At 42.7% G+C, this 142,191-nt stretch overlaps 1 protein-coding gene across 1 annotated transcript; it reads left to right on the top strand.

Annotated features, from left to right (window-relative positions):
• Positions 1 to 25,646: 25,646 nt before the first annotated feature.
• LOC147458523 (fimbrin-1-like) lies at positions 25,647 to 84,666 on the top strand. Its single transcript, XM_086513175.1, has 14 exons — positions 25,647 to 26,034; positions 27,060 to 27,230; positions 27,318 to 27,556; positions 28,046 to 28,217; positions 28,293 to 28,331; positions 28,404 to 28,472; positions 35,952 to 36,068; positions 36,182 to 36,393; positions 36,464 to 36,619; positions 82,839 to 83,038; positions 83,482 to 83,633; positions 83,808 to 83,904; positions 83,987 to 84,078; positions 84,213 to 84,666. The coding sequence occupies exons 1-14, from the start codon at positions 25,948 to 25,950 to the stop codon at positions 84,348 to 84,350; spliced, it is 1,941 nt and encodes a 646-aa protein (XP_086369301.1). The 5' UTR covers positions 25,647 to 25,947; the 3' UTR covers positions 84,351 to 84,666.
• The last annotated feature ends 57,525 nt before the right edge of the window (positions 84,667 to 142,191 follow it).

Raw genomic sequence — 142,191 nt, 5'->3', positions numbered from 1 at the left:
TCATAAGCACCTACTTTTTCATCAAACTTGGAAAAATCCTCAATTGCACATACCTTTTTTGAAATTCCCGCATTTTTTTAGTGTCAAGCATGCATTTTTATACCTCAATAAACATGCAATTTCCTTGCTTAGGTTTATGAGAACCACTTCATTGTCTACTCTACTCCTCACTTCTTTTGAAGCTAGTCCCTTGCTTCAAAGAGCATCCCTTTCTTGGCAATAATCACCCCTTTGATTGTAAGGCTTGTCTACTGATGTTTTTTAGTTAATCTACGGTAGACCAATAGAGAGAGAGAGAGAGAGAGAGAGAGAGAGAGAGAGAGAGAGAGAGAGAGAGAGAGAGAGAGAGAGAGAGAGGCAAGTGTGGACCTTTGGAACTATACCTTATGATTAGTCAATGCTTGACCTTACACACAAGCATTCAAACAGGGCATCTTGGATGTTGGCAAGTTCTAACAAATGTTATGAGAATTCAGACCCAGATGGGTGAAGAATTTAGGCAGCTAGAAATTGAGCTATTTTCGAGGAGATTGCATGCATCTTTGGTTTGAGAATTTTTTTGCCTACATTCCCTATAATAAGTGTGTGTGTGTGTGTGTGTGTGTGTGTGTGTGTGTGTGTGTGTGTGGTGCATGCGTGCGTGTGTGTGTGTGTGTAGTTGTTTTAACTTATATAATAAGACATAAATGAACTTTTACATTCAAAAGACAACTGGTTTTAGAGAAAATGAAATAGTTAGTACAAAAACAACTCAGTCTGAGAATTATCTTTGTACATGTCTTATGAGAATGAAGCCTCATTCTAGTACACAATGATAGTGACCCAATAAAAAAGTACTTCCCAAGTAGTAGGAGCAAGTGTAATCTTGGACAGACAATAGCTGTAAGACAAAAAAAAATTCAAGAAAGGATAGAGTCCTCACCTACATCCATCCAAACAAGACAACAAATACTTTAGCCTTGGATGTGTTTTATAGGTGTCAATGGACTGTATCCATCGTTATCCATGTCTATCTTACAGTTGTTTAGAATTTAAACCTATTGTCCAAAGTGTTAATGTATTCCAGATTTTTTGTAAAAAAGTTTTTGTGTTTGGATATACTTATAAGTAAGGTTTCTAAAAAGCCCTAATTCTTATTAGACCTTACATAGATAATAACATTTATTTTGACAATAAGGTATCTGCCCCTTCTGATCCAAGTATCTTAATCCTTAGAACTTCTCATCATTATAATACTACTTTGCCTCATTGTCAAGCTTCAATTCTTCTAGCTTTTCTGAAGTACCATGAATCCATAAAGTAACCTAAATCAAAAAAGTCTTTAGATACCACTTAAAAACTTCCAATAGTCCATTTAAGGGGCCAAAATTGGATAAGTTTTTAAGCAAAACTAAGTTATACACGCCCCCTTGCGCTTACTCAATCTTTCTTTCCTCAGTTTACATATCAAATGAGAAGAAAACTACATCCAATTAACTTGGTTTTAGCAAAGTTTAAATACTTGTTGTGCCTCAATGCTAAGCCTAAAAAATGGCACCCTTTACTTATGTCAGTACCTGTTAGAGCGAAGGTTACTCCAAGGTAGTCCAAAATGTATAACCAACAGTCGCCCCTTGGGGCTAAACTTATACAATAAACCATTTTCTTAATTGTGAGTGCCAAGAGTGTTAATGTATCATCCCATCATTTCTAAAAAAACCTTTATATGTAGTTTTTAATGCTTTCGACCGAGTTTTTTCAGACACATGGAAATAACCAGTAAGAAAAAATGCCACAATTGCTATCAAAGTACAGGTTATTATCGTCTCTTGTTTGGGCAGAGGTCTCATAATACATCAACCCAAGGGGCAATACATTTTTACCAAAAGAACCCATATCTTACTAACCACAATATTGACTTTCAAATAGGGTGATCAATTTCGAAAGAGCGAGTTTACAGTACCTCTGCGCTAGCTGTATCAAGTTAAAGGAAAACTCCCACCATGCAGATATAATTAATTAATAGTAGCAGCATTAGCCCAAACCGTGATTATCAATCACTCCTGTGCACAGTACACAATCGTGGCAGGATACCCACCCCTCTTTTTGTTTAACCCAGGTCAAGTAAGGCAGTAGCTGCTTTATATGTGAGGGGTTTTAAAAAAATTAATCCAATAACTTTCCAAAAAGTAATGTAATGTTTATACAATAGAAAAAACTTAACCAGTCACAGTAACAAAATGATTTCTCTCATGCATTATGTACAAAACCTTCAGAGTAATTCATCAAGGTTCCATTAAAAAGGACAACATCGACCTCATAATATGGTAATTCAACCATCTCCATGACTGCACAATTTCAAAGCCCTCACACCTCACTTTAAAAAACACACGCAAAGGGAAATACACCACAGACTAAGTGAGGGGCCAAAGCACCCTCACCTTTTATAGGGTTTAGTTCATCCAGCTTGCTCAAGGTGAAAAAACTCCCTCACTTGTGCCAACAATGTCTCATATCCAATTCCGGGAGTTGGAAAGATTGTGCTTACTGCTGCAAATGGCAATTCTTTCACACTTGTTGATGCACATTATGTACGTGGGATCAAGAAGAATCTTTTGTCTGTATCTGCACTTGCTAGACTTGGACTTGTAGTCAAATTTGTGGATGACAGATGTACAGATCCAATAAGCATATATTATGACCAAGATGGATGTAGATATATACGAGAGTCTACAATCTATGATGATTTGGGTCTTAAATCCATAGAAGCTCAGGTCATCAAAGACCCATAAGATAGACAATATCAGAGCAAAGATAATGCTACTTAAAACATATGCCATGTTTCACGAAGATACATAGGAAACTATGAGGTTTTAAAATTCCAAACATCGACAAAGCAACACACAATATACTTTCACAGCCCCCAAAAATGAGATCAAACTAGGGCCAAATAGTCTTGAGCCATGCTCATGGTGAAAGCTTAGTGACTACCCTAGGAAGGGCAGAACTACAAATCCATCAAGTTCAGGTCTTGTACCAAGATACGCAACGTGAGTTAGAAGCCCTACAACTTCTAGCCAAACCTCTTCCCAGTAGAAGCCATTACTAGATTATATGGTCGTTGGAAGCTACCAATTAACCCAGATTCCATTAGAAATTAACGACACATGCCTGTATGAAGATCGTCAAGGACTAAGGTTTTGGTTGACTTGCATAAGTCAAAGGCTAACCAATCCGACAATGTTCAAGCAATTGCATGTAAAAGTCAAAGTCAAAGGCTGACCAATCTGAGAGTGTTCAAGCAATTGCATGTAACCAAGCTAACATGCGTATATCAAGATGCAGATAGCAATGAATACCAGCAAGTTCATAGCCTCGTACAACTACGGATAGCACATTAGGAATCAAAGATTATCCCAAGTTGGTGCAAAATCTCAAGCTGCCAAAACAAATGATAGATAGCTCAAAATCAACGAAAGCAAGAGCTTAAAAAGCTACACAAAGGCTAACTCCACAGTCTCCTCTAAAGAGACAAATATTACCATAAAGTACAGTGGATCTTCTAAGGTCAAAAGATACTCAAATATAGGCAGATAATGCACAACAATTGCAAGCAAAAGGTACAATAGTATAGACAAGTGAGCCAACATCTATTGTAGCAGGTAGTCAAAGCAAGGACGTTGCCAAAAAAAAAAATCAACCTCGCAAATCAACCATGACAAGAGTAGTCGATATAGAAGGAAATCCCAAGAAGATCAAGTGTAACATCATTGGTCAAAATGGAGACATGATGTAACGAGAAGCAAAGCTAGATTTTCAGCTAGACTAGAATCTCACGTCTTTTTGCAATTGGCAAAAATGTGGCCAACCACAACTAGATGATGCTCCAGAATTCATTTGCATGTCTGGAAATAAACAAGAAGAATGCTAGGGAATTGTTTCCACCACCATTCAAGTAGATTTGTAGATCTTAAGCTCAATTTCATTTTATGACAGTAAAAGATGTACTAGATGACATTGCCTTGGGAATGCACCCATATAGTTCAAGAGGTAAAAAGTTTAAATATAAAGACAACCCTGATATGGTTGCTTCTTTGCCGCCTCTTGAAGCACCTATCAAACATGTTTGTGAAGGTTGTATTTTGGGTAAAACGCAGGTTTCTAAGTTTCCAAAGGATGGTTCAGTTAGGGCCACATGCAGGTTGCAGCTTGTGCATAGTGATGTTTGTGGGCCCATGCAAACTCCCTCCTTGGGCAATTACCTGTACTTTGTGACTTTCATTGATGATTACTCCAGGCATGCATATTTCCATTTAAAGCCTTATACACCTCAGCAAAATGGTGTTGCTGAGAGGAAAAATAGCTCACTTACGGAAATGGCATGATGTATGGTCAAAAGCCAAGCTTTGCCACATTCTTTTTGTCTTGAGGCCATCATGTGTGCCACTTATGTACTTAACAGGTGTCCTACAAAATCTTTGCAGTCTATTACTCCATATGAAGCATGGTATGATATGTTACCATATACATGTGGTAGTGATGTGTGTGAACATACTAGGACCGCCGGGGCATTGTATATACGCCCATCACTCTAGGGCTATCTATCTTTCCATTGCACACTAAGTAACACACTCTCTATTGTGTGCCTTGAGCTTCCTTCGTCTTCTCCAAGCTGTGTGCGTTTCTCTACAACCCTAATTCCAACAATTGGTATCAGAGTAGGTTGCGTCCTCCCGGGCTCAATTGCCAGTAGCTCCAGCACATGCCTACTCGCTTTCTCAAATTTCTGTGAGCTTTGGCGAGCGTTCGCAGGTCGACAAAAATTTTGGGAGAGCTCGTAGTGCCCAATCTGCTCAGATTGCTCATTTCGGCCTCCGTTTCCACTACCAGCAATACTGCATAGGCTATTTCGTCATTTCGTGCATAATTTCCGTCAATGTTGTTTTCTGCATAACATGTGCCTTACAGTCTACTACCGGTTGTGCTATATAGCACGTGTTGTTCCCGCTTTGTTTCTCCTCTTTTCGAGCAGTTTTCACATCAGGTGCAGCATTTACCATGGCTGACAACAACACAGATGTGTTCAAGATGTTTGTTGTCTAGGACAAATTGACAATTATCCTATGTCGGCTTACATGATGCAACATGTTCTTGTGTCAAAGGGCGTCTGGAATATTGTGCAGGGCATTGATGTACGTCCTGGTTCTGAGGATGCAGGCAATGTTGAGGATGTTGCACGTCTTGTTGCAAGGATTGCTGCTATTAGAGTTGTTTTGCCTACGGCAAAACAATATCATTGGGATGTAAAGGATGCGCAGGCTCATGCATTGATTGCATTGTCTATGAAGCGCACCATTGTTCCTCACATTCGTTTAGCAAAATCTGCAAAACAGGCTTGGGATATTTTGGCTGGTCTTTATGCAAGTCGTAATGAGGCTAAAATTGCTTTGCTACGTAAAGAGCTGGAGTCGAGGATTATGCATGAAGAAGATGATATGGACACTTTCCTTGCTGGTGTCAAGGATATCAATGAGCAACTTATTTCTACATGTTAAGTCATTTTAGATAGTTCCCTTGTGCAGACTATTCTTGATGCCTTACCAGATTCTTACCAAACTTCTGCTAGTACTTGGAGACTTATAACCCAAGGAAATCCTGAAGTTGTCATGTTTGATGCATTATGCACATTGCTGTTGCAAGAGTCACTTTCCAAAAAAAACAGGATTAGACAGCGTGCAATTGAATAGGCTTTTATTGCTTCTCAAAGAAAGGGTGGTAACAGTAATGCTGCCACTTCTTATGGTTCTATTGTGAGTGGCAAAACTTCTGTTCCCAATGCTTTTGCTGACAGCACTTCGTCTGGCAATCCAGGTGATAAGGGCAAAAAGAAGATGATTGCCATTATTGTAAAGCTAATGATCACTTGATCAGGCAGTGTCCTAAGTTGAAGGCCAAAGAGGCTAAGAAGAAAGAGGGTGGTTCCATTGCAAATTCTGGTTCCACTACAAATGCAACCATTGTTGAGTCTTTTGTAAAAGGAGATTGTGATGATGATGTTGATGCAGAATGGGCTTTTAGTGCAGAGTGGACTTATAATCCTGTTGTCCATGATACATGCTTGTCAGTTGCTGCAGATTCACATGTGTGGTATTTCGACAGCGATGCTACAAATCACATTACCTCACATCGTGAATTGTTCACCTCTCTTGAGTCTGTCCCTCATGGGAATTCACTCACTTGTGCCAACAATGCCTCTTATCCGGTTGAGGGGGTTGAAAAGATTGTGCTTATTGCTGCAAATAGCAGTTCTTTCACACTTGTTGATGCACTTTATGTACCTAGGATCAAGAAGAATCTTTTGTCTGTATCTGCACTTGCTAGACTTAGACTTGTAGTCAAATTTGTGGATGACACATGTACAGTTCATGATCTCAGTTTTGGTGATGAAATTGTTGCATCTGTCCTTTTGTGCTGTGGGCTATATAAGCTCACCTTGTATGACAAGTGTGGACAAAATTTTGCAAATGCACTTGCAGATTCAAGGGCTATTTCAGATGCAAAACTTTGGCATGCACGTTTTGGTCATCTCAATTTTACCAGTTTGCTGCATTTGCAAAAATCTGATATGGTTGCTTCTTTGCCGCCTCTTGAAGCACCTGTCAAACATGTTTGTGAAGGCTGTATTTTAGGTAAGATGAAGCGTTCAAAGTTTCCGAAGGATGGTTCAGTTACAGCCACATGCAGGTTGCAGGTTGTGCATAGTGATGTTTGTGGGCCCATGCAAACTCCGTCCTTGGGCAATTACCTGTACTTTATGACTTTAATTGATGATTAATCCAGGCATGCATGGGTATTTCCTCTTAAATCGAAGTCCGAAATTTTTATGTGCTTCAAACAATTTCTGGCTATGGCTGAAAATGTATCGAAATGTACTATGGGCACCCTCCGTTCCGATCGAGGGGAGGAGTATATGTCTCATGAATTTAATCCATTTCTGGCTAGTCATGGGATAAAACACCAATGTACAGTGTCGTATACACCTCAGCAAAATGGTGTTGCTGAGAGGAAAGACATGTCTCTTACGAAAATGGCAAGATGTATGGTCAAGAGTCAAGCTTTACCACATTTGTTTTGGCTAGAGGTTGTCATGTGTGCCACTTATGTACTCAACAGGTGTCCTACAAAAGCGTTGCAATCTATGACTTCATATGAAGCATGGCATGATAGAAAGCCATCTATTGAGCACATGCGTGTTTTTGGTTGTTTGGGTTATGGTTTAGTGCCACAAGTGCAGCGCAAAAAATTGGCTGAAACAAAGGTTACAGGTTGTATCATCCACAAACAAAGCGTATTTTGGTTTCACATGATGTAGTGTTTGTGGAAGATTCTGTTCAGCCATTGTTGTCATGTACTAGAGACAGTAATGTAATCTCACAGGACATTTATGACACTTTGTTGCCTCTTTTCAATGGTGGAAGTTTGAATGTAAATTCCAATGAGGAAAATGTACAGCCTATGGGGGTTTTCGAAAATGTTACAAATCAGCCTATTACTGATGCAGATGTACATGATGTACTTGATGAGGAAAGGGCTGAAAATGAGCAGGCTAGAGGCATGCCAAATTGGCTGGTGCATACATCGCATGACAGTAAATTGGATGCACCTTTGTCTAGTCATACTCGTTCAGGCTCTGGCCATGCATCTTATGCATCGGATTGTTATGCTTTGGTTGTGTCTAGCTTACATGATGTTGAGGAACCTCTGTCTTTTGATGAAGTAAAGAATTCAAAAAATTGGATGGCTGCCATGCAATCAGAATATGATGCACTGATAGAAAATGACACATGGACTTTATGTGATTTGCCTCCTGGCAAAAAAGGCCATTGGTACAAAGTGGGTTTACAAGTTGAAATGCAAGCCGGATGGTGAGGTTGATCGCCATAAGGCTCGACTTGTTGCAAAAGACTATGCCCAGAAAAAAGGCATTGATTAAGAAGAAACTTTTGCTCCCACTTGTTGTATGACTACTGTGCATTTTCTATGTGCATTGGCAACTCATTTTGGTTGGGATGTACATGAATCATACATTGTTACTGCTTTCTTGAATGGTGACATATTTGAGGAAGTTTATGTAACGCAGCCTCGTGGTTTTGTCATGAAAGGACAAGAGGACAAAAAGTACAAATGTAAGAAAGCTTTGTATGGGTTGAAGCAATCTCCTCGTGCTTGGTATGAGAAATCTGACACTCATTTGGTCAAACGAGGCTTTTGTAATAACAGTCCAACAGAAAGCACATTGTATGTAAAGTGTGAGGGTGATGTACTTCTCATTGTGGTTCTTTATGTAGATGATTTGCTGATCACTGGACCAAATGAGAGACATATTGCTGAATTTAAGGCTGATTTGAATGCTACTTTCAAGATGAAAGATTTTGGACTGTTGCATCATTACTAGGGCATACAGTTTAGCAGTGTGATGGTGGTATTGCCTTGTGTCAGAAAAGTTACATAGAGACATTGCTATGTAAGTTTGGACTTGAGGATTGCAAACCTATTGCCACTCCCATGGAAACAAGTTTGAAATTGAGTCTTCATGACACTGGTGATCCTGCTGATGTCACTCTTTACCAAACTGTTGTTGGATGCCTCATTGATGTATGCAACACAAGGCCGGATATTCAGTTTCCAGATTCACAAGTCAACAGATTTATGCGTAGCCCAGGGTTTAAGCATTGGCAAGCTGTCAAGAGGATTTTCCACTACCTTAGTGGCACTTTACATCTTGGCTTGTTTTATCCCAAGGGGGGATCATTACCGCCAGACTTACATGCTTGTTCAAACTCAGATTGGACTGGTTGTTTTAACACGCGAGTGTCCACAAGTAGTTTTTGTTTCATGCTTGAGCAAGAAGCAACCTACTGTGGCCACTTCTAGTGTGAGGCTGCGTACAGGGTAGTCTTCACAGCTACGGTTGAGTGTGTATGGCTCAGACGCCTTATGGCTGATTTGGGTGTTGGACAGGACACTGCCAACACTATCTACACGGACAGTCAGAGCCCATTGGCAGTTTGCGAGGAACCCAGTTTTTCATGCTCGAACATAGCACATTGAGGTGCATTACCATTATATCAGGGAGAGTCTCTTAGCAGGAGAGATCAGCTTGGCTAATGTGCCAACACAGGACAACCTTGCAGATCTTTTCACAAAGGCATTGTCTCATGAGAATCTCAAAGCTTTCCGCGAAGCTTTGGGCTTACTCCCCTTTGTGGGTTGATCATGTCCTGAGGGCATGGCACTTCCCTTTACTCATGTGCTAGCTCTCGTTCACCGCATCACTCTAGGGGGGTTTGTTACCATATACCTGTGATAGTGATGTGTGTGAACACACTAGGACCGCCGGGGCATTTTTTCCCTCTTTAGGAGGTTTTTCCCCCCGTGCATTGTTTATACGCCCATCACTCTAGGGCTATCTATCTTTCCATTGCACACTAAGTAACACACTCTCGATTGTGTGCCTTGAGCTTCCTTCAGGTTCTCCAAGCTGTGTACGTTTCTCTGCAACCCTAATTACAACATGAAATACTTAAGACTTTGGTGGTCAGTTTGTAGAATAAATGGAGTCCCTAATAAATAATGCTTTCATGTGTCTAGGGCATGTAGAACAGCTAAAAGCTCTTTCTCATAAATGCCCAAGACTCGTTCATCAGTATTGAGCCTTTGGCTCTCATATGCTATGGCATGCCCTTCTTGAAGCAAAAATTCTCCAAGGCAATCACTACAAGCATCACATTGGACCTCAAATGGCTTTGAGAGATCCGGAAGCATGAGGACTGGTTGGGAGGTAAGCTTTTCTTTGAGCTTATCAAAAGCATTTTGCTCCTTTTAGCAGTCCATACATACTTAATGTTCTTCTTAGTTAAGTCATGTAGTGGTCCTGCTATGTGAGAGAATTTTGCTATGAAACGTCTGTAGTATGCGCACATATCAATAAAGCTTCGTAGCTCATGTAAATTCCTTGGATTAGGCCATGCTTTTATTACCTCTAACTTTGATGGATCCATACGAATACCATCTTGAGAGATAATATGCCCTAGGTATTGAATCTCTCAAAGGAAAAATTTGCTTTTCTTTTGGTCGAGAAAAAGCTTGAAGCTTGTTCTCCCTCAATGGTTGAAAAATCACTTGGAGATGTTGCTTATGTTCCTCCAAAGACTTGGAGTAGATGATGATATCATCAAAGAACACTCCATTGATTTGCGGTAAGGTCTGAAAATTTTCTCCATTAGACGATCGAACGTAGCTGGTGCATTAGTCAACCTGACTAGATATTCATAAAGACCAAACGTTGTGCGAAACACGGTCTTTAGGATATCTTCATCCACTATCCTTATTTGATGATAGCCACTTTTAAGGTAAATCCTACTGAAGTAGGTAGAGCCTTGTAGCTTATCAAATAGATCTTCTACCCGAGGCACGAAAAATCTATTTTGATAGTGATATGGTTTAGTGCTCGATAGTCCACACACATACGGTATGTACCATCTTTCTTTTGCACTAAAAGGACTGGAGAACAAAAGGGAGAGGAGCTAGGCCTCACCATCCGTTTGTCTACCAATTCTTGTCCTTGCCTCATGATTTTCTCTTACTGGGCTTGTGAGACTCGATAAGGAGGCTTGTTAGGCGGTGAGCTTCTTGGAAGGATCTCAATGCGATGGTCATCATCCCCTCTTTTTGGAGGTAAGTCCAAAGGGATATCATCAATGAACACATATTGGAATCCTTTTAGAAAATTAGACAAGTCCAACTCTTCTTGATTCCTACCATTTAGATTTGATGAATCTTTTAGAGACTCTTTGACAAAAATCATGTACGCAGAAACTGAGCTCTTCATTGATTTATCAAAAGCAGGAGGATTTACAAGTGAAATAGTGCAACCACTCTCACTAGCATCTATATACATGTGATTTCCCCTGTAGGTGAAGTAGATTCTCCTTTCAGGGAACTTCATATTGACAACCATGTGATCAAACCATGGTGCCCCTAGGATAGCATCCTCATGTTGGAGAGGAGAGATGAAAATTTCTTCTTTGTCGACATAACTTTGGACATGAAGCCTCAACTTCCCATTCAAGGGAGTAACGGAGGCTTGCTGTCCCTTGAAAGCTGTGTCAGCCATTACCATATCTCCCATCTTAAAAGCTTGAATGCCCAACTTGGTGACCAACTCCGTTGATATGAAGTTGTGAGTAGAGCCACGGTCAAACAAGATGAAGGCATCATGCTCTCTTACCTTTCCCCAAGCATAGAAAAGTGACAATCCTTTGCAATGAACATCCTCTTTTGGGGCTTCGATGATGAAAGCCCTAGTAGTCTCATTGCGAGCATTCTTCTTGGGGCAAGAACGATAGCCATGTCCTTGCTCCCCATACTTGAAACACTCATGGTCCTTGCAAAAAGCTTCAAGCTTTTCAGGAGAGAGTTTGTTTTTGGCTTTGTAAACTCCCTTCTCCTTGGACTGATTGTTGTTGTTATTGTTGGAAGTGCCTTGGGAAGAATTTTGAGCATTGCTTTTCCCTTTTGCATCATTTTTGTCTTTGGTTTCCATCGGCTTGACATTGCATCTAGCCCCTTGATGGAAATCAATGTGTGAAGCAACCATGGTGTGATGGATTACTTTGGTGATAGAACCAGACCATTGAGAGTTGATATATTCGGGCATCTCTTCAGGTAATCCCACACAGAATTGTTGCTTTTGCTCGGCAAAGTCTATTCTTTTGAAAGACAGTAACCTTGAGATGTAAATCCCAAAACTTGTCTACATACTTGTGGATAAACTCATGAGAGAGAAGCTTCAAGCTGCACCGTTTGGTAAGCACTTTGTCCTTTGCATCGCTTGCAAGGAATTGCTTCATGATGGAAACTTGTAGAGTTTTCCATGTGAAAGGGCGGCGGTAATGCATGTGCTAGTTTCCACCCAACCGTGCTCTCTTATAGCCTCCCCCTAGCGTACACATTGTCCGGCCGTGCCGGTGGCCTTGCCCATAGGACTCATGTCCTTACATTACCCCCCCCCCCCTCCTTGGAGAATCGTTTTCGTCCTCGAAAAGGAACGTAGGAAAACGTTTTTTAAGTGCGGAGACATTTTCCCATGTAGAACCTTCTTCAGGTCTATCTAGACATTTTACCAACACCCGTCGTCTGACATAATGTCTGGTGCGAAGCTCATGAGAATCCAAAATCTTTTCGGGCTCATGAGGAATGCTTGGCAGTTCGATAAGGTGTTGCAACTAGCACACCTGTGTCAATGACATTATCATTCTGTCCTAGTTGTTTTCGCAAACGGCTAACATGGAAAACAGGATGAACTCGTGAGTGCTCTTGACCTATACGTTTGAGAATGGTAAATGGTCCACAATAGCGTGGTGAAAGTTTATCAACTTTTCCCGTCTTCAGACTTTCTGAATGCTCTAGAACTTTGAGGAAAACCTTGTCTCCTTCTTCAAAATTTGCAAGACGTCGATGCTCATCTGCGTACTTCTTATATCGATCTTGAGCTTGCTTAACATTCTGTCGAGCAACTCGAAGCATGTCAAAATGGTCTTGGAGAAAATCCTTCTCTTGTTGTATCTTCTCTTAGCCAACCCCACCGTAATGGGTGATCAAGGTTGAAATCCATACAAAAGCATAAATGGACTAAACCCTGTAGTCACATGCTTTGAACTATTATAAGCAAATTCTAATATAGGTAAGTAGTCTTCCCAATTGGTTTGCTTCTTGCTAACGTATGCTCGTAGCATATCCTCTAGCACTTGATTAACTCTTTCTGTTTGACCATCCGTTTCTGGATGATCAGTCGTACTTAGATTAAGTTTAGTTTCCAACTTTTGGAACACAGCTCTCCAGAAGTGATTATCGAACTTTCGATCTCTGTCACTAATGATACTAGCTGGAAGACCATAGAGTTTATATATATGCTCTACAAATAGCCGTGCTAATTCCGGTGTCTTAACCGTAGTCTTAGTGGGAATGAATCGACCCATCTTTGTGAGACGGTCTACAATTACCCGAATGGCATCATGGCCACGATTTGTAGTAGGTAGTCCTACTAAAAAATCCATAGAGATACTCTCCCACTTACCTTGTGGAATCTCTAAAGGATGTAAAAGGCCACCTACCTTGAGGCGCTCTACCTTATTAACTTGGCACTTTTGGCAGTTTAGTACATACTCTTGAACATCATGATGTAAGCCCGGCCAATAAAATTGTCGTCGAACTAAGGCATACGTCTTACAGATACCTGGATGACCAGCACTTGGACTATCATGACACTCAAATAAGATTTGGCGCCTAGTGTTTGAGTCCTTTGGCACACATACTCTACCTTTGTGTGGAGTAAGTAGCCATCATCAATGGAAAAATTCTTCCATCGCTTAAGCTCTTCCTGGGTAGTCTATGTGTTGGAGTTTTTATCTGCGCGTGTAGAGACATGTTGATCTGGTTGTTCAGAGACATGTGAGTGTGAGGGGTCCCTTTTTAAAACTGCACTCCAAACTTTAGCATATGAGTGATCTTGTGCAAACTTGCCACGTAATGACTTCAAAAATCCACTCTTTAGTTCCGTGAAAGCAAGTGAATTAATCTGAGGCATCCGACTTAGTGCATCCGCTACTACATTATATCACCCCTTGCAATATCGTAGCTTACAATCATAATCTTGAAGGATTTCTATCCATCTAGCTTTACGGCCCTTCAAGTCTGTTTGAGTAGTAAACCATTTGATACTCTCATGGTCAAAAACTACTTCAAACTCGGCACCATATAAATAGTGTCGCCACTTTCGTAAAGCGTGAATTATGGCATAGAGCTCTCTCTCATAGACATAATAATTCTGTTGAGCTCTATCTAACTTTTTACTTTCAAAGGCTATAGGTCTTCCCTCCTGGAGAAGTACTGTACCAATGGCTTTATCACTAGCATCAGTCTCTATCACAAACGGCTTAAGTGGGTCCACGATTGTTAGGATGGGAGCAGTGGCTATAGCTACCTTGAGCTGTTCGAAACTGCGTTTTTGGGCTTCTTAAAGGTCTTACCTTTTGATTTAAGTTGATCCGTCAATAGGAACAATGATTTTGGCATAGTCACGGATATACTGTCTATAAAATCCAGCCATGCCTAAAAATATTTCAAGCTCCTCAACCGTGTTGGGATGTGGCCATCGAAGAATGGCAGCGACCTTGTCAGTGTCCATCTTGATGCCAGAATAAGCAATCACATGACCGAGGTAATGTATCTCTGTTTTAAAGAAATCGCACTTGCTTTGCTTAGCATACAACGCGTGAGCTCGTAGCTGTTCAAACACTAATCGTAAGTGTTCTATGTGTTCATCTTCAGTCTTACTGTAAATGAGAATATCATCAAGGAAAACAACAACAAATTTTCCAACATAGGGACGTAAGACACTATCCATGAGTGTCATAAATGTAGCTAGAGCATTGGTTAGACCAAAAGGCATAACCAAAAATTCAAAATGCCCGAATCATGTTCTAAAGGCAGTTTTGGAGATATCTTGCAGTAGGATACGTACCTAGTGGTATCCTAAACGAAGATCTATCTTTGTATAGTATCTTGCCCCGTGGAGTTGATCAAACAACTCATCCACTCAAGGCAGAGGATACTTGTTCTTGATGGTTATCGCATTTAATCCGCGATAATCTACGCACATGTGCATAGTACCATCTTCCTTTTTTACCAATAGAATTGGTGATTCCCAAGGCGAAGTGCTAGGTCTAATGAAACCACGAGTGAGGTAGTCAGCCAACTGACTCTCAACCTCCTTGGCTTATTTAGCATCTATGCCATGTTGCACATCATGTGTAGGGGGTAAACCCGGTGGTAAATCACTTGAGAACACATCACTATACTCCATGAGTAAGTGAGTCAGCTTTTGCCGTGCAAAAGGAGAAAGTAAACTAGAGTTATGCTGGGATGGAGAATCTTGTAATTCTTGTAATGTTTGTTTTACAACAGTTGCACGTTGCTCTATAGAATTAAAATTGAGAGCACTTTGTTGTTAGATTTGTTAACACTTTGTTTATCAGTACAATTCATTGCACTTTGCATACCATTACTAGAATTCACCGCACTTTGCTCTTGAGAATTCACAAGATTTGGAGACAAGCAGTGACACAAAAAGACTTCATCTATTAAATTTGCTTTCTGCAAAATAGAAAGCTTGGTTGTACATATAAGAGGTGCATATGGTATATTCTTCTCAGCAAGCAAAAGCACATGTTTACCATTAGCCATAAAGGATAAGGAGTTGTGTTCATAACTAGTGTGCAATGTGTTTCCTAAACCATGCAGCCACTCCCATCCTAAAACTACATCAGCACGGTCTATGTTCATAACTTGGAAGTCAAGGGTCATCGTATGATCTTGAACAATAAGCTCAACCCCTTGAACTACCGTGTCCCATACTTCTTTATCATTCCCAGACATCTGCTCCACCACATACTTGTGAGAGCAGGGAGTCTGTGTAAGCTTCAATTTCTTGACTAGCTTATAGTTCAAGAAGTTATGAGTTGTACCATCATCCACTAAAATATGAACACGTTGTCCGTTAATAGTGCCATGCATGCGAATCAAATCATGGGGACCAAAGGTGGGCTGCCACATTGAAGCAGGCACACAACGCTTGTGCTTTTCTTCCATATGAAGAACCTCTACAACACAATATTTAGGAGATGAATCTAATGTGAGGCGTTGCACCATGTGCATGGCCTTTTCTTTGCCTTGCAAAAGAGGACAATCTTTCTTGTTATGTTGGTCCGAAAGACATCTAAAACACAAATTGTGTTTCTTTGCACGCTCAAAATCAGCAGTGTTGAGAGACCCACACGGAGTATCTCGTGATTGCTTAGGCTTCTTAGTCTCTTGTGGGCGTGGAGAGGTAGATTGTCTCTTGTTCCTCTTGGAACGTGTGGAAGATCTACCTCGCCATTGGCTCTTAGCCACATTGCTCTTAGCAAAAGTATTCTTACAGTAGGGAACATTTCCTTTCCTCTCTTGGTCATCATCATATCTTTGTGCATGACTAATGGCTTCTTCCAAAGTTTTTGGATTTTGGGTCTTGACATGAAGACGATAGTCTTTGTCAAGACCCCTATTAAAACCCCGTATCTTTTGCAATTCATCTAGACCTTCTAGTTTTAATATGATTTCCCGATACTTTGAAAGGTAGTGTGAGAGAGAGAGAGACCAGACATGCAGCATGCATCCCATGCTAACCAATTCTTATCTTCTTCATTGGAGTCCAAAAACTCTTTGGAGAAAGAAGCTTGAAACGCAGCCCAAGACGGAGGACGAGCATCTATTGGAAATGTCATCCATCACTTATAGGCCTTGCAATTAAGCGATAGACTTGTTTCCACAATCGTCTTTATATCTGGGGGGTGTCTCAATCTATGAATATCACTCCATTTGTGTAAGAACGTATTGACCGCATCCTTGTTGCGATCACGCTCTTCCCCGTGAAACTCAGGAATGGTGATATTCTTAAGTAATACATTGCTACCTTCTGCAGCACTTGTCTCTTGGACTCCTTGAGTCGTGCGAGCTTGGTTCCCTTGAACCGTGCCACTTGTGGCTCCTTGAGTTGTCTGTGAATTCATAAATTTCACAAGTAACTCTGTAAGATTGGTAACATTTGCATTGAGTACAGAGAGGTTTCTTTCAAGTACGCTTTGGCGATGTTCCAAAGTCTTGAAAGAAGCCATATCTACAAGCCCATGATCTCCTAGATCATCATCATCATGCATATTAGTGTCAGCAGCACCCGTGGTGCCCTGATTTTGATCTATGTGCTCAAAATCAAACGTGTGTATAGGTGAGATATCCTCACTGGCCATGGTAAACACACACTAATGCAAAGAGAGAAAAAGAAACGACAACTTGTACCTTGAGAAATTGAAGTCTTTGTGTTTTGTATGCTCTGCGATTTGCGTTGCATGAGAACCTCGCCTCGCGGGAAGTTGAGCGCTTCACTTGTCGTTCCTTGCAAGAACACCATTGATGATTCTTCACAAAAACTCGTCGTTTTTGTGAAGGCTTTTCTTCACTTTGAAGCTACCTCCTTGAGGAAAAAAGAATTTTTGGAGGAAAACTTGCCTTCCTCCAAGAAGTAAAAAGGAAGGGTAAAGCTACTTCCTTGAAGTTTGAAGCTTTCCCTTTCCTTCTAGTTTTCCTTTCAACACAAGTGGACTATCTTTCGTAGTTATACACAACAAGGGCCAATAGCTTGATGGTAAAGTGTTGGCCTCTTACCCTCATGGGGTGGGTTCAACTCTCCTTCATGCAAGGGTTAAGCGAGCCTTCCTACGCGTGCAATCAACGACGCCAACGAAATACCTTCGGAGCCTTGGTGCTGTCGAGTTGCCGGTCTAGTTTGCCTTGGTCGCCCGCCTTTATCGCGCACTATGGAGGGCGAAGATGGGGTGTTCGCGGTCGGCTATCATTGTCTGTCCACGCGTTGCTTGCACAGGAAACTGTGTTTGTCTTCTTTTTGCTGCACAATAGAGACGTCGTTGTCTGCGCTGTGGAGGGCGTAGATGGGGCGGCCGCGATCGGCTATCGCTGTCTGTCCACGCGCTGCTCGCACAGGAAACTGTGTCTGTCTTCTTTTCGCTGCACAACGGAGACGTCGTTGTCTGTGGAACGTGGGGGAAGCAGGGCATCGAACACACATGCAAAGCCGCTTTTAGCCTCCTCCCAAAAATAGCTCGGATACCAGTGAAAGGGCAATGGTAATGCGTGTGCTAGTCTCCACCCAACCGTGCTATCTTATAGCCTCCCCCTAGCGTACACACTGTCCGGCTGTGCCGGTGGCCTTGCCCATAGGACCCATGTCCTTACACCATGTCTTTGGGGCTTCACCGTTGCCACGAAGGCTAGCCTCGACTTTAGCCCACCATTGACGAGCTGATTTTTGGAAGTGCATAGCTACGTAGCGTAGCTTGGAGGACTCTATGAAACCCTCGTTTCCAAAGGCCGCATCACATTACTGGGTGAAGGCCAACACTTTGTCGATAGCACCAAAGGTGCCATCATAGGTCAGAAAAGAGATACTCTATCCTCCCTCCTTGAACTTCTTTAGCTTTTGTGATCTTCCCCATGCAGGATATGATTTACGATGTCCTCCCCTCTTGTATTCTCTGGGAGAATAGACATAGCTTTTGTCGGAAGAGGAGGGAGGTGAAGAAGAAGGAGAAGAGGGTGACCTCTTTCTAGCCCTTTTCTTCCTTTGTTTCCTCTCTTCCCTTTCGGAATGGCGAGGAGAAGGACTATGTGTTGATTTTTTCCTCTTGGGAGGAGTGGGTGATCGTCTAGACCGCCGTCTTCGTGGAGCCACATCTTCAGAGGAACTTAAAGTTTCATTGTTTTCTCGCTCTTTGGATTCCTCCTCTCATATGGGATAGAGTCTTCTTTTGGGGGTCTCTTCAAGAGGCCTCCTAAGCTCTCTCTCCTCTTGGAGAGGAAGGGAGATCCCATAAGCGCGAAGTTGTTGAGTAACTTTGGCTTGCAAAGCAGGGTTGCCCATAGCTTGCTGCAACCTAGTTACGAGACAATTCACAAACATGGGGCATCATCATTAGCACCTTCATGTGCTAAAGCAAAGCTATCAATGTTCATTCTACTCTCTTGGTTATTGTCAGCCATATTAACAAAATTTGTGTATGTACTTAGTGTATGCTTTGGCAATTCAAAACCTTAGTTGCCACTCCTCTTAGACCTTGAAAATTGGCTCTTAAGTATCTACACCCACCACTAGAAGTGGTTAATTACAGAGAGTAGTGGAGTAGGTTTAACATAGCAGAGTTGGCGAGGCTAGCTCCTTTCAGACTTCTTATGGCTCAATAATGGTAAAGCCGTAGGCAAGTCTAGAAAGACTCCATTATTAAGTCCAAAGCTCTCGAGGTGTGCACCATATCCCACATAGTGGGCTCAACAAAATCGATAATAGATCCCAGTTCCACTTACCCTAATATAATTAACAACATCAACCATTTATAGGCTACTTAAGGACCTCTCTTCTTAAGCAAGAAAAGAGAAACCAAATGCTTTGATACCAATGTAATGGAATTGGCTTATTAACTTGAGAGTAGCGAAAATTAATGAGAGCACTTTTGAGAAATTACTTTGTGAGCATAGCCGGTGAACATAAGTGAAGATAGCATCATAAACATAGCAATTAGTTAACTTGGCATGAACAATACTTTTGCAAGAGAGAGAACTTAGAGAACATTGTTCCTTGTGACCTAGGTGATGCAATGAAGATGGAAAGCTTCATGCATCACGAGCATAACATAAACTTTGAGGAAAGCATTAACTATCCCAAGCTCAGTCCCAAGACCTCAAACACCTTCGAAGGTCCCCCTTTCCCCTTTGAGAGAGAGGACTTGATAAATGTAAAAACAATTGATTAAATATTCTAATTTATCATTGGACCCCTTGGGTGGCCAACAAACATAGACTTCAGACACACCATGAGGGAAACATGAGGAGGAACTTGACAAGTGTCCCTTTTTCTTTCTTTGAACAGAGTATGCCTTGTGCGAGCATGTGTTCTCTCTCATCCCCCCTCTTGTAGGGCCCTCCTTGTAGGGATTAGATTTGACTTTTGTGCTACCTCAAGCCCCTCAACCTTGGGCCTAGTTCTCACCACAAGCTTGGTCCTTAAGCCCCTCAAGCTTGGGCTGGGTTCTCACCTCAAGTATAGCCCTAGCATCTCAAGCATGACAAGCACCTCAAGCATCTCAGTCATCAGGCACCTCAAGCATCTCAGTCTAGGCACCTCAAGCACCTTAGTCATCAAGCACCTCAAGCACCTTATAAGAGCTTGGGCCGGGTTCCCAACCTCAAGCTCAGCCCTAGCTTACCTAAGGTCAAAGGACGTTTACACTAATGATTGGAAGTCTTCAATGAAGCTAACCCTAAGGTCTTATGCTCCATTGGTTAGCCTTGCTCTTTGATAGACCATCTCTCATTTAGGCCCCTTTATCATTGGCCCCATGTTGAGATAGATCTATAAACACATGTCTATATCTTAACCCTTGTTCTCGTTTATTCTCCCACATTAAATGATCAGTTTAATATGAGAAAATCATTTGGGTTGGTTAGATATTAGATTTTATGACAACCACTCATGTGTGCCATCATGTGGCCATGAGCTTTTGGTAGCTTTTGCATTCGTCTCCAACAAAGCCCCTCTTGGTATGACCAAAGGTGTTAAAGTTTCAACTCCAACACATTATCTTCAATAAGGTGGAAATAAAGGTTTAATCATGTTGGCGTGGATATATGATGGCACAAAGATTTGGCATGATGTTTAGCATCAATTTGGATGGTCAAATCATTTACATAATTAGATCTAGGCATAGAAAGAGTCTACAATAATTACCAAGTAGCTGGGTATTAAAGTACCAAAAGTATGTAAAAGTCAAGAGAAACTTCATGAGGTCCAACATAAAGATTTGTAGTAAAGTACCAAAAGCACCTAAAAGTCGGGAGAAACTTTAGGAGGTTCAACATGTAGATTTGTAGGGTGATTTCAGACCCCTACATCCATGATCTTATGGAGCAATAGAAAGAAAATTTGCTTTACCCAATATGGAATAAATCTGGTCAGAGGGTTCATCCTAATTTCACTTCTACATTTTTGGTGAAGGCGCCAAGTTGGCTACCTACAGAGCAACAAATTATAGAGAAGAGCCAACATACCAACTTGGGAACTACCTATCAAGGGATGTTGCCATGATATCTTGATGGTGTGAAAAGCAATTTTCCCCACATCATGGAGAAGCTACCTATTAAAGGGATCCATGAGTTATGCTCAAGATGAAATGATATATCTATATAAACATGTACTACTACACTAGTTGCAGAGAAGCAATGAGATTACAAAGAGTAGATAGCTGAGAGACATTGTGAGGCATTAGAACATCTTGTATAGAGTGTTGTAGTTGGGAAACACATTGCTTGTACTTGGGTCTATAGCCTTAACATTGGGTTTGGGGATGAGCTCGTCAATCCCTCTCTAAGTACCATTACTATGTATCTGGGTGGCTCACAATACCTGTTTTGGTACTTTTAGAGTACCAAATTATTTGTTTGGTACTATTAGCTCTTTGTTATTGGTACTCTTAAGATTTTGTTAACGTTAGATTAGTAATGTTGTGTGTCATTGGAATCATTAGTGTGTGTGCTTGAGTTGATTCAGGTGAGGGGAAGCGGAAGTGGAGATTGCCAATCTTGTGGCTTAGCTCCTCCATAGGCCAAGAAGCTCGCCTCATAGAGTTAACCATTTGTGTTTGCATGATTAGCTCGCTAAACTTTTGTGAGTGTTTCCATGTCCTAGTCGATAGCTCATCAATCTAGATTGACGTTTATATGTTGGTCATTTGAGCTATGCTATGATGGACACCTCCAACAAAAGAAAGAGCTACCAACTTAATCTTTCTATATTTAAATCTACATACTCATGCATCTCATGGATGAAATATTGGAAGCATTTTTATCACCCATTGGATGTTTTCGGTTGCGAGATTCATGGGAGTTTTGAAGGGGCTTTTTCATCAAAGAGCGCGATCATAGGATTCAATGACTAAGGGATGGATGCATGCAAAGTGTATCTATTACCTTTTAGAGTAACTTAAGCGTGTTGAAGAGGCTACTCCTTGTTTTTGAGAATGGACAATAGAAGAGTTTCTCACACTTTCAAATGAGGTATTATGTGGCAAAGGCATTCCACACAAGCTCTCAATTCCAAAAGGCTTGAATATGTCCATGTTTGTTATTTATGACTCACAATGTATGGAAATATTTGTCGAAGACTACCAATAAGTTTGCAACCCACAAAGAAGATATAGAGGTGGAAAATCTATCAAAACTAAATCTCCATCCGTTGTTTTATGGTTATCTAACCGTATCAAAGACAAAATTTTAAAAGGGAAGACATCACTAATGAGCATAGAGAGATTGAATTTGGTTGTGATAGAGAGGTAATATTCCTTTTATGGATGTATGTTTGCCAAGTTGTTTGAACTTCTAATATTATTGTTTAAAGTTTATGTACTCGATTTTGCACTTTTAGGTATCCACATTCAGCAATACGTAGACCTACTCACAACATCTTTAAACCAACAAAATTGATCAATGACACGTAATCCAAAATTCTTGCATTGTCTCATCTTTTAAGAAGCATTCACGTGCAAGTGGAAACAAAGACTAGCAATGTCACTAAGACAATTTCCTTTTCTTTACCACAACTTTCATAAGTCCCTCCTTATCTCCAATAAGGTCAACAAAGTTCTTCTGCAAGCTGAAAAGATATCCACTTTTCGTGACTCTATTGCCTCCATTTTCTTCCTTGACTCCTTTAGCTCCTTCACCAACTCCTTCCCACACTCAGCAAGATGAGCCGATTCATCTTGTAATTTTGGAGTCTCCAAGGGTGCAAGCTAGATGAGGAGCTTTGGTCCTTGCTTGCAATTGGAATCTTCCCCTGAAGTAGTTTGCTATATGGGCAATGTTGAGGTGTGGCTCATGCAAGATACATTGGCTCTGCTATGCATGTACTCGTCAACGATGTCATACCATTTGCAAGACCTTCTCTTGTCATTACCTGAGATGTTGTCGTGGGACTTGTCCACTTTGTAGTCTGTACACACGCCCCATTTCTTTGGGCATGTCTCACTGTCTTTGTCAAAGTTAGTGAACATGGATGGAGGCGAGCTTCATGGCAACCTTGCTTCAAAAGTTGACCCTTGCTTTGATGGCTTGTTGAACTCATCATGCAAGGCGGCCCTAATATGAACCAGGTCCTCAACCCAATACTCTTGCCATTTTGACTTAGCATCCTTAACGCCCTTTGCTTCATTTGCGTCATCAGCAATTTCTTCCCTCTCTTTGGTCCGACACCTTGTGATGCACCATCGGCCCTAGAATCAAGTGCCTTTGTTTTGCTCCCTCTACGAGGTTTAAATGGCTTTGTTGGGACTAGCGATGGACCTTTGGATGGAGGTGTTGGAGTGGAACTGTGCATCATCTGAGCCGCTTGGAGAGGAGGGGAAGCACCATGTGAAACATGGAGATGTGTTGCTGTAGTAGTTTGAAGTTATGCCCCTTGCCTTGACATTGGCAAGGATGAGCTACCAGCCTTAGCACCGATAAGAGGATAGTGCGGCTGGTAGTACATCGGTGACCCATGTGATGACAACATTGCATGAAACCCTCATGAAGGCATCATCGCTCCTACGACCACATTAGGAGGTGTCCCGAGGAAGTAGGATTATTGATCCTGCCCCCCTAGAGATGCAATGTAGGAATCACTCTCACATTGCGAGAAAGCTTGAGAGTCCATAGCTAAATGCTTCTACAGCAGACACATAAGGAGAAAGGATTGGTGAGAGAGTACAATCAGTTAGCTGCTCGTAAGTGTCCATTTTGTGCTTGGCTTGGTAGCGGCAAGGCATTCTTGTCGACATACAATAAACAACGGCTCAACGAAATCAACACACAACAACATCAATAACAAGGGAACAATGACTCTCTCCATGAGTTGGTCAGCCAACTTCCTTTAGCTTGCAAAATCAGCATAGTGCAATGATTAAATCACAGCTCTCATATCATATGCACATAAAAGCAACAAGAAATCACCAATAAGTGCATCAATTCAGTGCAGTAAGATGCAAGAAAACGATTTGACTACAATAGGGTGATTGCTCTCAGATGAACATCAGCATTAAAAATTATGTGGCAGTGAAATCGGCAAGACTAAAATCATCAATTTAAGGATAAAGTAATAGGAACCAACATCAATGAAATTAGCAAGACTGGAAAATCTCAGTAGGAATACGGAGTAGAGGTAAACATTACCTTTGTCAAAGCTTGGTGATGGAGCTCGTGCTTTGATCTCTGTAATGTGGAGGGAGATGTTAAAAAGGAAGAGGGAGTTGTTGAAAATGCAGGACTGTGATTGGCTAGCGCCGAGGATGGGCGAACGTATGCGACCTTGACCCCTTGAACGAAATGCAAGTGATTGCGGCCGTGACAAAGCATGTCACGTTGGATTCTCTCAGCGAGTTCCACCGCCTCGTGTGACATTTCAAAATTGTGGTGATGTTTTTGATTGGTTAAACTCGGGTTTTGGGTTGACTGGGCACTCGTGTGTGACCCGGGCCTTAAATCCATGCTTGTAGCCATGTGGAACGTCAAAGCTATGCCTCAACAAAAGGGTACCTTTATACAAAATCAAAATCGAAAAAGATCCATGTAAGGACAAGCCAAAAGTTGCAAGGAGAATCGGGTGAGGAAGGCCACATGAAGGTGTTAAGTTTGATATAATAATCGAAGTGGTGAAGAGGAATCTGGCAAAAGACGGTGAGACCCCTCTTTGCCCACCATTGAATATTGTCCCAACTTCTCCCTTGGCCTTTCCTCCATGTTCCTCACATGGGTGAAGGGAAAGGATTTCAAGGGTAAAAGACCTCTTTGTGCCCACCTACGGCTTGGTACTTGTTTTTGCCATTCAGTCTTGTTAGCAAATTTTATACAACGTATGTGAATCATTGTGGAATGACAAGGAGTTACAAAGATGGCTCATGAGTCATGGCCCTTAACTACCCTCGTTTATAAGTGACACGGGGTGAGAGTGAAGAGATCGAGACAGGGGCTCCTTATCGGTGGTGCGTGTGATTTGGACCGTCGGACTGACGCAGGAAGGGGGGTAGGATTTTATACACTTGCGCTCGCCATATGTGCAACGACACGCGTTAGCATAGGTGGATAAGACACGAGCCTGTGGAGTGGGAGGGTCATGGTTCAAGGGCGTGAGGCGACGTAGGGAGCCATAAATTTCTTTTTCCATTCAAAAATGGATCAACGGCCGATCAGACCCCAGTCGTTGATCCCTTGTCTCTTCCCGTGACACTTATAGACGAGGCTTGGCTACCTTGGACACTAGGCTATCTCACATGGGCACAGAGGGAGGGGATCGACAATGGAGAGTGTGAGAGCTATTCTATGCACTTTTTGTAGATCTAGGTCAAGATTGTAAATATGGGGTGGCAAATTTACGATCGCGACCTTATCCACTGCCAGCAAAAGTGTGTTTGCTCTAGATCTCCTTGCACCATGCCCATATCACTTAGGTTGGGCTCAGACGGGGCAGTAACAGTCTTGCTCTCTTGTGGGCTTCTAGCTTTAAGAGTTTAGACGATGCAAACGAAGAGACGGGACGAGCCAATCAAGGCAACATCAATTGCGAAGCGATTGGTTGTTCGTAATGTGCAATGCAACAACAAGCAGAAAAGCGATCTTTTGAGGGGTTGAGATCCCATGGTTTTTTTGTTGGTCACCTAAATCCCCCATATTTCAATGAGTGCCGACATGGCTTGCTGAGGTTGTGTGGAGTGAACCGCCCCGAATTTACAAATATGAATCGGACGGCTCGAATCTTCCTGGCCGTAGATCCCATTTGAAGCGGCCGTGTGATATAGTGTGCAAGGCGGACGGTTGACCGGAGTGAGTCAGTAGTCGTAAAACTAGTTGGTAATGCTCAAAGCATGCAAAAAGAGCCCTTTAGGGTTGAAACCACATGACACGAGGGATTGTTTCAAATAATACCCGAAAATTACACGCGGCTAGGCCTGTGTGCAGACTGATGAGAGAGAAGGAGACTTCGTCATCTCATCATCCTCCTGTCTGTCGGTCTCTCTCTCTCTCTCTCTGTGACACACACACAATCTGTCTCTGCTGAGAATAGCTGTGCCAGCGCTGTCAATCTTCAACTTCTGTCGTTTTCTCGGTTACCCAACGCAGCTTGAATACTTCCGAAATCTAAGCGCGTTTTGCATCAGGAGGACGACAGAATTTAAGGATATTTCTTTTTTCATCACAGAGTAGCAACAAACAATGGCGTCCTTTGGTGGCGTGGTCGTAACAGACCCTGCGCTTGCCAATAAATTCACGCAGGCGGAGCTTCGTGCCCTCAAGTCGCAGGTATGCTTCTTGTAAACACGTGAGAGCTTCATGTAATTGTCTCCAGGGGGGATTGATACGAGCATTGTACATGGTTTGTAACTCGATTTTCCAAGTGCATTTAACACCGGGAGGTTCTCCGTTGGTTGCAAACTCTGTGCTTGGGACTTTCTGCATTGCACTGTAAAATCCTCCTCTCCAGTTGCAAACGGTGTGCTCTGTGTCACGTGGTCCCTTCTGCATCAGTTGCACGGTGAATGATTTCTTTTGCTTAGCCTTCTGGCAGCTCCTTATAGATCTCTTTGTTATAAACTTTATGAGGAGTTGGCTAGGAAACAGAAATGCCCATTGGAACACGCAAGGTCCTCATTCCGTAGTGTTATATCTGCCATGAACTGTGCAAGGTTTAGGTCCAGTCGCTTTGTTTTCTAAGATGGAGTTGCCTTAAATAGAAGAAGACATCTGCCTTTTGGAATTTGAAATCCTGACGAGGACAGTCAGAAGAGCCCTACCTTTTCTGGTAATTGACTTTGAAGGAAAGGAGGATGCTCTAATGACGTGTAGAGGAGAAGGTGACAGCAATGAAACAATCGAGGTTTTTCAAAGGTACTAACATATGGTTAACAGATGTGAACTCTGCCCCCAACCATTGAAGAAAAGAAACAATGAACTAGCGAAGATGGCAGAAACAAGGAAGAATGTAAAGCGGCCAGTGTGGCAAGCCCATGCAGTAGTTTTTTGACACCTGAAGCCTCACCGAGGAACGCAATAAACAATGGAGGAGGAACATGTGTGATGGGATGCCATTTTTGCTTTTATATTTAATCTACCTTCATTTTATTGTCATTTTTGACGTATCAAGCACCTCCGAAGGGGGATGTTTGGAAAATTGATATAGTTGTTTTGTTTTTTAGGATGTTTCATGGACATTAATATGTCTTTATTTCTTCCTTCTTTCATCCTGACTTACTGGTTCAGCCATTGCTAGGCCTTGATTTTTCTTGACACCAAGTTGGTTGCGAAATCATTATTAATTTTTTGGGCAGTTCAATCTCCTAAAAATCAAAGAAGGGCTTGTTTCAGCAGCAGAATTAGAATTGGGTATCAATAAGCTGAACTTGTTCCAGCAGCCATTGACCAAAGAAGAAATTGTGGGGATTCTGAAGCAGCAAGGTTCTTGCTTGCAGGATGGCCTTAACTTTGAAACATTTTTGAAGGTGCACTATTGTTAAATCCACGTTTATTTTGCCCCTTGGATGGTCCGGTTGGGGCCCCTCATTAAGTGGCCTAATTTTATGTTACAGCTTTATCTTGATTTGCAAAAATGTGGGAACCCCAAAGTAAGCCCTGAGAAGAAGACATCAGCTTTTCTAAGGCAAGCAACCACAACTTTGTTGCATCATATCAGTCAATCTGAGAAGAAGGCATACGTCGATCACATCAATGCTTACCTTGAGAATGACACAATTTTGAGCAAAGTCTTACCCATAGATTCGTCTTCAGATGCCATCTTCGAGATTGTTAAAAATGGCGTTCTTCTCTGGTAAGATGCTTGAAACTTTCTACAAGGCGTGAATGTATACAGTCTTGAACACCAGAATGTTGGCTGTATATCAATTGATTTTGATTGTTTGTTAAGAATAGTTTATTTCATATGATTCTACTGTGAAAATTATAATAGTTAGTGGAGCTGATGATTTCAAAGACTATCAGGTTTATAGGTTTTAATCAGTCCTTGAAGGCAAGGGATAACCGTGAAATCAGGGTGTGCTTTTGCAGAGAATTTTGGTTGGGTGGTTGTGCTCTTTCATTTCATAGCCGACCGGTGTAACTATTCAACTGTTCATTTTCATTGCGATGTGATTATCGCCCCTTTCAAGGTGTTCATCAAAGTGTACAAACAGTGAAGCACCCTTGCAAGGGAGAGAAGAAAAGAAAATAAATTCGAGAATGTTTAAGTCGGTTTGGTGAATGTTTCAAGGAGTCCTTTCAACTTGTAGTTTCCGTAATAGTTATTTTTGCTTTTCACCAGCAAGCTCATCAATGTGGCAGTTCCTGGGACAATTGATGAACGGGCACTTAACATCAAAGAAAATCTCAATGTATGGGAAAGGGTAGAGAATCACAATCTTTGCTTGAACTCAGCAAAAGCAATAGGGTGTTCTGTGGTAAATATAGGGACGCAGGATCTTATGGAGGGCAGGGTAAGTTTTTTAAATTTGAAAAATTTAAGCCTATTGCTAAATATACCCTTCACTAATGATAGGATCATTTTGCAGCCTCACCTTGTTCTTGGATTGATCTCTCAGATCGTTAAGGTAACATAATCACCGGTACTAAAATTTATGAGTCTGCAAGTGCAATTTGTGATTCTGGTTTGTTACCTGCAGATACAATTGCTAGCCAATGTGAATCTGAAGGAGACGCCAGAGCTTGTGGAAATGGTGAATGATACAGAGGTATGCATTTTGTTGTAGTTTTTCTTGGGGTAAAGCTTTGCCTCCTAATCTAAAAAGCCGTTGTAATGGGTGTGTTAAGAATAAGATTGTGTTTGTGAGCCTTTTTTCTTGTTGCAAGTCATTAAAAGTCCTTATAAAAGATTGACAGGTCAGAATAAGGTAGTCTCACTTGTGGTACCTTCTGCATCGGAGTAACGTTGCTCTTGTCTAAGTGGATCTTTTTGAAACTTTGCCACTGCAGAAGTTAATTGTTGTTTGTGAAAGTCTTAAGATCATCGAGTCTTGTATGTGCTTTAAAGTGGCATTTCAAGTTTCTTCATCTCCACCAAGTATCATATACCATCTGGTTTTGCATGCACATGTTTATGCTGTCTCAAACAGACTCTCTTAGGTGGCTTCATATGCTGAAGAAGGAAGGATCGCTATTGGGAGAATTACTCTGAGAAAATAAAATTAATACTGAAGAGCTATGTAGTTTCAAATGCAAATAGTAACACAAAGCATACAGAACTATCTGATCAGACTAATCAGCTATAGCCATTCTCACAAATGGAGTAAATGGAGACACCATTATTTTATTCAAAAATAGAACTAACTCAACAGCTTGCAAAATCATTAATTGCTACAATAACATAGGCTGCCGCACCATCAGCAATGAGAGTTATGGATATTTATAGTCGTATTCAAAATTTTGAATTAGCCTTTTCAGACTTAGCCTTTTACTTTTGTCCTCCTTACCAGCCAACAATGAGATTTTCAAACATTGAAGCAACTAGTTACATCTGCAATGATGTTGCAGATAGTGGATCCGTACAAACCCTTTGTGGTGGAAAAGGATACCTGTGATTATGCCATGGGTACTCTTCTTTATAAGACGTAAGCTCACGGACACACAATCCTGTCTATTAAAATAATCACGGGAAGCTCAAAAATGGAGAGAAATGGTTGAAAATCAGAGTTATCAGCGTTCAAAACTGCTCCAAAAAGTCAGTTACGAGTTCTGTTCTCCCAAACTTGGTAAATTGGCTAAAAAGTGGCACTTGGCACTCATGCATGCAATTTCCCCGCATTGGGCTTCTTGCTTAAAAATCTCTCAACGGTGCATCAGTTGACTTTGCAGTAGAGTAATAAAATGTTCCCCTTGTCATTCTGAAGCTAATGACCCGAATAGATTTCGTGGCTCAAAATAGCAGTTCCCTAAATTTTAAGGGATGCTTCCGTTGGACTCCCATTGGTCATCTGACCATCAATGCCCGCTGGGAGCGCATCCAAAAATGCAATGTAGCCGAGCTGTCGGGTACTTTCCTTTGGTGACCCCACCTTGACATTGTACCTTTATTGAGTTCACTTCCTAGTATCCACCAACTTGCTAAGTGCGACGGGGTACCCACATGATCTTGAAGTGAGCCTAGACATCTTACTATACGAGTTCCAGTGCGGATGAAACTACCGTTCACAATGGCCATACAATGTCCGACCATTTGCAACCTCAAAAAGAGGGTCTCAAAAATTAAACAAAAATCATTGGAAAGAAACCAACAACTAAGGTTAGCAGTTGCCACGTCCGTGTGACATTCCACCTTTTGAGAGAGAAAAGCATTGAAATAAACGTGGGGGATGCATTTTTCATGCGCATGGTGGATTGTTGTAGGTACCAAAGTTCCCTCTCATGTACAATGTAGTGTAAGAAGTGATGTCCTGCACACTCTACACTGCTCTCTCTCTCTCTCTCTCTACGTGCAGTAATGTGATGCCCCACAAGAGGGCTCTTCATTTGACCTATGTACAGTTGTGTGGTCTTATGCTTTTGTGCCGAGGCAAGAGCTTCTTTGAGCAGGAACATGAGTAGCTAACTACTACTCCAAAAGTAGGCACCAGTGAGGGTGATAACCTCATCTTATAGGGGCATTTTCAGCGCTGGTTATGCGCTGTTTTTGGACTGTTTTGCAGCTGTATTGATGCCAGAAGCATTGGGAACAGTGCCCCACTGTTAGAGGACAATTCCGGGACTGTTTAGGGCTGAAAACAGGTTAAAAACCAGTGAATACAGCGAGCTGTAATTGCGGTTTTGGGCTGAAAACAGAGGGTTTATGTCTTTGGAAGCGAGTTCCTGTAAGGGGATTGGTTCAGGGCGAGTTTTGGGGTCGTTATGTTGCCTAAATTTTACCAGAATAGGTGTGATCTAGTCGGATGCAGGTGAAGATCCCCATGACTCTAGTTTTGTAACTTTACCCTCTAAAGGAATAAAGAAATACCGAAAGGGGTGCTAGTTTTTGGGGCCTACCGGTTGTCGGCGTTCTACGGAGCATTCTAGCTTCCGAGCCGCGTGTGCTTTGAAGTGTTAATTCCTGTTACAGGTTCCTTCTGCAAGGTTTCTTTGTGTGTTAAAGCTTAAAAGTAAAGTTTCGGGTGAAAGCCAAAGTCTATCGCTCTACGGACCGGTTTCAATCATAATCTTTATTAATCATAATTTCGTACAAAAGAATTCTTAGTGCGTCACTGATCTATATTCATAGTTCTTTCTTTAATCTGCCGTTGCTCCTTGAGTAGCTTGATTGATGAGTTTCAACACCAACTCTTTGTTCCCGTGCTTCACAAGGTGGTAAGGTACGTAAGGTACAGACGTATTCAGTACGTCCTGTATGTAGTACCGAATGAATAGAGTTGTTAGATATGCAAAATTTGTATTAAAAAAAAAAAAGCCAAAAACCTACAATACGGTTTGTACTTCATAAAAAATCCATAAGTATCACTCCAAGGATGTTAGTTCACTATTCTACAAACCAAGGAAAAGCTTTCATACGAGTTCCTGATCTTGCTTAAGCCTTACCCTCCTATATTCACCACCGTAGTGACATTCGTGTGTACAATCTAGATTGGGTTGGGTTTGCGAGGCATGGTGGACCTACACAATGGAAACCAATGATCGTGCTTTTGCGAAAGAATACCGCTTAGAGAGAGAGGCGAGAGAGAGCTGAGATGGGTCACTACGCGTGAGAAATTGGAGAGGTCTCTACGCAAGGCTCTGTGCAAATGAAAGCTGTGCAGAAATGTGTTTGCAAAACTAGGCACTGGGATAAGGCTAAAGAAGAGAGTTGCCATTTGATGTGTCTTAATAGTCTCTTTGACAGGAATAAAGTGTGCTTGTTTGCTAAACCTGTCGACTATTGTCCATATTCCCGTATTCTCATGGATAGACTTGGGTAATCCAAAGATGAAATCCATGGATATACTCTCCCATGGTGAATTTGGGGTAGGCAATGGCTGGAGTAATCCAGGTTGCTTCCCTCTATCATATTTGGTCTTTTGGCATACTACGCATTTTGAAACAACTCTTGTATGTCCACTTTCATGGTAGACCAATAGAAGTATGTCTCTACTCCTCGGAGAGTAGGTGAATACCTCTATGCCCCGCATATGGAGGAGCATAGGATTCATACATAACTTTGTCACGAAGGGAATGTGTAACACATAGCCTATTGCCGTGGAGAAGATAACCATCCTGCAAGGTGAATGGTTCCTCTCTCTTCCCCAAAGCAAGGGCTGACATTATGTCTCTAAAGTCAGGGTCATTAGCATACGCGTCTATCATAGAAGATAGGTCATGATAGTTCCTGAACTTCACCAAATACCGTCGTGCAACTTTCCCTTAACTTTTCTTTCCTTATGTGGGAAGAACCTGTTAGAGTTTAGATTCCTGTCTGGTGGTAGCTCCAGTATCTCCTAAGAGTAGACAAGGGAGTGAGCTGCTTTGTGGTTGTGCTCGGCTGTACTTGACGTAGACATCATGTTCGCGGCGGTGCACTTTACTGTGTTGCTCACCCGATAGGCTGGCATGAGGCGAGACCCCCGTTCCTAGGGTTTCTTGGGGTTAGAGTCTCGAGTCTTCTGCAGTTTTACTACTAAATATGTGTGTTAGGTCACTTTTAGTGAGTTCACATATCTATTAGCATTTTAGGCCATTTATTGGAATTGTGGGATTTCTATAGTAGGTAGGGCAAACTTCCAATTTGCCTATATATGCAGACTACACCCTTGTACAGAGATCGAACGTCTATGGCTCTCTCTCTCTCTCTCTCTCTCTCTCTCTCTCTCTCTCTCTCTTTCTAGTGTTTCTGCATGCTACCGTTTTCTGTGCCGACGACCAACCTCTTCAGCATTTTCTCTCTGCACTTCGATCTCTCTCCACCTCGCGTTTTTCCCTTGCGATCTCATCTACCTCTACTAGCGCTTCCCCTCTGCACCACTTGGACACCCTCTTTGGTGTTCCATTGTGTTCGGTGTGTTCCCGTACCCGTGCGGTGGGCGGTACGCGCTAGGACCTTGACGCCGAGGAGATCCATCGCGATAGATACGAGATCTATTGGCTGCCTGGTACAGAGAGGTGGTTTGCTCGCGGTTGCAGATAAGTTGATCACCCGATTAACCCTTTTCCGCTGCACCTTTGATAGAACCAAGATCTCATCGAGTTCCTCAACTTCTGGTTGATCCTCATTTGGCATATCTTTTGGCACATCGCCCACGAAGTGTCTTAGAAGACTCGTGAAACGCATTATGAATCTTCGAAGTGTCAGGCAATTTCATCCTATAAGCAACATCGTTGATCTTATCGAGTACTTGAAAAGGGCCATAATTACGAAAAGGGCCATAATTACGCATGGTGCTTGGGGAATAACTTTTCCTTGCCCTTTATCTTCTTTAACCTTGCCTTTTCAAACTGTAAGAGTACCCAATGACCAGGTGAAAACAACAATTCACGTTGGTGACGATCAACATTCCTTTTCTGCTTTGCCTGAGTCGTCTCCAAGGCAAGCTTGGTCTTCTTATACATTTCATCCATGTTCTCTACATATCAATCTACCTCAAAAATCTTGTCCTTTGTGTGCAAAATGGGAGGAACCTTTTTGCCACCCTCAACAATCTCGAAAGGTGCCTTGCCTGATGACGAATGCATTGTATTGTTGTATGCATACTCGAGCATGGGTAGATACTGTTCCCACTTGTCCTTATTATTTGACACATAACATTTGTAGAAGTAGCCTCTTCTGACTATCCATTAGTTTGTGGATAAAATGAGGAGGAAAACTTGAGCGTGGTGCCATGTTTTCAAATAAGCCTCACTGACAATAGAGTGTGTCATACCATGGTACTTGAAAACATTGTACATAAACAATTGTGCCATGTGATCAGATTTTATCTTCTTCCTGACAAGAATAAAATGAGCTTGCTTGCTGAACCTGCAAATTATGGTCCATAATACATATACCATCATTCCATGTCGGCGTTCTTGGAAGATCAAAGATAAAATCCATAGCAATGCTTTCCCATGGCTTATTTGGAATAGGCAGTGGCTGTAACAACCTTGGTGCCTTTTGTATGTCAAACTCAACCTTTTGGCAAATCACGCATGCTTGCACAAAGGTATCTACATCTCTCCTCAAAGTAGGCCAATAAAGAATGTCTCGACCGCTTTCACTATCGCATCTATACCACAATTCCTTGCATAGGATGGGACATGACTTTCTACCATAGTTACGAGGAACGGAAAAACAGAACGGGAACGCGGAACGGGAACGCGGAACAAAATGCCATTCCCGGTTACGGGTACTCACGTGTGAAACATGGAACGGGAATTCGGAACGGGAACTTGGAATGGGAACGGGGAAGGGGGGCCTAAAAACGGCCATTCCCTGTTATTATGCTTTCTACCATAACCTTATGTCGCAATGGCCTAGTGACACATAGCCTTCCATGCATCATCATAAAACCGTCCTTGAGGAGGTAGTGCTCATGGCGGTACCCATCTTGCAACTGTTCAAAGATCCTTGCAAAATCTTCATCAGTAGCATGGTGTTCGTTCATGTCATCATGCTCATGATGATAAGGAATCGACACAGCTGAAATTTATGGCTTTATTGATAATGCATCAGCCACAACATTCTTCTTGCCTTCCACATGCATAATGTGAAAGTGGAACATAGAGAGAATGTTTGCCCATCTTGCTTTTTGGATAACTTTGACTGTGTCAAGAAGCATCGCAAGGTCTGATGATCTGTTTGCACAACAAAATCAGCACCTAGCAAGTAGTGCTTCCAACTAGAAAGCGCATGAATCACAGCCAATGGCTCTTTCTCATAGATTTTCAGTGTCTTTTTTGACCCTTGCAAAATTTTACTCTCATAAGCTATTACCCGACCATCTTGCATTAACACTGTCCCAATACTATTGCCACATGCATCACACTGGACCGCAGATGACTGGTAAGACAATTACTGGATCCGAAGTCATCTTTTCCTTTTAAGAGACTAAAAGCTGAAATCTCTTTTTGTGTCCACTTGACCGTGACCTCTTTCTTTTGTAGAGAATGAAGGGGTGAAGCAATCTCGGCAAAGTTCCTTATAAACCTTTTGTAGTAAGAGCATAAGGCCAAGAAGCTACGGACATCGTGCATTCTCTTCAAATATGGCCACGTCTTAATTGCTTCGACCTTGGCAGGATCCATTCGGACATCATCCTTTGACACTAAGTGGCCAAGAAAGTGGATCTCCTCCAAGAAGAATTCACTTTTCTTAAGATTGACAAGCAACCTGTGACTGTGTAGCTCTTTGAACACAATGGTCAGGTGACACCTATGCTCCTCTTCATTGTTTGAATAGACTATCATGTCGTCAAAGAATGTGCTGACAAACTTTTGATGTGGGTGGAAGATCCGATCCATCATCCTATTGAACGTAGTAGAAGCATTTGTAAGACCAAACGACATCACTAAGAACTCATACACATACCAAATGTCGTCCTAAACGTAGTCTTATGCACATCCTCTGGCCTGATACGAATCTGATGGTTCTTATTGTTAAGGTCTATCCTACTGAAAATTGTAGCACCCTCTAGTTGGTCAAGGATATCATCAATCCTTGGAATAGGAAATCTGTTCTTGATGGTATTCTTATTCAACGCACGGTAATCAGTACACATGCGCCAAGAGCCATCCTTCTTTTGCACTAGTTGTATGGTTTTATTTGTGATCATTGGATGCATCATGTTTTTATGGATTTTGTCATTTTGATGAGACTATGATTATGTCTCATGTTATATGATGTACTTTTCACTATTCATGATTGATTTTATTGTTCACTGTTTTCCGTAGTTTCAAAATGATAGTATGGAGTCTCGTCTGACATGCATTGTGTAATCTAGAGTTTTTTGGAGTTTGTCGCTGTTTTATGTAATAGTTTAGGGTCAGTTTAAGCTTTGTATCTGATGCTCAATTCCAATAGTTTAGTGTTGGATGTCTCAAGTGGACTACGGTATCGTACAATCGTAGGAAAACCTCATATTGTATATTTTAAGGAGAGTTTTAACATTTGTGGAGTGATACTTATTAATATACCATAGATTTCCTTAAGTATTCTTTCTAGATTGTAGGCTTTTTAAAAATAAAAACATACGAATTTTACATACCTAATAACTCATTTACAGGAAATTGAAGAGTTATTAAATCTACCAGCGGATAAGGTTTTACTGAGGTGGATGAACTATCATCTAAAGAAGGCAGGATCTTCAAAGATTGTCTCCAATTTCTCATCTGATATAAAGGTGCTTTTAGACACATTTTGTACCTTTTCAACTGTCTATTATTGCTTCAAAATTTTCTCCTATGTTATAAAGTCATATCATGTAGTCTTCACATGCTTATTTTATTTCCACAGGATTGTGAGGCTTATACAATTCTAATGCACACTCTAGCTCCTCAAAGCTGTGATCTCTCTCCATTGGACTTAAAAGATCCTCTGGAAAGGGCAAAAGCTGTACTCGTACAGGCAGATCAAATTGGTTGCCGTAAATATGTGTCACCAAAGGATATAGTGGATGGTTCGACTAACTTAAATCTGGCTTTTGTTGCTAACCTGTTTCATGAAAGGTATGCTGAATTGTGCTGGTCTGTGTTGTAGTAACATGTCTATATCTGAGGCATTGATTCCTTGTTTCAGGAATGGTCTAACACTAGAGTACACAACTGTATCTTTTGCTGAGATGTTGAGGGATGATGAACAAACATCAAGAGAAGAAAGAGCCTTTAGAATGTGGATTAATAGTCTTGGGATTTCAATCTATGTGAACAATCTTTTTGAGGATTTAAGAGACGGGTAAGTCTTTAGGCCTCTGTGATGTACAGGGTTTTGTTGATAACTTTTTGTCAACTGCAAAACAGGTTGTGTATGTCGGAGGGCTGCCTGAGGTTTTTCTTGTGTTTATTTCATTTTAAGAATTGTCTTAGTGTACCTTCAGAATCTCGTATTTCAAAGCTGTCAACTGAGCTCTCTCTCTCTCTCTCTCTCTCTGGCCTTAGCCAATGTCTAGATACATTAGAAGGTAAAAGTTCTTGAGCATAATACATGGTGCGTGATCAAACAAGGGTAAAGAGGAAACCGAGGAGTCATGCTCAAAACAACATCCTCCAGGGCATTCCCTAGAGTGCTGACCCACCGGATAACATAATAAAAAAGAGGGATCAGTATAAGAGGTAATAGTGCATGCAAACAAGGCTAAAGAGGGAGCCGAAGATGAGTAGTTCAAAAGAAGCAAGGCCCGAAACATCCTCCAGGGCACTTCCCAAACTGACCAGTGGCTGATCCACTTGGACAATCTACCTAATGGGTGGATAGTCTGAATCGCCTATGCACGCTGGAGAAATGCAGCTCATATTGACAAGTCTCATATACTCCAAGGGACAAGGAATCCCTTGTAATTGTGCATGTAACATGACCTGCATCCAATCCACAAGAACTCTATGTGGAATCCCCAAGTAGGAAGGAGTCCTCCTGTGCAGCCATATAGATAGAGTGTCTAATTGTAACATGACTTGCATCCAATCCTTTAGATCTAGGTGTCTCCTGCCCCCCCATTGAGCCAAAAAGGTGCACACCAGCGAAAGAGGTATCACTACTGCTTAACCACTTTGCATCGAAACTTTAGGAAAGAGAGAGCTCAAATTATCCCTACCAAAATACAGGGCTATGGTTACCACCAACTTGCAACATCAGTAGAGGGTAGGACAAAGTTGAAGATGAGGTTGGAGACCCCACCCACCCAAAACCACCACCTCCGTACACCACACCTCAATCCATAATGTGCAACAGGCAACCACACACTCACACACCACCCACATACTGTCAAAAACTGCTAACGTGTCAAGCCCTTGAAGACCCAGTGGGTTAGGGCTCCCCGAGCATAACCCTAACCAATTTGCAGATTCGGCCGAGTGGCTGAGGGGCCTAAACCCTAGCAAGAGGAGCAGTAAGAGAAGTAGGAACAGAAGAAGTTCTCACCAACCTACAGATCCTCGCCGAGGGGCCCAAGTATTAAAGTAGGGCTAGGATTAAAATCCTAACTCCCAACAACTGATGGTACCCTATGCGATGGGGCCCAAAAAAAGCAAAAGGGCACACACACACACACACACACACACACTAGAAATTGCGTAAGAGGTAGATGATGTGGTTGGTGTACGAATGTCTGTTGGGGTATAAAGCCCAATGTGGTCCCCCAGGTAAGTGGGCGGGTCGCCAAGTATGTACACATATTCTTTTGTTAAAACCTAATAAGAACTCACTATGCTCTACACATTGCAGTAGAGCGAGTTCACCATATCGTCGTGCTCTTCTTCTCGCACTCTCTCTCGCGTCGCACTTCCGCTCGTACTCCTTCAACTGGTATCAGAGCTCAGATCGAGGCTCGGGGCAGCACTGCAGGAGGCTAGAGTCACCAGCTTAGATTGGAGTGAAATTCGACAGGCAAAGACACGGCCCCAAATCTTGTGGGCAAAGCCTGTAGGGCTTGGTGTGCTCAGAATTTCATTCTGAGGTCATCTCGGCCACCGTTCGGCTTCGACAAAGGTCTGCGCAGGCCATTTTCGACTACGTGGTCTCAGCGGGTGCAGATCCGACTCTGCAAATTTGGGGTTTTCGGCCTACGACTGTAGGTGCTGAGGATATCGACACTCCCAGAGTGTTGATTTGTGGCTGTCTACACATCGAAGGACGGCTCACAGTTCTTGGAGGCGTGTCACATACGACACGGGCGCATCTACACACAGACTATAGGCGACATCCACTAGTTCATCAGGTAGCTTGTGTTTGCTGCTTGATATTCCAGATTTCATCCTGACATTGCAGGTACTTCCACATGGGATGTATTGTCAGAGATGATGTATGTCTGTTGAGGGTTTGCTGGCTGTGAGTCACGCAGCAAACAACCGCCGCAGCGGTTACAGCATACAGTGGGAAATTTGTGGATGTATGACTTTGTGGGAAGTCTATGTACTGTCAGATTTACTGCAGTCTTTGTTGAGGGTCGAGTGAGGTTTTATTGAGCTGGGGGATTCTCGAATGTTGAGATCCTTTCGGTGATACAGGTCTTGGAGCGATCCCTCGAGCACCCTTAGATAGGCAGCTAGGATGTATTGACTGTGAGTTAGACAGTTGGGATTGCATCTTTACTTTACTGCCGTTGAGGCATTGTCGCAGTCTATGCTTACAAGACAGTGACAGGACAGTCAGAGACAGTACAGGTGCAGGACAGGTTTACCCACAGCTTACAGTGTTAGAGAGACAGTGGTTTTTTGAGCTGTTTTTTTGGTCTGTTTTTAGTACACCAGAGCCATTTTACAAAGGAGATTGCCAAAATTTCTGCAGAATCTGAAGCTTTCTTGGTTCATTTGACAGGTTGATATTGGTTCAGAGGTCAGTTTATAGGGGAAACTTTGCCGAATTTTTCCCAGGAAAGTAAACTACTGTGAAGCGTAGCTATGGCTGGATCACAGGACACTGCTCTTTACAATATCAAGAAGCTGGATGGAACCAATTTCCCATTGTGGAAGAAGCAGATTTGGCACGTATTGGTACAAAAGAAGCAGATAAAACCTATAAAGCTCAAGGGGATAAAACCAGAAGATATGGACGAAGATGAATGTAGCGAAATGGATGAATTGACACTTTCTACCATTATGCTGACTTTGGCAGAAAGCGTTTACTTCAATGTAGGAGACGAGATGTCGGCTTATCAAGCATGGTTAAAGCTGAGTAATCTTTATGAGAAGCAGAGTGCAGCTTCACAGGTATACTGGCTTAAGAAGCTTGTTGACTTGAAGATGAAAGAAGGGACACCTATGTCCAATCATCTGAATGAATTCAACACAATCTATAGTTAGTTGTCAGCTCAAGGTGTCAAGTTTGATGAACCTGTTAGAGCTATGTTCCTGTTGATCACATTGCCAGAAAGTTGGGACACTTTTCGCACAGCTTTGAGTAATTCTGCACCTCCAGATGGTTTGAACATAGCAGGTGTAGAAGGAAGTCTGCTTACTGAAGAAACCAATAGAAAGACAATGGACAAAGGCAAAGGAACAGCCTTAGTTGTCAGGGGAAGGACCAAAGAAAAGTACAAAGGTGGAAAGAGGAATCAGTCTCGTAGCAAGTCCCGCAGTGCTAAAGGCAAGAGTGACATAGAATGCTACCATTGTGGCAAGAAGGGTCACATGAAAAGAGACTGCAGAGAATGGAAAGCAGAAAAAGGCAAAGAGAAAGCTGAAGACCATTGTGAGAAGAACAAGTCCTCAGTGAAGATTCAAGAAATAAATGTGACAAACACTGTTGCAGAGGATGACAGTCTAGTGTCAGGAGACATCTACTTCTTGAAGAATACAATGGACTCAGCTCTTCTTACAGCATCTGATAGAAATGCATTGAGTGACTGGATTATAGACTCAGGGGCATCACTTCATGTGTCTCCAAACAAGGAGTGCTTTACCTCTTATGTGACCACTAAAGATCATGTTCGGCTAGGCAATGGGCAGACATGTGAGATCTTAGGTGTTGGAGATGTTCAATTGAAGTTTCAGAATGGCTCTTCTTTCACGCTGAAGAATGTGAGACATGTTCCCGCAATTACAAAGAGCTTGATCAGCACAGGTTTACTTGATGATGCTGGCTACGTCACCACTTTTGGACAGAACATGTGGAAGATATCCAAGGGTTCTATGACAGTAGCACATGGAGTAAAGTCTGGAGGACTTTACATGATTTATGTATCAAATGTCTCTAAAAATGTAATCAATGTAACCGAGCAGTTGAACGTTTCTTTGTGGCATAGCCGGTTAGGACATATGTCCAAGAAGGGAATGGAAATCTTGTCTCGTTCTGGTTATTTGCCTGGCTTTTCATTTAATGATTTTGAATTTTGTGAATATTGTCTGTATGGTAAGCAAACACAGCAGCCACATAAGCATAGAAGCAGTAGAAGAGATACACAGTTGGCACTTGTTCATAGTGATTTGTGTGGACCTATGCCTAACCTATCTCTAGGGGGAGCTTCTTACTTTATGACATTTATAGATGATTACTCGAGGAAAGTATGGGTTTACTTTCTCAAGCACAAGGATGAAGCGTTTAGTGTTTTCAAAACGTTTGTGACACTTGTGGAGAATCAGAGTGGCAAGAAGCTTAAATGCTTACGCACTGACAATGGTGGAGAGTAGTTTCAAAGGCCTTTCAGGACTTTTGTGAGTCAAAAGGTATAAAACGTGAACTTACTGCTCCTTACAATCCTCCTCAAAATGGTGTTGCTGAGAGGATGAATAGGACCATACAAGAGAAGGTCAGAAGTATGTTGTCTAATGCACAGCTGCCAAATGGGTTTTGGGCTGAAGCTGTATCAACAGCTGTTCATCTTGTAAATAGATCTCCTAGCAAGGTTTTGCAGAAGGATTCAGTGCCAGAGATGGTATGGTCAGGCAAAATGCCCTCATACAAGCATCTCAGAGTCTTTGGCTGTGAGGCATATACTCACGTTCCAAAGGCATTTAGGAACAAACTTGAGCCAAAGAGTAGAAAGTGCATCTTTCTAGGCTATGGTAATTCTGGTGAGATGGGGTACAGACTTCGGGATCCCGAATCCAGAAAGGTTGTCCGCAGCAATGATGTTCACTTTAATGAATCCAAATATCATTCTAAACCAGAGAGGGTTGAGGAGATTAGAAGAGTTGTCTTCCAAGAAGATGGACCTGCACGTGCAAGACAAAATGTCAGGGCTCAAGAGGAGCAAGGACAGGATAGAGTGGAACCACAGGTTGTAGCTGAGCTTGAGCCACCTATTGTGCGTAGATCTGGACGTGTCACGCGACCTCCTGATAGGTTTGTTCCATCTATGAACTATGTCATGTTGACTGATTGCAATGAGCCTTCATGTTACAAGGAAGCAGTGCAAATGAAGGACTCCGGGAATTGGCAATTGGCCATGCAGTCAGAGATGACAGCTCTGCATAAAAACAAGACATGGAAGCTAGTTAAATTACCACAGGGCAAAAAGGCTCTACCTTGTAAATGGGTTTACAGGTATAAGATCACCGCTCATGATAGTCAGCCAAAGTACAAAGCAAGGCTTGTTGCCAAGGGCTTTAAGCAAGAACAAGGCATTGACTTTGATGAAGTCTTCTCTCCGGTGGTCAAGATGACTACATTGAGATGCTTTCTTGCATTGGTTGCCATATTAGATTTGGTGTTGCACCAAATGGATGTCAAGACAGCGTTCTTGCATGGTGATTTAGATGTGGAAATTTACATGCAGCAGCCAGAAGGGTTTGTTGAGAAAGGCAAGGAAGATTGGGTATGCCAGTTGTTAAAGAGTCTTTATGGCTTAAAACAATCACCGAGGGCATGGTACCATAAATTCCACAAGTTTATGCTTTCTCAAGGCTACAAACGTAGTGAGTTCGATCACTGTCTATATACAAAGAAGGCTAAGGATGGCAGTTGGCTGATCCTTATTTTGTATGTGGATGACATGTTCAGACGGAGAGTGAGAGAGAGAGAAGGAGACACACACACGATGTGGGTGGGGAGACTCAAACAGAGTATATTGACAAGGTTTTGCAACGTTTCAATATGGAGAAGGGAAAGGCATTGAGTGTTCCATTGCCACCATATGTGAAACTTAGCAAACAAGATTGTCCCGTGTCTGAGGAAGAACAGGTTGAAATGGATAAGATTCCATATGCGTCTGCAGTGGGTAGCTTTATGTATGCAATGATTGCTACTCGCCCAGACATTGCATTTGCAGTGGGAGTAGTAAGTCGATACATGTCAAACCCAGGCAAGAAACATTGGGAGGCAGTGAAAGGAATATTGAGATACTTGAAAGCTACAAAGAGTATGCGTATATGCTATGGGAGTCAGGAGCTAAGTGTAAAGGGTTTTACAGACTCAGATTATGCAGGTGACTTAGACAACCGAAGGTCTACGTCAGGGTATGTCTTTACATTGGCTGGTGGAGCAGTATCATGGCGTTCTAGATTACAAGATTTTGTTACTCAGTCTACTACAGAGGCTGAATATGTTGCAGCATCAGAGACATGCAAAGAATCAATTTGGCTTAATCGACTAGTAATAGATTTGGGAATCAAAGAAGAGATGCCTGTGTTATATTGTGATAGTCAAAGTGCTATACAATTGGCTCGCAATCCAGTTTATCACTCAAAGACAAAGCATGTGGATGTGAAGTATCATTTCATCAGGGAAATGCTCGAGGATAAGCAACTTCAGCTTGTCAAAGTTCACACCACAGAAAATCCTGCTGATCTACTTACAAAAGGACTTCCCTCAGAGAGCTTTGCGCATTTTCGCAAGCAGTTAGGTGTAGGGTAGTACACCACTTCTCTACATCTCTTGTATATTAGCTTATATAGTAGCTTCTCTCACACTTAAAGTACCACATTGGACTTTAAGTGGGAGGTTGTTGGGGTATAAAGCCCAATGTGGTCGCCCAGGTAAGTGGGCGGGCCGCCAGGTATGTACACATATTCTTTTGTTAAAACCTAATAAGAAGTCACTATGCTCTACACATTACAGTAGAGCGAGTTCACCATATCGTCGTGCTCTTCTTCTTGCACTCTCTCTCGCGTCGCACTTCCGCTCGTACTCCTTCAATGTCACATGCACATGGCTCTATGTGCCACATGGAGATGCTTCATCGACTTCTAGAGCCAATGTTCTAGTTTTGGAACCCTCTTGCATAAATGGTTTGTACACGCGTGTTGACAAATGTTGTTACTCTACGGTGGGCATCTGGCATGACGTGCATATAGTTTCAAGTTAGAGGAATCCAACAAGCCATGCGTCGATCGGATTCGCGGGTCGGCAGATGTGCGACAATTTCACAGAGAAACTGACCCTTGGTCCAACTTATTAATAAATCATTTTTATGATTTATTTTGTTGGGTCTGGTGGACAGTTGCCCTACCTAACCCTTAGCAGATTAAAAAAACTTGGCCTATAAAGAAAGCACTCAGCCTAGCGTTTACAATCTGATTTTCTAGCGCTAGCATAGCAATCATCGTTTTTGCTTAGATCAGCCAGCGTTTTCTGCAGCCAGCAACCAGCCCTAGCCTTTTTGCCTAAAAAGGCCAGGTCAGCCTAGTACTTGTTGATTTTCAGTAGATCAGCCAATGTTTTCAGATTTCAGCCCTGTTTCATTGCAGGCAATGGCTTGGATCTGCATTCGCTCTTTGGTACTTCGGCAGCCCATTGAGCCTCACCTCGGCCATTCCCTCACCAGCATCGAGTGCTCACATTGTTGTCCATCATCCACATCGTCGAGATCTGCTTTTTCAGCCTTGCTTTACGCGAGAGATCTGCTGCCTTTTACGCTTCAGATCTGTGTTGTTGCAGCCAGCTTTCAGCCCTTCATTTCTCTCACATCGGGTGCACAATTCAGCCCCAGATCTACCCCTTTGTGGCCATCCGCAATCCCACATCGAGAAGGATTCAAAGGTGCATCAAATCAGCCCTAAAGGTGTCTCATCTTGAGGAGTCACCGCTGCTTTAGTCATCGTTCGAGTCAGTAGAGTCTGCACTTGAGGTATTGTATGTGTGTACATTCTATTTATGCAATCTAAAGCAAATACCACATCGGCAACGGTGTGGGGGCCCTTGAGAAGGTTGGTTGGACCCCATCCGTTGTCATTCTCCTCTTCTCTCTCTCTCTCTCTCTCTTCCCCTCTACACATCTCTACCGCACTCTCTACCGGTGTCTCTTCTCGACGTGATAACCTTGGAGGTCCAGTGTGATTGCTATGTCTTGGGACTACCATCACCGCCACAGGAACTCTGTTCGTCGAGATGAGTTTCGACTTTTCAACAGCTTATGGACGATATTAAGGTTGGCTACAACCTTATGGAATAATTCTAACGCTAATTTTGGTGCAAGTTTCAAAACAAAAGACCTGTCGACTTTCGAGATCGACGGATGTTGAGAATGTTTTTCACTTTGAATTTGCAGTTTTTTGAATCTGTTTGAGAACTTGTTTGGTGATCCTGTTTGAAATTTGTTTGAAATGGATGGTATCTGTTTTAAACTTGTCTTGGTACCGATTTGAACTGTTTGACTCTGGTTTTACTACTGGTTTCAATGATTGGTGAATTACTCTCGAGGTGGAGTAGTGAGAAATGGTGTTTTGGTATTGTTTGAACCTCGGAATGACGCAAATATGATGTATGGGGAGCATTTTGTTGTATGTTGGAAAACCTTTGAACAACGCAGACAGGTTGTCTGGGGAGCGTTTGATTGTATGCTTGAACCTCCAAGAGATGCAAGCTGCGGTTTGGGGAGCGCTTGGTTGTATCAATCCTCTAAACTCATAGCCCATACCTTTTTAGGTTATTTGCGAGGGGAGTGATGTCGCGAGGACATGGCAATTGCTAACCTTAGTTGTTGGTTTCTTTCTGATGATTTTTATTCTATGTTTGGGATCCTCTTTTTGAAGTTGCAAATGGCGGGATATTGTATGGTCAGTGTGAAACGACAGACAACTGAGAGTTTCTCCCACAGATGGGAAGGCCTTGTTGCCATGAGTTGGTCAGGCTGACCGACAGTGGAATCCGAGCAGTAAAAGATGTCTAGGCTCAATTCAAAGTCATTTAGGCCCCTCTCTACACCTATAAGTTGGTGGGTACTAGGAAATTAACTCAAAGGAGGCAAACTGGACACATGGCGGCTCCAGATGCACTTTCCCCGTCTGCATGAAGAGGGGGTGCCCATTTGAAGAGGGGGCTGAATTTTTCTCTTAAAGTGACTACAGAGTGTGTGTAGGTGATCATAGCTTTAATGGAAAGCTTGCCTTCACCCTTGCTCTATGTAGCGCGACGATTTGCTCTTGCAAATTTCTCTTTCCCCTTGGCACATATGGTAATGCCCCACTAGTTGGGCTTCTCAGATGGCCATGTACAGTTCTCGGGGTTTTATGCGCGTTTGCTAAGGCAAGAGCCTTCTGAACAGGAACTGGATTAGCTAATTGCTAATCCCCTTCAGGTACACACAGTTCCATCGCGAAGGATTGCTAAGACAGAGAGTTTTCTCATGTGAAAACTCATCCGTTTCAAGGGGGAACTGTTCCATTGTGTGCGGGAGCACCAGAGACACGCGTAGATGTGTTCGCTCCGTCCAAAACGATCCAAAACAGAAAATTACAGCCTGCTGTGTTTTTTTGCAGGTATAGGGTTTCGCACCTAATCTGCAGGACAACGTCAGGGGAGCCTCGGGATGCTTGAACAGGGCTTTGGGCACCTGACAGTGTCAAAACAGAGAATTAAAGCATGGCGAAATTGACATGCAGCTCACTGGAAGGCTTCCTAACTGCAAGGGAAAGTGTCCTTGATGTGTACTTTTGACCTACAAAGGGTTTTGCGTCGTTATGTTGGCGAAATTGGGTCAAAAATGTGCAATTACAGCCATGGACAAGTTTGGACAGCTTGGTGAGAGATAGATGAAAGTGTTTGGGTTGTCTATTCGCAATAAGAATAAAGAAATACCGAAAGGGGCGCTAGTTTTTGGGGCCACTAGGTTGTCGGCGTCTGCTTGGTAGCGCTCTAGCTTCCAAGCCGTGTATGTTTAAAGTGTTCATTCCAATTATAGGTTTTATTTGCAAGGTTTCTTTGTGTCCTAAAGTCTAAAGTAAAGTTTCGGTTGTAAGCCAAAGTCTACCGCCCTATGGGCCGGTTTCATGGTTCCGTTGCCGGGACAGAATCACTTTTTCCTCAAGAAGTGAGCCTGGTTGGTTTTTGGTGAAGACACAAAGTACAGGAAGATGGGATTACACTAATGGCCGACAAAGGGAAAGGCATTATGGAACAGGGTTTTTCTTCGTAGGACAGGCAGACAATACCTAAGGTGTTTGAGGTTGGCGAGAGTTCTAGGCCACCTTTGTCTGTACCTTTTGTTGATGTGAATGCTCGACCAATGCAGAGCTTTATGACTGGGCAACTTGAAGATGATGCATTCATGACTCAGTTGGTTGCCACTGTGAATGTTGAACCCAAGGTTTATGGAGTTTTTGCAAGCGCCACCAGTGCCACAGCAGACAAGGCAACTCACACAACCATTAGAGCCCGTTGAGGCTCAAGCCCAGGTCCTTCATGCGTCCTAGCAGGATAGGGAGCACTCGCACGTTGTAGAGTCTATTGGACTCCAAGACAGGTTCCGTTCGTCCATGGACAAGTGGTAAGAACGCCAATTGCATAGGTTTTGCCAGTTCAGCCTGCCACCTTTCAAAGTCCACATGTTGCATTAAATGGACACGGAGCCAGTTTCTAGGCAATGCATCAGGTTTTTCCACCAGCCACGGTACATCCTGGATATTTTAGGGGTGGATCTGTGTTCCAAAATATGTTATGCGCTTGAAAACCAACAGTATATGCCAGGAACAGTGTTTGGGGGTGTTGCTAATTGGACTATTTTCTTATTTTTAATGATTAAATCTCTTTTTTAGGATATTTTATTATGTGCACTAAGAACTGTTAAAAAGATTGTAGCTACAGGAACTGCCATCAGGAACGGACAACTTTGATGTGTCATTTGATGGGTGACGGTAAACATCGCGAAGGAGTTTCCGTAAGTTCGGTGAAAAGGGCCGGGTTACGAGTGCCTGTGATGCGTCACATGATGGGTGACGGGTGCATCAGTAAGGGGGCATCCCGTAGGCTAAGAAGGAAATCCGAACTGAGTAAGAAAATACGCGTAAGAACGCAAGCACAAGAATAAAGATGGGTTCAACGAAGCTTTTTACGAAAAGCAGGAACAGTCGCGGGAGGATAGATGTTTTCCCGCGAGGAGTCTGTGTCTGCATTGCATCTGTGTCGTGTCCTGCACCCGAGGACGCCTGGAATGTGTTTGTGTAGCATTGTTTTCACTAATTGAGTGAGTTTTTAAAGTTTGAACAGGTTCACACTTTATTTTATAAAGTGACCGGCCACTTTTAAGTGACCGGCCCCTTTATTAATAAAATAAAGCAAGCAAGGCCCTTATAAAAAAAGCCAGCGCTAAAACCAAGGCAGGGGGCTGATTTGCGATCTCTCTCTCTCTCTCTCTCTCTCTCTCTCTCTAGAAAACACTATTTTCTCTCTCCTCTCTCTAGGAGCGCCCAACTCTGCTTTTGGACCCGTATTCCTGTCGGGTGTCAGACCCTATAAAAGGGCAGCCAGCGTTTCAGTTTGGAGGAGCCGGAAGCAACAGAAAAGCACCAGCGCTGGGAATCTGGAGTAGAGCTTGGCGATAGGATTTGCAAGTGTTCGCGTGACGACTGAGTACGGAGGTCGATTCTCCGAGCAAGAAGCGACAGGTATAAGGTGTTGATACGCATTGAGAACTGTTGCTCTGTGTGGTTTGTTTTGCAGGAATCTCCCGTCTTACGGGAAGGCCCTTCATGGGAAGTACGGCTTCACACCTAAGTCCCTTACGGGAAAGTACAACTTCACGCCTAAGTCCCTTACAGGAAAGCACGGCTTCGCGCCTAAGTCCCTTACGGGAAGGAACGGCCTTGTGCCCAAGCCCTTTACTGGAAAGCACGACCTTCGGGTCTAAGATTACAGAACGGAGGGGTTTCCTCGGGTTCTCGTGCTTGTATAAGAATTCTCCCTGAATAAAAGAATACTCTTAACGGGGGGGGGGGACCAGCCCATCTTCTGGTCCCCAATACTGTGTCGCTCTTCTCCCTTCTCTCATGTTTTTCAAAGAATTATAATTTTCAGATTTTCTAAGTGCTCGTGTACGCTCCCGTTTTGTGACAGTGGTATCAGAGCTCGGACTCCTCTCTTTCTCTGCAAAGAAGGACGATTCCAGGAAGAACCATGTCGAGCCAAGGGAGAAGCATTGAAGAGGAGCTTCAACAAGTGCAAGCTCAGCTTGCGGAGTTGCAACAAATCTTACTGTTGCCAGACGTCCAAAAACTTTTGGGCGGAATGAAGAAAACGAATGGAACTGATGCAGCCAAGGATCTAGACAACACTGTTGGCGTGAGACCACAGGAGGCAAGAGAAGAAGAACGTGCCGAGGCGCACAAAGGATCTTCGGATCGGAATGAACAGCCTACTTCAAGGAAAGGCCAGGAAAAAGCGTTCTCTTTGCTAGACGAGAGCAAGGACATCTCTATCTCATCTCCATCTTAATCTCCTGATTATACTTCTACTTCTCGATCATCTCGTCAGAAGAAGGAAGCCGCTACTACTGCCACTACCCTACATCAACCTAAAGATAAATCTCGATTCAAGAAGCATGGTCGCAAGTCTCAACATCTCATGAGAGTCTTCAAATCGGGCGACAAGGACATCAAGTTCGAAACCTACAACGGACGGAAAGACATCTCCAAAGCACTGTCCTTCATCAGACAGTTTGAAGTCGCCTTTACCAATGGGCACTTCACAGAAAAATCCAAATTACGCCATGTGGGGATGCACCTCAAGGAAACGGCAAGTAATTGGTGGTTAGCCAAGATTCTGGAAGGTTCTCAGGCCAGAACTTGGGAAAGCTTCAAATCTGAATTTTATGAACAATTTCTTCCGCCTGACTTCGAGCAGGACATACGGAAGGAATGGGACTGGCTTGCTGAGAAGGAACATGAAAGAGTAACGACCTATGGAGCGGATGGTTATATTGTCTCATGGGTGACTACCATGGGTCTATACCTTGCACTTTCCTTTAAGGGTGAATCTGGGCTTATCCTGGATTCATCTAGGTATATATATAAGTATTGGTCAGTTCTTCTGAAGGTCACTCCCTTCATGAAGATTGCCGACAAGGAAAAGAAACGAAAGTTCGAAGCGGGTCTCCAACCGCAGCTTCGAAAGAGTATGAAGGTGTATCTGCATGATACTCTTCAGAGGATGATGGAGTCAGCAATCATTGCTGAGGATTTGCACTCAAGTGGGACGCCCAGAAAGATGGAGCATAGCACTTACCGTGCAAGACAAAGAGGGGTCTACGATGACCAAGGGGGCCAAGGAAGAAAACGTCCTCCATCTAGAGACGATGATCATTCTAAGAAGCCAGAGGGCACTGGCAAGCGAACTAAGTACCTTTCTCCTACTCAACTTCAAACTTTCAGAGAGGAAGGAAGATGCTTCTACTGTGGCGAGAAAGGACATATGAAACCGGACTGCCCGCTAAAGCAGCAACGGCAAGAGCAAACCTCTACGAGGCAAGAGAAAGCAAGGAAGGAACCCGCACCACCAAGCTCGAACTCCATTCCAGATGTTCAAGGAAACATAGAAATGGAGAAAGGGAAGCGTCAACTTCTGAAGGGCTTGGGGTCTTTGAACAACCAGCGAGTATTGATTCTTTATGATCCAAGATCCACGGATAAGTTCATCTCCCTGGATACTGCGGAACGTTTGTGCCTCACACCGGCTCGGCTTGGCACACCGGTTACATCCGGATCGGCGTTCGAGGGGTTGACAACCAATGCAACTCCCGTGCAAGGACATCTCAATCTTCGGATTGGCGAGTACAAGGACCGCGGATCATTTTTGATGGCACCTATCGAGGGATGTGATATCATCTTGGGTATGCCATGGCACTTTCACATGACACCTATTCCCGATTATGTGGAAAAGACCCTCACTTTTGATCATGGGGGTAAGAAAATAAAGATTCAAGCTGATGCAGGAGATTGGCAGTTCCCAATTGTAAGCCATATCTCCATTAAGAAAGAAATGAAGAAGTGTGTTTCTGCTTACTTGATTTTTGCAAAGGATAAAACTAGTAGAGACTCTCTCTCTAGTCTGGAAATTAAGCGTCTTCAATTTATTGAAAAGTACAAGGATTGTTTTACGGAAACACTTCCTGATGAACTCCCTCCGGTACGCCCGGAAGATTGCCGCATAGATCTCAGGTAGCTCGCCTCCCAATCAACCCCCTTATCGGGTAAGTCTTGTTCAGCAAGAGGAAATTTTGAAGCAAGTCAACGAGCTTCTAGAGAAAGGGTTAGTACGGCCAAGTGCTTCACCCTATTGCTCTCCAGTTCTACTGGTGCAGAAGAAAGATGGCACGTTTCGAATGTGCATAGACTATTGGTCTTTAAACAAGATCACAATCAAGAATCGCTTTCCGATCCCTCGGATTGATGATATACTTGATAAGTTGCAGGGCGCGAGTGTCTTTAGTCGCATAGACTTAAAGAGTGGGTATCATCAGATACGGATCGCCCCTGAGGATGTCCATAAGACTGCTTTCCGCACAACCTTTGGACTATATGAATTCTTGGTAATGCCTTTCGGCTTGACCAATGCTCCTGCGACGTTCAATCGCATGATGGACCGCATTTTCAGCCCGTATCGAGCTTTTACGGGAGTATTCTTTGACGACATACTCATCTTCTCTAAGTCAGAAGAGGAACATCGGAAGCACTTGGACTTAGTGTTTCAAGAATTGCGAAAGCATGAGTTGCATGTGAATGCAAAGAAGAGCGAGTTCTTTCTCTATGAGATACACTATCTCGGCCATATAGTCTCTCACAATAAAGTGAGTATGGATCCTGCCAAGATCCGAGTGGTAGAAGATTGGCCTATTCCCACTACGGTACATGATGTACGTAGCTTCCTGGGATTATGTTCATATTATCGAAGTTTTGTCCGAGGATTTGCTCATGTAGCAGGACCACTTCATGATTTGACAAAGAAGAAGATTCCTTTCAGATGGGGATCGAGACAACAAGGAGCTTTTGATCGGCTCAAGTACTTGTTAAGCCATGGACCTATTTTGATAGTGCGTGACTTAAGGAAACCATTTGAGGTTCACTGCGATGCTTCAGGTGATTGCATCGGAGCAGTGTTAAACCAAGAAGGCCATGTAGTGGCTTATGAAAGCAGACGGCTTAAGGATGCAGAGTTGCATGTGTCAATCTACGAAAAGGAACTCACGGCTGTGATTCACGCCTTATCCAACTGGAAGCACTATCTTCTAGGAGCGGATTTTGTGATCAAGACTGATCACCAGAGTTTGCGGTATTTTCTTACGCAAAGGAAACTATCTGAGAAGTAGATGAGGTGGGAAAACTTTTTGTCTGTGTTTCACTTCCAGATCCTTCACACGGCTGGGAGTAAGAATGTAGTCGCAGACGCACTGTCTAGGCGGCCAAGGGTGAACGCTATCACTTCGGTGTATCACCAAGAATTAGAAGCACTACCGGATTTATATCCGAATGATCCAGACTTCTCCACCATCTGGGGAAAGCTACATCGTGGAGAGAATGAGTTTCCCTATTCCATTCGGGACGGTTATCTCTACCTCCATCAGGCCATATGTGTGGTGGAACCATTAAGAAAGAAGATCATGGATGAAGCACACGCTTCGCCTTATGCGGGTGATCGGGGTATTCTCCCTACAACCTTAGCAATGGAAAGATATTTCTTTTGGCCTAGCCTTAAAGCAGACATTGATAAGTATGTCAGGGAATGTTTGGTTTGCCAAAAGTGAAGTATGATCGGCATAAGACGCTTGGGTTGCTACAACCTTTGCCTTTGCCTAATGAACCTTGGGAAAGTATTGCCATGGACTTCATCATGGACCTCCCTAGAACTCAGACTGGAAATGACGCGATCTGGACCATTGTGGACAGGTTTAGCAAGCAAGCACACTTTATACCAGTCAAGAAAACGATCAAAGCAGATCATATGGCTAGGGTCTTCCCGGCACAGATCTTTAAGCATCATGGAATGCCTAAGTCAATTGTGAGTGATCGAGATCCTCCCATGACAGGAAATTTTTGGCGTGCCTTGATGGATAATCTTGGTACAAAGCTGAATTTTTCATCTGCCTACCATCCTCAAACGGACGGGCAAAGTGAGATAGCCAATTCCACAGTATTGGATATGTTAAAAGCTTATGTGTCAGACTGGCAATCTGACTGGTAGAAATATTTGCCTCTTGTCGAGTATGCGTATAACAATACCATACACTCATCGACGGGGAAAACACCTTTTGAGATTCTTTATGGTAAGCCTTTGCTTCCACCCATCCTTTTAACTAAGGATAAGATCTTTGCAGCAGATGAATTTGTTCGGGATTTGGACACTGCCTACGGGCAAGTTAGGAGAGCTATTCTACGCTCTCAGGAAAAGCATAAGAAAGCTGCAGACAAGCACAAAAGGAATCTAGACTTAACAGTCGGAAGTTAGTCTTACTCAAGTTTGAAAAGGCAAGACTTAAGAAACAAGCGTCTCATAAGGGGAAAGTGGTAAAACTTTCTATCCGTTATTATGGGCCGTTTAAGATCACTGAGCGAGTGAATGATGTCGCTTTCCGATTAGAGCTACCGCCTAATTGGAAGATCCATAATGCTTTCCATGTCAGTTTACTCCGGCCGTATGTAGGACCGCCTCCGAGCCAGCCTAGCGCTGAGGAACCTCCTGAGGTTGAGGAAACAGAAGAAATACTCCAACCGGAGCAGATAGTAAGTCATCAGGAGCGGTCTCTCAAATCCGGAAAGATAACACGGAAGTATTTGGTTAAGTTTAAGAACTATTCGAATCTAGATGCTCAGTGGATGACGCAGGAGGAATTAGCAGCTTATCCCGAGATACTGGAGGTATATGTCCAAGCACTATAGTTGAGGTCAACTGCTTAGAAGCCAAAGGGATGTTGCTAATTGGACTATTTTCTTATTTTTAATGATTAAATCTCTTTTTTAGGATATTTTATTATGTGTACTAAGAACTGTTAAAAAGATTGTAGCTACAGGAACTGTCATCAGGAACGGACAACTCTGATGTGTCATTTGATGGGTGACGGTAAACATCGCGAAGGAGTTTCCGTAAGTTCGGTGGAAAGGGCCGGGTTACGAGCGCCTGTGATGCGTCACATGATGGGTGACGGGTGCATCAGTAAGGGGGCATCCCGTAGGCTAAGGAGGAAATCCGAATTGAGTAAGAAAATACGCGTAAGAACGCAAGCACAAGAATAAAGATGGGTTCAATGAAGCTTTTTACGAAAAGCAGGAACAGTCGCGGGAGGACAGATGTTTTCCCGCGAGGAGTCTGTGTCTGCATTGCATCCGTGTCGTGTCCTGCACCCGGGGATGCCTGGAATGTGTTCGTGTAGCATTGTTTTCACTAATTGAGTGAGTTTTTAAAGTTTGAACAGGTTCACACTTTATTTTATAAAGTGACCGGCCCCTTTATTAATAAAATAAAGCAAGCAAGGCCCTTATAAAAAAAGCCAGCGCTAAAACCAAGGCAGGGGGCTGATTTGCGATCTCTCTCTCTCCTCTCTCTAGAAAACGCGATTTTCTCTCTCCTCTCTCTAGGAGCGCCCAGCTCTGCTTTTGGACCCCTATTCCTACCTGGTGTCAGACCCTATAAAAGGGCAGCCAGCGTTTCAGTTTGGAGGAGCCGGAAGCAGCAGAAAAGCACCGGCGCTGGGAATCTGGAGTAGAGCCTGGCGACAGGATTTGCAAGTGCTCGCGTGACGACTGAGTACGGAGGTCGATTCTCCGAGCAAGAAGCGACAGGTATAAGGTGTTGATACGCATTGAGAACTGTTGCTCTGTGTGGTTTGTTTTGTAGGAATCTCCCGTCTTACGGGAAGGCCCTTCACGGGAAGTACGGCCTCACGCCTAAGTCCCTTCCGGGAAAGTACGGCTTCACGCCTAAGTCCCTTACGGGAAGGAACGGCCTTGTGCCCAAGCCCTTCACGGGAAAGCACGACCTTCGGGTCTAAGATTACAGAACGGAGGGGTTTCCTCGGGTTCTCGTGCTTGTATAAGAATTCTCCCTGAATAAAAGAATACTCTTAACGGGGGGGGACCAGCCCATCTTCTGGTCCCCAATACTGTGTCGCTCTTCTCCCTTCTCTCATGTTTTTCAAAGAATTATAATTTTCAGATTTTGGAAGTGCTCGTGTACGCTCCCGTTTTGTGACAGGGGGTAGCAAGGCATGATGCTGAACCCCATGTATGGTAATATTGGCATGCAGCCAGGCTTTCAGTGCAACCAAGGCCAGTTTGGGGTGCCACATGGCAATTTTGGCATGGTTGGTTTTTTCGACTAGCAGCCATATAAGACATCGGAGAGCTGGCACTGTGGTCTCTTCAAAAATTATAAGAAACAGAAGGCGTGCCCTGCCTTGTAGCGTTTATGTGTTGCGCCAAGCAAACGCGTAGGCATGGGAAATTGGATGAAGATAACGGAGTGTTGTTGAGCTGGGGTCGCGCTTGTGCAATCGAAACGTCCGTGTTGTGAATATATGTCCTTTCTGCCATACACAAAATTCGCATTAAGACAAATAGAAAAGATGTAGGATATTGATTAAGCTTAAAGAGAAGCAAATCTAACTTTATGTTCAATGTCCTTTGATCAGTATTAGCCTCTCTCTCTCTCTCTAACTTTGTATGAGGGACTACCCGAGTCTTGGAGATTATCTACTATTGTACCTCTCTTCAAGGCAGGGGACCCCATGGTGCCAGGGAACTACCGCACTATTATGATAGGGCACACATTGGCTCGGTTGTATGCATCCATTCTTGAACAACAACTGAGTAAATGGGCAGAAAATGAGGGCATACGAGCAGCAGGACAGGCTGGATTCAGGAGGGGTTTCTCCACTTTGGACCATATTCTCACACTTGGAGCCATTATTGAGGAGGGTCGGGCACATGGGAGACGGATGTACTGTTGCTTTGTGGATTCCGCAAAGCATTTGACACAGTGCCGAGGGCCAGATTGATGAGCAGGCTATTGAAGTTGGGAGTACCCACAGAGATCATATGGGGGATCAGGGCTTTATACGGCTCAGTGACTAGTCAGGTACGCACTCGAGGGGATTTTTGACATTGTTCATTCCACTATTGGAGTGAAACAGGGGTGTCGTTTGTCCCCTACACTTTTTGGTATATATGTAGATGGGGTCTCTGACTACATTGACAGAGAGGGCGATAGAGGCGCTCAGCTGGCAGGGACATGGATCCCTTTATTATTATATGCTGATGATATTGTGTGGATATCAGAGTCACCAGAGGGCATATAGAGATAGTTGGATGCATTGCACAGCTTTGCAGAGGATAGTGGATTGTTTGTGAACCTTGGTAAAACCAAGGTTATGGTGTTTAACACCACACCACAGTGGGTCAAGAGATCGGCACCTACACTCGTATATGGTCAGGACACTGTGGAGTACACAGATGAATATACATATCTGGGGGTAGTATTCACGGGACCGAGGTTTACTCTGAGGAGAGCAGCAGAGACTAGACTGTCCAGAGCCTATGCGGCATTGGGAGGGCTAGAGAGGATGTGTTCGCAGGTTCAGTTTCAAGAACCACGAACAAATCTATGGCTCTTTGATACTTTGGTTGCTTCAGCTATGCTTTATGGGGTCCAGGTTTGGGGACCATCTGTGAATCATGACAGTTGGAGGAGCATGGAGAGACCCTTGGTATTTATGATATCCCGGATGATTAGAGCGAAGGCCTCCGTACCACATGCGATTATTCGAGCGGAGGTAGCCGGCCCTCCTATAGAGATGGAGGCTCTTACAAGATCAGTGTCCTTTATGCACAGTCTATGGGGATACACATAGAGGCAGCTATACTAGATTGGCTCTTGAGCCCTCTAGACAATTAGCGATGGAGGGAGACACATCATGTTGGTATGCGCAGATGACCTCATGGTTTTAGAGGCATGGTTTCAGCATGGATAGATTGCCTCCTTTTCAGTATTCCCTGGATGCACCCTACCTGCCAGTCACACGGACGGAGATCACTAGACTCATTCGTCAGAATCTTATACAGTTGGACACCAGGAGGACATGGGTAGAGCCGATGCAAGAGTTGGGCACGAAGATGGCTTTCTACAAAGAGCATCTTCTCCAACTTTCGGGAGATGGGTTTGTGATTCGTCCGAGCTACATGGACACTCATTTGTCTCATGCTCTGCGATGTGCTATTGGTCAGATTCGCACATCCTCTCACCAGCTTGAGATTGAGACAGGTAGATTCAGAGGGATACCACCGGAGTCTAGGATATGCCAACTATGCGATAGAGAGCCAGAGGCAGAGCTACACTACATATGCCACTGCATTGTGTATTATGAGATACGAAGGCGCTTCCATTGCTTATTCAGGGAGGGTTTTGGACCCCTAGATAGAGTCATGAGGTATCAGGATCAGGGATGCCTTGGCTTATATCTACTTGAGCTACACCGACATAGAGATAGTCTGCTGAGGAGACATGGAGTACGACAGTTACAGAGATAGATCAGAGACTTCTTGGATCGAGGGAGCCAGGAGATTTGAGCACATAAGAAGAGACGATCATCCAAATCCTCAAGGAGTATAGAGATGTTTTTGCATGGTCATATAAGGATTTCAAATGAGTGGATCCATCAATATGTCAACATACGATCTATTTGAATCTTGATGCTAAACCCTGCGCACAATGTCCTTATACCTATAATGATACATTTGCCAAACAAATCAAAGAAGAGATCGACAACCTTAAAGAGGCAGAGTTCATTTATGAGATTGAACACATAGATTGGGTGTCACCCATTGTGGTTGTCCCCAAGGAAAAATGGAAAATTACATGTATGTGTAAATCTCAAGAAAGTGAATGTTGCAACAATAAGGGATAAAGCTCGGGAGATCGAGACAACCACGACCGAGACACAGGAGCACACTCCATCGACGGAGACTCCAGCAGAGGATGAGAGGCATTCTAGTACGACACCCAGAGTGTTATTGAGGGCCTGATCTACATTTTCACATTTCACACTTATTTTCAGTTTTCATTTTTACATTCAATACTTTTTGTACTTGTACTTCAGACATTGTATTAGATTCACCACTTTGTATCTGATGGTCTCATAGGTCATTTTGGCCTTTTGAAGACGTTAATATATCATTTCATTTCTCTCTCTCTCTCTCTCTCTCTCTCTCTCTCTCTCTTTGTTGTAAGCTGCTTTGGTTTGCAATTTTGTCTTCTTGCCTCCTTGCTGACCAACCCGTGCTGTATATCCCCCTTTCTAACTGCGCATCAAACTCCCTTTTTTAGCTACTTCACCATCCATTATCTTTAATGTGGCTCATTGTTTTTCTGTCCAAACCATCAGCACCATCACCTTTCTTTGAAAGCGTGATTTTCCCTTGTTGCTCGGTGGTCAACTCCTTCTCTTGCCTTACGTTGCAGCTAGCTTCCTATTTGCAGTGGATCCTCTCCTTGTAGACCAAGTAGGGCTGCCCTCTTGACTTGCACTTCATTTGTTTTTTCTTGCTCGGAGTGCTCTCCTTGGGCTGCAACGCGGACTTCTCCTTCCAAGGTCAGATTCAAGCAAGCTTGCATCTGCCGGACAATACGTTCGCCTAGTGCCTCCCCTATGCAAGGTCGCATGATAATGGGGGTCTTGAGTTCGGCATCCCCATAGCGGAAGGCACCATATTCACTCTGCTCATCACTAACTTAAACACGGATGTGGCTAACTACTACTACGTGACGCTCATGGTCATAAGTATGGGGGCGTTCTGCTTGATATGGCACCATTCACCTTCGAAATAGAGCCAAAACTAGTAGTGGTGGTGTCATAATTATCAGTTACGAAGCCCATACTACCTTGCATTCAACTGCCTACTGGGCATTGCGGCAAGCTATCTCTAACTAGAACTTGTAAATGCCCCACGTTATAATCCTCAGGAGATCAACCTGTGGTTCATGGCAATACGACGCCGAATTTATCAATCCGTTTGACGTGTGGTATTTCCAAGGGGCTTCAATCAGGGTCTCAATGATACTTTTTATTTATTGTTATTGTATACTATCAAACCCATGTGCTTTCGTTTCTGCGTACGCTCGCCTCTTGAACGTCGTCTTCCCTCGCTCGTCCCTGTTGCCGCATGCGCCTTGCATCCTCCCCTCCGCTCGTCCTCATGCACGGAATCTCTCTCTCTCTCTCTCTCTCTCTCTCTCTCTCTCTCTCTCTCTCTCTCTCTCTCTCCCCCTTGCTTGCAAAGACTGGCCAGAGACAAACGTGCAGACAAACCTGCAACAAATTGCTTCTGCCTCTCGCAAGAACTGCTTTTGCTTCTGGCTTGTGATTGTGCATAGTGCAGGGCCCTTTAACAGCGCACAATGCTTTTTATATAGTAGCATAGAGTGCTTTTATTTACTTATTAGCTTTTTATCGTGGCGTTTTTTTTATAGCTTTTCAGGGCAGTGTTGATGCGATGTTTTTTTTTTAATAAAATTAAAGCAAGCGCCACGTGGTGGCTTGTGCATTCAAATTGGGGAAAAAGAGCCTTTGGCTCACGAAACGAACGAGGAGATGGATCTCCCGGCTACACAGACCGCCTACAGATCTGCGTTGGACGAACCACCCGACCATAGCCACCATCCGGCAGCTCCCCCGTGCTGGGGCCTGCGTCCGAGGACGTAGGCGTGCACCTGTAAGACCGAGCATCCCATACCACCCGACCTCACCTCCTCGAGGTGACCTCGTGCACTCCTAGCCTTGCAGGCTAACCACTAGCACTCTGCCAGTGAGGTCGATAATTGTAAATGAGGCCTTGGCCTCCCTTTTATAATAATGGCCGGCCACATTGGCCGAGTTCACACTACGTCCGCCCGGACACTGGACGCCCATCCCGATGGCATCTGGGCTAGATTCCCTCTCTTGTGAGCGGGACATAACATACTTCCCCCCTTAAGAACCATTGATGTCCTCATCAATGAAGTGGGGATATTGAGTCTTCAAAGCTCTAACAGGTTCCCAAGTAGCAAACCTTTCAGATTGACCCTCCCATTTAATTAAGTACTCGTCATAAGCATAGTTACGAGGAACGGGAAATCGAAACGGGGAACGCGGAACGACAACTGCCACAAAATGTCAGAACGGGGATTCGGAACGGGAACTTAATATGGGAACAGGGAACGGATGGTCAGAAGACGACAGCATATCATACAGGAAATCACGAGCTTGGTGTTCCTTGACTTTCTCTAAGCCAATAGCAATCGGGGATTTAGGCTCGAATCCATACATCAGCATGAACAGGCTAAATCCAGTAGCAGAATGCTTGCTACTATTATAGGCAAACTCTAACTGTGGAAGATACCTTTCCAAGTCAGATTGCCTATGAGAGACATAGGCTCTCAACATGTCCTCTAACGTCTGATTCATCCTCTCAGTTTGTCCGTCGGACTCAGGATGGTCAGAAGACGACATACTCAACTTCGTCTGAAGGTGAGCAAAGACATCTCGCCAAAATCGGCCAATGAACTTAGTATCATGATCATTGACGATATCTTCTGGGAGACCATACAGCTTATAAAGCTGATTGACAAATAAAACCGCCAACTCATGGCTTTTTACTGTCGACTTCATACCAACTTCGCCATTTTTGTGAGTCTATCGACCACAACCCAAATAGCGTCATTGCCCCGACTAGTATTTGGCAAACCAACGATGAAGTCCATGGAAATACTCTGCCATTTGGCATATGGAATTTCCAATGGATGTAGCAGGCGAGCTTTCCTAAGGCGCTCTGCCTTATTGACCTGACACTGAGCGCATCTCTTCACATAGCTCTCTATGTAAGAGCGCATTCTTGGCCAATAGAAATATCGTTTGACCAAAGCAAAAGTTCTCTGGATGCCTGGGTGCCCAGCGCTAGGAACATCGTGGCATTCGCACAAAATCCTTTGTCGAATCTCATCGATTTCCGGCACGCAGAATTTACCATTTCGGAACAATAGTCCACCTCTAATGGAATATTGTTGCTGTCTCGTCTCTCGAGCATGACTCACTTGGGTCTCCGGATCACCCAAGCCTGTATGCGAGTCATGCCCCGCTTCGACCTCGTTCCATATCTTGCCAAAATGGCCATCGGAACGACATAGCCCTCGGAGAGAGATATAGAAATCCGTCGAGATTTCAGCCATAGACAAGGCATTGACCTCAGGAATCCTGTTGAGCGCATCGACAACTTGATTGTTGGATCCTTTTCTATAACGGATCTCAAAGTCAAACTCTTGCATAAGCTCAACCCATCTAGCCTTCCGGCCTCTGAGATCACCCTGATCACAGATATAGCGCAAGGAATGATGACCTGTCCATGCAACAAACTTAGAGCCATACAAGTAGTGCCGCCATTTTCTCAGGGTGTGGACTACAGCATAGAGCTCCTTCTCGTACGTTGGATAACGCATCTCAGCGTCAGAAAGCTTTTTACTTTCAAACGGGACAGGACGTCCATCCTGATATAATGCCGCACCAATAGCATAATCACTAGCATCCGTTTCAACCACAAACGGTTTGCTAGGATCCACAATGTGCAATATTGGTGCAGTAGTCACCAAGTGCTTTAGTGTCCGAAAGCTCTCGTCGAGACACTCGTTCCAGACAACAAGGGGATTACCTTTACGATGAGGACCTGAATTTTTCGGCCCTTTCACCCCTCCTTTTAAAAGTTGCGTAAGCGGAGCAACAACTTTTGAGTAATCCTTGATAAACTTGCGAAAGAATCCAGTAAAGCCTAAAAAGGACTTTACTTGGCGTATATTCTCCAGAATGGGCCAATTTCGCACCTTATCTAACTTTTCAGGGTCGACGCGAATTCCATCGCGAGTAATGATGTGACCCAAATACAGAAGCTCTTTCTTAAAGAATTCGCACTTCGAAGCCTTAGCGTAAAGCTTCTAAGTTCTCAGTACTTCGAGAACAGTGCGTATATGCACTAGGTGCTCATAAAAACTTCGGCTGTAAATCAAGATATCATCGAGAAATACAACAACGAAGTTGCCTAAAAATGGTCTCAGCAGATCATTCATCATCTGTTGGAACATAGTTGGAGATTGGTCAAACCAAAAGGCAAGACCAAAAACTCGTAGTGACCATAACGCGTATGGAAGCTTGTCTTAGGAATATCTTCCAGTTTGATCCGTATCTGATGATAGCCTGATCGCAGGTCTATCTTCGTAAAATACAACGCTCCATGGAGCCGATCTATCAGATCGTCCATGCGCGAGAGCGGATACTTGTTCTTGACAGTGAGTTTATTCAACCCCTTGTAATCCACGCAAAAGCGCATAGTGTTATCCTTCTTTCGAGAAAGTAACACTGACACTCCCCACGAGGACTTACTTGGTCGAACAAAACCACTGTCGAGATAATCTTTCAGCTGCTGTTGAGTCTCGTCCTCTTCGGTTTTACTAAACCGATAGGGTTGCTTTGAGAAGGGCTGACTACCAGCCACCAACTCAATGCCATGATCTACTACTCTCGAATGCGGCAAGCCAAGAGGTAGATCATCAGGAAAAACATCCTTGAAATCAGTCATGATTTCTCGGATAAGGTTGGATTCGTCGGAATCCCCAAGTTCAACAAAAGAACATGAAACATTTTTACAAAACTCAGTGATAGAAGTACCAAGCACTAATGAATCAAACCAAGCAGATGGTACACATTGATAAAAGTCAACATTAGAAGACTTTATTTCTTTATACATTTCCAAAGTAGTAACAACTGGTATTGCAAAACCATTATTTACAGACTTCTGATTACAAAGCGACATAGATACATGAGGCATGTTCTGCTTAACAAAAACAAGAGAGTGATGTACATAGTCTATATACAATAAGTCTTGTTTATCATAAAACCATGGAATTCCTAAAAATAACATTTGCTCTGTCCAGGCGCATGATGTGGAAATCCAGGTTCTCTTTGTAATCAGCTAGCTCGAGCGACAAGTCTGGAACCATCCGATTCCATACATCCGTATCCACGCCACGAGCCATCTTCACGTGATACTCATGGTCACTGTCCCGCGTCCGCAGGCTCAGTTTCTGCACCAATTTTGGATCCACAAAATTGTGTGAGCTTCCAATATCAAGGAGTACGGTCACGTTGTGACCATTGATCTTCCCGGGAAAACGGAGAAGATCGTGTTTATCAAACACTTTGGTGCTAAAAGTACAATTAGTGCATGAACTGTGCGCTAAATGATGGATTTCAACTTGAACAACATCAGAGTTACCTGAGATCTCGTGGATTTGAACCGAAGGACGGCCTTGCGGTTTTTGCGTCTTTTTCTTCTTAGGGCAATCCTTGATTTGGTGACCCGTCCGGCCACATCTGAAGCAAGCCCCTTTCTTCACTGCATCAGCAACTAAAGCATTTCTGGCTTTCTTCTTCTCCTGAGAAGATCTCAACGGTGATTTGGACTTATGCTGGAATCGGGGTCGCTTTCTCGAAGCACCCTCAACGGATTGATGGTCGGCAATTCTTTTCTTCTCATAATTCGCTCCATTTATCAAATGGAACGTTCTGGCCTTAGCCACTGCATCCTTGACATCAGTCGGGGCTTTGTCCTTGATCAAGGCCCAACGGTAATCCTCATGCAATCCCAACAAATACATGTGCACAGCATGCGTAGAATCCACCTTGCAAAAGGTGAGCGCCTCTTTGAAAGCTGTCGTATATTTATCAAAAGACAGAGTTTTCATCGAAAGACTCTACAGTTTGGCATAAGCTTTCAAAGGGTCCATTTTGGCGAAATCCCTCTTGAATTTCACACAAAAATCAGCCCAAGCTTCTCTGTCATGTCACGCCACCAGGTAAGCGCCTTACTGCGCAGATAGAGAAGAATCGTCTGAATCCTCTGTTCATCATGCTCTCCATGGAGATCAAAGTATGTGGTTCACTGGTGCACCCAGTTATTTACGGCTAGTTCCGTACAGTCTTTCTCTTCGCCTGAGAAATTCGTAGTTTTGTACGGGATTGTGCCTGCGAGCACACAAAAGCAGCAATCTGCATCCGCAATTGCTGGAGATGGGTTTCCCCCTCGGAAATACGCGTAGTCGTCGACTGAGCCATATTTTCGAGAGTAGAAAGTCGAGAACTGAGCCCCTGTACGACCCCTTCGAGAGAGGCCAAGCGAAGGTTCGTCTAAACATTCGCGTTTTCCAGAGCGGTAACACGCTTGTCAAAACTCTGGAAAGTACTTGTAATCCATGTGTAGAGAGCATGCGTGAATGGAATTTGAATGTTACATGGTACGTCGTCACGCTGCACATCGGAGTTGGAGGAATCCATGGCGAAGTGCGTGAAAAACTGAAAAATTCACGCGAAACCGAGCCTTTTCTCCACTTTTCGATTGCGAAAAGATGAAGTTTGAAGAGCTCGACGCATCGGCGTGAGTGTCTGAACGCGAGCAGGTGATGGCGGGAGTACGGGAGCGCGAGCAGGTGAGAGAGAGCAGGCTGGGGAGAGAAGCAGGAGAGTCTAAAAAGTCATTTCTTTGCAACTTACAGGTCTCTGTAAGTGATTTTTGTAATAAGCTGCAGGGTTCACACTTTAAGTTAAAAAAATTAAAGTGTCCAAACTATAGTTTTAAAAAAACTCAAGTGACCAAGTCACTTTAAAAAAAAGCCCTTGGCCATAACATGAGACAGCGTAAAACTCCAGCGCTGCAAAAAAAAATCAAACGCTCTGCCCACAGCAGGATGCCGCGTGGAGAGAAATATCGCCCCCCCTCCAGGCTCGTGGGTATGTGTGCCCAGCACACGCCAGAGGCTCCACCCTGCAGCCAACGCATGGGAAATTTTCCACGTTGGAGGCCAAGAGAGCCAGCGATCGCTTTCAACGCCAGAGAGGATGCTCTCCCTCTTCGTATGCAGAGGAGACAAGAGAGAGGTCTCTCTCTCTCTCTCTCTCTCTCTCTGTGTGCGCCTCGCACAGACATAGAGAAGGTTATAGAGAGAGGTTATTGAAGTTATCTAATGCTGAATTTGAGTCTAAGACCAATAATTAAATGAGGGATTTACTGATTTTCACCAAAAGTAAGCAAAATCAATAGGAAACTTCAATTTTCAGCACTTCCGCCTGTCAATTTGCTGATTTTTATCAAAAATCAGCAGTCGACCTTTATTGTTTACCTGCAAAAATGCATTCGAGAAGAAAAGTAAGTAATTTCAGCAATTTAATCACTAAAAAATTACGCGAACTCGAGGTTCCCCGACTCAAACCGATCTGTAGGTGTGCACACAGTCCCTCGTGCAGCCAAGCCGGCTTTGATACCATGAAACGAATGAGGAGATGGATCTCCCGGCTACACAGATCGCCTACAGATACGCGTCGGACGAACCACCCGACCATAGCCACGATCCGGCAGCTCCCTCGTGCTGGGGCAGCATCCGAGGACGTAGGCGTGCACCTGTAAGACAGAGCGTCCCATACCACCCGGCCTCACCTCCTCGAGGTGACCTCGCGCACTCCTAGCCTCGCGGGCTAACCACTGGCACTCTGCCAGTGGGGTCGATAACTGTAAATGAGGTCTTGGCCTCCCTTTATAATAATGGCCGGCCACACTGGCCGAGTTCACACTACGTCCGCCCAGACACTGGACGCCCATTCGGACGGCATCTGGGCTAGATTCCCTCTCCTGTGAGCGGGACATAACAACTCACCAAGTAAAGACTGGTGCCCCTTTCGGTATTTCTTTATTCTTATAAAACTTGAGATAAAATGTGCAAGTTCTTAGGAGCTGTCGTGCTTTTACCGAGCTGAAAATGGCCTACCAATCTCGACATTAGTCGAGCTCGAAAAGACGAATTGCTTTCCATCTTGAAACCTGCACCAAGATTAGGATTAGATTTCTTTCTGTGACGCCCTCGTTCGGGGCGTCGCGGAAACGGGGCCGCGCCGGCTCACCTGCGATGCAAACGGGACCTGCAGGCAAGCAAACGCACGTACAAGAACTCAACTTGAAAACTGAACGCAAGAGGGACACGAGAATGAGGGACACGAACGCATGATCAATTTCATAAGAAAGTGCCGAATACAAGGGACGCAAGTAATCACTTGAAAACGGGGCTGGAAAGTTGGGGGAAGTGGCACATACTTCCCTTATATACTCCCCCGGGTTGAGAGAGCTTGACGCCCACGTCAAGCCGGGGTTTTGAGGCGTGCCGATACAAAATTTGTTGCCGAGGTTGAGGGGTGGATATTTACAAAGATGAGAGTTTGTTGTTGCCACAATGTCTAGCTACCTAGGGTGTTGCTATTTTACAAGGGGTTGAGGACTATTCTATGTGGTTTCATGTTGATCGATGTCCTCCTCTTCAGTGGGCATGTTGTAGAATCGGAGCACAAGGGGTCGTCCGAGACGGAGCATGATTTCTTCAGGTACCCAAGTGCATTCCGTCATGGGTCGGTTGCGCCACTTGACATAGAATAGTTGTCCCCGGCGCCCAAAGCGCGACTTTAGGATGGCCTCCGGCTCATTGGGCGGGCCATCCTTTACATATTCGGGGACATTCCGACCATAGGTGTTATCCGGTGCAAACCTCTTGAGGAGACTTACATGGAAAGCGTTGTGGATGTTGATTTGTGGGGGTAGCTCCAACTTGTAGGTGACGTCGTTGTAGCTTTTGAGCACCTTGTATGGCCCGTAGAATCGGTGGTTGAACTTCGGGGAGAGGCCTTGAGGGAGGTTGATATTTTGGGAGCTTACCAGTACCAAGTCACCTTCTTGGAACAGCTCGGCCGGTCTTCTCTTTTGGTTGGCATATTTGGCTATGCGTACCTTGCTTTGCTCGAGACTTTGCTTGGCCTTTTGCATGCGGGTTTGCCATTGTTGCAGAAATTCTTCACATTCCAGATCCTGGGCATGCACTTCGCCGGTTGCCAGTGCCAGGGGTGTGATTACTTCTTTACCTGTGGAGAGCTCGAAGGGGGTGTAGCCCGTGCTGCTGTGGATGGAGTTGTTGTAGTGGAATTCCAGGACGTCCATGTATTCGGACCAGTCTTTCTGATCTGCTTTGACATAGCTGCGGATGTAGTCTTCAATGCCTTGGTTGACTCGTTCTGTTTGGCCATCGGTTTCTGGGTGGTAGGCGGAGGAGAAGCGGAGCTGGGTTCCTAGCAGCTTGAACAGCTCGCGCCAGAGGTCGCTGAGAAAGCGGGTGTCGCGATCAGAAACTATGGCTAAGGGGAGGCCGTGGTATTTGAAGACTTTGGCGAAGAAGTGTTTGGCTACTTGGTATGCTGTGACAGGAGGCTTTGCCGGGATGAAGTGAGCCTGCTTGGTGAAGTAGTCGACGACCACCATGATGGTAGTGTGGCCGTGGGAGGGTGGGAGGTCGACGATGAAGTCCATACTTACCATGTCCCAAGGTCGGGAGGGTGTTGGCATGGGATGGAGGAGGCCAGCAGGCTTTACTCGTTGAGCTTTGACCAGTTGACAGGTTGGGCAGGTACGCACGTAGTCGATTACGTCGTCCTTCATTTTGGGCCACATGTAATGTTGGTGGAGTTTGTCATAAGATCTTTTCTGGCCCCCATGTCCAGCTAATTTGCAGTCATGAGCCTCCCACATGAGATCTTTCTTGAGCTCTGGGTCATTGGGAATGTAGATTTTCCCATGCGCATAGAATAGGTTGTCTCTGACTTCAAAGAGACCCACCGCTGCTTTACCAGAAACATGGTCGTGGAGCATGCGGAGAACAGCCGGATCAACTTTCTGAGCGTCGAGGATGCGCTGGCGTAGCGTGCTGGTTGCTGATGAGATAGCATTGAGAGTAGGCATTCTGCTGAGTGCATCGGGCATGACATTTGTGGAGCCCGGTTTATGGATGATCTCGATGTCATATTCGGCCAGTGTATCTTGCCACCTGGCTTGCTTGGGGGTGAGTTTCGGTTGGGTCTGGAAGTACTTGAGTGAGATGTTGTCTGTGTAGACCTTTGTATGCTTGTCTTGGACATAGTGTCGCCACTTTCGGAGGCAGTGGACGACAGCGAGCATTTCCTTCTCATGTGTAGTCCATCTTGTCTCTACATCGGTGAACTTGTGAGATTCATAGGCGATGGGTTGCTGTTCCTGCATGAGGACGCCGCCAATGGCACCATCTGATGCATCTGTGTGGACTTCAAAGGGTTTTGTGAAGTCGGGCAGTCGGAGGACAGGTGTACTGCACATGGCAATCTTCAGGTTCTCAAAAGCTTCTTCTTCTCTGGTTGTCCATTGGAAAAGTTTGTGGCCTTTTGTGATTTCTGTAAGTGGGGCCGCAATCTTGCTGAAGTCGCGGATGAATCGGCGGGTGTACTGGCAGAAACCCACAAATTCTCGGACTTCTTTGATGGATGTTGGTGGGGCCCACTTGATGACAGCGTCAACTTTCTTAGGGTCCACCATAATGCCTTCGGATGTGACGATGAAGCCCAAGAACTCGATTTGCTGCACAGCAAACTCACACTTCTCCAGCTTGGCATATAGTTGGTGTTCGCGGAGACGTTGGAGTACTGCGGCCACATGCTTCTGGTGCTCCTCCAGTGTCTTGCTGTAAATCAGAAGGTCATCAATGTATGTGATGAGGAAATCATCTATCATGTCCCTGAAACTGTCATGTATGATTCTGCAGAATGTGCCAGGGCCGCCAGTGAGACCAAAACCCAGGACAAGCCATTCCCACGAGCCGTAGCGTGTGCGGAAGGCGGTCTTCGCAATGTCTTTGAGTGCGATGCGGACTTGGTGATACCCTGAACGTAGATCGATGCGCGTGAAGTACTTGGCGCCCTGTAATCTGTCTAGGAGGTCTTCCATCAGCGGGACTGGGTACTTGTTTTTGATGGTTATTTTGTTCAAGGCCCGATAATCCACACATAGCCGCATCGAGCCATCTTTCTTTTTGACGAACAACACTGGGGCCCCAAAGGGAGAGCTGCTGGGCCGGATGAAACCTTGATCCTCCAATTCCTGTAGTTGCTTCTTGAGCTCTTTGAGCTCGGTGTCGTTCATGCGGTAGGGGGCCTTTGCCGGGGGGGTGCTACCTGGGATGAGGTCAATTTCGTGTTGAATTTGACGGGGAGGGGGTAAGCCGGGGGGGAGTTCTGGAGGCATGACATCCTTGTACTTTTGAAGGATGGGGGTCAGAGAGGGGTCACCCACTTTGACCTGCTCAATGCTGATGGTGTTGAGCCTAGCTGTGGGCTGTTCCTTTGCCTGCACGATGCAGAGGTGAACTTGAGCTCCTTTCTTGAGGGCCCGCTCTGCTTGCTTTGCACTCATGAGATTGAGTCTTGGTGAGGAGTGTTCCGGGACTTTTTGTTTGCCTTTCATTGCTGCTAACTGTGCCGGGTCCTGTCGGTTGATGGGAGCCGAGTTGGTTTGCATATGCGCCTGGCGGGTGAAAGCTTGACTTGTTGTGAGTCTGGCGCCTTGTACTGTCACTGCTTTGCCTTGATTATTTAGCAGTAATTGGTCCACCTTCATGCCTAGTAGAGCAATGAGGTACTTGTCGTTGAAGGAGAGACCAATGATTGCCTCAAAATCGTCCATTGGAACCACTATGAAATCCAGCCGACATGTGAATTCACCCAACTCGATCCTGACCTGACGAGCTGCCTTGACATTGTTATCTTTTCCTTGGGCAAACTTTACTGTCGTTTCGTTGACGGTGGTGAGACGTAGGCCCAGGCGCTCGGCGCATTGTGGCGACAGAAAGTTGTGTGTGGCGCCCGAGTCTACCATGATCCATTGCTTCTGGTATCCGATTGTTGCTTGAATATACAAGTTCTGAATGTCTGTTATTGCTGCTGCCATACACTGCGGGCGGAGGGACACTGCTCCGATCCGAGGTTGCTGGTTAGCCCCAGGACTAGCCAGTTCTTCGACGCTTATTCGGGGGGGAGAAGGTGGTTCTTCTATCTGGAGGGTATTGACCCTGCTAGATGAGGATGCTGCTTGGTTGCGTTGGCGTACACACGGGAAGTAGGGACCATGCTCAAGCTTGCAGTCACGGCACCAGACACGCTCGGTGCGCGGGTAGTTGTTGTTGCTTTTGTAAGTATTGGAGGAGAAGCTGCTCGATGTGGGGCTGTGAGAATTGCTTGCCAAAAAGCTCCGTGGTGGTGAGCGGGGTCCATTGTTTCTGTAACTGGGTCGAAACTCGCGGCCTCGCCCGGCAGGTGGGTTAGGCCCATTATTGGGGGCAAAATTGTTGGGACGAGGGTTGTGTGGAATGATACCCTGGGTTGAATTTGTATCCCGTAGCTTCTCGGCCATGTTGGCGGCTACTTCCCAGGTGTTGGGATTCTGCTTCTCTACCTCGCGACGGGCCCAAGGCTTAAGGCCGTACAACAATCCATGTAGCCTGTCTGCTGTGTGCATGAGTGGGAGTTGCAGCATCAGGCGGCGGTACTTGACCACGTACTCTGATATGGGGCCGTCTTGGCGCAGATCGCGCCACGAATCTCTGACTTTGTTTCCTTCATTCTCTGGCACAAAATAGTTAAGCATGTCTCTTTGTAAGTCCTCCCAGTCCTCCCAGTGCTTTGAAGGTTGTTCACTGAAGAACCACACATAGGCGTCGTCAGCCAGGAAGGTTTTGGCCACTTGCACCCATCGGCGTTTGCCTATGTTGTTCCACTGCATGTAGTCTTCGACCTCACTGAACCACTTGTTGAGTGCCAGTGAGGTGCGGTGGCCTCGGTATTTCTCTGGGGGCAGGGGTTTGAATTTTCCCAATCTGTTTTCGTCTTCTAGATTTCTCTCGGGGCTGTAGTAGCGCCCTTCACTTCGGTCATCCAGTTCGTCTTCATCTTCGTCCACTGTTTCTAATCTCCCGGGCCGCGGTCGTCTTTGCGTGTTTCGCCGCGTGTTGACATTGCTTGGTCCCGGGCGGTCTTCATGTCGCTGACCTAGCTGCGTTTGCAGTAGGTCACTCAGGTTGGCAGACATCATGTTTATTTGGTGTTCTACAGAGGCCATGATGCGTGCCTCTAGTCTTTCTTCCATTGACTCTTGGTGGTCTTGTCGCGACTTTTTCTCTTTATTCTTCTTCGGGGCTCTATGAAGCTCCGGTTCCGTCCTGTATCCTTCTTCATCTTCTTGATTTCCCGCCATTGGGTGTTCTTGTGGCCGAAGCCGAGGAGAAATTCAGAAAATACCGAAAAATTGGGAAACCGCGAGGAACAACTTGAAAAACTTTGAAAACTATGAAACAGTGAGGAAAACGGGTTCAAAACGACGAAACTGCGAAACAATGCTCAAAACGGTGAAAAACCGGTCCCAAACGGTGTAAGACGGGGCAAAACGAGGTAAAACGCTGAAAAACGTGGAGAAACGCGTCAAAACGGGGCAAAACGCGGGTCAAACGAGGCAAAACGGTGAAAAACTTTGAGGAACGTGGAGAAAACGCACGAAAAGGGGCAAAACGGGGCAATTACGCAAGGAACGTGGTAAAACGGGGCAAAACGGGCCGAAAACGCGGAGGAAACGTGAACAAACGAGGCAAACGGGCCGAAAACGTGGTGACAACCACGGGCCGCGGGCCGACGTCGGGTCGGCGGGGACTCGAGCCGAAGCTCTGATACCAAGTGTGACGCCCTCGTTCGGGGCGTCGCGGAAACGGGGCCGCGCCGGCTCACCTGCGATGCAAACGGGACCTGCAGGCAAGCAAACGCACGTACAAGAACTCAACTTGAAAACTGAACGCAAGAGGGACACGAGAATGAGGGACACGAACGCATGATCAATTTCATAAGAAAGTGCCGAATACAAGGGACGCAAGTAATCACTTGAAAACGGGGCTGGAAAGTTGGGGGAAGTGGCACATACTTCCCTTATACTTTCATAAGGTTGTAGCTAGGAAACTAACTCAAGTGGAGGCATAGTGCCAAGGTTGGGTCGCCAAGAGAAAATCACTCGAGAACTGGGCTACATTGCATTTTTGGACGTGGTCCCAGTGGTGAAAGATGGTCAGATGACCAGTGAGAGTCTAATGGAAGCATCTCCTAAAATTTAGGGAACTGCTATTTTGGGCCATAAAATCTGTTCGCGTCATTAGCTTGAGAATGACAAGGGGAACATTTTATTACTCTGCTGCTATGTCAACTGATCTATTTTTAGACCAGAAGGTACGAAACGGGAAAACCATGCATGAGTGCCACTGGGCACATTTTTAGGCATTTTCCATGAAACCGGCCCGTGGGACGTAGGCTTTGGCTTTCACCCGAAATTCTTTACTTTACACACACACACAGAGAAGTGCAAAGGAAACCTGCGACGGGAATTAACACTTAAGCGCACACACAGCTCGGAAGCTAGAGTGCTCCGAGCAGATGCCGACAACCTGTAGGTCCCAAAATTGGCGCCCCTTTTGGTATTTTCTTTATACTTTGAGAGGGTAGATTACAAAGTAGTTATGGGAATTCTTTACCTGTATCCAGGTAGATACCACCTGTTTTGGCCAAATTTCGGTAGCATAACAGCCCCAAAACTTGTACGAAACCAATTCCCCTGTTGGAACTCACTTCCACTGGCATAAACCCTCTGATCCCTGCCCAAAAATAGTAAATTCACAATGCTCTATTTACTAGTTTTTCCCTGTTTTCAGCCCTAAACAGTCCCCAAACTGTCCTCTGTCAGTGGGGCACTGTTCCCAATGGTCCTCGCGTCCGTATGGCTGAAAAACAGTCAATTACAGCGCATACGCAGCGCTGAAAACACACCTGTACGGTGAGGTTATGACCTTGCTTTGGAGTAGTAGTTAGCTACCCGTGTTCCTGCTCAAGGAGGCTCTTGCCTCAGCACAAAAGCATGAAACCACACAACTGTACATCAGTCAAATGAAGAGCCCTCTTGTGGAGCATCACATAACTGCACATAGGGGAGAGAGAGAGTAGTGTTTAGTGTGCAGGCCATTACTCCTAGCACCACACTGTACATAGAGTGGAAAGAAAGCACTCCATAGCTCTTAACCTGTGACATGCTCTCAATGAAGCATCCCCTAGCATAAATCGAGCGTCCCCTCTTCTACGCTTGACATGTAATGCATCTATGAACAAATAGATGCAAAAGAAGAAGATTTCTATGGCTGCCAAAACCTGCGTATCGCTGAAAACGCAGCAAAATAGCCCTGTAAACACGCATCTGATGCCTTCCAATGCTGAAAATGAGCTCCTTGGTCCTAGGTTAATTCATGGGAAGCTCAAAAATGGAAGAAATGGTTGAAAATCAGAGTTATCAGCGTTCAAAACTGCTCCAAAAAGTTAGTTATGAGTTCTGTTCTCCCAAACTTGGTAAATTGGCTAAAAAGTGGCACTTGGCACTCATGCATGCAATTTCCCCCGCATTGGGCTTCCTGCTTAAAAATCTCTCAACGGTGCATCAGTTGACTTTGCAGCAGAGTAATAAAATGTTCCCCCTGTCATTCTGAAGCTAATGACCCGAATAGATTTCGTGGCTCAAAATAGCAGTTCCCTAAATTTTAGGGGATGCTTCCGTTGGACTCCCATTGGTCATCTGACCATCAATGCCCGCTGGGACCCCATCCAAAACTGCAATGTAGCCGAGCTGTCGGGTACTTTCCTTTGTTGACCCCACCTTGACATTGTACCTTTATTGAGTTCACTTCCTAGTATCCACCAACTTGCTAAGTGCGACGGGGTACCCACATGATCTTGAAGTGAGCCTAGACATCCTTTTACTATACGAGTTCCAGTGCGGATGAAACTACCGTTCACAATGGCCATACAATGTCCGACCATTTGCAACTTCAAAAAGAGGGTCTCAAAAATTAAACAAAAATCATTGGAAAGAAACCAACAACTAAGGTTTGCAGTTGCCACGTCGCGTGAAATTCCACCTTGAGAGAGATAAAAGCATTGAAATAAATGTGGGGGATGCATTTTTCATGCGCATGGTGGATTGTTGCAGGTACCAAAGCTATTGTGTGCAAGCTTTCCCTCTCATGTACAGTGTAGTGTAAGAAGTGATGTCCTGCACACTCTACACTACTCTCTCTCTCTCTCTCTCTCTCTCTCTCTCTCTCTCTCTACGTGCAGTAATGTGATGCCCCACAAGAGGGCTCTTCATTTGACCTATGTACAGTTGTGTGGTCTTATGCTTTTGTGCCGAGGCAAGCAAGAGCTTCTTTGAGCAGGAACATGAGTAGCTAACTACTACTCCAAAAGTAGGCACCAGTGAAGGTGATAACCTCATCTTAAAGGGGCATTTTCAACGCTGGTTATGCGCTGTTTTTGGACTGTTTTGCAGCTGTATTGATGCCAGAAGCATTGGGAACAGTGCCCCACTGTTAGAGGACGATTCCGGGACTGTTTAGGGCTGAAAACAGGTTAAAAACCAGTGAATACAGCGAGCTGTAATTGCGGTTTTGGGCTGAAAACAGAGGGTTTATGTCTTTGGAAGCGAGTTCCTGTAAGGGGATTGGTTCAGGGCGAGTTTTGGGGTCGTAATGTTGCCTAAATTTTACCAGAACAGGTGTGATCTAGTCGGATACAGGTGAAGATCCCCATGACTCTAGTTTTGTAACCTTACCCTTTAAAGGAATAAAGAAATAATGAAAGGGGTGCCAGTTTTTGGGGCCTACTTGTTGTCGGCGTCTTCGGAGCATTCTAGCTTCCGAGCTGTGTGTGCTTTGAAGTGTTAATTCCTGTTTTACAGGTTCCTTCTGCAAGGTTTCTTTGTGTGTTAAAGCTTAAAGTAAAGTTTCGGGTGAAAGCCAAAGTCTACCGCCCTACGGGCCGGTTTCAATCATAATCTTTATTAATCATAATTTCATACAAAAGAATTCTTAGGTCGTCTCACTGATCTATATTTATAGTTCTTTCTTTAATCTGCCGTTGCTCCTTGAGTAGCTTGATTAATGAGTTTCAACACCAACTCTTTGTTCTCATGCTTCACAAGGTGGTAAGGTACGAAAGGTACAGACGTATTCAGTACGTCCTGTATGTAGTACTGAATGAATAGAGTTGTTAGATATGCAAAATTCGTATTTAGACAAAAAAAAAAAAGCCAAAAACCTACAATACGGTCTATACTCTATAAAAAATCCATAAGTATCACTCCAAGGATGTCAGTTCACTATTCTACAAACCAAGGAAAAGCTTTCATACGAGTTCTTGATCTTGCTTACCCCATAGTCACATGGGGACGGGGACGGGTCTCAAGGACGTGGCGGGTGTCGGGGACGGGAACAGGAACGTGGCAAAACAGGGGACGGGGGATGCGATAGGGGACGCGCTCTAAAAAACACTTTGAAATTTGAAATTTGAAAGGCCGCCCAAAAGTCGGCTTTTGAAATTTGAAAGTCCCCCCAATAGGGTGCTTTTGAAATTTGAAAAACCCCCAAAAAGTGGGTGCTTAAACAATGTTTGAATTTCGAATATCCCACCCCCGTTGGCTGCAGCCTGTCCCCTGCCCGCGTCCCATCCGGCGGTGTCACTGGGGACCCGCGTCCCGGGACCCGTCCCCTTTGAGGGATGTCCCCACGTCCCAAAAACGGGTCCTCGTCTCCATCCCGGCATCCCTCATCCTGTCCCCGCATAAATGGGCCGCATCCCCCCATCCCTGTTTCTATGGCTTACCCTCCTATATTCACCACCGCAGTGACATTCGTGTGTACAATCTAGATTGGGTTGGGTTTGCGAGGCATGGTGGACCTACACAATGGAAACCAATGATCGTGCTTTTGCGAAAGACTACCGCTTAGAGAGAGAGGCGAGAGAGAGCTGAGATGGGGTCACTACGCGTGAGAAATTGGAGAAGTCTCTACGCAAGGCTCTGTGCAAATGAAAGTTGTGCAGAAATGTGTTTGCAAAATTAGGCACTGGGATAAGGCTAGAGAAGGGCGAACCAAAAATTGCCAACGTGATGGGGTTACACAACCCCCCCCCCCCCCCCCAAAAAAAAAAAAAAAAAACCAAACCCTCATACACACCCCCCCCAAAAAAACACACACACACACACACACACACACACACATGAGTAGTATGAATCCGTGTTGTACCATACTGTATGGTACAGATGTATCGTACCGTACGGATCTGTATGTACGTATGGATCCTACCTTGGTGCTTCAATTGGAATCTGGATAGTTCATTCTCTCAATAGAATATCACATTCTCCGAGGTCCACAATGTAGAAGTCAGCTGGAACTATAAATGTTTGAACTTGTAGTCGAAGTGATCTGATCAATGTTGTTGAGGATGTGTAGGTTCCATTAGCCATTTGTGCTTCAATTTGTGTCCCGTTAGCATATTCTTCAATACCTAATCTTGCGGCTGATGCTGGGCAGAGAAAATTTTGCATAGAGCCCCAGTCAAAGAGGATAGGGCATCTTGATCTTTGACTTTTTCCATAGCTTGACATGGGTCATTGGAAGCCTTTGCAAGAGAAAAGCGCTTTGTGCAAAAAGTGCCAGATCAGCCCAAAGGGTTTCATACATTAGGATTGGGAGTAGATCCATAGATTGTGTCACAAACTACTGATGTGTCAAGGCATTGAAGACCCGGAGGGTTAGGACTCCCTAGACCTAACTCTAGCCAACTTGCAGATCTCTGTCGAGGGGCCTAAACCCTAGCAGAAGAAGTCGTCCTCACCAACCTCGTTGAGTGGCCCAATTATTAAAATGAGTAAATGGGTTAGGATTAAAAATCCTAACCTCCAACAACCTATGGAACCTCGGCCGATGGGGTCCAAATATGAAGCGCGCACACACACACACACACACAGACACACACACACACACACACAATGTACACACACACAATACAACTTGCGTAGAGGGCTGATGACATTGCTGCTGCTTGAATGCTCGTCCTCCAAGAGGAGACAAAGCAAGATTACACTCGAGATTCTTTAGATTTTTTTTTCTCCCTTTTGGGAGAGAAAACCGGACCTACATGAACCTATAGATGGAAGCTATGGGGTGGGATGAAGAAGAAATGACAAGAGGAGGAGGAGACGAAGGAGGAGGAGTTTGTTTTGCCCTAAAAAGCTCTGAAAACATGTTTTCGATGCTTTTCTGTGTTGCAAAGGGCTCTAAAAATCTCTTCAACAATTGAGAATTTGGATATGCAATAGAGGTCAAAGTTGATCTTCTTAATGAGCCCTACGCATCGAAGCGAGTAGATTTTGATTCCGACTGTTTTTGAAAAATTAGGGTTCTCAGCAGCAAATTCGTGTTTGTGCAGCTTGGGTCAAAATTATGTCTTGGGTGCTCTTTGCAGACAACAGATAATACTGGAAGCATTCGGGAGCATGGAGCTGGACATCAACAACGTTGCAACTAGGAGAACCATGTGCTTAAAGTTTTGTTCGAGAAATTGTTTGAGAATGATGTTTGGAATTTGTTTGAAATGAATTTGATCTATTTTGAACTTATTTTGGTGCCGATTTGAGATTCACTTGATTCTAGTTTTGATAGTGGTTTCAATGTTTTTGGTGCTGATTTAAGATTGCTTGATTTTGGTTTTGATGCTCGTCTCAATACGCTTGGAAAACTTTTGGATACTCATGGATCAGACTCTCCTTGGAGGAGTATTGAAGAGAAGATTTGATGCTTGATAATGTCTGAATAGCTCATGGCTTTGGTTTTCTGGGGAGGAGTATTCAATGATTGAAAAGTTGTTGGTTATTTGTGGGACGAGGATTGAAAAGAAAGTTAAAAATAGTCTGAGAAGTATTTACTCGGGAGCATTTGGTTGTAAAAGGCCTCACGCCAGGACCTGGATGGTTATTTGCCGGGGCGGGGGGGTGTCATCCGCATCTGTATGTTTTTGTGTCTTGTAACATGCATATAAGCATGTATGTTGCATCGTGATGTAATTGGGTGAGGTTTCCTCTGTAAGGTGTAGCGGAAGTGAATGTTGAACTTTGCTCAAGATGAGTGCTTTGAACTGTGCTCAAGGTTGCTTTTTACTTAGGGAAGGGAGAGCCTTCCATTCTTACTGAGAAAGTGCAATGGACACAAACAAACAAAGTGAATGGACACTGTACCTGAAAGTGCATGAGACTAAGAGAGAGAGAGAGAGAAGAGAATATGACACCAGAATGTTGTCAAACCCTCCTCTGAAGGCCCCACTGTCTATGGCGAGAGCGGTCTACTATTGATTGCACAAATCTCTACAATGCTTGGACTTGCCGACGATGTCGACGACGATGAGGACGATGACGAGACGGACTCAAAACTGAAATCGCTAAGGGCTGAAATCTGCAAATCTTTATCTGCTGAATTCTGACTCTATGTTGGTGACGATGTCAATGGCGACGATGATGCAACGAGGCGCTGAAAACGCAGACGCTGAAATCTGCGTTTTCCGGGCTGAATCTGTAAACCTTGCGGGATTTGACCGTGCAGCGAGGATTTGCTGCGCGAAGGTGAGATCTGCGAGGCTTGGGGGTTCTACTGTGGGGTCTGACTGCTGAAAACTGAAAACGCTGGTGGATTCCATCGCGAAGGAACTGCAAAATGCTAGGTCGCTTGTTGCTCCAAAAACGCTAGGACTGAATTTTGCTAATGCTAGGTTGTCCATAGTTACCCGGAACGCGGAACGGGAACGGCGACGGGATCCCCGCGGAACGGTGGAACTGCTAGGGGTCCGGAACGGGAACGGCGCGGAACAGGAGGTATAAAAAACACCCAAATAGTGCATTTTTTAGCTCCTTGTGTTTAAATACAAGGAGTATTAGAGTGCTTTGACTCTAATACTCACAAAAAACTCGTTTTGAAGACCATTCAACCTTGCTATGACTAGATGATGAGAGAGAGAGAGAGAGAGAGAGAGAGAGAGAGAGAGAGAGAGAGAGAGAGAGATACTCGAGAGAGTGAGAGGGAGAGGGAGAGATTTGAGAGAGTGGGAGGGAGAGGAAGAGAGCTTGAAGGCTTGAGAGAGTGAGTGTTGAGAGGGAGAGATCTTGAGAGTGTGAGAGGGAGAGAGCTTGAGTGTGAAAGGGGGAGGGGGGTGCATTTTATGAGTCCTTGAGGCCTTGCACACTTCAAAAAGAAGCCCAAACATTCACTTCAATTTTTGCCAAATTTGTTTTGTAGCTGTTGGCCGTTCCAAGGGCATTCCGGAACGTTCCGAGGGCGTTCCGGTACGTTCCAGAACGGTCGTTCCGGTTTGCATTGGCCACCCGAAATGTCAGACGTTCCGGGACGTTTCGGAACGTTCGAGAAGGAAACTGCCCCCCGGAACGCCGAAACGGCGGCTAGGGGGCATTTCCCGGTAACTCTGAGGTTGTCTACTGTCGCCGTGGATCTGCAAATGCAAAAATGTTGGCTGATCTGATGCAAAAACGCTAGGCTTTCTGCAACGATGAAAACGCTAGAGTTGTCGCGGGGGTTGGTCTTCCTGAGAAGTTACCTGTTGAGCAAGGTGCTCCTGCTGCCTCTTCTGCCAGAAAGTGCTAACTATGGTTTGCTTATATATTATCTTAGCAAAATTGCCCTACCTAGTTCCCAACAAAAGTCACTTAAAATAATAAGTGAAAAATGTCAAAAATAGAGAAAATAGATTAAATGCATTGGAAAATTCCCCTGATGGATTCTGATGGGAATGCGTATGATCATGCTGTGTACAACCGGAGGATATGCATCTAATCTAAGTGACTGGTCATGCCCGGTCTGGGAACAGACTCACAAAAGTGCCAGATCACTTCCTATTCTAGACTGACTTGACGGAACTGAACCGTGGTCATGCTGTAGCTTGTCCAGGGACACATAGGGTTGGATGTGTCACGTGACATCCCCTCCTTTTCAAAGTGAGGTACTGGTACCGAACTGTATGGCGTCGAGGGAGATCACCAATAGCATCCGGAATCTTGGAAGGGACTCTTCGCCGGCCCACTCTGATGTGTGGGTAGTGCGGTACTTGAACTTCATAAAAGTTTGCAATGCTTGCTTCTTTTGGTTGCTCCGAAAGTGACAAAGTCTTCTGTGGCTTCTTCCATGCTTCAACTTCGTCTAGAGTCATGCTTCTTCCTTCTTCAAGAATCTCTGTGCCTGAAAATTCCTGAAACCATTTCCAACACAAAACCATGGACATACCTATTCCATGTAAAGTGATTGGAAAAAATCTCGTATGTCGAACAAATTGTGCATGCAATGTAGATGAACATAGAGACGGAGTGCCAAACCGTTCACCACACATATGCAAACAATGAGATCTAATCTTGTCTTGTTAATCTAAATCAATCAACTGTGGCAATTCACATCGGAAATGCCCATGCTTGGTGCTCATACTTTCTTGTGCTTTTTCTACGACTGTGTCGTGCCAAGGAGGAGACATGGAATGTGACTTCCTTGAATGCATACTTTTCAGCTTTTCATGAACAATCCGCACACATCCGTGCTCATTCATGAGCTAAACGTGCTCAACGTATAATATGTCATGCCTAGGAAAAGGGATCACATAAAGACGCTGACTAAAATACAGGAATCGATCACGAATGAAACTCTTGAACAATGCGTGCTGACGAATCACTCGGACACATAATACTTCCTGTGGGGGTTCTTTGGACCTAGGTTCGAGAGCCAAGATCGGTTCTTCTTGAGGGGGTTCTTTGGACCTAGGCTCGAGAGCCAAGATCGGTTCTTCGTGATTGATCGAATCTGCAATGAGGTTAGCTTCACTAGAAACAGTATCAACGAACCCATCATGGTTGTGAACAATCACATCATCTTCATGCAAATCATCATGCTCGTGAGAAATCACATCATGATCATCATGCAAATGATCATGCTTGTCATTGTCATGCAAGTCTTCATGCTTATCATCATGCAAATCCTGTGTGTCATGCTTTGGAGAAGAAGAGACTGAGAGAGTCTCCTTTCCCGGAATCTCTTGCATCTGTGCCTGCACTTGAGAAAAGAGTCGCAAGAACTCTTTTATGTGTTGGTCGCTCTTTTCTTTTCTTGCTTTGGTCTCGCGATCAAATTCTGCTTGTCTTTCCAGGCGTGCTTGCTCGTGCTCACGCTCCATGGCTTCCATTCTTGCTTCGTATTCACGATCTATGGCTGCCCTTCTTTTTGCGGATTCACGATCTATGGCTGCCATTCTTTTTGGGGTTTCTTGCTTTGCGTTCTAACTCCCTGTTCATCATCCTCTTGTCGAAAGCCTCCATAGGAGTTAGTGCAATCCTTGTCGTAGATGGGGAAGGGGGAGGGTCGGAAAAACCTCTTGGTGGGGAAAATTCTTTTTCACCTCTCTCATGCTCATCACCTCCAAGCGAAGTATCCATTCCGCTACGAGTGATGACCATCCGCTGAAGTCTTGGGTTCTTGTGGTCTTGGTTTCTTAAGTTCACAAGGAACTTGGGTTCTTGGGGTTCTTGAGTTCTTGAGCTTCTTGCGGTTCTTCTTTAGCTTGCAATCTGTGTTAGAGAAGGATCTTCTCTTCACCCGAGTTCTGCTCTTTTCCACGGGCGCACCCCTTGGCAGCCTTGCGCTCACACCAAGGTTGCTTTTTCCCACCTCACGTCGATTGGCCGGCCGGTAAGTGCACGGTCCGCTCTCAATGAGTGAAAAGAGAAACAAGGGGAGGCTGGACAAGCCCGTCTTTCTTGGGTTTCCTGTCACTCTTCAAAAACACGATTAGGAATCGACACGCCCAAGAAATTTTGGGTTACGTGTGACCGCAACAAGCAAAAAAAAAATTGTGGTGTTTTTGTGGTTCTTCCTTGAGTGATACATAACACTGCCAAAGCTCTGATACCAATGTAAGGTGCAACGGAAGTGAATGTTGAACTTTGCTCAAGATGAGTGCTCCGAAGTGTGCTCAAGGTTCCTTCTACTTAGGGAAGGGAGAGCTTTCCGTTCTTACTGAGAAAGTGCAATGGACACAAACAAAGTGAATGGACACTGTGCGTGAAAGTGCATGAGATTGAGAGATAGAGAGAGAAGAGAATACGACACGCGAATGTTGTCAAACCCTACTCCGAAGGCCCCACTCTCTATGGCGTGAGCGGTCTACTATTGATTGCACAAATCTCTACAATGCTTGGATTTACCGACGATGCAGACGACGACGAGACGGGCTGAAAACTGAAATCGCTAAGGGTTGAAATCTGCAAATCTTTATCTGCTGAATTCTGACTCTATGTCGGTGACGATGTCGATGGCGACGATGCAACGACGACGCGCTGAAAACGCAGACGCTGAAATCAATGCACTTTAGGGGTGGAGGTCCGCGACTGTGTATTGTGTGAAGTGTCTCTCTTTCTTTTTAGATGTTTTGAAGTGTCTAAGGTCTGTTCAATCTGATCTTTTCCGTTGGCACGTGGTGTCCGCCTCGTTACAGATCAAAGAGTGGCAAGACTCTTGATTTGGGATCAGGCGTTGAGATTCCCAAGGAGGGGCTTTTATGTCCAAGATTTGAAAGGTAGATATCAAAGATTTCTACGGAATAGGACTCTGGGAATAGAGACGGGACAGAGTTATAGGGATGTCATACCCTAAGACTAGAAGGTGAGTTCTATTTGTGAGAGCCTTGGTCTCGAGGATTCTGAGTAAAGAACAAAGGTTCCTAGGATAGGGACTTGCCCTGAGATTAAGAAGCAGGGGGTTCTGAGTTCCATCGACTTAGAATGGATGTGGGATTATGTCCGGTTCAAGTGCTTGCATGATGACTTCTCCCCAGTAATAAGATACTCTTTACGGGGAAAGGACCAGCTCATCTTCTGGTCCAGTATTCTCTCTCTCTCTCTCTCTCTCTCTCTCTCTCTCTCTCTCTCTATATATATATATATATATATATATATATATATATATATATATATATATATATATATATATATATATATAGATATATATATAACTAAGTGAGAAAGTCTGTTTATCAAAGCATATTTGATATTGTTATGCGTTCCCATTACGCCTCAAACTATTGAGAGCGTATTTTTGTAACGAGTGCTAACTAAGACATTCTTGAAGGTAGCCCAATGAATAGGACCATCACCAAAATCATGTAAATCAAATCAAACCTAGCTAAAAACTTTTAACCTTTCTTTATATAAATAATGACTACTAGCTACTAAAAAGAAAGAAGGGTCGGAAAAACATAACTGAAGGTCATCAGCATTGCTGGTTTAAGCTGTGGAAGAAGTGAGAGCATTTTTTTTCATTTCTGCAGTAAAGTCAATGTTTGAGATCAATGCCCGCCTCAAGGCTTAAGTTTGAACATGTTGAAAATGCAAGCTTGGTGTCTAAAATTTTGTTAACTGAAATAAAATCATTGACTACTTACTAGCTTTTGCTTGTTTTCCAGTTGGGTACTTCTCGAAGTTCTAGAGAAGGTAGTTCCTGGTATTGTTGATTGGAAAATAGCAAATAGACCGCCTATCAAACTTTTGTTTAGAAAGGTTGAGAATTGCAACCAAGTTATTAGCATTGGGAGAAGTCTGAAGCTTTCAGTTGTCAACATTGCTGGAAACGATGTGGTTCAAGGAAACAGAAAGCTTGTTCTAGGTACGCATTAGTGGTCACCTTTTTTGAAAAATATGCTTGTTTTGGCTGGAAGGTTTTCTTTGCAAGCGTTGTGTGTGCCGGTATTGTGACCATGATGCATGGACCTCATTCATAAAGGTTACCGATTGTTTACCAAGGGTATATCACACAGGCTATCAAAATCCTCTTTCTTGGATCTTCTCTAATAAGACAACCAAAAAGCATGCCAAGGTTATTTGAAAGAAGTAATCCGTGTACAAAGAACAAGAAGGTTGCATATTTATTTCTGGGGGGATCGGACAAAGAATATAGAAATCTCCTGGAGAAAATCTACACATGTAATGGTCTTACCACAGTAATTAGCCAAGTTGCTTGCTGAATCTAATTTAATTGAAACACGCCTCTTATTATTAGATTTGATGTCACTATTGAGGGTTGCTTGATGAAGATTCAATTGCTGGCAGCTTATCTCTGGCAGTTAATGCGATACAACATGCTTCACTTATTACGAGCCATTAAATACAAAGGAAAAGAAGTTTCTGATGTGGATATTCTTGAATGGGCCAACAGTAAAGTTAAGGCATCAGGAAGGAAGAGTCATATGGAGAGCTTTAAGGTAAGCTTTTAAGGTATTCTGCAGTGTTTGTTTCATAAGGATTGTTGAACCATAAGCAAGGTCTGTGCTGAGTTGGAGTTTCCGCAGGTCACTAACCATCTCGGAGGCGTTTTAGATGAACATGTTTTTAGACCTCACAGAAAGTTGACTTTACCTAATGTTTCTTTGCTGCAGGACAAAAGCTTGTCAACTGGGGTGTTTTTCTTGGATCTTTTGGCAGCTGTTGAGCCAAGAGTAGTAAACTGGCAGCTCGTCACAAAAGGGGAATCAGGTTTGTCCAGCTGAACTTTGGCTCTGGACTGAAAGCTTGTTGATGCTTGCTTTGGATGCTGATTTTTCACTGGGGTAAGCAGAGAATGAGAAAAAACAGAATGCGGAGTATGTCATCAGCGTAGCCAGGAAACTCGGATGCTCGGTCTTTCTCTTGTGGGATGACATAGTTGAGGTAAGTTTTTTAGTTGTTTGTGACAGTTGGGAGTAGAAGCCAATAGATTATAGCTTTTATCACCTGATCAATGCACAGCGTTGCATTGCTTTGTCCTTGTGTGCTAATTTCATCAATGGTGGTCTTTTCTTTAGGTTCGACACAAAATGATTTTGATGCTCACAGCAAGCATAATGCTGTGGAGCTTGGCAAAACGGTGGAACAAGGCTGCAGTGGCAGCTGCTGCTTTGACCTCGTCAGGCGAGAATGGCAAGGAGGATTCCGGCAGCTAACGTTCAGGGTCTGTGCAGTTGACTTCGTAGATTACTATTCTTTACATTCTTTTTAGGAACTAGAGCCTAGCCTGCAAGCTGTACATATTGTTAGGCCTTGGGATCACATGTAAAGAGATTATACATTAAATTATTTGTATACTAGATTTTTGTAGCACGAAATGTGAGATGGTAGTTTATCCTGCCATGAGAGGTTAATCACAAATGGGGAATGAGTATTTTTTGAAATTGAGAGTTGCTCTTTTCAGTTGAAAGCCTCCCATGATTGTTTTGTAGGTCAATATATTATTTCAGCATATAGACACTTGTTAGCTCAGTAGTTTTGAGTTTTTGACTACTCGAAGTGCAGAGTTTGTGAGTAAATTCTGGACATCAACATTATTAGAGTGGTCTAGTGATTAATTTTCACCATGATGGTTAGAATCAGTTTAAAAGAAAGTAACAGTTTGTATGAGTGAATTGTTGACATCAGCACATTAGAATCATTTCACTGTGATGGCGATGCTTCACTATGCACATCAACTTTCTCCATGATCCACAATGTACCTTCTATTTGATTGGCATGAGGGCTTGTGTGCTATGTTTCGCATAACTTTACTCATGGTAAAGGTGCTTTGTATCATGTTTCGCATATCATGTCTGGGTTTAAGATATGAAAGAAGGTTTTAAATGCACAGTTTACATGAAACGGTAAAAGATAGAAATTTATTTTTTTAAAATTAGCAAATTATAAATAAAATTCTACTTCATTGCTTAAGTTTTTTGTGTGTTTGTGTGTGGGGGGTTGGGGGGTTGGTGATGTGAACCATCTTTGAATAGAGGGCAAGAAAGCTTGATACATTTTCACATGTCTATTGAGGGATTTTTCAGGGAAGTTTGGGTTTGCTTAACAATGTTTTGTTTTATTTTCAAAAGAGTAGCAAAAATTGTTTGTCTTCACAAATTAGTCGTTGATAATGGCTATGGAAAGACACCTTTAGATCTCTATACTTTGTACTATTTTTTAATCAACTCTTATTCTGCGTTGAGGGTAATTTCCTAAAAGCATTTTCTATTTAGATGACTAATGTAGTGTTGGAGACTTTTTTTTACAAAAGTATCTAAAATTCACAAAAGTGGCTATTTTTTTATAAGAATAGTGTTAATTGCTTAAATATAGTATGAGGTTTAGTTATTTACCTAAAGGTTTTTATTTTTTCCTTCTTTTTTTTTGTATCTTTTTCATCTCTCATATTAAGACGTGTACTTAGAAATGATACCAAGTAGAAGTCTTAGCTTTTGGTGGCCTTTGCCAAGGAGTAACGCACAACCTCAAGATGACTTTGGACACTTCCCTAATTGAAAACACTTTTCGTCCCTTTGAAATGAAATGAAACATGAAACACTTGATAAGTTTCAAAACAAACTTGAAATAGGCCGACGAAACTTTTCTCAAGTAAAATAAGAGTAATTTCTAAAATTCAAAATTAGCCATATGGTATATAATGTGCAACATATTTTACCGCTTGTATAACCATGTATATAGGATGTATCCACCTACTAGACTCCTAAATACTAGGTTTCTTATAACCTTTAGAAACATACGTGTTTCATTTTGGCATTTGCAAAACGAAACAACAAAACAAACACAATCTTTCTTGCTGCAGTGTCTTCTAAAGACCACATCATGGGGAGTGTCTTCTAAAGACCACATCTTTCTTGTAGCAGTGTCTTCTAAAGACCACATTGCCTGCATCATTGGGAGGGTAATGCTTTCTTGGAAGAATTGAAGAGTTAATTTTTTGTCTCTCTTTCGGGGATGACAAATTTGACTATCGGCCTTTTGGCAGCATAGCTCGCTCATGAATTTGGTCTTCTTGTAATGTCCAGATGGCTAATTCGTCGTAAGTTATGAAGAAAAACTATCTTCCTATAAGGCAGACAATTGATTTAATATTTAAGGTTTGGGATGCCTAGATTTGACACTCATTGTAGACAAAGCTACTACAAGGGACCTTGCACATCATAATATGGATACTTGTGTTGTTATTTGGTTTATACAATAGTACAACATTTTAGAATTCGAGAGCACATAGGTTTAGACCACTATTGCTTTTACCTAGTTAAAAGCCATAAATAGCTTGAAAATGTATTAATACTAATGTCTTGTGATACATACAATCTCTCTTATATCTTGAAAGTTTTGAAACCTTTCCCATTGATTATGGTCTGGCTTTATACCATAATTGCTCAGTATTTGTATTCTGAAAATATTCTTACATAATCTCTCTTTTGGATTAGCTTTTCTAAAGGTAATAACTTGGCAACTAAGATAGTACTGGCAAAGACTTGAGTTCCTTTGACCTCTCTCTTGTAGGGATAGTATTGGGTATTAATGGGACTTTGAGCCATAGTTTTTGCTAAACTTGGTTGGTTTGCCTCTGACCTTTTTAGGGAGCTTTGTTTCGGATGATATCTTGTTATATTTAGGACTAGATTCATTGAATTGTAAATTGGTCTTAGATATATAAGGTCACCCTCCTTTCTTTCGCTAGACAAACTTCGGCAGATTTGTCATAGAGGTGCAATTATATATTGGCTATATTTTGATATGATGTAACTTCCTTGATGATATTTAGGATACTATGGATGGCCCTTAAATTCCTTGAACCATTATATATACTTTCAAACTATCCAATAAATATTAGTCAGCCCATAACCAATCGTCAATATTCTCTAGTTTGCAATCCCTATAATAAACATGAAGACTTAAAACCAAATCATCCCAAGAACTTGCCAATTAAACAATCATCCCAAGAACATGCCAGTTAAACGATCAATCCAACAAGAGAAGGTGATGGTGCTAGTTCCAATTGTACATCAAAAGAGCCATTTATATTTCTAATAACAGTAATTGTTAGTTGTAACTCATGAGCTTGTTTATCCTTTATGTTGTAGGAGGTATATCTATGGTAAAGGTACCTATACCTACCTGACACGGCTATAGTTATCCCATAGCGCAAGGATTTTAGCTAGAAGATAGTCTTTAAGAAGCAAGATGAGTCCAATCCATACCCATTTTCTAAATATCCAACGGTGTGGAAGAAATGCAATAATACCAGTAGGTATTAAAATCTCAGTAGTACTAGCAAAAATTGCAATAGTTGCCTCAAGACACATTGTGTAACCTATGTCTCTTGGCATCACCTTGGATGAAAATCCTCTTCATCAATAGCCTCTTGACCACCAGCATTATCCATAAGAGATATCTTGCCACTGGAGGACGAATTTCTTTGCTTTCATGGAGATTTGCATGTGTTTCTTGAAGCGATCCTTCCTCTTCTTTGAAGAAAATTTCTTTTATAAAAAAGTGTACCTTCTTCTTAAGAATTCTCAACTCTTGAGCAAGAACTAAATTATTGTTGTGAGTTGTGCTTGCACCACCTATTGCAAAGCAGAATTAGACATGGCTTCTTGAAATTTGAGATCAAGAAACTCAATAGTCAACATCATTAATCAATCAAGATGTGTAAAATCAATTAATTGCCCTTGTTGTGGAGAATTTTTATTAGTTTATAGATCTAAGATTTTTACAATGAAAATAAATTATGCTTAATCTTTCCTAGACCATTCTCTCTTTAAAGAGAAGAAAATCTTCAAATTTTTGATATCAACATTAGTATAGAATCATGAACGAAGTTAAGATTAATGCTTTGAAAGCTGGAGGAGACAAGAAAGAAGAGGAAAGAGCTATGAGATGAGCCTGTCCACATTGAAAACTAACTAGTAATTAGTCCCTAGCTATAGAAGACCTACCGGTCGTTTTTTCCCTTGCCCTTCAAGGTCCAAAAAGTTGGTCTTCTGACCGTGTTTTATGAAAAGAGTGCCTATTTTTTTAGAAGGAAAAGTAGATGCATGATATTACTTTCTCTACAAGCAAGGTGATGCCCGCTTTTGGCCCCCATTCTACCTCCTAAACCCCCTTCTATTGCCTTGTTACTTAGGCGAGGTCATCTAGACCTTGTCCCCCCTTTATAGTCACTCAACCTGCTCTCTTCCAAAGACATTCAAAACCAGCTTCGATGTCTTTTTGATCCCAAAAACCATGTTCATTTAAGAAATAATTTTCTAGGCACAATAGCATGCTTGCGGTGATACTAACAAGCCATAAATGTATTTCTTTGCCCACTTATCCCTCCTTTAGCTCACTCTTTAGCAGACTCATTTACCATTTTGGTTTTGTAAAAACATATCAAAAATCGAGAATAAAATCCTTATTGAAAGGTTATGGTGGATCACACAAAAGAACCATTCATGTTGGAAATGAACATAGTGATTGAATTAGATAGTTGTGAATACAAAGGGTTGCTTTAGACAAAATTTTCACATGGACCTTTCCTTCTACACATGCTTCTCACATATACACAAGGTTCTTGCCTTTCTCAATGGCAGCGTGCACACACGCACACACACACGCACACGCGCACGCACACGCGCGCACACACACACACACACACACACACACACACACACACACACACACACACACACACACACACACACACACACACACACACACACACACACACACACACACACACGATCACAACATCTGACCATGATAGCATCTGGAGGGGTTCTGATTGTGCTCTGAATCACTGTATCTGGCTAAAAACTTTGACATCCAACTATTTGCACTCAATTTAAACTTGAGTTGTTGCCTTATGGGGTTTACCTTATGCTTTACTATTCACCTTCCATAATGATAACTCCTAACTTTTGCTATGCAGTATACAGTGGCTAAGATGAGCTATCCACCATAAATAATTATATATTTTTTACCCCACACTTTTTTGGTTACCTTATGGCATCTGACCCCGTTAGCTAATTCTAGCTAAACTCACAATTGAACTCTACCTACTAGAAGTGCTACTTGTACTTTTTATACATCTAATGCTTTACCTAACTTAACACACATTTTTTGGTAGTTGGCTAAGGCTAGGAGACTACTGCTGCATGAGTACTTGTGATTACAAGTGGCTTATTTTGAGTATAAGGGAGTCCACCTTAAGATTGAAATCACCACATAGGATAATTAGATTTGGATCCTTGATACTAGCTTACACTGCTGTCTTGATAAGCTTGGTTGAGTATGAACCACTAAAAGGCTTGGCTCAGTGGGAGCAGTCCCTTAAGGATTTAACTCATTGAAATTAAGTGATGGGTCTCCTTCCCATTTTTCCTCCTGGCATAAATTGGTGCGTGGGAAGGCACTCAAAAGACCCGACGACACATATTCTTTTCCCCTATTTCACTCAAGGGGTTTCATGGCGAAAACCTCCCTTGCTGGTAACGAGGACTGATGATTGGGCAGCTTGACGTGGTAGGTAGCGTATCACTTTCATTATAGAATCTTTTTTTCCTCCTGATGGAATGTCTTGCCGTGATGAACATACCAGGTTTCACCTTACCTATCATGTTTCAGTACAACCACAGTAGCTGTCATGCCTTGTGCTGCTCCTTAACAATCGACTACTCATATATAAATGTGAGGGGCTCTTCTCCCCTCACTTAGACTTGGGCTCTTTCTGTCTTTTGCTTTTTTGCAAAACAGAGAAGGTAATTTTGGTCTAGTTCGTGAGCATTGGTTTTGCTGTGATATCCTTTGCTTGGCTATGAAACTCCATGGGTACTATGGAGGGTATTTAGGAATGATTTTGCTCCACAGGTTTTAAAACTTCACTCCAATTTCAGCTTCTAGAAAAGTTCTAGTGTTGTGCCACTTTGGTTCTATAAGGTTGTTTGAAGGATACTGGCCCTTGATGGGATGATGGCTTAAAATTTTTTGGCATGATTAATCTGCAGTATGTTGTTTTTTCCTTGACACTCTTATAAACTATGAAATAAGGTGGGGTTCAAGCACACTTACTTGGGCTAGAGGTTTTACTTCTTTCTGGCTTGAACAAAAGGGCTCTATTGCAAAACACACAATATCATATGTCACATATTTGATTTTCTACTGTTTTTTTTTAAAAACCTGGCTTTTTGCTGAAGCAACAGTTCATTGGGATTATCTCTTTAGCTGATGACTATGGTATGATAACCAAGGTACAAAATAAGTTTTTTTCTAACTTTTATTCACACATCAATGAAGCCCGTCTTTTGCTTTTTACCTGTTACTGATTACTGGATTACTAATTAGCTTTTTGGATCTTGGAAGTCTCTGGCTTAAATCTAGCCTTTTTAAACCGTATTATACAAACATATTCTATTACATCTGGTTCTTGGGGGTGGTGTTGCCATAAATTATGTGAAAACCTTATACATACAAATTTTGGTGTTGATACTTTAAAACGTGGTATCTGGCATAACCTAAGATTCTGACCGAGATAAAAGTATTGATCCGGATTTGATACTGATATCTCTGTAAAACCTTATTGTTGGATCAATTGGGCACAAAATAAGATCTTATGAATTGAGGTGGGTGAAATACTGGACACTGGTTTGAATTCTGGAGGGTTATGTGGTGGTTCATATTCCTTTGGAGAGTTACATGGGGATTTTTTGAAGTGGGTTTTGGATGTTTGGAAAACTTTCTTACCTCTGTTGTTGCTGGGGTGATTTGCCTCTTCATATAAAAACTCGGATCTATTGCTCCTGCTCCTGTTCACTTGGTAATTTGATATTTCTTTAAAAAGCCTTCGTTAGCACTAAGGAGTTGTGGTTTTATTGGAAATTTTTGAAGATAATTAATTTATGATCTAGGCAGATCTGCTCACTTGGTCTCGATGGTTTAGCAAGATTAAAATATTAACACTCACTTGGTCTCGATGGTTTAACAGGATTAAAATATTAACTAACACTGGTCTTTTATAACTAAACTCTGACCCTGTTCTATGCTGAAAACCTTTTTGAGAAAAAAGTTGATATACTTAGCAGGACCTTGTGCTTATGACTGGTTATTGGATGATATGCTTGGCAATCACTTGGCTCTTAAACTTTGTATTACAACTTCTGGTTCTTACCTTGGAACTTTGATTCCAAAAAAAGGGGGATGCTTTCTGGTTGCTGAAGGCAAAGAGAAAATATATTTTGCTACTGACATATGTTGGAATTATTAACTACTCATTAGGACTTGTGAACTGCATACTCACTGATGACTTGAGCACAAAATTGGATTTTTTCTCTAACTTGTATTGACACATTGATGGTGTGCTTGTTTGCTTTGATTTACCTACAGCCTGTGGCTGATTACTGGTTGGCTTTTTGGTCTTGGATATTTGGCTTAGATCTAATTTTTTTTTGTAAACCATTTTCATACATAAAATATACTACATCTGGCTCTTGGGGGTACTGCCATAAATTATATGTAAACTCTAGTTTTTGATACTTTACTGCAGATTGGCATAGATTTTGACCGACATCGATCTGATTTTTTGGTACTTTACTACCTACTTGTGTTATGGTATTGTGTTATGGAGGAGGCTGTTTTGACGTACAAAAAATCTGACCTTGATTGGATGTTTGGCTTTAATCTAGTTTTGTTAACAATATTCATATTCTACTACATCTAGTTCTTGGTGGTGATGCTGCCATAAAATATATGTAAGCCTTATACATATTCTAGTTTTGATACTTTACTAAGAATCGACATAAATTTTGATCTTTGATCAACATATGGGTACATATCTGGTTTTTTGGCGCTTCACTACCTAAGTATGTTATGGTATTATGGGGGGAGACTAGTTGCTTTCACTTACAATAAATCTAACCTTTAGCTTGTTGCTTGGATGTCTGGCTTAGACCTGTTCCCCTTTTTTCATATATACACATTCCACTACATCTATTCTTGGTGGTGATACTGCCATAAAAACCTTATATATACATACATATTCTAGTTTTTTATGCTTTACTACTTGAGATTGGCATAAACTAAGATTCTGACCAAGATGGGTATAGTGTTGTAACATGGGGAAGCCTGGTGGCCTTGACTTGCTAGTTGTGATTGGATATCCGTACTTCAATAGCAGGTGTCTTTTGCTAGCTGTGTCGAGTTAAGTAATCTAGTCTACAACACATTTTTTTGATTTTGCATGGTCTCTAGGTATGGCTAGTCATTTCTCTCGACTTGATCCTACTCTCATACAATGGATATATCTAGGAATATTTTGAGGTGTCCTACTTTATGCCTGGCTTTGGCTCTGGCTAAATACTTCTCTGACCCTGGCTGTCACTTCGCTTGACTGATAGTTCAACTTTTATTCAAAAGGAGATCCTTTATGATATCTGGTGTAATGATGATGAGTGTGTATACCTGTTGCAAAGTATTAGAATCTTGGTCTTTTAATCCTGGTCTATGGATATGACTAATCATTTTTTTTGGAATAGACTCTGCTCTCATAAGCTGGCTATTTTTGGGGATGGTTTGAGGTGGCCTGCTTTTTGGGTGGCTCTAGCTCTAGCCCTGGCTGATACTTCTCTGGCTCTGGCTGGTACTTCTCTGGGTTGATAGCTAAGCTATTTCAAAGGGAATTCTTTAAGGAATATGGTGTAGTGCTGATGAATGTGCATAATGTATTGCAGACTATTGGATGACTCAATAACTTCTGGCTCTTGATACCTGGCCTAAAATTTGGTCGAGTGATAGTCGTAGTTGATTTTGGCTTTGAAGGGCTCTACCTCGGAGCATATTTTAAGATGAAGTTACATAACTTAGCATTGCATGCAAGTTTTTCCCATACTTTTTTAAGCGAAAGAAGTACATACAATGATATGGATTAGTCAAATTTTTTAACAGTAAATGGTTATTATAAAAAAGAAAAAACATATGAAGTGACTCTAGCAGGAATATGATGTTAAAAAATCCTTGCGACTTTAATATGCAGGACAATAGCTAGTCTAAATTTTTTAAAGTTTGACATGGATAATAACTGATAGATTCTTTGAAGCCTGCCATATGTAGCCAAGTCTAACATATATGTTGTCTTGACTATATGGATGCAGGTGAGAATTCTATCTTGGCTTAAAAAGGTTTAGCTTGCTGTAGTCCGACTTTGAAAACACTTGATGATTCAGCTGGGATAGTTCATATACCTTTGTATAAACTCATTTGGAATGATACTTCATTCTTATTATGTTGTACATTTATGAATCAAAGACTGAGTTGTTTCTGTACTAATCTTTGCCTAGATATCTTTAGCCAGTCGTCTTTTGAACGTCTTGTTCCTTGGTGTGTATTTATTAAAATACACACTTGGTTGCGTACGATCAAAATGGTGCATGATTGCATACATTTGAAGTACAAAATGTGTGTCAAGTACAAAATGTCAAATTGGTGCATGATTGCATACATTTCAAGTACAAAATGTGTGTCAAATAAAAAGAAGGTTTCACAAGTAAGCACATTTTATTCTTGGCTTCCATCCTTGTAAGAAGATAGCCCGTGAAGTGATGATGTGGGGTAGCCTTTATAAAAAAATGCTCCAAAAAACATGCAAGAAGCATATTGTTTTCACTTTGCAGTGTAAGCCTTTGATGGAAGCTTGAGAATAGGGTCTAGGAGCTTCGAGACTTTTTCTCATTTGATGTGGAAGTGGGCTCCTAAACTTTGGAGGCTTTAATTTAATTAAACCCTTTTGAATAACAAATATGGTGGTGTTGATAGCAAGGCAACAATGACATCACATTGGCTCCTGTTGCTTGGTTGGTGATGCTTCTTTGCACAATTGGAGATGCAAAGTCGTGTGTGCTCCAGGAGTGTATGCTGTTGGTTCAAAAGCGAGGCTTAATTATGAAGTATCAAAGTAGTGGAAAAAGTTTGGGGCACATAAAGGCTTGAGTCGACAGTGGTGGTTCCAAGGTTTGTCGCAATGATAGCAAGTGCAACAACAAGGAGTGCATATGATGAGGCTCGAGAACAACACACATAGCCAATTGCAAGCCATGGGATAGATTTAAGGCTGAACATGGCTTTGGGTTATTGCAAGTGAGTTTCACAATGGCACACTGTTGATGATGATGGCAAGTGTGGATGTAATCAAGGGAGAGTGTGTGGAGCCAAAGAAAAGCGTGTGCATCGTGGAAATATTCCGATGAGGTAGCATGAGTTGCTTGACATGGAGCTATTGCTTGCTTTAAAAAAAAGGGTTTTGTTTTAACACAAGAGGAGTCCCACCACCTAGCCACACAGAAAACACACAAGCTCATACATACAACTAAAAATATCCACACACACACACACACACACACACACACACACACACACAAATAATATCTTGAAGATTAGATTACTTCCAAACACACCTGAAAATAGAATTGAGGATTAGCAATTCTAATCTCGTTCAAATGAAGCAATTAAGGATGCAAATTTAATTCAAGGCTATGCATACATGTGAATCAAGCAAGATAATTGACCAACGCAAAAGTCAATTAGGCTAATTATGATGCAAAAATGGGCAAAACAAATACACAAGCTAACTTATGAACCTAACGGCTAATACTATTGCTCTCAATTAGTTTTAATCGCACTCACAAGAGTAGTGGACCATGGACGTGCCCTCATTGAGGTAGTTAAGAACTAATTTAACGTTTATTAGAGGTATGATTGATGATTGTTGTGGCAAAGAGAGAGAGTGCCAAACAATCTACCATAGAGAGGGTAATTAGAATCAATGAAGGTGATTAGGAAATGCTAATTACACAAAGAACCATTCATGTTGGAAATGAACATAGTGACACACACTTCTTGCTTTTAACAATGGCGTGTGCACGCACACGCACACGCACACACACACACACAAGTACTTATTTCTCTGTATATTACCTAACAACTATGTTCTATCTTTTAAATCATACCCTAGGTTTAACTCACGTATTACTTTGCTTCTAAAAAAACACCCCCATATTGCTCTCATTTTTTATATGGGTATCCACCCATGCTATAACTGAGGTTGATAGCACCTAAAGAGCTAGCATTATAGAAGTGGTGCCTATTTTTTAGACTACCCTTGGATAAAACACAACATGGGATGGTACCCCTGAGGAGGAATACTATAAAACCTGAAAGGTGGGCATTAAAAAAGGCCGCGTTTAATGAGGCCAACCTCACACTCTGCCTCTGTGCCACACTCATTCTCTCGTCCCTACCATGTTAATGGCATGTAGGTAACTTTGTTTTCCATAACCAAGCCCCATCAGAGGTCGCTGCTTTTGTTTCCCTAGTAAAAATGGCACCTTGCCTACTCAAAACTTGGAATGATGGAGTATAACTGCTCGCTACACGCCATGATTACTCGTGATCAACCTTCTTGTATTTAAACAGGTGAGGGTGCATTTCGCCTCTCACTTAGCTTTGTGTGTGTTTGATTTTGTAATTGAAAGAGAGGACTGTGTGTTTTACTATTTGCTGTGGTGATATGGAGCTTGCAACGCAGCCCACACAGGTCAGTAAATTGACTATCGCTCTTGATAATATGGTTATCTCTCTTTTGAAAGGGTGGATTTAAGGTGATGTAATCACCTCTGTTTGTATACAGCTATGTAACATTTGTGATAATGGCTTGGCTTGGTAAGGCCCACTGTGTGGGTGTCTAAATAGAAAATTCCGATAGTGAATGGCATTAAAAGGCTATCTGTTAACACTTGGTATGGTTGATTATGGATAATTCAACAAATGTATAGGTTATTCTTGGCCGTAAAAGGCGTTGAGATGATGGAACAATTTGGTAGCGTTGTTTTGTTCCCAACTCCGTTTTTTAATACTTTTTTATGTATTTTGAACTAAGCCATGTATAAAATGGCTTGTTAAGTGGCCCTGTGTAAAAGAAATGTATTGCATATTTCTTGCTTGATTGGAGCCACACATGGTGAGGGAATGTTTCATTACTCGCCGACTGAAATAATCTACCTATACTTTAGTAGGGAACTCTTCACATGGCTTGAACTCTGACACTATTGTACATAGCCTTGGTATCGGATATTTAGTAGGACCTCCTACACCATTAGTGCTTTTTTCTGTCTAAATTCCAAACTTTGTATCTGACAACGAGGATAAAATTACATACTACTGTGTGGTATAAAGGTTTGTGCCACTTGGGGAATATTGTATATAGTGAAAAACTTGCTTACTATCTCATATAACGTAACAGCTGGAAGATACAAAGACAATATTGGGTTAAATTTTTTTGGACAAAGTTTTAATTAACTGTTTTTTAGTTTAAAAAACTCTGGCTCATCTTTGACACAGAAAGAGGTGGTACTGAGCTAGTGTTTTTGAGAGAGATTGACACCTAGTTCAATAGGTTGATACAATATACTTGATGAAAGGATTGGTATAATTTTTAGACATATTAAACTTGAGAAGAATAATTCAAGTTAGCCCAAGGGGACTTATATTTTTGAGGTAGATAAACATGGCTGAGTTGGCTAACTTTTTTTTGCCGACTAGAAGTTTGGATTGATAAGAGACATTTAAAAGATCTTTTTTTGTTTACTTCGTAGCTTCATAATTATGTTAGTGCCTGACAAATGTGGAAAAATCTGATATTAAAATAAATTTCTTGGATTAAAAAAAAATTGGTAACCTCCTGGTAATAGATTTTGTTCAACAATCAACTAAATAAGTAGGAACCAAACTTATAAAATTTTTCGTACAAACTAATATGGAACAACCAGAAAAAACTCTGGAAATTGGTTTTAAGTTGAAAAGTTGTAAGTTGGACATGGATAACAACAACTTATATAGTCCATTGACACCTGTTAAACACATTAAAGGCTAACATATGTGTTGTCTTGTTTGGATGGATGCAGGTGAGGACTCTATCCTTTCTTGGAAATTTTTTGGCTTAAAGAAAATGTCTGTCCATGATTACACTTGCTCCTACTGCTTGGGAAGTACTTCTAATATCAGTTTATACTGGAATGAGGCTTCATTCTCATTAACTTTGTACAAAGATAATTCTAAGATTGAGTTGTTTTTGTACTTATCATTGCCTTTTCTCTAAATCCAGCTGTCTTTTGAATGTTAAAGTTCAATTATGTCTTATTATTTAAGTAAAAATAGCTACACACACACACACACACACACACACACACACACACACACACACACACACACACACACACACACACACACACACACACACACACACACACACACACATGTTGCACATGGCTTCTAAACTAGGGGTTTTTCCCATGAATGTGAGGTGCTACAATGCACACACCCCAACACTTAGGCACTTTTGGAGGTATCATTATCCTTTTTTAATTAGTAATCCATGAATGTTTCTTTCTGATGTCATTGTATTTTCCTGGCTCTTTGACTATTTTTACTTTCTTTCAGATCAAGTATGCCAAAAATTAAATTTGTTGACAATTTTTTTATTTTTGAACCTAAAGGATTGAACTAAATTGTGACTAATGCTAATAAGGCTGTTACCATATACATGTGGTAGTGATGTGTGTGAACACACTAGGACCGTCGGGGCATTTTTTCCCTCTTTAGGAGGTTTTTTCCCCCCGTGCATTGTATATACGCCCATCACTCTAGGGCTATCTATCTTTCCATTGCACACTAAGGAATACACTCTCTATTGTGTGCCTTGAGCTTCCTTCGTCTTCTCCAAGCTGTGTGTGTTTCTCTGCAACCCTAATTCCAACAATTGGTATCAGAGCAGGTCACGTCCTCCCGGGCTTAGTCGCCAGCTGCTCCAGCACACGCCTGCTCACTTTCTCCGATTTCAGTGAGCTTTGGCAAGCGTTCGCAGGTCGACAAATATTTTGGGCTCATTTCGGCCTCCGTTTCCACTACGGGCAGTACTGCACGGGCTATTTCGTCATTTTGTGCAGATTTTTTGTCAGTGCCGTTTTCTGCATAACAGGTGCCTTATAGTCTTCTACGGTTTGTGCTATATAGCACAAGTTGTTCCCGCTCCATTTCTCCTATTTTCGGGCAGTTTTCACATCAGGTGCAGCATTTACCATGGCTGACAACAACAACACAGATGTGTTCAAGATGTTTGCTGCTGAGGACAGGTTGGATGGGGACAACTACCCTATGTGGGCTTATATGATGCAACATGTTCTTGTGTCAAAAGGTGTCTGGAACATTGTGCAGGGCATTGATGTACGTCCTGGTTCTGAAGATGTAGGCGATGTTGAGGATGTTGCAGGTCTTGCTGCAAGGATTGCAGCTGTTAGAGTTGTTTTGCCTACAGCAGAACAAGCTCGTTGGGATGTTAAGGATGCGCAGGCTCATGCATTGATTGCGTTGTCTGTGAAGCGCACCATTATTCCTCACATCCGTTCAGCAAAATCTGCAAAACAGGCTTGGGATATTCTAGCAGGTCTTTATGCAAGCCGCAATGAGGCTAAAATTGCTTTGCTGCGTAAAGAGCTAGAGTCGAAGATTATGCATGAGGAAGATGATATGGACACTTTCCTTGCTAGTGTCAAGGATATCAATGAGCAACTCATTTCTGCAGGTGAAGTCATTTCTGACAGTTCCCTTGTGCAGACTGTTCTTGATGCCTTACCAGATTCCTACCAGACTTTTGCTAGTACTTGGAGACTGATGACCCAAGGAAATCCTGAAGTTGTCAAGTTTGATGCATTATGCACATTGCTGTTGCAAGAGTCACTTTCTAGAAAAAACAGGACTAGGCAGCGTGCAGTTGAACAGGCTTTTATTGCTTCTCAAAGAAAGGGTGGTAACAGTAATGCAGCCACTTCTTATGGTTCTGCTGCGAGTGGCAAAAATTCTGTTCCTAATGCTTCTGCTGGCAGCACTTCGTCTGGCAATTCTGGTGATAAGGGCAAAAAGAAGATGCGTTGCCATTATTGTAAAGCCAATGATCACTTGATCAAGTCGTGTCCTAAGTTGAAGGCCAAAGAGGCTAAGAAGAAAGAGGGTGGTTCCACTGCAAATGCTGGTTCCACTACAAATGCAGCCATTGTTGAGTCTTCTGTGAAAGGAGATTGTGATGCTGATGTTGATGCAGAATGGGCTTTTAGCGCAGAGTGCACTTACAATCCTGCTGTCCATGATGCATGCTTGTCAGTTGCTGCAGATTCACATGTGTGGTATTTCGACAGTGGTGCTACAAAGCACATTACCTCACATCGTGAATTGTTTACCTCTCTCGAGTCTGTCCCTCATGGGAATTCAGTCACTTGTGCCAACAACGCCTCTTATCCAGTTCAGGGAGTTGGAAAGATTGTGCTCACTGCTGCTAATGGCAGTTCCTTCACACTTGTTGATGCACTTTATGTACCTGGGATCAAGAAGAATCTCTTGTCTGTATCCGCACTTGCTAGACTTGGACTTGTAGTCAAATTTGTGGATGACAGATGTACAGTTCATGATCTCAGTTTTGGTGATGAAATTGTTGCATCTGGGCTTTTGTGCCGTGGGCTGTATAAGCTCACTTTGTATGACAAGTGTGGACAAAATTTTGCAAATGCTGTTGCAGATTCAAGGGCTATTTCAGATGCAAAACTTTGGCATGCACGTTTTGGTCATCTGAATTTTGCCAGTTTGCTGCGTTTGCAGAAATCTGATATGGTTGCTTCTTTGCCGCCTCTTGAAGCACCTATCAAACATGTTTGTGAAGGCTGTATTCTGGGTAAAATGCAGCGTTCTAAGTTTCCAAAGGATGGTTCAGTTAGGGCTACATGCAGGTTGCAGCTTGTGCATAGTGACGTTTGTGGGCCCATGCAAACTCCGTCCTTGGGCAATTACCTGTACTTCGTGACTTTCATTGATGATTACTCCAGGCATGCGTGGGTATTTCCGCTTAAAGCGAAGTCCGAAGTTTTTATGTGCTTCAAACAATTTTTGGCTATGGCTGAAAATGTCTCAAAATGTACTATGGGCACCCTCCGTTCCGATCGAGGGGGGGAGTATATGTCTCATGAATTTAATGCATTTCTCGCTAGTCGTGGGATAAAACACCAATGTACAGTGCCTTATACACCTCAGCAAAATGGTGTTGCTGAGAGGAAAAACAGGTCACTAACGGAAATGGCACGATGTATGGTCAAAAGTCAAGCTTTGCCGCATTCTTTTTGGCTTGAGGCCATCATGTGTGCCACTTATGTACTTAACAGGTGTCCTACGAAAGCTTTGCAGTCTATTACTCCATATGAAGCATGGCATGATAGAAAACCTTCTATTGAGCACATGCGTGTTTTTGGCTGTTTGGCATATGCTTTGGTGCCACAAGTGCAGCGCAGAAAATTGGATGATAAGGCTGTCAAATGTATTTTTGTTGGTTATAGTGCTGAAAGCAAAGGTTACAGGTTGTATCATCCGCAAACAAAACGTATTTTGGTTTCACGGGATGTAGTGTTTGTGGAAGATTCTGTTCAACCCTTGCTGTCATGTACTAGAGACAGTAATGTAAGCTCACAGGACATTTATGACACTTTGTTGCCTCTTTTCAGTGGTGGAAATACAAATGTAAGCTCCAATGAGGCAAATGTACAGCCTATGGGGGTTTCTGAAAATGTTTTAGAACAGCCTATTACTGATGCAGATGTACATGATGTACTTGATGAGGAAAGGGCTGAAAATGAGCAGGCTAGAGGTATGCCAAAATGGCTGGTGCACACTTTGCGTGACAGTAAATTGGATGCACCTTTATCTAGTCGTACTCGTTCAGGCTCTCGCCATGCATCTTATGCATCAGATTGTTATGCTTTGGCTGTGTCTAGTTTACATGATGTTGAGGAGCCTCTGTCTTTTGATGAAGCACAGAATTCAGAAAATTGGATTGCTGCCATGAAATCAGAATATGATGCACTTATAGAGAATGACACATGGACTTTATGTGATTTGCCTCCTGGCAAAAAGGCCATTGGTACGAAGTGGGTTTACAAGTTGAAACGCAAGCCGGATGGTGAGATTGATCGCCATAAGGCTCGACTTGTTGCAAAGGGTTATGCACAACAAAAAGGCATAGATTATGAAGAGACTTTTGCTCCCACTTGTCGTATGACTACTGTGCGTTTTCTATGTGCATTGGCAGCTCATTTTGGTTGGGATGTACATCAATCAGACATTGTTACTGCTTTCTTGAATGGTGACATATTTGAGGAAGTTTATGTAACGCAGCCTCGCGGTTTTGTCATAAAAGGACAAGAGGACAAAGTGTGCAAATGTAAGAAGGCTTTGTATGGGTTGAAGCAATCTCCTCGTGCTTGGTATGAGAAAGCTGACACTCATTTGGTTAAACGAGGCTTTCGTAACAGTCCAACAGAAAGCACATTGTATGTAAAGCGTGAGGATGATGTATTTCTCATTGTGGTTCTTTATGTTGATGATTTGCTGATCACTGGACCAAATGAGAGACATATTGCTGAATTTAAGGCTGATTTGAATGCTACTTTCAAGATGAAAGATTTGGGGCTGTTGCATCATTACTTGGGTATACAGTTTAAGCAGTGTGATGGTGGTATTGCCTTGTGTCAGAAAAGTTACATAGAGACATTGCTATGTAAGTTTGGACTTGAGGATTGCAAACCTATTGCCACTCCCATGGAAACAGGTTTGAAGTTGAGTCTACATGATGCTGGCGATCCTGCTGATGTCACTCTTTACCAAATTGCTGTTGGCTGCCTCATTTATGTATGCAACACGAGGCCAGATATTCAGTTTGCAGTCTCGCAGGTCAGCAGATTTATGCATAGCCCAGGGTCTAAGCATTGGCAGGCTGTCAAGAGGATTTTCCGCTACCTTAGTGGCACTTTACATCTTGGCTTGTTTTATCCCAAGGGGGGATCATTGCCGCCAGACTTACATGCTTTTTCGGACTCAGATTGGGCTGGTTGTTTTGACACGCGAGTGTCCACAAGTGGTTTTTGTTTCATGCTTGGCAGTTCATGTATATCATGGTTGAGCAAGAAGCAACCTACTGTGGCCACTTCGAGTTGTGAGGCTGAGTACAGGGCAGTCTTCACAGCTACGGTTGAGTGTGTATGGCTCAGACGCCTTATGGCTGACTTGGGTGTTGGACAGGACACTGCCAACACTATCTACACTGACAGTCAGAGCGCATTGGCAGTTGCGAGGAACCCAGTTTTTCATGCTCGCACAAAGCACATTGAGGTGCATTACCACTATGTCAGGGAGAGGCTCTCAGCAGGAGAGATCAGCTTGGCTTATGTGCCAACACAGGACAACCTTGCAGATCTTTTCACAAAGGCATTGTCTCGTGAGAAGCTTGAAGCTTTCCGCAAAGCTTTGGGCTTACTCCCCTTTGTGGACTGATCCTGTCCTCAGGGCATGGCACTTCCCTTTACTCATGTGCCAGCTCTCGTTCACCGCATCACTCCAGGGGGGATTTGTTACCATATACATGTGGTAGTGATGTGTGTGAACACACTAGGACCGTCGGGGCATTTTTTCCCTCTTTAGGAGGTTTTTTCCCCCCGTGCATTGTATATACGCCCATCACTCTAGGGCTATCTATCTTTCCATTGCACACTAAGGAATACACTCTCTATTGTGTGCCTTGAGCTTCCTTCGTCTTCTCCAAGCTGTGTGTGTTTCTCTGCAACCCTAATTCCAACAAAGGCCAATAGGGAAGAGCTAAAAGACAAAACACCATTGTTTGGCAAGATTATGCTTCATCTCTGTAATTTCTGCAAAACTGTAGCTCATAATCATCTTGTGTGTACGCGTGTGGAGCATTTAATGCTCATAGCATTTTTTGGGGATAATAAATATTTAAGCTGTTTCAGGATCTTTGACACGTGTGAGTATCCTAAACTTGGGAGGTGAAGGCAAACGTCAAGGGTGCTCACACAAAAAAAGGTCCGATCAATTTGAGTGCACCTGATTTGTGATCGTCATTGTCCTCTAGCCTACACAGAGTTCATGGTCTTTTACCCTCCTGAAATTCTTCACCTCACATGATAGCATCTTGCATTGCTTGAGGGCTCATTGGCTCAGTACAAGCTGCCATGGTGTGCTTGTAGAAAACCAATAACACCACTGTTGCTCGTAGCATATAAATTCTACACCAAGGCCCACTAGCCACAACCCGCTCACCATATGGAAACCGGACCCAAAGCAAAGCTCAAAACATGCAACCAGCAATGACTCCAGACTCTGAAGACATGGCACATTAGGAGAAAGCTGGACTCACTTTTGGGCCTTTCAGTTCTAAAGAGAGAGTGGAGCTCGACCAATGAGGAAGAGGCTAACGTTACGTTGAAAATCGACATTTTGGAGTCAAGCTCTTTTTAAAAAAAGGGAGGAAATTTTATTTTGGTTCATCAAATTGCACAATTTCACGCTTTCAAGGCATAAATGCCGTAAGTCGTACTAACTATGTACCGAGGAATTTCAGAACTTTCATTGAAGACTCTATCTAGTACTTTGTTCCCGCCCAAATATGACTTTGAGTAGCTCTACTTCCCTCTCAAAACTTCTTCCCTTTTTTATATTTGCGCTAACCTTTCTGTGTATTCATTCTACTGCACACCATGTATACTTCTCGAAGGCCTAGCACTACCATTGACTTTGTTAGCATTTTTAACAGTTATACTACAGAGACGATCAAGCATGGATTCCATCTCGTATAACTATCGAAAGTTGGGTTCTACTGCAAACTAGGAGGAGGAAGAGGAGGCAACGCAATGATTTTGTGGAGGCTTTCAAGGGTCAAGTTAAAGAGTTTAAAGTGTGTGCACAAAGCAAGCGGGTGAAAGAGGTCCTCATACAACATGCTTTCCAACATGCAGACTTAAGGTTGCAAACATCTCCTCCAAGTTTTCCAAGGCATCGACCCAACTGTAAGTTATTTCAGCATCTCGCTTAGTGCATGATTATATTTGAATATTAAGTGGTGGATATCATCTTTGGTATGTTTCAGATATTTATCCATCGAATATGACAAATTGGCAACCAGTTGAGAGTATAGTTGGGATTTTTGATGCTTTCCATGCATTTATTGGTGAGCAAATGTACCGAGGAAGGCAACACAAGGAACTTGCAGATAATGGAATTTTCTTTTATGATATGTCATATGTGGAACCGAGAACTTCCATTGGTTGGGGTCGTGTAGCTCCTTTGACACTTCCATCCTTTGACAGCAAGGATTGGTCCCTGCCTACTTCGCAAACTAGTGAAAGCTTCAAGAATAAGTTGTTTCAGGATATACAAAAGTCCCTCAAGTATTCAATTGCCACAAAAATAGTTCGGCTCGCACTATTTATGCGTCTTGAAATGTTTGCGGATTTTTTCTTCGATGAGCAAATAAGAACTACCGCAACAATGTTCATTTGCAAGTCTGAGAGCTATTTGGACTTTTTAGATGATAACTGGGATAGGAAACAATCACAGAACAAAATCTGTATTTTGCAAAAGAAGTCCATAATTTGCAAGTTCATTATAAGCTCTCAAAATTTCTTAGTATTGTTTTACTATATTAGATATCATCTTCTTAGTGGGCAGCTTATTCCACTCGACCAAGATACAGAGAACAGCCTCGAGAACAAACCTTTATCAATGGAGCTCTACTTTCGAGACAACCTACTTACTGTGATGGAGACAATGTCAAGCACACCTCTGGCACAGCTCAGGATAGATCCTACATGTGAAGAACTTCCACTTTTGCCGGAATTGTATGCATTCAGTCTCAACAATAGAAAGGTGCTTACTAAATCGATAAATTTTGATTGTCTTTAATACACTATGACTGAATCTAACTTTTTCTTCTTTTCAGATTCCAAGGCGCAAGGAGAAAACAACATTGTGCAAGGAGTCCATAACAAATACACTTCACTTAATTGCTTCCACCGGAAGCTAGGTCACATACCTTGTGCACGCAAAGAGGTTTGATGCCATGCAAACCATGATAAACTCTTCAAAATGACTAACGCAGAGATATTTTTTGGCGGTCAAACAATGTTTCAAAAATGTACATTTTCAATGTTTCAAAACTTTACATATTGTGTTGTTTCTGTCAAGAGTAATTTGCTCCCTTTCCCAGCTACTGTCCTCTCCCCCCGTTTGTGCCACTCGTCCCTTGCCCTCTGCTGCGATTGCTCCCCTGCCCTCTGCTCCGGTTGTTGCTACCTCTGCCTCTGGGGACGCTGGTCTCGGGTATCCTTTCGCGTCGCTCAAAATCATGGGCCTCTTCCATGGCTTCCCATGCTTCTTGCACCTGTGAAGCTTACCGCTGTTCTTGCTCTTGCCATCGACGTGCAGCCCATTCCTCTACTTCTGCGGCATCCGCATAATATTGGTGTATTGCTTCTTGCATATTTCGAACTTCTTCTTGAGTTTGATTGTGGCGTTGCGTCATTTCGTTAATGCGAACCTCTTCGAACTCGTCAGCTCTCGCCGCTTCCTCTCTTGTGCGTTTGTTTACCGAGATTATAATATGCTGGATGGCCATTACAAAAAAATGTCGCACATCGTTCTTGGTGTAGTTATGTAATCGAAGTTCCTGTAGAAGCGTGATACAGAAATCTGTTGCTTCATACATACGTTGCAGCAAACAATAAAACAGCAGATTACTTACGTTCGGTATATCCATAATTTGACTGATGAGCAACACGGCATTCAAACAGGTTCGCCAGCCACAACTATACTCATCAATCTACATGGACACGGTTACCCGTTCGTGCTTGACTACATTTCCTAGATCATATTCTAACAAAAGATACTCTACACAACATACAAGTTTTTTCGCGGCACTACATACATAACCACTTGAGTCAGCTACACTGCTTTCCAAATGTACCCAAATGGACCTTACGTTTTTACACGACCGTGAAACGCCTTGCTTTGCCCGGAGTTTGCGTAGTAAACAATCTTAAATAACATCAGACTCCAATGATCACTACAAAGACACCATCAAAGATGAGGAGAGATTCGCAATGCAAGATGTTTTTTACAAGGCAAGAAAATACTCACGATTGATTGTACGCAGTGACCAGAAAGCGCGCTAGATCAAAGTTGACTCTGCTAAACCAGTTCATCAGACTCAAAAAGGAAACTGAGTTGTTCTGTAGATAAGGTGATATCAGTGGATCTATTACGTATACTTTCTCTTGAACCTCAGGGGGCAGAAGCGAGACAACGTGGCTAATATGAACAAATGGCAAAGATTAGACTTGAACACTAAGTGAGTCAATACCGAGCGAGTGGGGTAGCTATCAAATTCCATACGCCACTGATTCGCTTGGTATTGACCATTGTCTTGGCTGAAATGAAGAACTTGACGTCTACCGCAAAGACATGGGTCAATACCGAGCGAGTCAGTGGCGGATTCCAAATCCTTAAGCAACTGACCCGCTTGGTATTGACCCATGTCTTTAAGGTAGTGAACCATTATAAAGAAAAACTTGGCAACTACCACAGAGACATGGGTCAATACCGAGCGAGTAGTACCAAAATTCAATTTCATTAGCCACTGTCTCACTTGGTATTGACCCATGTCTCGGTAGAGACCCATTTAATGAACATAAGAATTAAAGAGCATGAGAATTACCACAAAGCAACATTGACGACCTCATTTGTTGCGAGCGAGTCGGTGAAATTGCGCATGCACATGAAGTCTACATTATCGAGGTTGGTAATGCAGGCCTCCTCTGACCTTGCAGGCAGATGTATGTGCGCATGCAGAGGCGCTGAGCTCAAAAAAATTCTCAACTCCTCTTCATTCTCCTCGTTGATTTGCTCTAAAATAATTGACTCATCCGATACGTTGGATGGCCCTTCTGATGCAGAGCCTTGCCCTTCCCTTTCTTGAGCTGGCTCCCTGGCTGCCTCAGGCTCCTCCCTAACAGCCTCAGGCTCCGGATCATTTTCCTTCAATATTGATGCCTCAGGCTCCACCTTGACCTGCTCTTGTCCCTCATCATCCACGATGGGCTGTGGATCCTCCATGACTTGCTCATTTTGCTGTATAGCTGGCTCCTCAATAACTGTCTCTGTTTCTTCCATAACTGCCTCGGGGTCCACTCTGGCTTGCTCTTGGCCCTCTGCGGCTATCTCAGCCTGCCCATCTGTGTCGTTTCTCTCGACCCGTGATCGAGTCCTTCTACTGTTTGTTTCAGCCCTAGACGGCTCTGTCTGTCGTGCACGAGGATGGAGAGGGGGGATGTTGAGAATATCCATGGTTCTACTATCCCGGATAGGCACTGGCTAAAGCAGCCCATCGTAGCGGAAACGAAGCCTACAAAGAGTATCAAAATCCCGCGGCATGATAGTGACCCGGTGTGCATGGGCAGCCACGATATATCCATTGCTGAAGAATTCCACGAGGTAGTCTTCAGCAATTTCTTGAAGGGAGAGGAGTGCACTGCTGGCCCATCGCATGCCGACTCTCCACTGCTCACAAATCTTCCGCACTACTCGCTGGAAAGGGAGACATGGAATAGCAGGTTGAATGTGTCGTTCTATCCTGCGCAGCTCTTGCAGTACACCTCTGTGCGCCTCATATCGGAATCTTCTTGCTTGAGCATTCAAAGATTGACCTGTTGCCCTCCTAGCGCAGACCTTTACACGAGGCATCTCTACAAATACAATAACACCAAAACACAATTCATTTGTCAGCACAAGGGGAAAGGTCAGTACCAAGCGAAAAGATGGATAGGAAAAAGTTGCCTTGCCTTATTCGCTCAGTAGTGACCTCAGAAAATAGTAATGGTAGACATGACTTATATTTTCTGAGGTCACTACCGAGCGAATAGGTGCATAGGAAAGAGTTTGCGTTGCCTTATTCGCTCGGTAGTGACTTCAAAAATAGTAATAGCAGATATCACTTACATTTTTTGAGATCACTACCAAGCGAACAGGTTTTCAACCCCTGCAAAAAAATACCTTATTCGCTTGGTGGTGACCTCAGAAAAGTGTACAAGCAAGAGAATAGGTTTGCATCCGCTGATACAAAATAGCAATGTGAAGGAGATCTTAAATCGATGCGGTTCTAACTGTCATGTCGTTCCCTCCGATCACCTCCCCTAATATCAGGGGGATGATACCATTGATTCTCTCTCCCACGTCCACCTCTCATGAAACCTCATGGCAGTACCACCCCTCACAGACCACTCACTCATAAGCCAGAGCCCAGGCTCTGCTTTTTATGCATGTTTGAAAGTCTATTTAAGAAGCAGTTGTTTTAGAACCTCCCTCAGGGTTTCGCAGAACAACTAAAAGAAGCTTAGGATAGTGGCGATGCCTTTCCAAGGTATACTCCTGCAGTGCCAGCAACACCGCATCCGGGCCCTCCTCATGAGGTCCCCCCTTGGCCCTCCCTTGATGTTACCTTTAATGTTCTCGACCGACACAGCTCGGGAGTGGTTGCTGTCAACACGGGAGTCAATTCTCGAGGTAAGTTGCTGGTAATTATTTGCTTTCTTCTCCCAATTTCCAAGCTCCTAGTTTGAAGAGCTTACTTGCTAAATGCTCTGTGCAGGATGCTAGCCTGAAGCTGCAACAAATGCTGATCGTCAGGTAGAGGGTCTCAATCCTTAAAAACTCTCTGGAAGCAAGAAGGCCTGAAGACATGCAGCGATTGCTCGCCGAGAATGGCTCTATGGAGGCAATCATTAATTGGCTTCAGGAAATGAAGGATGAAGTGCTTGAGCTAGCCAATAAATATGAGGAAGCCATTAACTTTGCAAACATGCTTTGCGAAGAGATAGCCTGGCTGTGAACCCTAAACCCTAAACCCCCCGGAAATTAATAGGCCACTCTTTGTAAATTTTGAAGTGTTTTCTAACTCAAACCCGGTGTTCAGTTGTAATTTTGTTTCTTTCTTATAAAATCAAAAGACGTATTTGGCAAAAGAAAACCCTAAATCCGCAACAAGTAGGGGTTACCTTCCACTTATTTGCTTAGTATTGACCTCTGTACTAACAGACATCACTTAAATTTTCTTTTGGTCAGTACCAAGTGAATAGGGCCCTTCGGACTAAGTGACCTTACCTTATTCGCTTGATACTGACCAACTACACAAAATACAAGCGCACTGGACCGAAATCAAAACGTGTATTTGGAAAAAGAAAGCCCTAAATCCACAACAAGCAGGGGTTACCTTCCCCTTATTTGCTTAGTATTGACCTCTGTACTAGCAGACATCACTTAACTTTTCTTTTGGTCAGTACCAAGCGAACAGGACCCTTCGGACTAGGTGACCTTACCTTATTCGCTTGGTACTGACCAACTACACAAAATTAAAGCGCATGGGACCGAAATCAAAAGGTGTATTTGGCAAAAGAAAACCCTAAATCCGCAACAAGCAGGGGTTACCTTCCCCTTATTTGCTTAGTATTGACCTCTGTACTAGTAGACATCACTTAACTTTTCTTTTGGTCAGTACCAAGCGAATAGGGCCCTTCAGACTAAGTGACCTTACCTTATTCACTTGGTACTGACCAACAAACTACACAAAATACAAGTGCACAGAAGGGTAGTAAGTAGCATACCTCTTCATTGTGTGTAGAGTTTCGCGTCGCTGAAGCACTGCAGAACAAGAGTAAGAGAAGGAGGATGCGCGAGAGTAAGAGGTGATGGAGTTTTCTTACCGCGTAGCGACGATGGGGGTAGAGTTAATTAGAATGATGCGTAGTAGAAAACGCGAAAAGAGGTAGAATAGTTGAAACTTGAGATGTTTGGCGGGGGTAATGCCTCAACTTAGAATGCTTACCTCGGGGAGGGTGACAACTTCACTTATGCGCGAGATTGCGGTTGGTAAATCGTACTGCATGGGAATCTGAGACCATTTAATACTGGTTGTTCTTGAGAGCGCAGACCACGTGCCTTTTTGAGTGACCGTTAAGGGTCAGACAGACGCCAATCGCCCTTGCAGTCGCCATCTCCATCTCCATCTCGCACCTTCTGCCTGGCCAGCTTTCGTGCCTTTGCCTTTTCTGCGCTCTTCCCCTTGGCCAGCTCTCGTGATCCTGCGTTTAGAGTCAGATGCCGATCGCCCTTGCATTCACCATCGCCTTTGCCTTTTCTGCACCCTTCCCCTTGGCGAGCTCTTGTGATCCTGCGTTTAGAGTCAGACGCCGATCGCCCTTGCATTTGCCATCGCCTTTGCATTTTTTGCGCTCTTCGGACCGAGTCCTTTGCTGCTGCGTCGCCATCACCATCGCCCCCTACTGGTTCTTGCTGTCGGTGGCCTGCGACATCACCATCCAACTCGGCGCCATTGGATATTGCAGAGACAGGTTCTTTCTCCCTGCCTCTCCCCTTCCTATGTGTTGTTAACTGCGTGCGCACCGAAGCCACTGCGTTAGGGTAAAAACGCATGCATGGTTGGAATAATTACTCATTATGTGACCGTATCGCATTCACGGTTGGAATAATTACTCCTTATGTGGTGACCGTGTCGCATTCATGGTTGGAATAATTACTCCTTATGTGACCTATAAATCTATCATTGATAACATAATATGCTCTGTTCTTATCCACCTATTCCGAATGCCATGAGACAAAACCAAGCAAATAGGGCCCTTCGGAGATTCTTGGGGGCCCTACTCGCTTGGTACTGACTCAACTAACGTCACCACTTATGACATTAGCGCACGGGACATAACCCGTCGATATGACATTAGGGCATGGGACATAACCAAGCGAATAGAGTTCTTCGAAAATTCTTGGGGGCCCTACTCGCTTGGTTCTGACTCAACTAACGTCAACTCTTATGACTTTAGTACACGGGACATAACCAAGCAAAGAGGGTCCTTCAGAAATTCTTGGGGACCCTACTCGCTTGGTTTTGACTCAACTAACGTCACCTCTTATGACATGAGCACACGGGACCGAACCAAGCAAAATAGGACATTGAGGGGTACTCGAGGCCCAACATTCGCTTTGTTATGACACCAAATAGTTTTGGCTTGCTTTTTCTTTCAGTCATGGGGATCATAGTCCTGAGATAGACGTGAGCGAGGATACATGTGAAGAAAAACTATTCACATTCTTATATAACGCCCGAGCTCATCACCGTGCACCAAATCTATCAGGAATGTTCAATGCAGAGTTCTCTATACAGAGGATTATAGATTGCTCCTTTGAGTACCTACAAAACCATTTGCAACAGTATGAGGCAGTCACTTGTGACAATTCCATGACAGTTGATGGCATGAGATATGTGCACCCTGCCGACCTTGACCCTTACAAGAGTGCTTCAAGGAGACTGAATCGCTGTCTTGAAAAGTGTCCCTCCAATGGACTGCTTGTACAAGACAGGTGTATGAAGCACTTAAAAAAATGTCACTTATTGGAATTCTACCATGGGTTTGTCTGTTACTTATACTTGCAAACGGATGGCGAGTTAGAGACTTCGCAGTCAACAACTTTCGGTAGTTGTCCATTGGCGCCGGAGGAAGAGGTAGAGGATGTGGAGGTGCAATTCAATCCAGAAGAAGAGCGGGAAGAGGTACTAAAGGAAACATTTGATGCGGTCTCAACTCTTGTTTCTCTTGCGGATGCAGCAATAGGGTGCATGCAAGAAAGCCCAAGTATGGAAGTTACTTTGCCTCTCAATTTTGCTCCCAGCTTTGCTATGGCGGGCGACACCCACTATATTCTGCTCACAGATATCATGCATGAGCTCAATATACGGGAGGACTACTGCCTAGCGGCAATTGCAAATTTTTGTGAGGCAGACATGGGGTTTGTGGACGATGATGGAGTGGACCAATATCTTATTGCTGACACAGCTGTTCGCGACTCACAGTTCACTTCAGGGTCGCAACTGATTAAAGATACGTTCAATGAGGCGAAGTCCGGAGAGACCAATTTGCCAACAGATGAGCAGTTTGAATTGACAACAAAACAACTCGGCTTGGAAAACATGGGTAGACATGTGGCACTCGAAAATCATGTAATGAATAGTGAGTCTATTCACTTGTGGGGGAGGTCGATGCTTGAAATGGACGAGAATCAGATGGTAACTTTTGTCAAGCATTCAGATGGTATTAGAGATGGCCGAGTGATAAAATATCATGAACTTTTTTTTTTGCTGCCAGGTGCTAGTGTATGACGATAGTTTATTAGAAGAGGGGGGCTCACGCCAAGGGATTGTCACTGGAGTCCAAGGCAAGGATGCGGCGTTGTTTCACTACATCGGGCGTTTCAACCACAAAAAGGTTTGTAGAAACAATTCAAGTACTTGACAATTGGACTCATCTCACTTACGGCCCATAAATTCATTGCAATTATTATGTAGATCATAATATACCACAAGGAATATTCCGATGACAATGCAAAGTTCCCTCTGTTTGCAATGAAAGCTATTACAAGATTGTGTGGTGGGCACCCCCTCCCACTAAATGCAAAATGAGTAATTCTGATTGAAAAACAGTTTGCTCTACGTGTATTTGGCATTGGGTATGGGTGCCAGGCACTTAGAGCCCCCTATTTCATGTCCTACACTTCTCAGGCTCTGGCTGCAGGGGTTGAAGACCCGAAAAGCTTAGATCCATACAATAAGCGGCTGTTTCTGAGGGAAAGAAGACGCATGATGCCCGTAGGGATGCTGCCATCAACAGAGGAATGAGCTCGTCTACGGAGCTTGCACATCGAAGAGGTACAAAGTGAGGAGGAAGGAGGTGCATCGAAGAGGATAAAAACGACGGGCTCAGGTCCATCTTCTCCCGCTCCTGACTCGTGACCGACGCCACCTCGCATGGCACTCCACCGCATTTGAAGCTCCCCAAGCCATCTGTTTCTTCTCTTTGCGGATGTGTTGTAAAGACCGTGTAATTTCTGAACTCTTAAGAAGTTCCTTCTGCCTTGGTCTATGAATTATTCGTCTATAAGTCCATTGGTGTAACTCTAATAGGCTACTGGCCTTTTCTTTTCCTCCCCCATGTCGAGTGTGCTTAAAATAACCTGTTCTTGCCATGTAGTGGGTTTTTTCCATGCCTTGTGTGGACCATATTGATAGTGAGCCGTATGTCTTGGAAAAATATGGATCATGGTTGAACAGTATGTGCTGCATTGAAATAAAACAAAATGGTCAGTTGAGTATAATTTAAAATTTTGTTTTGTATACGTAGAATGCCAACCTACCATGTAATGTGTGATATGCTGCCCACCCCACCCTGTAAGGTAAGCCTTTTTCCAATCCAGCAAGGCTGCTTGAAATGATGTGAGCTTACTTTGGTCCCAAGAATGTTGCTCAAGGTAGTGAAAAATTTTATCTAGTGATTTCCACACGTTCGCCTTGTGATTCTGGATTGCCCCACCACCAGCATTGTCTTTAACCACTTTATGTAACTGTTTCCATTTGTTGAACAAGATTCTCCTTTCTTCTCTATCTGAATCTTTGAGGCTAAACCCAAGAAACCTTCTTGCCTTCACTCCGCCTATCGATGCTTTCCTCGGTACCTTGTACCGACTTTGAGACATCTTAGGGTCCTCTTCAATTTTGAAATTACCTCTATGCAAACCAATGTCTGAGATCACTCCCTCTAATGCTTTGATCACTCTTTTCGACTCACTCTCTGGCTTTAATGTCCATGCAAAACATATGTACAAATGAACCACCTTTTCAATTATTCGATAGAGTGCATGAAGTGTACAGATGTGAACTCTACTCAGAGGAATATCAAGCACTGGTTTAAAAGTTTTATCTTGAAGATGTCTGTTGGGAGCTCTAATCCATTGCACACTCTCAAGTGATTGTGCATCAGCCATGCAATATAAGCATGGATTTGCCACAACTGCTCCGTGTGTTATGTTGTACATACACTTAAGAGTCTTTAAGTCACCTGCCATGTGCCATTCCAGTGTGTAGTCGCCAAATCCTTCCACTGAAAGAACGGCTCCGTTTCTTTGTTCACTGATGATAGAAGGAATTGGGGTTTGACTAAAAACCCAATCAAGGATTTCAAAATTTTCCTTATCAACCTGTAGTGAAAAATGAAAACACAAAATCAATAACCAAATAATCAATATTTTTGTTATCAAAGATTGAACGAAGTATACCTGAAATGATCCTAGAGATAGAATGTTGTTTTCTGATTGCACGTTGAAGTATTGTGGATCCTCTTTCGTTATTGATAGATCCAGAGCTCTGTTCATGAGGGTAATGGTGACTCTCTCCAACTTCTTGTTCTTCAGGACCTCGCACTCGTCGAGCTTCAAAACAAACTTGAGAACCCCACCGCACTCGTCTCGACTGATGTCAAAGAAGTGAACCGCATACCTTTGCAATGCTTCAAGATCAACGAAGAGATTGTTGTGCTCGTTAAACTGTACCTCTCTGCCGCCCTTGCCTAAGAACCAGGCCACCACTACCAACCTTCATGTTCTCAAGGTTGCACAGATCTCATTTTCTTTTCCGACTACCAAGCACGGTGTCTTTCTCTCACAAACTTGTGATCTTCTTCTCAAGGCCTTGGATTGTCTCTTTGTTTGATGAAATATTTTGAGAGCATGCTTCATTAAGTTTCTTCAGCTGCATGTTCTCCATTGCCAGGAAGTTTCTTTGCCTTTCCACATTCAATCCTCTTATTTCCAAATGTTCGGTGTATCCCAATAGCCCATCCTTGCCATCGCCTGTGAAATGTAAGAGGTTAGTGATATTAGCAAAGGGAGGTGGCGCATTTGTCGTAGGATCCTTTGGATAAATAGACCCATCGGTCCACAAATCCAAATGATGTTCCTTGTTTGTCCTTCTAAGTTCTTTCTCCCGTTGAGATAAGAAAGACTCCCTCCTACGTATAGCCGATCAAAATATTGTTTCACTTTGAATGAGATATTTGATGTAATATGATAAGAAACTCTTCTAATTCATGACATATAATATCAAAACCTTTTTTGCCTTGGAATGATAACAAAAAATCAATTGAATAATTTCACTCTAACTCACAAAAAATTAAAATATGTTTAACAAACGATAGAGCACAATCTACATATAAGACTTAATGTCTTTGAGGTCATAGGATACCTTGTGTAGTGAGTTAATTAGAGAATCTTTTTTTCTTGTCCTCAACCTTATGGTTATGATACATATGGTGTGGATATGTTGGCTTTCATGTACCTAGGATCATAGGGTTCAAATTCCAAATGACATAAATGCTCTATAGGATTCTCAAATATTTTTATTTTTCTTAAAAGTCTAAGGTCTTGCTATATAGTTGTCAATAGATGGATCCTAAGTGTGGCCTCAGACACTTAGTTTTTCTTTGTAGTTTTCATTTAAGAGACTTGTGCTTTTCATTATGTAGCCTAGAGCTAGCCTCCCATGACATTAAGTCTAAAGGGTGCTAATTCCAAGGCACACATGGTAAGTGATTTTTGGAATAAGATACGTCAACCTATGACCTTGTGGTCATAGGGTGCTAATGCCATACGTGAAAATTACGTCGCTTCCTATGACCACAATTCATAAAAGTCTTAGAGAAGATGAGATACCACCCTTTTGCCCACAATGTAAAAAAGAATGTTATTTGTCCTAAAAGGCCTACAATTTTTGTTGAATCTATTTATAATGGAATCTTAAGTGCCTTGTTGAAAAACTTAGGATCTTAGGATGCTTATTCTTGGCCACCAATAGTAAGTATCTTGTGGAAGAAAATAAGCCAACCTATGGCGTTAGGGTCATAGGGTGTTGATACCATAAAGTGAAAATCCCCTAAGCTTATAGAGTAACATATGGCCTTTTGGCCATGTAGATTGTCCTTGATGGTGCAATGGACACGGATTTAAAACAACAAACTTTTGAATAATAAACTAAAATTAAGCATTTGACATATCAAAGTCAAAAGCTACATATATCATTAAAAGACAAATTTGCATAAGCACTCTGAAAAACACGTTAAGAGATTTTATAGATTCCATAATATTACAAAACTATACTCCATCATCTGCTCAATGGAGATCTATTTGAGATTATACTGAATCTTTAACTATTTTATATAGTTATTGGCTTCATGTACTTTGATAGCAAGCTCCTTGTATCCCAATTTTTGGGCAAGCATGACTGCTTCAAAATATTTTAAGGATGATAAAGGTTTCATACTCTTTAAAAGCCTCACTTTTTCTTGATCATTGTTAAGAGTTTCTTATCCTGACTTCGAGTTGACATTCCACTATTGCTAGATGCTGCACCTTTTTCATAGTCATGAGGACAAGCAGCTTCTGGTAGTATGCCTGTATGGAGTAGGTTTTCTCTAGACAAACCAAATTTATCTCCTCTTACTCTGCAACAACCATCTATGGGTGCTTGTCCATACAAATAAGAGCTTGTAATTGTGCAAATGTTGTAGACGTGATGAAGAGCTTGAATATATGGCAGCACATCCTCAAGGATGTTAGTATCATCCTCATTAACATTGGATGATGGCGGAAAAATAGAATTCAATGCAGGACTAATGCATCCCTTTAATGGTGCATCATCTACACGAAGCATTCTTTTTGCATCAATGCCAAATTTTATTGATGCAATAGCCAACGGTTTGAAAAGTGCTTCTACTCTTGGATTATCTGAGCGAGTGATTCTTGCTTCTTCACGTGATTGACATTGGATTTGCTCCCAAATCATAGATAATTAAAAATTTTCTCCATCCTCCTTCTCCAAAATCTTGATGATGTCCATAACATGTGTATCATTAGAAGCTGACCATATCCCTACATTGAAATTGCTAGAGTCTTAAAAACCTCAATGCACCTGTGAACAATATAATGTTCAATATTTAATCTCCTCAAATTTTAGACTTTTGATAGCATTGTCTCAAAAGAAATCCATTATTTGAGCGAGTGATTCTTTCTTCTTCACATGATTGACATTGGATTTGATCCCAAATCATAAATAATTAAAACTTTTCTCCATCCTCCTTCTCTAAAATCTTGATGATGTCCATAACATGTGTATCATTAGCAGCTGACCATTTCCCTACATTGAAATTGCTAGAGTCTTTAAAACCTCAATGCACCTGGGCGTAGAACAATATAATGTTCAAAATTTAATCTCCTCAAATTTTTAGACTTTTGATAGCATCGTCTCAAAAGAAATCCACAGAAGCTCACTATCATAGTCAACATTGGTGTGTTAGTGGTGGATGAAAGTTCCAGATCACCATGCACCACCCCAGTTCCTAGATCTTGAGTTACTAAAATGTTTTAAATGGATTCTTCCTCTAACCTTGTACATGTTTTGGAACTTGCATCGTCTTCTACTTCTATAGCACCATTTAAATTCATCTCCAATGGTTGCAATGGTTGACCTTTAGGAGCTTGTAGATTTTTGTCTCCTTTAAGAATTTTTTGGTTGCTATAGAGATCCATAGAATTTTTCTCAAAAGGTTAAATACCTTTTGTACCAACAATCTCAGGTGAAACTTTGTCAATTGCAATACCTTGTTGAAGGAGTGAAAGTTTCAAAGAACAACTATTGTTAGCTTTGGAAGCACCTACAACTTGGATGGATTTTTTTGGTCACACTCTTAGAACAAAATTAAAGAGTATCCAAATGAAAAATTCAATATCTAAGAATACATTTAATAAGACCAAAGATGCCATTGAAATATAGCTTGTAGAAAAATTAGGGCCACCCTAAAAGACCTTATGGCCACATGGTTATCTTTGACTACAAGATGTTGATAGTAGGTTTCTTGGAGAAAAAAATATTTTACCGTGTGGCCATAGGGTGAACTTTGTAGGTATCTTGAAGGCTTGTGAGAGCTTAAAATATGTCTTCTATGGTCTTAGGTCCATAAGGAGCTTTCTTTATAGGTAATTAAAATAGAAAGAAACCTATAGTCTTAGGACCGTAGGGTACTTTATACTTGGGACACCCTATGAAATTAAGGCCATAGGGCCTATATGGAGTACATTATAAAAATCTAGAAGATTTTGTTTTTTCCTTTGGGCCGCCATATGATACATTTTGGTAGTCTCACAATAACTTATGAGCATATCTACTTTATCTACATTACCTAGAACTTGGGGCCAAATGGTGCCCTTTATGTTAGCCACAATCACTAAGGCCCTAAGGCCTTAGGGTGGCCAAGGTGCCCATGTAGACCCTCCATTGACACAATTTGGTCTTAGAACCATAGGGTGTCTTCTATATGATCCTATGACCATAATGTGCTTTGTTTTGAACCTAAGGGACCACAAGCTCATTTTTTTGCACCTCTATATTGGTTCCCTATGGCCTTACGTCGATACAAATTCTGACGATGTTTGTTAGGACAAGTGATGTTGATCATAGGTTTCTTGAAGAAAATCACATTTTATCCTATGGTCCTTAGGGTACTCTCTATAGGTGTCTTTAAGGCTTTGTGAGAGCCTAGAATACACCTATTTATGGCCTCAGGACTATAAGGATATGATTTTTTATAGATATCAAAATAGAGATAACTTTGTAGCCTTAGAAATATAGGATGCACCTCTATATTTGCACCGTGTGGCCCAAGGGCCATAGGGTTTCCCCTAGAGCACAAGGTGTTGATAATAAGTTTCTTGAAGAAAACCATATTTCATCCTATGGCCTAAGGGCCATATAATTCTCTTTGTAGTCATCTTTAAGAATCTATAAGGGCCTGAAATATGCCTCTCTATGGACATAGGGCCATAGAGATATGGTTTATATAGGTATCAAAACAAAGAGAACTCTATAGATTTAGCAATGTAGGGTACTTTATATATGTGTCACCCTATTTCCCTAAGGCCGTATGAGCATGTATGGAGTACCTTATAAAAAATCTAGAAGCAGTTTTAGCATTTGGGTAGTAACTCCTTGGCCTATTTTATTAACATTATGTACATCCTCCGGCCAAATGAGGGTGCCCTCTATGTTAGGTAGGAACGCTATGGCCCTAGGGCCGAGGGTGGCCAACATACCCATGTAGAGGCTCTATATTGGCACAATCTAGTCTTAGATCCATATTTAATCCTCAATATGATCCTTCAATAAATAAGTGACTTGTTTTTATTCCTAGAGGGCATATGGTGGCCTACATTGCACTGCAAAGCTCTATATTAGCATCCTTTGATCATGGAACCAAACTAGTACCCCATAGGTGTAGGACCATAGGACTCCCTCTATGCTTGTTAGGACAAAGAGTGTTGATAATAAGGGCCATAGTGTGCTCTTTTTTGGTATCTTTGAAACTCTAAGAGAGCCTAAAATATGTCTATCTTTGGATTTAGGGTCATAGGGATAGGGTTTTTTGTAGGTATAAAACATAGAGAACTCTATAACCTTCGTATTTTAGGGTACTTTTTTCATGTGCCATCCTATGGACCTAAGGCCATAGGACATGTATAGAGTACTCTACAACCTCAAGATTGTCGGGTACTTTTTGTAGTTATAAAATAGAGAGAACTCTATAACCTCAAGATTGTAGGGTACTTTTTGTAGTTATAAAATAGAGAGAACTCTATAACCTCAAGATTGTATCGTACTTTTTACATGTACCACCTTAAGGCCATAGGGTGGTTTTTGCATATACCACTCTATGGTCCTAAGACCATAGGACATGTATGGAGTACTTTATAGTTAAAAAGAAGTAGTCTGTAGCCTTTGGATCATATGATATATTTTGGTGATCTTACAAAAACTCCTTTGCCTGTTTACTTGACAAAAGAAATTGGAGGAGAGCACCGGACAGGCACTTGCAGGACCTTAACTTCCGCCCAGTGTTGGATATTCCACTATCCAGAGTACATATTTGCACGATGCATGCACTCTGCAGAATCATTGAGAAACTTATGTTTTTGTACATTTGTTTTGCTTGGACCACTCGGCCAGCATCAACAAAACAAAGGGCCATATTATCATTGGAAACAATTTTCTCAGATATGGGCTTGCATGGAGGACATGTGAAAATAGAGCAGGACGAGAAGAGGTCTAAGAATGGTCGAGATGTGCCAAAGAAGTTATCTATTGGCGGTGTGAAAGCCCGTCTCTTCTTGTCGATGCCAACAAGTGGCAGACAACGCAAAAGCCAAAGTGCTCAGGAAAGGTTGACATTGAGATACAACCGGTGGAGAAACCTGCACAATGCAGTGGTTGACCACGCAGACAATGGTGCAGCAAGGACTCGCAAAGCGAACGTGTGGAAAAGTTTGGATTCCATATTCAAGTTTTGTGAGCTCAATACTTGGAGAGATACTGACTATACATTATTTCAAGACGCTTTGGAGACCTTCCACAGGTCTTTCATAGCTGCATGGACAAATCAACACATAACTCATTACATGGTATATTACTTTATTTGATAAAATTGTGTTTATATATTTACATATAAACAATAGGCTGGTTTTTTTTTGCAGTATATCAAATGCAACCACATGCCTTGGTTTGCTAGGCAGTATGGTAGCTTGGCTATATGGTCTACACAAGGTATGGAGAAAACTCACTACCAAGCCCGTACTGGCTATTTCAGCCACACTCGTCACGGAGGTGGTGCAAACAAAGCCAACAATTTGGAGGAACTACATCAATGGACTTATTGAAAACTTATGCATAGAACACACCGAAAGGAATGTGTCAAAGACAGTCAGATTGGCCAAGCAATGAGATTAGCAAGCAAACGACGGAAGAAGGAAATATGGGAGGCATCTTCTGCGGCATCGCGACATGCAGAGTGGCGACTTCAAAAAGAACGCATTGGAAAAACTTGGACAACTCCGACCCAAGTTGTTTGAGACTTCGTAAAGATAGCGCATTGTAACACAATATAATTTTTTGTGCCAAGAGAAGACAACCAGTCACAAAAGTGAGAAACATAATGTACTCATTGTTTTGATAGAAAATGTACTATTTTTTGGCATCGACAATATACATTGGAGCTTCTCTATTCTTCAGCTTCGTCAGGAAAAGTTACAAAATATTCTGGCCTTTTTGCCTGCTGTGTGTCTTCTTCTTGCCTTGGTCTTTTGCAACCTAGTCCTGCAGGTTCGTTTGTCGACAGTACATTTGTCTCCACCTCCACAGCCACAAGAGACATTTCTTCAGTAGGCAGATGCGCAATTGGTTGTTTATTGCGAAACATAGCATGCTTGTCATACTCTAGTAATTGCACAGGGTCAGTGATTCCGCATGCCAAACCATATGCTGCTTGGGTAAAAAAATAGCAACTACGCAAACCATACATTCCTGGCCCTTGGCCAAACATATACAATGCGGCCTTTTTTTCTAAAAGCATTATTTTATCTGCGTTCCACCTGATGACGGCCCCTCCTAAATATCTTGAAAGTGTCTTCAACGTCATCAAGGGTAGCTCCGCGTTGTCATTGGAGAAGGACGAATGGAAGACCAAAACACTCGGATACTTAAGATTCTTTAAGTATTGGCCGAGAGAGGACTTCTTCCCTTAAATCTCCCATGCCTCGTCCACGAGGGCGAGGAATGAAGGTATCATCATAGACCACCAACTGCAACAAATTAAAGTTATGAAATGAGATAAGTAGAAACCAAAAAGGTAAGGCAAATAAAAAAAGATTACCTTCTGGTTTTCATCTTCCTCAAGTAAGTCCTCATTCCATAGGTTGATGCCGCCCTGACCTCCAGTGGGCGCATTGGAGGTTGAGGCCAAAGATGATGAAGAAGTGCTTGCCTTACCCATTTCTTCAATCCCTAGCTTTTTTTGCACTTCCATGAACTCCTTTTCTGTTGGAAGCGTGCGCTCATACCTAGCAACATCATTGTAAATCATCACAAGTGCACTTGCGGGGTCAACGAACTCATCGTCATTTACATGGGCATCTATAACAGAATACTTGTTGTGCTCAGGGTCAATGACAACATCATCCTCTTCGAGATTCTGTGCCACAATGGCAAGGCAATAGTCCTCTCGAAGGTCAAAAAGCTCCATAATGTCGTTAAGCAAGACATACTGCAAATCACCAATAGGTATGGTAGGTAGAACACTAGTAGGCAAAGCACCCTCCGGAAGCTACACTCCCTCTGAAACCTACAAGGCAAGGCTTCCCAGAGACTTGGGCTGTTGACCCTCCCCAGTCTGATCCTCTAGCGAGGCCTCTGCAGCATTAGCATGCTCATCCAAAATTAAATGCAAATATAAAATAAAACCTGCATAATATTAAGCCACTCGACACTTGCGGTTATGAAGTGTACACTTGTGGTATGTTATCCGCAAGTGCACTGGCAGCTTAAGGCAACTCCTAGAAAATATGTGTTTCTTGGAGGAGTCCGAATTGATATCCTTCATGTGAACAAAACAAACTCCTTGTATCTCGACAATGCCACTAGACTTTTGCTGCTGGTAGGTCTGCTCAAAACCTGATAGGTAATGTTGCGCGGAGACAATCCACTCATGCAAAGAAAAATCTGGATTGAACATCGGCCTGATCTCTGTCTCGTGCTGCTGAAGCCCAATGCGGTATAGAAAATGAGATAGTTTGTCTTGGGGGACATCCTGAGAGCAAGGCACTTCCTCCTCTGCTTCAACATTGAAGGGGTCCATAACGGAAATTCAAAAGCGAAGATAGACGAGAGAGCACAATATCCAAACAAAGGGCAAATGGGGGAGAAAGTCATATTTATAGGACTCCCGAGGATAATGATGACATCGATTGACGTGCATCATGGGGCCAACGTGCATCATGCAGTCACCGTGATGATTATGCCACGTGTCAGCCGTCGTGGAACGGTCGCGCCACAACACGAAAGTGGTGCCGCCACACCAAAAAAGCAATGCTATCGCGTTTTGGCGCGACAACTTGTTGTCGCGTCATAACGCGATAGAGCCAGTCAAGAGTACTGCGGTCCGCCTCCTCGCGTTGTGCCACGACGCCTTTTTTGTCGCGCCATGCGTGCATCATGCAGTCGTCGTGATGATTATGCCACGTGTCAGCCGCCGTGGAACGATCGCGCCACAACGCGAAATGGGTGCCGCCGCTCCACAAAAGCACCGCTATCGCGTTCTGGCGCGACAACCTGTTGTCGTGTCATGATGCGATATGACCAGTGCAGAGTATTTTGGTCCGCCTCCTTGCGTTGTGCCGCGACATACCATTGTTGCTAGGGCAACCTGTTGGGTGTTAAGTATGGAGCTTGATTTACCGTTGTAATTTTCTGTGGTAAAAGCGCACATTTGTAAGGCCCCCATTATGAGGAGAAGCCATCGTGCGTGAAGGAAAATCACTCATCGGAAACCAAAATTTTCACGGACAAGAATCAGGGGCAACTTTAAAGGCCTTGGGGGCGGAGGCCCCCGAGACTTTTTTTTTCCGTCGGAATATTCTTTTTCACCGGAATATTATGGCCGGACGGCGGCCGGAAAGTGGTCGGAAAACAACCGGTCGGTTGGCCGGTGGCCGGTAGTCAATGGCCGATGGCCGGTGGTCGGAAGTCAATGGCCGGTGGCCGGTGGTCAGAAGTCAATGGCCGTGGCCGAATTCAAAAGCGGACTTGTCTTCTCAAGGGCGGCCACACATGGGCGGATTGGAGGGTCCGATTTGGACTTATTCGCACAAGGGCGGCTACACATGGCTGTCTCTCATAAGAGAGGGCAGCCCTTTTGGCCTATAAAAGGAGGCCATTTCTACACACATTTCATAGTGTGAAGTTGATGCAACAAGGTGAGTGTGAGGTGGTGAGAGTGAAGCAAGGCGGGAGCTCCATTAAGGGTATAATCTCTTTGTAAACTACTTCTTGTTTTGAAGTACTAAAGCCATTGAGTGGCTGCTTTCCCGTGGACGTAGCCCACATTGGGTGAACCACGTATATTGTGTGTACTCTCTCTCTCTCTCTCTCTACTCTATAATCTCGTGTATATAAATCTGTCTCTCTCCATTAAGTAATCTACTCAATTATCTATTTAGCTACGTCTTATTTCCTAACAACTGGTATCAGAGCAAGGTTTGCTCGTAGCTAAATTATCTCAAGGAAAGGGTTCCTTGAATTGAGTGGGAGTTATGGCGGAGGAAGGGAAGCTCAAGATTGAGAAGTTCAACGGCAAAAACTACCAACATTGGAAGATGCAGATTGAAGACTATCTCTACCAGAAGGACCTCTATTTGCCACTAGGCGGTCTTGTGAAGAAGCCCGCAACAATGGCAGATGAAGCATGGATTGTCCTTGATCGAAAGGCACTGGGAACAATCCGGTTAAGCTTGGCGTCAACGGTGGCCTTCAATGTTTCGGAGATGAAGACCACAGAGGACTTGATGAAGTCACTTGACGACTTCTACGAGAAACCATCGGCATCCAATAAGGTATTTCTTATGAAGCGCTTGTTCAATCTAAAGATGACAGAGAATGGTTCAGTTGCAGAACACCTAAATGACTTTAACACAAACATAAGTCAACTTCGATCAGTGAAAATCAATTTCGATGACGAAGTGCGAGCTCTCCTTATACTATCATCTCTACCGGATAGTTGGGACAGCCTTGTGATGGCTGTAAGTAATTCTATCTCTGGCACAAATACTCTTAAGTTTGATGATATTGTGGGTGTTCTCCTAAGCGAGGAAATGCAAAGGAGAAGCACAGGAGAATCATCAAGTGCTGCACTATCAGTGGAAACAAGAGGAAGGCTTAAGGAGAGGTTCAAAAACCAAAAGGGTCGTGATCGCTCAAGGCGGAGCAAGTCACGCACAAAGTCAGTTCTTGAATGTTGGAACTGCGGCAAGAAGGGCCACGTCAAGAAGGATTGCTGGTCCAAGAAGAAGAAGGAGACAGAGTCTCAAGACAACAAGCCAACATCGGAGGCCAATGTGGCAGGTAAAGTAGAGCAAGATGCTCTAATTCTCTCATTAGACAATGTGTCTAATTTCTGGATAGTAGATTCCGAGGCTTCATTCCATGCGACACCACACAAGCAACATTTCCAAGACTACACCAAAGGTATCTTTGGGTATGTATACTTGGGAGATGATGAAGCTTGTGAGATTGTCGGCAAAGGTACAGTTTCTGTCAAAACTGCTAACGGAAATGAATGGAAGCTTAAAGATGTTAGGCATGTTCCTTCTCTTCACAAAAATTTGATCTCTACAGGACAGTTGGACGATGAAGGTCACAACATTGCATTCGGAAACAAACGGTGGAAGATCTCAAAGGGATCTTTGGTGGTTGCCAAGGGTGAAAAAGTCGGTACACTTTACTTGTGTACTGTTAGCACGCAACCTTCAGCTTGTGCAGCAACTACAGAAGTTGACAGTGCGGTGTGGCACTACCGACTTGGGCATATGAGTGCCAAAGGAATGCAAATCCTTCAAACAAAGAAGCTTCTACCAGGTTTGAAAGAAGTGGACTTAGAGTTCTGTGAAGATTGTGTTTATGGTAAACAAAAGAGGGTAAAATTTCAAAAATCAGGAAATGAAAGAAAAAATAAAAAACTTGAGTTGGTTCATTCTGATGTTTGGGGTCCTGCAAGTACACCATCACTTGGTGTCTCATTGTACTATGTAACATTCATAGACGATGCGACTAGAAAAACATGGGTTTATGTCATGAAGAATAAATCCGATGTATTTTCCATATTTCAAAGGTGGAAAGCCTTTGTGGAGAATGAAACAGGTACCAAGGTTAAATGCCTCAGATCCGACAATGGAGGAGAATATTGCAGCCAAGCTTTTGAAAGCTTTTCTGCTAGCAATGGCATTTGGAGGCAAAGGACAACCCCAAGGACACCTCAACAAAATGGGATTTCGGAAAGGATGAACAGGACAATCATGGAACGAGCACGAAGCATGCGGCTACATGCAGGCCTACCGCTTGAGCTTTGGGCGGAAGCTGTAAGTACGTCTGTGTACTTAATCAATCGGTCACCCTCAACGGCATTGGATGGGGGAGTTCCAGAAGAGGCATGGACAGGTAAACCGGTGAATTATGAATTTCTCAAAGTGTTTGGGTGTGAGGCTTTCATGCACATAGATAGAAGCCTAAGATCAAAGTTATATGCAAAGTTCAAAAAGTGTTTCTTCATTGGCTATGGAGAAGGAGACTTTGGGTATCGCCTATGGAATCCTGAAGATGGTAAAATCTTAAGGAGCAGGGATGTAATTTTTAACGAACAAAATATGTACAAAGATTACTTGGAAAGAAAACAAACAAAAGAAACAGGTGATGAGTACATGGAGCTTGAGGACGGTGAAGACTCAAGGACTACAAACGGTGACAATGTGCAACAACGTCAACCAAATGAGGAGCCTCAACCTATTCCCCGAAGATCTACAAGAGAAAGTAGACCTCCAGAAAGGTTTGTTCCTTCCTTCAACCATCTCTTGATCTCAGATTCTAGAGAGCCAGAATCATATGAAGAAGCTATGCAACATGAATCCAAAGAAGAATGGAGGAAGAGCATGCAAGTGAAGATGGACTCACTACATCGCAACCAAACATGGGAGTTGGTTGAGCTGCCTAAAGGTAAGAGGGCACTTCAAAACAAATGGGTGTACAAGCTAAAGGAAGAAGAAGGTGGGAAGAAAAGGTACAAGTCTAGGCTTGTGGTAAAAGGTTTTTCTCAAAAGAAAGGTATTGAATTCAATGAAATATTTTCTCCTGTTGTAAAAATGAACTCAATTAGGCTTGTCTTAAGCCTTGTGGCTGCTCATGATCTAAATCTCGAGCAAATGGATGTAAATACGGTATTCCCTCACGGTGACTTAGAGGAGGAAATCTACATGCTTCAACCAAAGGGGTATGAAGTAAAAGGTAAGGAGAAAATGGTTTGCAGATTAAAGAAGAGCTTGTATGGTTTAAAGCAAGCATCAAGACAATGGTACTTGAAGTTTGATCGATGGATGTTGGATCATGGATTCACAAGATGCAACTCGGATCACTGCGTCTACACAAAGAATTTGGGAGATGGAAAATTCATCATCGTAATGTTGTATGTTGATGACATGTTGATTGCAAGTGCTAACATGCGACATCAAAGACCTAAAAGAGGAGCTGTCAAAATCTTTTTCAATGAAAGATTTAGGTGCTGCAAAGAGGATACTTGGTATGAAAATATCAAGGGACAGGACGAAGAAGACAATAAAGCTATCTCAAGAAGATTACATCAAGAAGGTACTAGAAAGGTTTGGAATGTAAAATGCAAAACCAGTTTCTACACCTTTGGCTGGTCATTTTAAACTAACGAAGGATATGTGTCCAAATACACAAGAGGAGATAGCCTATATGTCTAAAGTTCCATATGCTGCAGCGGTAGGTTCTCTAATGTATGCTATGGTCTGGACAAGGCCAGACATTGCACATGCAGTGGGAGTTGTGAGTAGGTTCATGGACAACCCAGGTAAAGAGCATTGGCAAGCTGTGAAGTGGATACTTAGGTATCTAAAAGGGACAACAACAAATGCTTTGTATTTTGGAGGAACTGATATTTTTCTAGAAGGGTATGCTGATGCAGATATGGCAGGTGACAAAGATACTCGAAGGAGCACTACTGGCTATGTATTCACGGTTGGAGGCACAACAGTAAGCTGGGCTTCAAAGCTGCAGAAAGTGGTTTCACTTTCTACCACGGAAGCAGAGTATGTAGCAATGACGGAGGCAAGCAAAGAAATTCTGTGGCTTCACAGATTCTTAGAAGAGCTTGGATTCAAACAAGACAATTGTGTCTTGTACAGTGATAGCCAAAGCGCTATCCATCTTGCGAAGAACTCAGCCTTTCATTCAAGGACAAAGCACATTGAGGTGAGATATCACTTCATACGCACTCTTTTGGAAGAGGGACAACTAAAGCTAGGAAAGGTGCATACAAGTGAAAATCCTGCAGACATGTTTACAAAGGTGGTCAACAAGGAGAAGTTGAGCTTTTGCTCATCTTCAATCGGCATTCAAGGATAAGAAGCCAGAATGGAAAGCAGTCACAGGTTTGGTTTGGAGATCAGTCTCCAAGTGGGAGATTGTTAAGTATGGAGCCTGATTTACCGTTGTAATTTTCTGTGGTAAAAGCGCACATTTGTAAGGCCCCCATTATAAGGAGAAGCCATCGTGCGTGAAGGAAAATCACTCACCGGAAACCAAAATTTTCACGGACAAGAATCAGGGGCAACTTTAAAGGCCTCGGGGGCGGAGGCCCCCGAGACTTTTTTTCCCGTCGGAATATTCTTTTTCACCGGAATATTATGGCCGGACGGCGGCCGGAAAGTGGTCGGAAAACAACCGGTCGGTTGGCCGGTGGCCGGTAGTCAATGGCCGATGGCCGGTGGTCGGAAGTCAATGGCCGGTGGCCGGTGGTCAGAAGTCAATGGCCGGTGGCCGAATTCAAAAGCGGACTTGTCTTCTCAAGGGCGGCCACACATGGGCGGATTGGAGGGTCAGATTTGGACTTATTCGCACAAGGGCGGCTACACATGGCTGTCTCTCATAAGAGAGGGCAGCCCTTTTGGCCTATAAAAGGAGGCCATTTCTACACACATTTCATAGTGTGAAGTTGATGCAACAAGGTGAGTGTGAGGTGGTGAGAGTGAAGCAAGGCGGGAGCTCCATTAAGGGTATAATCTCTTTGTAAACTACTTCTTGTTTTGAAGTACTAAAGCCATTGAGTGGCTGCTTTCCCGTGGACGTAGCCCACTTTGGGTGAACCACGTATATTGTGTGTACTCTCTCTCTCTCTACTCTATAATCTCGTGTATATAAATATTTCTCTCTCCATTAAGTAATCTACTCGATTATCTATTTAGCTACGTCTTATTTCCTAACATTGGGGTGCTTCTTTCCTCGTTGTGCCACCCCGCGAATAGGCAGTGCCACTAATTTCGGCACCACCAATATCGGTTTTGTCCCATTGTGCCACGTGGTGCGTAATCATTATGCCCGCACGCTTCCCGTCATACCTCGCGATGTCATGATTAATGCAGCCGCCTCTTCTCATTATACTTATTCCGCTAATATAAACACCCCCCCCCCCCCCCCCCCCCCCCCCCCCCCCCCCCCCCCCCCCCCCCCTTTTTTCTCACCGTTTTTCCGAAGTGTCTCTAGTCACTCTGCCTTGTTACCCACATCCAGATTTCCATATTTCCTCGCATTCTCCTCATTCAGGTCATGGCCCGCACAAATCAAACAGCAAGGAAGGTTTATCCTGGCCAGTCTGTTCCGCAGGGCCAGGCTAGCTCGTCTACAGTCATTAGGGAAAATTTGGACTCACAAAGGGGCCCTTTAAGGAGTTTGAATTTACCTCTCTCTACCAAAATGGGCGCATGGATAAATTTTTTCAAACAAACTCCAAAGTTGGTGGAGGTTTGACAATTAGAATGTCCTCTTCAAGCTCTATCTACTGATATATAGTACGCCATAAGCTTCCTCATATTTTAGAAGATTCTTTTTTTGATTCACTTAGATTCCGACAGAGTTGTCACATCATAGGTGAATCAAAAAAAGAATCTTCTAAAATATGAGGAATCTCATGGCGTGCTATATATCCATGCGCCCGTTTTGGTAGAGAGAGGTAAAGTCAAACTCCTTAAAGGGCCCCTTTGTGAGTCCAAATTTTTCCTAATGGCAACCGTCAACATCGCATGTGATTCCGGGCAAGACCATGCCGCAGTTACGCGCAACAATGCGAAGAAGAAGATACGAGCAGAATAGGAGCGTTCTACTTGAACTTTGTAAGCTCCAAAAGCAGATTTCATTGACAATACCTAAACTGCCATTCCAGAGAGTTGTTGCGAGATTTGCGAGCAACACAACTTGAATTTCCGGTGGTCTCGAAGTGCAATGGGGTGCTTGCACGAGGTCGCTGAGGATTTTTTTGTAGAGCTTTTCCAGGACGGCTACATTCTCTCAGCCCACGCCCATAGGATAACATCGATGCCGCGAGATATCAACACACTTCGCCTTCTCAGGTTCAGGTATGACAAAACAATACCGCTTGCCGGTATTTCAGACCGAAAGATGGACAATATTCTTAGAATACCACCTATTGACAAGGTCAAAGTTCGTGAAGTGTCTACACAAATGCATCGATACAGCACCCGTCTCAACACCGAGTGGGACAACAGAAGACGATAGTGAGAGATTGGAGCAGTTATGCCTTGAGATGATGGAGGAACAAATGGCAGATGCCATCAACAACGCCAACGCTGATGATTTGTCATTGCTATTTCCTTATTTCCATGTTGGCCTTCGTGTGTGGGGACGCATTCTGTATTTTCCTTATCACCCCCACGAGATTGCAATTTTACAGAACCGGACGAGGGAACTCACAGACTCAATCATCAATTGCTTGCTTTGGTGCGTTCTATTCTTTTTTTCACAATAAATTCTTTTAATATATTCAATTTTGTGTGACACGAATTTCTTTACAGTTTTGTAGTTTCAAATTTGCCTTGGAATATGCAAGATGATGTCGCTGTCCTTGACTCGAACCTCTCGGTCGTTTTGACGGCCGAGGATACATCTTTAGTGGAAGTAGTTGACTGGTTCCAGTCAGTGAACATGGATACGCCAAATTTTTTTGTTCTGGCTTATCATGAAGGGTACACAATGTTTTCAATAGTGAAATTATTTTATCTTGAACTCTAATTTATTGTGATGAAATATGTTTTGCTTATGTTTATTTGTAACAGATCTCATTGGAGTCTTGTTCTCTTACACCTTGAACGAAACCGGTGCTACCTTGCTAATTCATCCCATGGATTTCATGGTGAAGTACATAGGTAAGAGGTTTTGTATTTTGTTCGACATCGCATAGAATTTTGTTAAAAGTCGCTTATGAAATTTAATTGTATTTTGCGCAGATCTATTCGGAAGCTTGTGTCTGCTCTTGAAGATTTAACGCAAGAGCAGATATATGAGAATCTTACGATTATTAGTTGCAAAGTCCCTAAGCAGGATGATGCCTACTCTTGTGGATGGAGGGTCTTATTCAATGCAGAAATTTTGTTAGGGGTCATGCTTGATGGAAGTCATAGAAGTGTAAGCATTTGACACTCGTTTACAAATTTGTATCTTAATAAGTTAGTAGCTATGTTAATAAACATGATGTTCTTAACGCAGGTAAGAAATTTGGCAGATTATTCAAAGGTTGATGTTTCTTCCTTTAGAAACAGAATGATTGAAAACTTGATCAATTGCGCGACCATGCATCCAGACGGAGCACGTGATGCTTTTATCCCGCCAGCACCAAGGCCCACGCCTAGGCCTCCGCCGACAAAATACCCCGTGTCTGCCACACCAACACAAGCACATATCAATATCTCCCCAGATGCCTCTCCAACCCAAGCTCCCACCAGCTCTCGTACTGAAGAAACAGCTTCAGAACCCTCAAACCCACCACCCAACACCTCTCCTGCTCATGAAGCAGCTCTAGAGCCCCCAAACCCCCCACCCAGCAGCTCTCCTACTCATGAAGCAGCTCCAGAGCCCCCAAACCCCCAAGCCACCACCTCTCCTCAACCTCAACCAACAGCCCCCACATCACCACACGCACAAGATTAGAAAGAGATTATGAAATGTACTTTTGACAAATTGATTACAAGCAGTGGATCGAAATTTGACTTTTGTTTTGATTATGGTTCAAAGTTTACAAAATGTTGAGTACAATTTTCCAAAAAAATGGTTGAGTGAGGATCCAATGGTGTTTGGTAATGTAGAGAGCTGCCTTTGTCGAGTAATATTTGACAATAGTATTTGAATCATTGTGTAAAGTTAGTTCACTATTTCAAGTCTGTCGCTGGTAATCTGTGCACAAAGAGTCGTTTTTTCTTATCTGTGAGGTACCTGCAATGCAGCGTATGTGATAAAACATTGGGATACATGAGCACGATAGAGACATCAACGTATAAAAGTAATACATGTAGCTTAGTACCTTTCGCATGTTACACTTGAAAACAAATTTTGAAGGCAAATTGAGATCGGACTCATTTAACGGATCCTCTCGACTTGTCTTAAAGTGACATTTGATCTAACCACAACAACTGTAAGCAAATAATTTGAAAACCATATCTCAATGGACATCAAGGGATTAAAAGCATCGTCACTTAAATCTTGATCCATAGCTACCAACTGACCATTCACTCGATGCCACCTCATGTAGTAGAAAGAAACTATAAAATTCTGTGATGCTATCATACACTTGCACACAACCGAGCGCTTGTCAACTTTGCACAAAATGCCTTCAGAATCACTGACATCCCAATTATCATCCAAAAAATCAAGGCAAGTTTGGGATTTGCAGATGAACATGGTTTCTGTTTTTCTAACCTCCTCATCGTGGAAGAAATCTATAAAGACATGTAATGGCATAAATAGACTGACTCGTACTTGCATGCTTGCAATGTTTGGTCGCAAACACTTCAAAATTTCCTGATGAAGCTTGAGTTTAAAACACTCAGAGGTTTCTGAAGTTGGAACTGGCCACTTTGGGGAATCTTGTTGGGGAAGAGGGAAAGGTTTCAAAGTGCCAAATCCATGGACAGAGCAAGGGACGTTGTAAAAGTAGTCATAAAAGAAAACTCCCCTCTCTGCGAGAGCTCTTCTCGCACTAGTTCTGTACATAAGTTCTCCCACGGAAGTATGAAAAGCATAAAAAATACCAATTATGCACTCAATTGGTTGCCAGTCTTCTTTGTTAGAAGGATAAATATCTGCAAAAACAAAAGATAAGAGAATGGTCACAAGAAATAGTCAACAAAATAACTTGAAGGATCTTTAAAAACTTTTTAGCAATATAGTAGTCACACAGTTTGGTCTATGAGCAGGAAACCCCAAAGGTGACTGTTGTAGTCTTAGTTCGGAGTGCATATATGCATGCTCAATGAGCACCTCTTTCACTGTCTTTCCCATTTGAGACAAGCGAAAATCTTTCACACGTCCTTTGTAGCTGTTGATGAATTCATTTGACATCCGTTTTCTTCTTCTTGTTTGAAGCAGAACCCAACTACCAATTGTGACTGTGGTAGACATCCAGCGACCATGGTCTAAGTCAAAGCTGTTGAATAGTTCCACAGATTTAACATAGGCGGATGGTTGTCGTGGTTGTCTTCCTACCATCTCTGCTTCTATTAGCTGCGAAGTGTGACTACGCAAAAACGATAAAAGAAAAGAGGCTCACTAGTTTACACAAGAAGTAGTAGCTTGAAAAGTGTTCATCAAAAGACGTGCCTCATTGAATGTGAGTTATGGCACATTCGGCGTTCGTCGTCCATGGCAGGAGAATAATTTTCACAAATCGCGTCGTATCTTCTTATTGAGATCTTTTTAACAGAAAAAACACTTTTTTGAAAACGCACAAATTTGAGATAAAAATCAAATAAATTGGAGCTACCGTTGTGGTGACTCAAACTCTATTGGTCGAACATCATTCTCTCTCTAACGCCAAAAAGTCCTTTTTTGAGCCCAAACTTTTCCTAATGCATATTGACAACCTTTGGTAGAGTATCCTCTTTATGATTTTGATGACCATAACATGCTTTGTCTTGAGCGTAAGGGATTGTAGCCTTGTTTTTATGTATGTTTATGGTGGAACCCTAAGGACCAAAGGCCATAATGTTTCATCTATATTTTTATATACAAGGGTATTGATAGTAGGTTTCTAGAAGAAACCCACATTTTGCCCTATGGCCTAAGGGAAATAGGGTTCTCTTTGTAGGTGTCTTTAAGACTCTTTGAACGCCTAATGGAAAGGGAAAAGTAGAATTAAAACTAGCAATAGGTCTAAAAATGCAAATGAGAGCACTTGCAAAGAGAATCAATAGTAGCTATGTGGGTGCTCATTTGAAATGATAGATAGATTGCCAAGCCTTCCATATCATGCTTTTATTGATATTGAAGTCATTTGATCACATAGCATTATTTTGTGTATTATTGAATTTAATAACACATTTATTTTCTCAAAGTTATCAATAACCATGTATAAAAATTTGATTTTCTTGATAGAATCTTCAAAAATATAGGACATTGGAAGTTTTAAAAACATCGAAAAGGTGGATTATCTTTAATATGTTAAGAAATCCTACTCTACAGATCTAATCAGGGTCATAAACTTCAAAAAGGATGCTTTTAAAAGTGCAATATATCTACAAATTTTATTAATAGGTCTAATATTTTCACTTCAATACATTGCTTTGCAATAAGCCTTGATACAACGTTTTTCTATGAGATAAAAGATCTTGCAATATGTTCCCATTGCCACATGACAAGCTAAAAAGTGTACAAGTCCTAACTTTTCTCTACTAAAACAAATTCAAGATATCCATTCCAATTCTTGACATCATCCAGAAGAAAAACAAAATCACATTGTTTGGACCAAGATACTCACACTTTTCGTCTTTGAATAAATTCTTGCTACAACTGAAGAACTAGATCTTCAAATAAACCAAAGGACAAATGCTTTATAAACCATTTGTGCTTTAATACTTGATGTTCATTGTTTGAAAAATTATTCAAAATTTACAACAAATGTTGAATATATGTTTAGTTCAAGTTATTTGCAGTACAAAGATAATTATTTCAAATGCTTACACCATCAATTCACAATAAAAGAACTTATATTCAACCTAAAATATGATATAAGATGATTATAACTCAGCTATTCACACTCTCATTTTGCAGACAAAAAACTTTTGTGTTTTTTCCTAGATTACTTTTATTCTCAAAAGAATTTTAAACCTTGATCACAAGCTAGGGATTCTAAGCCTCTATCGTATATGACCCATATGATTCCAAGGTGATAAGTTGGCATATCTTCTTCCATATCTTCCATAAGTTTGGTTTAGAATTAGCACACTATGACCTTAAGATCTTTAACAAGATAGTTAGGCCAAAGGGAAAAAAAATTCAACTCTTCAAGAGTCTTTACCTAAATTAATCACCCTATGGAATTAAGGCCATAGGGTGTCATGTGATATTTTACAAGGTGTGTCCACAGAGAGCCAAGTGATTTGCACCCATTGGCAATAGCACCCTATGATGGTAGGGTCATGATAGGGTGTTGATTTCTTTTAATACACTTACTATGAGCACTCTATAGTCTCCTATATTTGCAGAGCTATCTTGTGATATTTAAATATATTACCATGTGATACATCTAAAATGCATCATAAAGCCCAAAAAATATAGAACCCTAAGGTCATAAGGCTCCTTGAGTAAACTCCTAGCCCTAATAATTCCATAAGGAACCAAGTGTTTGGGGGCAGTAGGTTCCTATTCTTAATGCCCATGTAGGTGCCCTTGGGTGGTTGAAGTACCCATCTAGAGATTCTACGTTGGCGGCCTATGACCCTAAGGCTGTAGGGGAGCCCAAATGCTCTTGGGTGGTTTATGTGCCCTTCTAGAGATTCAATGTCGGCACCCTATGGCCCTAAGACCGCAGGGTAGCCCAAATGCTTTTGGGGGATCCTATGGACCTAGGCCATAGGGTGGCATGCCTAAAAAGATGTTACGAGACTGGGCACCCTCCTGTTGTAGTGGTTAGCTGCAATTGGAAAAGCTGGCATAATGGTTAAATATGTGCTGTCTATTTATTTTCTAATTGAGTTGATGATGATTTTGTAGAGTGGAATGCGGGGAGTTGATGAAGAGGCGCTGGCAATTACTCGTGGCCATGTTATATTCGCACAATATTTTAGAATTTCATTTCAATAAGCCACTATGGCTCTGTAGATAATTGTAGTGGGAACTCCCCTTATGGGTCATGCAAGAACTAATGAGCTTCACTCATTTACAAAAGTGAAGTGGTTGTAAAAAGAGGGGCCTCAATTTTTGGCACCTTAAACTCAAAAATAATATATTAAATACCAACTCCACAAAAGAGAGGTACAGTGGAGTTTGGGGCTAGATTTAGGCCTTTCTCTTGTAGATTCTCTTCTCTACTCTCTTATGCTATGCTCTATTTGATGTGTACTCTCTAATCTAGTCTCCATCTCTTACAATTCTCTTACACTCTCTTACAAGCATGTCTATGTCAATTCTATGTTGTGTGTGTGTGTGTGTGTGTCATAGTCTAGGTGTGTGTGTGCACTTGGAAATTGGGAATAGAGGTGGACAGGTTGATGGTGATGTTTGGGAGCATGTGTTGAATAGCTTAAGCAGTTGATCTCCCCCCCTTCTCCAAACAGTGGTATCAAAGCGAAGGTATTGATCACGTGGGTAATTATGTGAACAAGAAGACTCAATCTCGTCAATCAAGAAGCTATGCTTGCAAAAGCTGAGGTACATTTATAATTTTTGATGCAAATTCTCATTCAAGAATTGTAGAATTTGATCAAGGATCAAGGAAATCTATATCGACCAGAATTCAAAAACTGGAAAAGCTCTGAAATCTTACCACGAAAACTTGAAGGTCGAAGAAAAGAGAGTAGCCACAAGGACTCGAAGGTTGAAGAAAAGAGAGTAGGGGTTGAAGAGGCCAAGAAGACCTTGATAAGTTCTGGGAGCGGAGCTTGGGAGAAGAGGTTGTAACCAATCAAGGGAGTCGAAAAGCTCACAGTGGGAACGACCTCCTGTGCAGAGAAAGGAGTGCTTTGTACTGCACCAAACCTGCCGCAACTGCATTCGAATGAGGTCGCCCTGGGTTGTTGAGCGTAACACCCTTCTTCTGCAGAGGCCAAAACTGCCCACACAGGGCACTACGTACCAATCTCCATCTCGCTCACGTCGTTCTCCTTGCCTGTTCACTGGTCTGTAGTGTTAATTGCATGCCTTCACACATTTTGTAAAAAGGTGAGGCTTAGGTAAAAAGATAACGGCCGGCCGCCCAATTGCAACTTAAAAAAATAAATAAAATATCCTTGCTTAACCTCCATTCACCCCCTTCTGCTCAAAGTGCTCTCCACTTGACCGGTCTCCATACTCGATCGGCCCTGACATTTGGTCCCAAAGGGCAATTGTTTTTCCAAAGCTCGGCTTTCCACTTCTTGCAAGTGAACGAGTCGGCATTGGCACGGGAGATTCCCACAGTTGCCAAATATTTTTCGGAACGGAAATTGTCGCCTCTTCCAACTTAATTCCTCCTTGACACCGACTATCTCAATGGAGCTGCCAAATTATTTACCAAGAATCCGAACATTGTCAAATTAATCAAAAAATTTATCACTCATTTGAATAACCTGCGTACTCTCTTCTACAACTGATATTGTTGTCTTCTCTAGGGGGATATGGGAGATTGTGGGTGCCACGAAATTTGACCGACTCACAAACGCACCATCGGACTGCTCACTTTTCTCGCAATTTCTTAGCGCATAGCCATTCTGGACTGGACGCCATCGCAATTTCTCAGCTAAGTACATTACATTTGTGTCATTTATTTTACTCTTTTATTTCGCATATTGCATCTGTAAATATCATCAAATAGCCCTTTTTAGCATTACCATTTATAAAATTAAAAAAAAAGTAAAAAAATAAAAAAAGAAAGAAAAATATAAAAAGCACGCAATTGTGGCACATCTTCCTCAGGCCCCCACGATTACTAAAAACTTCTAAATCTGCAACAATCCCTCACATATGAACGCATGTGAAGGCAAGAAGTTGAAGATAAATTATTGCATTCTGCACGCACCGAATCTGCACCGGCACCCAAGCAAAACAAAATTAACAGAAAAGCCTTCACTTTCAAGGATTTGATGGCACTAAAGATGCTAGCACGGTTCTAGCATGGGTTAGTCAACTAGATGACTATTTTCATGATGAAGACTTCCCCGAGCGTGAAATGGTAAAGTGTGCATCAAATCATCTCACTAGCAGTAGTGCATTGTGGTGGAACGCCACCAAACAGCATGGGAAAAGACCACGTACTTGGCATGAATTTAAAAAAGTGTTTTTACCTGAATTCTTGCCCACACAGTACAAAGCTAAAGCACGACGTCAATGGGATTTAATTCAACAGGGTCGAAATGAAGATGTACAGGGTTACACTGATCGTTTTTATAATTGTTTAATTCAATTGCAAGCTATTGAACATGTTAGTTGCTGCAGGAAATTGAAGTGTAAGTACATATCAGGATTGGCACTACAAATTGGTGCTGAGGTAGATATATTCAAACTAGATTCTCCGTCAAAGGCCATTGATTTGACTCTCAATGCAGAAAAGAAGAAAGGTGGACAACCCTCTCACACTGATCAACCTGCTAACACTAACCATAACAAGAGACCTCCTTTCTCTACTAACTTTGACAGAAACAAACACCAAAGCCGGACTTTTTTCAAGAGACACAGATTTGACAATTCTCCTACAACTACTCAGCCTCATACAAGCAACAACAACAACAACAACAACAACAACAACAACAACAACAACAACAACAACAACAACAACAACAACAACAACAACAACAACAACAACAACAACAACAACAACAACACGCAGTAATGAGGCAACCAAAATTCTCTCAACCAATGTCCCACTCCAAATTCTAATGGTAACAAAAATGTGAAGTGTTTTAAACGCTTTCAGTATGGTCACTATGCAGATAAATGCCCAAAAGGACCTGCTAAGGGCAATGGACACTCCAATGGAGTCAACATAAATTCAAGTAAAAAACCCTTCAACAACAACCGCCCCAACGGAGCTACTCTTAACCTCATTGAAGATGCTACTCTTGACGACAATGAAGTGGAAGTTAACTACGGTGAGGGATATGATAACAATGACAACCCATCCTCAGGTACTCTTATATCTCCTCACACTTTGTTTAAAGTGCAAGGCACTGTTAAGGGTGAAAGTGTCACCATTCTGTTAGATGATGGTAGTAGCCATGATTTCATTTCTACACGCTTGGCACAACAACTCTCTCTCTCTGAAATCTCATCACCTCACAAGGTTAAAACTGTTTTTAATCATAAAACCCAAGTCACTGTTGAAGTTTGTATTGGTGAATTTACACAAGCACATACATTTTTGGTAGCACCATTGCATGGTCTTGACATGATTTTGGGAATGCCATTTTGTCATGAATTTGACCCGTTGATTAATTATAAAACACGTACTATGTCTCTCACTCATAATATAAAAATTTCTCCATCCAAGCAACCCTAGCACATCAAAAATTTCTACTCTTCTCTCACTCAAGCCAAAAGAGCAATTAGAAAACAGAAGAAAACATATCTAGTGTTGGTAAATCAAATTTCTGCTGAAACTGAAACTTCACGTAACTCCACACATGATGAATTACTCTCACAATTTAAAGATTGTTTCATGCATGATCTGCCACCTGAAATTCCACCATCACCCCCAGAAGACCACAAAATTAACATTATACTGGGTAGTGAACCTCCTTGTAGAGCACCTTATCGTGTAAATCCAACCACACATAGGGAGATATAAACTCAAATCACTGATTTACTTGACCGAGGCCTAATCTGACCTAGTAGTTCACCATACGAAGCTCTAGTACTTCTTGTCAAGAAGAAAAATGGAACCTTTCGTATGTGTATCGACTACAGGGATTTAAACAAGATCACCACCATTAAGAATAGGTTTCCTATTCCTAGAGTGGATGAACTATTAGACAAACTGAAAGGGGCAAACATATTTAGCAAAATTGACCTTAAATTAGGGGTATCATCAAGTCAAAATGTTTGAACATGATGTCTACAAAACTGCTTTTCAAACACAAACTGGACACTATGAATTTCTTGTCATGCCATTTGGTTTGACAAATGCACCAGCCACATTCACACGCATGATGAATTGAATTTTCATTGACCATCAAGATGTGTTGATTGTATTTTTTGATGACATTTTGCTATTCAGTAAATCTAAAGAAGAGCATGAAGAGCACTTAACATGTGTATTTCATCTGCTTGCACAAAATCACTTGTATTTGAATCCTGAAAAGAGTTCATTTTTCCAATATGAAATTTAATATTTGGGAAACATTGTATAGGGTAAGGGAATACATGTCGACCCAAAGAAAATTGAAGCCATTCAGTCATGGCCTAGACCCAAAAACTTGTATGAGCTACATTCTTTTATTGGCCTTTGTAGCTATTATAGAAAATTTGTTTATAATTTTGCTTATATAATCACATTATTTGACTCTCCTGTTGAAGAAAAACATGCCTTATGAATGGAGTGATTTGCAAGAAAGCTCATTTAATGCACTTAAACATGCTTTGACTAATGCACCTATATTGCAATTGCCCGATTTTGAAAGGCCATTCTTTGTGGTAGGCACTGATGCTAGTGGAAAAGGTATCAGTGCAGTCCTTATGCAAGATAACCATCCAATTGCTTTTGAAAGTCGTAAATTCAAACCTTCTGAAACAAAGTTCAGTACTTATGATAAAGAGTTGACTGCTGTGGTACATGCATTGAAGATCTGGAAACACTATGTAATGGATACTGATTTGATCATAAAAACTGATCAACAAAGTATCAAATACTTACTTTCTCAGCCCTTAATAGATGATAGACATATTAAGTGGGCTGCCTTTATTCAAAGTTTCAGCCCAACGTTCAATACCAGCCTGGTAAAGAAAACGTTGTAGCTGATGCTTTAAGTCGAAGACCCTCACTTAATCATCTATCAACCGTTACGGGAACTTCATTTGACACTATGCCTGACACTTACTCACATGATGATGACTTCAAAACGACATGGTTGCATATGCTTGACAATTCTGTGCACACCTTTCTCGAATACACTATTCAAGAAAATTTCATTTATGTCAAACAAAAATTGTGTGTGACTAAACCTTTCCGTACAGTAATTATTGAAGAATTGCACAAACCACCCTATGCTGGACATAGAGGATTTGCCGCAACTGTTTAAAATTTATGTCGTGATTTCTATTGGCCTACTATGAGAATTGATGTTAAACAGTATGTTTCTACTTGTTTCATTTGTCAAAAGATCAAAGCAGCAATCACAAGTAAGAAATTGGGACTTTTACACCCTCTCCCCATTCCTGAAAGACCTTGGGAACACTTTTCAATGGATTTTGTTATTGGCTTCCCAATCACAGTGCACAAGCATGACATGATTTGGACTATTATTGACATTTTTTCTAAACAAGCGTATTTCATTCCTTGTAAGAAAACACTCACAACACATCAAACTGCACTTTTGTTTCTTAAAACTAATGATCAAACCGAAGTCACCAACTGCACTATTATTGACTTGTTAAAAGCTTATGTTTCTTCTCAACCTAAGAAATGGGATGATTACCTGCATATTCTACAATTTGCATACAACAACACCACTCACACTGCCATGGGTAAATCTCCATTTGAAGTTGTCGATGGTCACTCTCTTCCTACTTCTGCTTCACATCTTTCTAATGTTGTGCCTGCCAACTTTCACTACTACTGACTTTAATGATATATATGCAAGTGTGCATTCTGCTATTAAACACTCCCAAGAACTTTACACAAAGCATGCTAACAAGCACCGCAAGGCACACCAATTCAAAGAAGGTGATTATGTTTTACTTCGCATTGAAAAATGACGGATCAAAAGTGTTGATACCAATGTCTTTGTTAAGCTTGCTCCTGGTTTTTAGGACCTTTTTAAATTTCAGTTGCTGTTCATTAATGATGTTTCTTTCCGTTTAGACCAACCTGCACATTGACACATTCTCAATGCATTTCACATTAGTCTTTTACGCCCATTCAAAGGACCCCTAGCTACACACCACATTTATGAAGACCCACCTTCACTTGCAGATCAAGAAGAATAACTCATCCCTGACAAAATAGTCGATCACAAGACCACCACTACACCCACTACACACACTGACAGGGTTTATAACCATTACCTTTTGACTTTCAAGGGCCACCCTAGAGAGGATGCCAAATGGATGCCTGAAAAGTTTTTTTGCAACTTCCCCGACCTTCTCCACACTTTTCATCACTCACGGTCCAGTTGATTTCTCTATTGAGCAACTGAGGACAGTTACTATCCCTGGTGGGAGGGATGTTACAAGACTGGGCACCCTCCTGTTGTAGTGGTTAGCTGCAATTGGGATAGCTGGCATAATGGTTAATTATATGCTGTCTATTTATTTTGTAATTGAGTTGATGA

The sequence above is a fragment of the Adiantum capillus-veneris genome, chromosome 5 (assembly GCF_014529385.1).
Source record: "Adiantum capillus-veneris isolate H3 chromosome 5, ASM1452938v2, whole genome shotgun sequence".
In the NCBI taxonomy this organism is placed as follows: Eukaryota; Viridiplantae; Streptophyta; class Polypodiopsida; order Polypodiales; family Pteridaceae; genus Adiantum; species Adiantum capillus-veneris.
This window is presented reverse-complemented; position numbering and strand designations above follow the sequence as displayed.

Excerpts from the sequence above, each read along its gene's own strand:
- LOC147458523 (XM_086513175.1), top strand. The coding sequence starts at position 25,948 with ATGGCGTCCTTTGGTGGCGTGGTCGTAACAGACCCTGCGCTTGCCAAT. Across the intron at positions 28,332-28,403 it reads TGATCTCTCAGATCGTTAAG|ATACAATTGCTAGCCAATGT; the intron begins GTAACATAATCA and ends TGTTACCTGCAG. Across the intron at positions 83,905-83,986 it reads CGTCACAAAAGGGGAATCAG|AGAATGAGAAAAAACAGAAT; the intron begins GTTTGTCCAGCT and ends TGGGGTAAGCAG.